Source organism: Macrotis lagotis, chromosome 1 (genome assembly GCF_037893015.1).
Source record: "Macrotis lagotis isolate mMagLag1 chromosome 1, bilby.v1.9.chrom.fasta, whole genome shotgun sequence".
Lineage (NCBI taxonomy): Eukaryota > Metazoa > Chordata > Mammalia > Peramelemorphia > Peramelidae > Macrotis > Macrotis lagotis.
In genome coordinates, this window is record NC_133658.1 from 571,049,568 (window position 1) to 571,193,746 (window position 144,179).

Consider the following 144,179-nt stretch of genomic DNA (forward strand, 5'->3'; position numbering starts at 1 on the left):
CTTGGAAGCCTATCTGCCAACATACACACACATATACACACACACAAACACACTGCAGGAACACAGTTACAAAATGCTCTTCACAAACAAATAAATACAGATCTAAATATTTAGAGAAATGCTAATTTCTCATGGGTAGAAAGAGTCAATATCATAAAAATGAACATATTATCTAATTAGTTTATTTATTCAGTGCCAAACCAATCAAAGTAACAAATAAAAGTATCATAGACTAGGGAAAAATGAATTCATTCTAGAGGAAATCAAAAGTCAAGAATTTCAAAGGAATGAAAGGGGAGAAAAAAGCAGAGAGGGGGCTTAATAGTACCAGATCTAAAACTACATTATAAAGTTTTAATCATCAAAACAATTTGGCACTGGATAAGAAATAGATTGGTTGGTCAATGAAAAGATTAAATATACAATATTCTGTGTAAATGAGCATAGTAACCTAGAGTTTGACAAATTCAAAGACTTCAGCTACTGGAATAAAAACTCACTATTTGGTACATAAATAAATAAAACCATTGGAAAACCTGGAAAATAATATGTCAGAAAACTGGGTATGGGCTAACATTTCACACCATATGCCAGGATATTATAAAAAAGGATATATATGTTTTGGACATAAAGACAATATCATAAATTACCTAGTAAGATCTATGTATGGGGGAAGTTCAAAATGAAGATTTTGATTATATAAAACTGAAAAGTTTTTGCACAAACAAATCCAATGCAACTTAAAAGAAAAGCCAGAAACTAGAAAGAAATCTTTTCAGCATTTGGTCTTATTTCTAAAATATATAGAGAACTGATCAAAATTTAAAAAAATAACCATTTTCCAATTGAAAAATGATTAAAGGTAATTTTCAGAGGAAGAAATCTTATAAAATGCTTTAAATCACTAATAATTAGAAAAGTGCAAATTAAAACAACTCTGAAGCACCCCTTTCTACCTGTCAAAATGGGTAAAATCACAGAAAATGCTAGAGAAGATTTGGAAAAATACATATACTAATGCATTATTGGTAGTGCTGTGAACTAGTCCAAACATTCTGGAAAGCAATTTTGAACTGTGTTCCAAAAAACTATTAAACTGAACATACTCTGATCCAAAGTTCTGTTAGAAGACCAATACCTCAAAGAGGACAAAGAAAGATCTTATGGTATCTTTTTTGGTTGCAAATAATTGGAAATTGATAAGATGTCCATCATTTGGAGAATGGTTTAACAAATAATGGGACATGTATGTGATGGAATATTATTGCACTCTAAGAAATGATGAAAGAGATGCTTTCTCAAAAGCCTGGAAAGATTTATATGAACTGATACTAAAAGAAGTGAGCAGAACCAGTTAAAAATTGCACATTAACAATAATATTGCAATGATAATCAACCGTGAAAGGTTATGTGATTCTGATCAATGCAACGATCTACCACAATTGTAAAGGACTCAAAATGAAAAATATTAACCAACTCCAGTTAGAGAGCAATTGTACTCAGAGTACAGACTGGAATATATTTTTTCCTCTTTTGTTGCTTTTTGTTTTTCAGAGCTTGGCTTCATTTCATTACAATAAAATTGAATTTTTTTAAAAAAATATAACTTTTCATAAGATTCTCTGTTACACCTCACACTACCCATTCAGGAAAGAATCACACTGCTTAGACAGAATATGAACTTTACCTCTTCATCTTTATATAAATAATATTTCAGTCACTTTCCTCCTTTTTTCCCCCCACCTGTTCATCCATAATTGTGATTAACTGTTTTACTTAGACAGCAAATTCAAATCAATAAAAGAGAAAGATAAACCTAACTTAAAACTCAGGAAAATTTTGGATAAAACATCAATCCTTTTAGACAGGAAGAGATGGGAGATGGTCACATTCACCTCCAGCATGAGTCCTCTGTCAAGAGAAGTTGAGCAACAATTTGACACTTTTTTCTTCTGGTCTCAGAATGTTCTATCTAGCTGCATGGAACAAAGAAGGTAAAGCAAAAAACCAATTGCTCTCAAACATTAGTCACATTCTAGTCTATTTTTGCCAGACTTTACTCCATTCTATCGACTTGCTCAGGTTCATCAACTCTCAATTAAATAAAGTCCTCAACATCTCTTTTCAACACATGACTCCTATTCACATAATCCCTTCATAATAACCTCTACTCTAATGTGAGAGAACAGTGCTATCTGTTGAAATGACAACTAGAAATTCAGGTGACACAATAGTGAATATTTTTTTTCTACCTGTGGAAATTAGTCAGCAAATGTCTAATTCTCTTTAAGGCTTTTCTCAAGTACCATTTCCTTCCTAAGATCATGAATTGTAGATTTAGAGTTTGAGGAGGGATTCCTTACAGATAATTTCATCAAATGACTTTATTTTATGGTTGAAGATATTGAGACTCAGAGATGGTAAATGTGATAGCAAGTGGCAAACTGGAATTCAAACTCAGATCCTCTCATTTCAAATCTGCTACTCTTTCTTCTATACTTCTTAAAAGTTTTCCCATATACCATCAGTTATTAATGACATCACCAAACAAATTTTTGTATTTCATTTATCTTTACATATCTGTGCACTTGGTGTTTCTCATCATCCCTCCTTGCTCCAATGAAGCATAAGCTCCTTGAGTAGCTCATTAACAATGTGTCATCACCAAAGTATTATCCATATGATCTCTCATTTTATCCTAACCCAACCCAGTGCAAAGGTGCTATTTCTATCACATTTTATATAAGGTAAAACTAAGACCAAGAGAAGTTAAGTGACTACCCCAGAGCCACATAGTTTTATAAGTATCTAATGCAGGATTCGAATGCAGGTCTTCCTTACTCCAAGTCCAGCATCCTATCCTTACCTGTCACCTAGCTGTAAGGGGATGTTTTGGTGTAATAGTGTCCTATAAATTGTCTTTAGAGGCACTTGGTTAATAGTATACAGAGTGCTGGCTTGGAATGAAAAAACTTGAATTCAAATCTAGCCTCAGATACTCTCTGTAAGATTCTCTGGACTAGTAACTTAAACTCTGTTTGCCTCAGTCTCCTCAACTTTCAAATGGAATCATAATAGGACCTACTTCACAAGGTTGTTGTGAGGATGAAATGAAATAAGATATATAGGGACAGTTTCTTAGCATAATGGATACAGTATCAGCCCTGGAGTTAGGAAGACCTGAGTTCAAATTCGCCCTTAGACACTTGATATTTATTAGCTGGGTGACCTTGGGCAAATCACTTAACCTCACTGCCTCACAAAAACAAAACAGACAAAAGAAATAAGATATGAAAAGTATTATAATGTAAAATTCTATGCACAATATCTGTTACTTAATAGGTGTTCCCCCAATAAGTCATATATACATATTTATTTAATTAATTGAATTCCCTTCCTCATCTATATATGACATTAATGCCTTATTATATCTTCCCCAGATACTAACTGTTCTCCAGAGAAGAAAGTTAATAAATATTTGTTGTTTGAATGTTTTTTCTTTCTTTTTAATTTACTTTATATTTTATTTTCCTGTTATATGTAAAAGCAATTTTACATTCCTTTTTAAAACTTTGAGTTCCAAATTATCTTCCTTCCTTCTATCTCATCCCTTCTATTAAGAAAGCAATTGATTTAATATAGGTTATAAATGTATAGTCGTGCAAACATTTCCATAATATTCATATGGACCATCCCCCCAATAAACAAGAAGCCTCAAGAAAAAAAGTTTAAAAAATTATGCTTCAATCTATATAGTCACCATCAGCTCTTTCTCTGGGCTTGGATAGCATTCTTCATCATAAGTACTTCAAATTTGTCTTGGGTCACTGTCTGAATGTTTTTGAATGAACTCTGAAAGAGGCAATCTTCCCTGTCATATTCACTGAGATTCAAGTGCTTCAAGAAACAGAGGGATTAGGTTCAATCCTCAACTCTAGGGATCACTATTTGAATAACATAGGGTTCTTTGGGTCTCAGTCTTCTCATATAGAAAAGGAAGTGGTTTTGCTAGATGACCTCTGATGTTCCTTCTCCCTCGACCTATGATCCTATAATGGGACTGTTACCAAATAGATTGGAATCACAGAATAATGGAATTCAAGTGCTGCCTAAAATTAAATTTGACAGAATAAGGCAGAGTGAAAAAGTTAAGGAGTATATTTCAGAACTTTAGAGCTATTGGAGTACTTTTCTTATTGACAAAAGGACAGAATTAGAAAACTGAAGCAAGAACTTTAACTGGATCACTCTTGAAGCCAAAAAAAATAATAAAATACTATAAACATTATGCTATTAGTTTTAACCCAACTATTTTCCTGCTAGTTTCCTAAATCATCAATCACAGATTTAGAGCTGGAAGAGACCATTTCATCTATTTCATTTTATAATTGGAAGAATAGAGTTTATAATCATCACAAAGTTTATCACCAGAGTAAAAGATGAAGCAAAGAATGCTTGAGATATCTAGCTTAACCCAATCTCTCATTCTTCAAAGATTACTGAAATATCCTGAAGGAGTAGAGGAGGTGCTCCTTTGTTGCATTTTGGCAGTCAAGTGATTCTAATTCAGTCCAATCCCTTGTCTTCTTTTCAAATCATTAAAAAAGATACAACTGAACAAGTGACCTTGGAGTATGGCTAATTTTCTCATTTCAAAGGAAAGTGTTTAAAGAAAGAAATTCTGAGTCTTTTTGGTTTTTGTGTCATCCTATTCATATCATTTTTATTTGAGATCTTTGAGCCAACATGTTGAAATCAAAGAAACATTGTATTTATACTCAGAGGACCTTGGTTCAAATTCCTGACCAGTCAATTGCTATTTATGTGGTCTTGAGAAAGGATCACTTCAGCTCTTTGACCTCAATAATCTATTCTGTAATGAGGAGATTAGAATCATATACTCATAAAATTTGAAAATCAGAAGAGTACAAGGCAACCACTTTGTATGATCTATACATAAATGGAATTCCCTCTATGATATATCCGACAAGTGAGCATCACAACTTTGTTCCAAGACTTTCAAATGGGACTTACCCAACATCAATTGAGAAATCCCATTTCACTTTTTTGAAAGCTGTAATTATCAGGATTTTTTTTCCTAATGTTAATCCTTAATTAGTCTCTTGGCAGCTTCTACCAATTTTTCCTATTTCTGCCCTATGGGACCAAACAGAACAAATATAAGTCATCCTTTATAAGATTTGCCTTCAAATAATTGAAGATAGTCATCATGTGCCCCCTGAGGTTTCTCTTCTCCAGGATAAATACCTTTGTTTCATTCAATTGATCCTCATATAACATAAATTCAAGATCCATTACCATTCTGCTTGCCTTGTGGAAATATTGTAGTTTATCAATGGCACTTTTAAACCATTATGTCCAGAATTGAGCACAATATTCTAGTGACTTCCAAGGACAAAACTGGTTGTTATCCTTCATGCTGAGAAAGGACTAAAATGACATACTATGTCAGATTTAAGGTACAGTGTATCCAATTGTGCTTCAGATCAATGAGAATTCAGAAGGTTCTAAAACTGGTCAGGCACAAATTGTCCATTTGAATGTTCACATAGAGTGAGATATCTCTAAATCTGCACAACTTGCATCACTTTTGACTACTGTAATTCAGCTCTGCTTATGGAGCACAAATTCTCCTTTGAGACTGGAGGCATACCATGCAAGGTGATCCTGTGCCTGTGTCTCCCATGTCTCACAATCAATGCCAAAGCTCTTCAGAGAGACCCTGAGAGTGTCCTTTATTGTTTTTTCTGAGTTCCATGTAAGTACTTGCCTTGTGTGAGTTTTCTTTAAAATAATATTTTAGGCAAATTCTTGTTTAGAAATTATTCATTTTAGGGGCGGGCTAGGTGGCTCAGTGGATAAAGCACCGGCCCTGGAGTCAGGAGTACCTGGGTTCAAATCTGGTCTCAGACACTTAATAATTACCTAGCAGTGTGGCCTTGGGCAAGCCATTTAACCCCATTTGCCTTGCAAAAACCTAAAAAAAAAAGAAATTATTCATTTTCCTGACATGGAGCTGGTAGGCTGTCCACGTTTCACAGTCATACAGCAATGAGGTCAGCACAATGGTTCTATAAACCTTCAGTTTGATAGGTAGCCATATATCTCTTCTCTCCCACACTTTCCTTTGAAGTCTCCCAAACACAGAATGCATTCTGGTAATACATGCATCAACCTCATCATTTATGTATACATCCCTGGAAAATATATTGTAAATAAAGTAAGTAAACTTAACCACAGAATTCAAAATTTCTCCATTTGCTATGACTGATAATTACAAGTATGGAAAGAATAGTGCTGACTGATGGAACCTGTTTTCTAGATGTTAATTATCAGGTCAAAATTAGCACAAGGGGCAAAGAATCAATCTATACTCTATTGCATCTTAGCCTAAGAGACCTCATCGAGCACAAAATCATCTGTGAACAAAAAGTCGCTCATCATTTCTCCCTCCATTTTAGTCTTGGATTGTTACCTTTTCAAATTAAATAATTTGCCTTCAGTGGTAGCTGATTTGATATCAATTTCATCTTCATTAAAGGTATCGAATGATACCATTGAAAACATCAGGCTAGGGGCAGCTAGGTGGCACAGTGGATAAAGCACTAGCCCTGGAGTCAGGAATACCTGGGTTCAAATACGGTCTCAGACACTTAATAATTACCTACACTTAATAATCACCTAGCTGTGTGGCCTTGGGCAAGCCACTTAACCCCATTCGCCTTGCAAAAAGACAAAAAAAGCAAACAAACAAAAAACATCAGGCTAAAATTCATGAGAGTAAGCCCACAGTTCTTCTTCACTCCATTGGTTACCGGACAAGCACGAAAGCAAAGTCCATTATTCAGAATCCTGGCAAACATACAATACTGAGGAACTTCTCCTGTTGTCCATGAGATGATCCACATTATTTTTCACAGCCTTTCATGAATGATGCAACAGTTGTTGCATGCAGACTTCTCTTCTGTTCATGTAATTTTTTGTGGAGTTATCAGGCAGCAAACAGCACATCATATATGCCTTGACCTTTTCTGGAGTCATACTGGTTCTTGAGTAAATGATCATCTGCCAGGTAAAGGAGCAACCTATTAAGGACAACTCTAGAAAGAATCTTGTCAGCAATGACAGAGAGAGATGCTTTTGTGATTGTCACCCTATTTCCTTTTACTTTTTTTTATAGAAATAGACAAGGGAGGCATTCTTGAACTCCTGGATGATTACTCCCTTTTGTCATATAAAGAAGATTTCTATCAACTTTAATATGAGCAGTGGACCCTCTGCCTTGTAGATCTCTACTGGAATGGAATCAGCAACAGTCATTCTGCCACATGAAAGAAGCATAATGGCATTCAAAAACCTCTTTTTTCAGTTGGAAATTCAATTGGAGAGATTAACTTTAAGCTGAGTTATACAACCAAGGTTTTTGCATTGTTAAGATGATCTGTTGAGAATATTCAGTCCATCTTTGTAGGATCACATCGTTATCACTCTGACTCCCTCATCACTGAATAACAAATGTACCCCAGATCTTTGACAAATAAATACAGTCAGAGCATCATAAAAGCACTTTAGATTGTTATTATCAGTATAAAATTGAATTTCATCTGTCTTTTTACTAAGCCAAAAAGCCTACAATGCTCTTAAGATTCATTTGCTTTTATTTTTCGATGGAGTAAAATGCTATCTTCTTATAGACAGACACTGGTAAACCTTTATGGAATTTCCATTTTTTGTTTAGCAGCTTCCGAATTTCTCCATAATTTTGTTTGTTATGTTTGTAAGTGGTCTGACCTATTTGAATTAATCTAGTGATGTTCACCAAATCTCTGAAAGCTACCCACTCTCTCTCTGATCCAGTTTTGTCAACTATGTGTCAATTTAGTCTGCCCTTCAAGTTAGCAACAAACTGGAAACTTGGAGAAATACTCTAATAATCTTTGATGTTGTCTTCTGGAAGATATTTTGTTTTGGGGGACACCACTTCTGATGTATATGAATTTTTAGCTTTGAGATAAGTCTATGATCTGTCCAGAACTCAGTTTCTTATAAAACCTTTGTCACTCTCACTTTCTTTTCCTCTTCTCCTTATAAGGACAAAGGTATATTGGATATGAATATTTGCTATAAAAGTGTATCCACAAAATTTTATTGTATTTAGGAAAACAGAAAAATGTCATAAGATGCTTAAGTTTTCAGTAGCAAATGACCATTGTTGCTGCTTTTGATTCCATTTCTCCCAAGGACCCACTGCCAGGTCTGTTCTAACTCTGGCATTAAAAAATCATTTAGAATACAAACATGTCTTCTTTTAGCACAATGATGATTAGGGTTTCTGAGTCTTCATAAAATTTTTCTTTGATTTCATCAAGGTTGTCATAGCAGGGTAGGGGGCACACACACTAATAATGGTGGTATGACACTTTCTTGCAAATGGCAATCACATTTTCATGAACCTTTCATTCACTCCTTTTATGATACATACAAGTTTGTTGACTAGATTAGATCTGATTGTGAAATCTATGCCAGGTTCATGTTGTTCCTCATAACTGTGGCTACTTCAGGGAAAAAAAGGTTGCTATCTTGATGTGATTCCTGCTGAGTTCTCTCAGCAAGAGCTGTTCACCTTTGAGTCCACAAATTTCTTGGTATTCAGAATGTAGCAGTGGTGAGTGGAATTATCTTTGCAAAAGTTTTTGGATGTGTGTCTGTGTCTGTGTGTGTGTGTGTGTGTGTGTGTGTGTGTGTGTGAATGGTAAACAGACCAGCCTTAGGATAGGTAAAACACAATTTTTGAGGAATCTTTGTCAGTCTACTCCTCACACCAGGAAGTGATCAGTGTGGTCCTTAAAAAAGGCTATTCAAGACACTTAGGGGGCTGTCAAATCCACTGCTGCATAAGAGGAGAACCTCTACCCTGTGCCACCTTGAGCAGATTTGTGAATACAGCTCTCAGAAAATCCACCTGTTGCTTCATCACTTGAATGTTCTCACAGGACTCCAAGGTAAGTAGAAATGGCACAATGGTATAAGTGATGTCTTTCAGCTCCTACATAATTTGGTTTAAAAGGAAACAGAGTTGCAAAGTTGTCGACTTCACACTCTCTTCCAGAGTCATAGGAGTTCAGTGGCAAAAGAAAAAAGAAAAAAATCAAGATGACTGGAGTTGACTGGGACAATGAATTTGGTACCTAAGATATCTATTTCCACTGCCTTTGTGGTCCATCGAAACAAATTGTTCATATCAACCTCTTCTACAGGAGATGTTTTCACATATTTCAAGAAGACATTTCTCTCAAGTAAATGTCCTTCAATTGGGGAATGGCTTAGCAAACTGTGGTATATGTATGTCATGGAATACTATTGTTCTATTAGAAACCAGGAGGGACGGGATTTCAGGGAAGCCTGGAGGGATTTGCATGAACTGATGCTGAGTGAGATGAGCAAAACCAGAAAAACACTGTACACCTTAACAGCAACATGGGAGTGATGCTCAACCTTGAAGGACTTGCTCATTCCATCAGTGCAACAATCAGGAACAATATTGGGCTGTCTGCAAAGGAGAGTGCCATCTGTATCTAGATAAGATGCTGCAGAATTTGAACAAAGTTCAAGGACTATTCCCTTTAATTTAGGAAAAAACCAGATAGCTTACTGTCTGATCTTGTTACCTCTGAGACTTCTCTTCTCTTCTTTAAGGATATGATTTCTCTCTCATCACACTCAATTTGGATCAAGGTACAACATGGAAACAAAGTAAAGACTGACAGAGTGCTTTCCGTGGGGTGGGGGGGAGGAGGGAAGCAAGATTGGAGGGAAAACTGTAAAACTCAAATAATATCTTTAATAAAAATAAATTTAAAAAAGAAGACATTTCTCAACTTTCCAACGGGTTAGAGAATCCTCAGTTTCCTTCAACCAGGTTTAATCTATCTGTCAAAATGGTTTACTGGCCTGTGGCTCAGAGAATGCTGCAATTTCTTGGAGCCACAGATGTGAGTTGGATTGCAAGTGTACACCAAAGATAAAAAAGAATTCTTTAAAAGGTTACTCTTCGGGGAAGCTAGGTGGTACAGTGGATAGAGCACTGGCCCTTGAGTCAGGAGTAGCTGAGTAAAAAAACAGCCTCAGACTCTTAATAATTACCTAGCTGTGTGGCCTTGAGAAAGCCACTTAACCCCATTGCCTCGCAAAAAAAAAATTCAAAATTCAAGTCAAAAGGTTACTCTTCCCAACCATTCACTCCAAGGATAGAGTACAGCAGGACTATAACATCCTTCATTTTGGAAGTTATATCCTTTTTAATTCAACTCCAAATAATATTGGCTTTTTTTTCTTGACACATGATGAACTTTTTCAGAATAAGTGCTGTCTAATCATACTTCCACCATCTTGTGCTTGGGATCTAACCCAGATCTTCTTGATTTAAAATCCACCATTCTATTCATTATACCACCTTGCTTTTTCCCCATGTGACAATGAAGTATCAGAAGAAAGAATTAATATATACAACATGGATGAACTCTGGAATCCCTCTATATTCACCACTAAAGCTAACATACTATGAACTTAGCTAATTCTACTCCTGTCAGATATAATCATATAGATTATCCTGAATTGAAAAAAATAACATAATTCTTTTTACATGGTACCATAAGGCTTGAAAAGGATTTTGCTTATCTCATTTGTTTCCTAGATGGGTTGCCACTCTTATCCCCTTTATCTAGATGAGGAAACTGAGGTAAAGAGGTTTCATGAATGGCCCAGAATCACTTAGCATTACCTAAGGCAAAATTTGAACTCAGCTCTTATTGATTCCAACTCTGTATGAAAAACTAAATTCTGTCCTGAAACTGCTGGTTTGAGATCAACATATTCTTGAGTTACCTGATGGAATTAATTCATGTTCTTCGAACCAAGGAAAAGATTTTAACATGATGAAGAAAATGATTATTGTGTTGCTAATGAGCAATATAATCTGCTGTTGCATTAAACATCTTAATACACTTAAGAGTTTTCTTCTCATGTCATTCTTTCCATTGTCTGACTTGACTGAGTCATGTCTCCTGCCCCCAGCCCTGTAAATAACCAAATCACCTAAATCTACTGAATGGATTAAATTTCAAAATCTAAGGGGGCACTGGTATATATGGCATTATCACTGCTTCCCATTTCTGTTCTTTAAGCCTTTCTTCATATAGTTCAAATTGTACTGACTTTTTCTGCCCTAATATTACATTACAAATGAATTATTATTAGTCTGCCATTTCCTCATCTCTCTTTTGATGTTGCCCCTTTCCAGGTTTCTCAGGAGTCCTGTGGTTCTGATTCAATCTCTTCCCAGATGTAATAGTTTTCATTTTCCAATTTAATCTCATTTTGATTAGGGTCCATATTTTTAACCTTTTCAAGTTCCAGATAAGTAATTTTCCCATAATTATCTACATGGAAGGCCCTTGGTGATTGCCCGATACCACCTGCTGCTAATAGAAAACTTCTTTAGACTGTGGAACCCCTGAAGCTGTTGCCATATGGAGCCACCAGCATGGATCTATGTGGAGTGGGAAGCAGGAAGTCTTTATGACCAAGAAGTGCTGGCTTAGGTACTGAAGTCCCTTAGCAATGCTCTATCCTACATGCAAACTTTGTTTGACTTTGGAGACTTAGCAGCAAAGGCTAGGAGCAGATTAGAGGAATAGTGAGCTGATATTATGGTGTTCCTTTTGGATATATTTGAGTGTAGGGTAATATTCTATGGGGAAATATCTTGTCTTCCTAGTCTGATATTTAACATCTTTCTATATCTAGATATAGTATCAACTTAATATTCTATACATTTTAATATATATTTGTTCTTTCCTCCATTAGAATGTAAACCAGTTATGAGAGATCAATTCATTCTCAGTACTTCTATTCTAAGTAACTAGCACAATGTCTAATTCATAGAACACAAAAATGCAGGCTGAAGGGTTGGTTATTATTCTTTTAATTTATTTAACTCTATTTTAAGTGGGTTTGAAGTATTTGTGCAGAGAGTTAGGTTTAACTGGAAATTGTTATGGTAACAACCTACTCAAAGACCAGCATGTTCAGTCAATGTTTATACTCTTCAGTTTTTTAGAGGAGGGAAAAAGGACTTTTTCCCAAGTCACCAAAGAGAGAGAGCACCCTTCCAGTCTAATGGTTATGCATCCTAACCTGGAGGACAAGGTTATGCTGAACAATAACCAATATTGTTGATTCTCAACTTGTAGTCTTTAGCTAGCCTACACAACCTAGTGATGCACCCACCCCCTTCCTATCGCTATGGTATCCTTTCATGGATTACTCCCTCCCCATTTCCTTCTACACAGGTGAGAGTAACCTATACTAATTCAAACCATTCTTGGCATCAGTGTTAAATTCAAATAGAATAGGATCCCATATTTATCTACATATTTACTTTGGCAAAACATATTAACATTAAATATGTTGTATTACATTTTAATTTATTTTGTTAATCATTCCCCTATTACATCTTCCTCTAGTTCTGCCTACACTCAAGAATTTTGCACTCCCAGGAGCAGAGGCCAATTGTCTGTCTCTACACTGCTACTTTGATTTTTTCCCCCTTAGGAGAATCTATTCCTAGTGACAGCTCTGTAATTTTATACCATTTCAATAGGGACTTATATCCTGTTTAATCCTTTAGGCATTAATCAAAACTCTGAAAGAAACAGGAGTAAAATCAACTTTAGTGAAATCCTATCACATATATTCTTCTATTTGAAATGTATCAAACAAATGAGTCTATGATCTTTTAGCTACTTTTCATTCAGTTTCATTTTCCCCCCCATCTAACCTCATTTGACTGGGTTTGGAAGTAAAATGGAATAAGGTATGATTTTCTTTCACATTCTAATGTTCAGTTGCCTGCCACCTTCTCTGTTGCCATCGATAAGAACATGCTCTCAGAAAAAAAAAAAAACCTATATAAAATGTGACTCTGATTTTATATAATTGATAATTATTGTAAATGTAGAATCACTGAACATAGGAATGAAAGTTCAACTCCTTCATTTTACAAAGCAAGAAAGATACTATGAGTTAAATGCTTCTCCAAAAGTAAAATAGGCAGTAAGTGATGGAACTAGAATTCAAATGTCTTTTGATCCTCAATCCAGTGCTCTTTGCATTAGAACATTATTTTTCATATAATTTATTTAGCTAATGATTCCATTTTTAAAATTTTATTTCATTTTCAGTTCCAAATTGTATACCCCACCTTCTATTCCTCCACCTATTGAGAAAGCAAAAAATAAAATCTTTTACAAGTATACTAATCATACCAAACAAATTTCTGCATTATTTTCCAAAAATAAGTATAAAATAATATAAAAAAGAAAGATATGAAAATATGATGCAATCTATATTTTTAAATCCATCCGGTCTTTATCTGGATGAGGAGTGCACATTTCATCAAAAAATCTAGCTGGACATTTTGCTGATCATTTACTAAGTCTTTTCTGGTTCATTATCCTTACAATTATATTACATAACTTTTTTTCCCTCTTTCTGCTGTTTCATTTTCCACCTGTTTATACAAGATTTTCTAGGTTTGTCTGAAAACATTCCCTTCATCATTTTTATTGCACTTACAGCATATATATATATATATATATATATATATAAATAATATTTCATCACATTTATATACCATATATTGTTCAACCATTCCCTAGTTGATGGGCATCCCTTCAGTTTCCAATTATTTGCCACTACAAAAAGAACTTCTATAAATATTTATGTACACATAGGTCCTTTCCCTCTTTCTTTGATCTCTTTGGGTTATAGATCTGGTAGTAGATGCTGGATCAAAGGGTATTAAAAGTTTAATAGCTTTTTGGGCATAGTTCCAAATTATTTTCTAAAATGGTTGAACTAGTTCCCAGCTCCACCAACTGTGTTTCTCCAAATGAATTGTGTTATTTTTCTAGCTCTGCTTTAAAGTAAATGTTAGTTACAGCACCAAGTCAAGAAAAAATAAAGTGAATAAGAATAGTCAAAGAAATGCCAAAACTACCACGTTTTGCAGATGATATCATGATTTATCTAGCAGGATCAACTAATCTAATCAAAATAATTAGTCACTTTGGCTATATTGTAGGTTATAAAATAAATCTTTAGCAACAATATATATTCCTGTGAAATACAGAAAATACAGCAGGAAGAGACAGAAAGAGAAATTCCATTTAAAATAACTTCAGACCCCTCCCCCCAAAAAAAACAAAACATGTGAGTCTACCTGTCAAGAAAGGAACTATAAGTAACATAAAAATTAAACTAATAATAATAAAGAAACATAAAGGATCTCTATATACAAAACAGTGCACACAAAAACAAATCTAATAATTAAAAATATTAATTGCTCACAGGTAGTTCAAACCAACATAATAAAAATGAACATATTACCTAAATTAATTTTTATATTAAGTTGTTATTCAATCCTGTTCAACACTTCATAATCCAAGGCACACAGCTACTTATGAGTATTTCTTGGAAAAGATACAGGAGTGATTAAGTGACTTGCCCAAAATCACAAGGAAGTGCCTGAAGCCGGTTTTAAACTCAGGTGTTACTGGTTCCAGGTCTAGGGCTCTATCCACTGAATCACCAGCTGCTCCTACTTAATTAAGTGCCAATCACCAGTGACATTTAAATATTTTTGTTTTTCCTTTCAACTTCCTTAATGATAATAGATCTCTTTTAACTAAAGATAAAAATTCAAATAAGAAAAATAAGTATTGTCATCTCCTCTAACACTCATCTGTATTACTTTGATTGAAGCAATCCTTCTTTCTTGCAAATTAATAGGATTACTATTTTTTAAAAAAACTTTCCTAAAAGTTTAGCATCTTGGTGATTTTTGCAGATCACAGGACCATAGACATCAGCTAGTCCAATTTTATCATTTAATTGGATGAAGTATTTAATGTCCAGATTAATTAAGTGACTTGACTTCCCATCAGCCCTCATACCTGAACCCCAATACAAAAAGCTCTGGATCCAACCCCATGACATAAAATCATATCATTACAGGTTGCAGAAGAGAATCAAAGTAGGATATAAGTCAAACCCTGATTGTATCATTTTTTTGATCATTTAAAAGTTCAAAGAAAAAATTCTGCTAGCATTTATATTGTCTGTTTCTATATCACAAACAGATTTCACTGTTTTCAGGACATTCACAATCACTGTAATCAGAAGGACAAAAGAAAACCAGGCAGAATTAAATGTACTCTCTTCCAGCTTTAAGGTGTAGCCTCTGTCTTCATTTTGCAAACAGAAAAAAAAGTACTTCAGTAAAGCACATGGGCTAATTACATTAATAGTAGTAAATAAATAGCTTTGGGACTTGATGATGGGTACTTGTTCAAATTTTCTTAGAGTTTTCTTGCTTTCCTCATGTCAATAGTTGTTTATTTCAAGCCTGTCATTATTTTCCATTCTTTGTATTTGTTTTCTCTGCTTTTCTTCATAAAGGCATTTAAAAATGAGTTCAGCCTCACAAACTATTTTAATCAACATTAATTTTATGCCCTACTACATTTATTGGCAGATTATTTTTTTCTTTTCCTCCAGCTATACTGTATGTGTGAAGAACATTCTTATTTTCTTGTGAGGGCTGGGAAAACAGAATAAAAAAAAATGGGGATGGGTTTTCCTTAGAATTAACTCATCTAAATCAGTTATTGGCCACTCAATGTCCAACACAAGAAAGCAAATAGGATCTCAGATCCGGAGTAGAAGGAACCTTTGAGTTCTTATTTTACAGATGAAGCAACTGGAGTCAAGAGAAGTGAAATAATTTCCAAAGTCATACAGGCTATATGTGATAAAGTCAAGATTTGGACCCAGAGTCAGTGCTATTTCCAATACATCAAGACATTTAAGCTCTAGGACTTACTTGGCTAATAATACTCATTGAATGACCTTGAGAGTATACCACTTCAACTCTTTGACTGGCTCAGTTTACTCTCTGGATAGCTGAGATATTTCATCACAATGTTTTCTATGTTCTCCTCAAATTCTGACATACTTATTATAAAAGAACATTCATTTTCAATTTAATATCTAGAATTTTTCTATGCTCCTCAATCTTAACAGGTGTATTCATAATAAACTTTCTCAGTGTAAGTCCCTTGTGGTTCTATACTTGATCTTGATTTTTCTCACTGTGACTCATTTCAGAATAATTTGACTTTAGTTTGTCCTAAATTTTCATCTTACCAACTTTATGGCCCATTCATATAATTTGAACTTTTTTAGCCTATCTAAAATGAGGATAACTATCTGTGTAGCTAGATATATGTAGTGCTTGCATCAGAGTGAGGCTATGAAGACCAAATGATAAAATTCAGTATAGGAGGTGTTTTCTATTTCTTTTTTTAACTTTAAAAATATTTGGTTTATTCTAAAATTTTAAAAATAAGCATTTCCATGTCATAGGAGAATAGAAAAAATATTTGTATCATGCAATCTTTTTTTTCATTTTTATTTCTCCTCTCTCTGACCCTCAGCCCTAGAGACGTAATTTGAAAGTATTATGTATTTGTGTTTATTGATAATAATCTCTGGCCAGGGGGAGGGGGGAAAGGGAAAAAAAGAAAAAGGAGAAAAAGGAAAAAATATTAACTATTATGTATTTTAAAATAAAAGCAAGTTGAACATAATAGTTTTGTAGTTTAATGTACAATCATCTTTTTTGCCCTACTATTATAGAAATGCTTGTATTATCCCTTAAGTTCAGCATAAAATAAATATTTTTCAAAATCTGCACTGTTTGGATACCTTGTACTAGAGTTGTGCTTCAGACTATGCTGTGATAATAAAGATTCATAATGCTTAGTTTTAGAGATAAAGGGGGTAGTTCATTCTTTGATGTTATAAGGACGGATGCAAGGATGAAAACAATAATAAACTGGGCATAAATATGAGAACACATAATAAAATCCAACATTAATATGGGGGGAAGTACTATATAAATGCATGCTATTATTATTAATGAATATTTATCTAAGAGGCTCAGACTAGTTTCACCCTTAAAGTCAGGAGTTTGGACTAGACAGCCTATAAATTTTTTTCCATCACCAGATCTATGCTCTGTGACTCCTAAGAAATAATACACTACCTACCTCTAGTGTCAAATTTTCTAGAACAGGATTGATAGATGGAGAAGGTGGCATGTGTTTGGATGGAGTAGGTAGTTCCAGATGAATGTGCTCCCACAGGACTCTGGAAATGGGCTGTCTGAAGGCACTAAGTATCCATAGAGAGATAATAGAGGAAAAAAAGAGTGGGAAAAGTAACTGGAGGATTGCAAGGAAGAAATGGGGGGAGGGGAGAGGATGGTAAATTTAAGAAAGCAAAGGCAAAGGCAGAGCTGGGAAGCGTGCCACCCACAATGAATACCATGGGCTATCTTTGTAGACCCTCCTGGGAGGAGTGGTGCAGATCACAGCTGGCCCCCCTCCAGGATAACTTTGGCTAGGCAGTGGCAAGCAGAAGGGCCCCCTGTGAAAAGGCAAAAGCTTGCCAATTTGAACCAAGTATAACAGCTGAGGTTTTTGTTTTTTTTCTTCTAACAGTTAGATGTCAGTATCTCTCTAAGGAAAAAAAAATCATCTCTATATTCTTCATTGATGAAGTCTAAACTCTTGCTTTACAGACGGGAAAACTCTTGAGGCTCAAACAACTTCAAAAATGTCAATCCAAAGTCATTTAATTCATATGTAGTTAGTGGTAGAACTGAGAAAGAACCCCTAATGTCTAATACAGGATTGTTTCCACAGTGCCATGTCTTAAATCCCACAGGCAGAAGGGATTTTCTATATATTTTTAAAGATATGGTCTCCCTGTCTCTACCTAGGCTTTATGAGCCACATCCACATACAAACACCATCAAAGAGCTGATTGGCACATAGCCCTGATCTGCTTTTTGGTCATTTCCCACCTCCTCAGGCAACCAAGTCACTTTCTTCCTTCCCCTCTGGAGGCTCACCAGAAGGCCAAGCTTAGCACAAGCACCTTATAGTCTTAACCACCAGACGCAGTCTACTCACTAGCTAGGATGACTGGCATGCTGGAAGGTCATATAAAATGATCTGTACATGAGTAGAAATTTCCAACACCTCCCAAAATGATCATTCTTCCATCTCTTAGAGACATTGTCATTGGGAATTCACTCCCTTTTCAGAAACTCCACTCTACTTCTGAACAAATAGAAATGTTAGAAAATGTTTCCTGATATTGAAGGAAAATTTGCATCTTCCCAATTCTCATCCTTTGCTCCTAGTTCTTACCTCTGGAACTCTCCACATACACATGTATGTATATATACATATGTGTGTACACTTGTACATACACATGCATACACATGTACATGTGTGTACATAGATCTCTATATACATACATACATTAAAACCTATCCTACTCTGTCTTCCAAGTCTCTTTAAGGGGATCGCAGCCTAGGGGATATAACTTTACTCTAGTGGAAACCTCATTAAATTTGGAGACAGACGACCTTGGTTTGAGTGTCCAATGCCCAGCTTTGGGCATTTCTCTGCCTATCCCCCAAGCCTAGAATGTTCTCTCTCCTGCACCCTGACCACTGTCCTCATTGGTTTCCTTTAAATCCCAAGTAGAATCCCATCTCCTATAGGAAGTTCCTCCCAATCCCTCTTAATTTCAGTGCCTTGCCTCTATTAATTATTTCCAATTAATCCCATATGGAGCTAGCTTTGTTCAGATTTGTTTGTATATTGTTTTCTCTTTTCTTCATTAGATTATAAGTTCCTTAAGAACAGGAACTGGGTTTTTTTGCCCATTTTTTTGTATCACTAACACTTAGCAAATTGTCTAGTACATAATAAGCATTAAATAAATGTCTGTGGAATTGAATTGAAACCATTTATTCTCTCTAAATTCCAGTTCCTTCAGCTATAAAATTAGAATAATAAAGTCTATATTACCTACTTCACAGTGCTATTTCATCAAATGAGATCATGTTTGTGAAGTGATTATATATATATATATATATATATATATATATATATATATATATATTTCCCCTGAACTTCATATTTTCTCACATTAGGGGGTTTGACCATTTGGTCATAGTTCCTCATCCATAAGATAATAAAATGAAGGAGTAAGATTTGATAATCTCTGACATCCTTTGCTGTATGAGATTTAAGATCCTATAATCCATTCATAGAAAACAGAGACAGGAACTATTATTTTATTGGCATAAGGAAGACCCTAGATAAGGAAAATGCCTCTATACTACATGTCATCTTCCCATCTGCAACTTAAACGCTAGTTGCTTTGAACACTGAACATAATTAAGGGACTTGTCCAGGATCAATAATTTGCCCAGTTATGTATCAGAGAATTTGAACCTAGATTCCCCTAACTTCAAGGCTGGCCCTCAGTCCATTGTAAATGCTGTAAACTGTTTTGTAAAATTTTAAAAGATGGATGTTGGGAGACTCTCTTCCCTTCTACTCTCAGGGAAAGGTATTTTATTAAGCCTCAGCCCTGTCAGAAAGGGGAGGAACAGAAGCATATAAGAATGCACAAAGTACTTTATAAATATGAAATGTTTTCTCCATCCAGGACAGATTGTGCAGGTGGAGAATTTAAAAACCATAAGTGGAACATGGGTATCCAATGCAGCAGCCTCAGAACTCAGCTTTTCTAAACTTCCCCACAGAACAGAGGAAGCAGGAGAGCGACTTTGGAGACTTTTATCTGTTGAACTAATCAGGAGCACACTTGCTCCCCCTGTTTGTAATTTCACCTTGAATTTAGGAAGCCAGGCATTATTTCATCTTTTCATGTCCCATTCCGGCTTAGCAAAGACAGCTAAAGTACGCATTGTAGTCATGTGAACTCTTGTTCATTACCAGCAGAATGGAAATCCACCACTCTGCAAAGAAACAGCCTTTGGGTCACCACTGGGCTCATCTGGATCTGGACCAACATCCAACCAACAGAGGCTTCTGTTCGATGCTCCATCACCTGCTTCAATCTAGAAAATCTGCTGGCATGGAAACTTTCTTGAATAGGAATAGACCAAAAATTGGATTCCTTTTTAGGAAATTATTTCTTCCTCCTTTTCATTTATTTTTTTTATTTTTTTATTTGTTTTCCTTTGAATGTTTACCCCCCCCCCCCCCATTAAAGAAATGTTTAGCTTCCACTTGGAATGAGCCACAGGAAGCACACTGGGGCCCTGCCTGAACAGCGGCCTGTAATTTACAGTGAGTTATGTTTCAATTACCTCCGTGTTATAGCATCTTGGTGAGGGCAGGCATTATGTCATGTCAGGGATACGGGCGCAAGAGAAAATACAGACGCCCCCATTACAGGCGGTGATGGAGCAGTTTTAATAATACTGCAGGAAAAAAAAAATGAAGCACAAATGACTTTCCAGCTGCACCATTACTGCATATTAGTAACACAACATGGCCAGAGAGAGAGAGAGAGAGAGAGAGAGAGAGAGAGAGAGAGAGAGAGAGAGAGAGCAAGGGAGCTGCAGTGAGAACCGAAGGAAAGGGCAAGTTGGGACACTAGAATTCAATCTCTACATTTAGAAACGAAGTAAAAAAGCCTTTTTTATACCCCAGAAATATTTAGCTCTCCTGTGAATAACATCTTGTTCAAGACATAAAACACTAACTTTTCAATTAAAAAAAAATCCTCTAATTTCTATTGAGTTCACCCCCCCCCCCCGCTTCGCTTTTCAACTGAGAAGGATGTCTTGTGTGTGCTCTGATACTCTTCTCATTCTCTCTGTCTCATTTTCTCTCCCTCTTTATTTTCTTGACACAAATAGCAGCCATTGCTCAGAGAATGTGCTGGATTAGGCTGCTTTGTAATTCAAACCTTTTATTCAGGTTACCATTATGTACTAAAGAGGAAAATATGTATTGGCTAAATGGCCTTGTTATGGATGTTTTCAATTGTGAAATAGGAGGGTGGGTTCCCCCCCACACACACACACCCACACACACAGACCTTTCCAAACCATTACTGTATTTATCACTTACAACAGAATTTAGCTAATGCTAATTTTCACCATTTTTTAATATGGAAAAGTATATTTTTTAATACAATGTGTTCTTTTTAGTAAAGGAAGTAGTGAAAAAGAATAGCTGCAGGTAAAATGATCCTTGGTTTCTTCAAATCTAGTGTAGGAGATCAACTATACCATAATAGGACTTTGAAAAATTAATCTTAGTCGGAACTATAGTTCCAACCTAATTTGTTGGAGGTAGAACCCTAATCTATAATTTCTATGTCCTTGTCATCTACTACAGTCAACACCTTTAGTTGAGAGAGCAAGACTGGACTTCACACTACTGAGAGAAACAAAAACCCTGAAATACTGGTATTGTCACTGGGTAATCTGATAGGAGTAATATCTATCCCATATAGGCTACAATTGTTTTTTGTTCTAAAAGAGAATGAAAATATCTTGAAGATTATATTCTATCTGTTTTATATTGATCATCTTTGTAGTTACTCCTCCCTTCTCCATGAATTTTTAAACTTCTAGACAGAAAGGCCTATAGAAAGAATCAAAGTCTTGTGTCAAAGACATGTGCTATCTGTTTAATTGGGGAAAGTCAGGATCAAGGCTCAAACTCTTGATCACCTAAGTATATAATTTTAGCATGTAAGGAATTGAGTCTCATCAAGTGTAATGTAACTTGCTTACCAAGCATAACTCTATAAAAAAGCAAAGATAATTACATAACTGAATCAGTGTTGTATCTTTGCTGAATATCTTCCCATCCTAATCTTTTAAGTTTTCAACATTCATCCATTTGCAAGTTTTTGAGTTCCATATTTTTCTAACACTCTTCTTTCCCTCCCCGCAAAACATGTCAGTGGACAAACTGGTAAAAATTGTACACAAAAAATCCATTTTCACATTATTGTAAAAGAGGAATTAGAATTAAGGAGGGGAAAATCCATGAGAAAGAAAAATAACATAAAAATTTTAAAATGTGAACATAGTATACTTTGCTCTGCATTCAGACTCAATAGTGTTTTATTTTGTTGCTTTTCTCAACTACTGAGAGGAGCTGCCTCATCATAATTGAGCCATCTTACAATGTTATTCTTAATATATATTGTGTTCTGGTTTTTTTTTTATTCGTCATCAGTTAATGCAAGTTTTCTAGAATTTTCTAAAGTCCACTCATGATGTCTTACAGAACAATTGTACTCTATCACTTTCATATACTATAACTTGTTCAACCATTTCTCAATTGATGGGCATTCCCTCAATTTCCAGTTCTTTGCCAACGCAAAAAAGAGTTGCTATAAATATTGTTGTCCACGTGCTTTCCATGCTATTTTAAATAACCTTTGTTTTGTTGAACATCAGTTGCTCTATGAAAACCTAATAATCATTCCAATGCATAGACAGTAGCACAAGTACAGTAGGAGACTCAGAATAGGTAGCTTTCAGATTTAACAACTAGATAGATGCACAGCTCTGCTTTTTTTCTATGCTGATGGAGTACAAATGTGCCCACCATTATCTTTATTCAAGCCCTCTAAATTTGACACCCAGTCAGTCCACCCTAATTATTCTGCTTCTAGTTCAACACAGTACAGTTCTTCCTGTCCTAAGCTATAGGCACAGATAGAACATAAGCTGAATATATTCAACACCATAGTTAGAATATTCATTCCATATACATTGCTATATTCAGGATCAGTAAGGTATTCAAAAGAAACTAGGCAGAAAGGAAGCAAAATAGATAAAGCACTAGACATGAAGTCAGGAAGAGTTTTACTCAAATGTAGTCTCAGACACATCCTGATCATATAAACATAAGCAAAAAATTTAACTTGGTATGCCTCAAAGTCCTCAATTATAAAATGCAAAATATAATAACACATTTTCTAAGGTTGTTTAAAGGATCATGTAAGATATTCTTTACATTATAATGCATTAATATTTAGCACAATATCTGGCTTGTAGTGTTTAAAAATGCTCATTCCCTTCCCCACCCCTTTAATAATATTATAGTCTCATAAATTTAGAAATGGATGGAGTGAGAAGTCAAGTCCATTAGCTCATGGCTAACTGAAAGTTATCTCAAAAGAAGACATCCAGGTTAATTCCATTGTTTTTTAGATGAGGAAACTGACACCTAGGAAGTGATTTAAGTGACTTTCCCCAATCAAACAGATAGCACATGGCTTTGACACAAGATTCTTCAATTCTTTCTGTACCATATTATTAGGCCTTTCTGACTAGAAGCTTAAAAATTCATGGAGAAGTGAGGAGTAAATACAAAGATGATCAACATAAAACAGATATATAGATACCACACTCTTGACAGATTTATTGAGCCATCAACAAGATTAAAAGAGGATATACAGAGTATGTTAATTAATGAATTGGTGCCACCCTGAAAGGAAATCTCTTGTGGTGCATCATTCATCCCATCTGCATCTCTATCTCTATCCTTCACCCTGTACTTTTCAACATTTTAATCAATGGTATGAAGAAAAATGTATGTACCAAGTTCATGGATATGAAAGTTGGAGAGATAGTTAATATGTGGAATAACAGAATCCAGATCCAGAAGGACTTCATCAAGCTCGAATGAAGGATTAAATCTAATAAGATAAAAGTTTTGAACTGTTTTTTTAAACTACACATGTTAAGATAAAAGAGATCTTATGAAAACAACAAAGATTTGAGATGTACTGTAGGCTGAACTAAGTAACAATGATAAGGTAATAAAATAAATTTTTGCTATTTTTAAGAGGTATTAACAAAGGCCAGGAAGAGAGTAATTATAGTTTCAATGAACTCTGCACTGTTCAGAACACATGTGCAGGATCATTTTCAGTCCTGAAGAATTTTATGATGGGTATCAACAAGTATGAATGTATTTCTCTATTCCCCCAAAGCATCCTAGGTGATGAGAGTACTGGGCCCAGAGTCAGAAATATCTGAGTTCAAATCTAGCCTCAGACACTTATATGTGACTCAGGGTAAGTCATTTAGCTTCTGTTTGCTTCAATTTCATCAACTGTAAAATGGGAATATTAACAATATCTATTTTGTAGAAAAATGTTGTGAGGATCAAGCAATATATTTATAAAGTACTTTACAGGATGTCTGGTTGTGCAGAATAATAGCTGAAATATGGTTTTCCCTTTCCTCTCCCTACTTTATCTATAGACCAATTTGAGTAGAATAGGAGATTCTTATCCTATCATGTGAGATCAATTGAAGAAACTAAGAATGGAAAAGAGAGGAAAGGAGGAAGTTGGACAGCATTACTAACTTCAAGCTGTGATGTGCAAAAAATTTATTCTGTATAATTTCAGTAGGCAAAATTAGGACCAAGTGAGGGGAAGTCACAAAAAAGACAAATTTCACTTTAAAATAAAAGTCATCCTAACATTTTTATCCAAAATATAATTGTCTATCTCCCAAGATAATAAATTCTTCATCTCTGAATGTCTTCAAGCAGAGATCAAATGAACACTCATCAGGAACATAATAGAAAGAATTCTTGTTCCCTTCAGAATTATACTAGATAGTCTCTGGGAATCAATGACAACTTTAATATTCTAATTAATCTATAAATAATTAGAGTTAACTAAAAATAAAGTGGACTACTAGGTCTACATCTGAAAGAGATCATGAAAAGCAAAAAGTCCCACATGTACAAAAATATATATACCAGCTCTTTTTGTGTTGGCAAAGAATTGGGAAAGGAGGGAATGCCCATCAACTGGGCAGAACAAGTTGTGGTTTATGAGTGTAACAGAATACTATTGTGCTATAAGAAATGTTGGGCTAGTGGTTTTTTTTTAATTTTTATTAAAGATATTATTTGAGTTTTACAGTTTTCCCCCAATTTTGCTTCCCTCCCCCCATCCCCACCCCACAGATAGCACTCCGTCAGTCTTTACTTTGTTTTCATGTTGTACCTCGATCCAAATTGGGTGTGATGAGAGAGAAATCATATCCTTAAAGAGAACAGAATTCTCAGAGTTAACCAGATCAAACCATAAGACCTCTGGGTTTTTTTTCCGAATTAAAGGGAATAGTCCTTGTACTTTGTTCAAACTCCACAGCTCCTTATCTGGATACAGATGATACTCTCCTTTGCAGACAGCCAAAAATTGTTCCCAATTGCTGCGCTGATGGAATGAGCAAGTCCTTCAAGGTTGAACATCACTCCCATGTTGATGTTAGGGTGTACAGTGTTTTTCTGGTTCTGCTCATCTCACTCAGCATCAGTTCATGCAAATCCCTCCAGGTTTCCCTGAAATCCCATCCCTCCTGATTTCTAATAGAACAATAGTATTCCATGACATACATATACTACAGTTTGCTAAACCATTCCCCAATTGAAGGACATTGACTGGATTTCCAATTCTTTGCCACCACACACAGGGCTGCTATAAATATTTTTGTACAAGTAATGTTTTTACCCTTTTTCCTCATCTCTTCAGGGTATAGACCCAGTAGTGGTATTGCTGGGTCAAAGGGTATGCACATTTTTGTTGCCCTTTGGGCATAGTTCCAAATAGCTCTCCGGAAGGGTTGGATGAGTTCACAGCTCCACCAACAGTGTAATAGTGTCCCAGATTTCCCACATCCCTTCCAACAATGATCATTATCCTTCCTGGTCATACTGGCCAATCTGAGAGGTGTAAGGTGGTACCTCAACGAAGCTTTAATTTGCATTTCTCTAATAATTAATGATTTAGAGCATTTTTTCATATGGCTATGGATTGCTTTGATCTTCTCATCTGTAAATTGCCTTTGCATATCTTTTGACCATTTGTCAATTGGGGAATGGCTTTTTGTTTTAAAAATATGACTCAGTTCTCTGTATATTTTAGAAATGAGTCCTTTGTCAGAATCATTAGTTGAAAAGATTGTTTCCCAATTTACTACTTTTCTTTTGATTTTGATTACATTGGTTTTACCTGTGCAAAAACTTTTTAATTTAATGTAATTGAAATCATCTAATTGGTTTTTAGTGATGTTCTCCAACTCTTCCTTAGTCATAAACTGTTCCCCTTTCCATATATCTGACAGGTAGACTAGTCCTTGATCTTCTAATTTGCTTATAGTATTGTTTTTTATGTCTATGTCCTGTAACCATTTGGATCTTATTGGGCTAGTGGTTTTTCAAAAAACCTGGAAAGATATATAAACTGATATTGAGTGAAATAAGCAGAACTGAGAACATTATACATAGCTACATTAGCATTGAAAAATAATCAACTATTGCAGACTTAGTTCTTCTCAGCAATATAATGCTCAAAGAAAATTGCATAAGATTTCTGATGGAAAATGTTATCCACAAACAGGGAAAGAATTATGGAGTCTAAATGAAAATTGAAGCACATTATTTTCACTTTTTTTTTGTTTCTTGCTTTCCTATGGTTTTTTCCCCTTTTGCTCTGATTCTTCTTTCATAACATGACTAATATGGAAATATGGTTAAAAATAAAAATGAAGAGGACTATATCAGTGGGGGAATAGATGAACAAATTATGATATATAATTACAATGAACTACTATTGTACTATAAGAAATGATATGTAGGATAATGTCAGAAAAGCCTTGAAAAATTTGCAAGAGCTGAGGGAAAGTGAAATGTACTGTGTATAAATTAACAGAATGCATGATGATCAGCTGTGAATGGCTTAGCCATTCCTAGCAAAACAATGATCCAAGACAATTCTTAATAACTTATGATGTAAAATTTTGTTCATCCCCAGAGAAAGAACTGATGGTGTCTGAATGCAGATGGAAACGTACTTTTTAAATTTTATTTGTGAAAGACTTTTTGTCTGTTTTGTTTCAAAACATAATTATTATGTTTGTATGACTACATGCAAACATACCTGACATGTGTAACCATTATTGAATTGTTTGCCTTCTGAATTAGGGGACACCAAGGAGAAAAAAAGGCGGAGTATTTGGAACTCAAAGTTAAAAAACTAAATGTTAAATGGCACTTTTTGCATGTAACTGAAAATAAAATGCTAAATTATTATTTTAAAAAGTGAAATGAGCTATTTTGTATCGCTGGAAATGGTTAAACAGAAGCTAGATGCCCACTCATCAAGAACATGATAGAAAGGACTCTTACTCCCTTCAGGAATAAACTAGATAGCAGTTTTAATGTTCTATTTAATCTATAAATATTAAGAATTTTCTAAAAATGGAGTCAACTACCCTGTAACAATGCAGATAATCAAAGAGAGGCCAGATGTCTACTTATCAGAAATACAATAAAACAGTAATGATAAGTCTTAAAGAACTCTGATCCCCCCTAATTTTATAATTTACATGTGTTGCAATTCTGATCATAATTTTTTTTCCAAAAGTTTGACTCATTTAACAGTTTTTATCAAAGAGAGAGTTTTTATCCCAAAAGCTGGACTCTTTGGGTTTATCAAACAGCAGATTACTGCTATTAATTCCTGCTATTGCACCCAGTCTATCTCACTGATCCACCATTCTATTTCAAAGCCAATGATAGACAGTTCTGGTGCCTGATGCTTTATAATGTAATTTTTAGATCTGGTAGGGCTTAGCCACCTTCTTTTGCACTTTTTTTCTTGAATCCCTGGAAATTCTTGATTTTTATTACTCCATATGAATTTACTCATGATTTTTTCTAATTCATTAAAGTAATTTTTTGGAATTATGATTGGGAGGGCACTAAACAAGTAGTTTACTATTGTTAGAAGTGTCATTCTTACTATATTAGCTCAACCTATCCATGAGCTATTGATGTTTGCCCAAATATTGAAATCTGATTTTATTTGTGTGAGAAGTGTTTTGTAATAGCTTTCAAAATGTTTCTGAGTCTGCCTTGGCAGGTACAGTCCCATATATTTTAAATTGTCTGAGGTTACTTTGAATGGGATTTCTCTTCCTAGTTCTTTCCCGCCATATCTTGCTAGTCATATATAGAAATGTTGAGGATTTATGAGGGTTTATTTTATATCCTGTGACTTTGCAAAGGTTGCTAATTATTTCTAATGGATTTTTAGATGATCTTTTGGGATTCTCTAGGTCATCTGCAAAGAGTGAGAGTTTTGTCTCTTCCTTCCCAATTCTAATTCCTTCAATTTCTTTTTCTTCTCTCATTGTTGAAGCTAACATTCCTAATGCAATATTGAATAGTAGTGGTGATAATGGGCATCCTTCTTTCACTCTAATCTTATTGGGAATGCCTCTAGCTGATCCCCATTGCATATAATGTTTGTTGATGGTTTCATATAAATACTGCTTATTATTCTGAGGAACAAACCATTTATTCCTACACTCTCTAATCTTTTTAGTAGGAATGGGTGCTGTATATTGTCAAAAGCTTTTTCAGCATCTATTGATATGATCATGCAATTTCTAATAGCTTTGTTATTGATATAATTAATTACACTAACAATTTTGCTAATATTGAACCAACCCTGCATTCTTGGGATAAATCCTCATTGTTCATAATGTATTATCCTAGTGATAAATTGTAATCATTTTGCTTAGATTTTATTTAAGATTTTTCCATCCATATTCATCAGGGAGAGATAAGTCTATAATTTTCCTTCTCTGTTTTAACTCTTCCTGGTTTAGGCATCAGCACCATATTGGTGCCATAGAAAGAGTTAGGCAGAGTTCCATCTTCACCTATTTTGCCAAAGAGTTTATACAGCATTGCAACCAATTGTTCCTTAAATGTTGGATAGAATTCACTTGTGAATCCATCTGGCCCTAGAGAATTTTTTCTTAAGGACAACAATAATGGCTTGTTGAATTTCTTTTTCTGATAAAGGGTTATTTAGGTTTTTAATTTCCTCTTCATTTAATCTGGGCAATTTATATGTTTTTGTAAATATTCATCCATTTTATTTAGATTGTCAAATTTATTAGCATAGAGTTAGGCAAAATTTTTTGAATTATTAATTTAATTTCCTCCTCATTTGGTAGTGAGTTCACCTTGTTCATATTAGTTCAATAGATTTCTTACTATCAATTTTATTAATTTCTCCTTAAATTTTTAGATTTTCTAATTTAGTATTTATTTGGTGGTTTTAAATTTGTTCTTCCTCTAATTTTCTTTGATGCATATTCAGTTCATTGATTTTCTCTTTCTCTAATTTATTCATGTAAGCATTTAAAGATGTAATATATCCCCTGACAGCAGCCTTGAGTGTATCACATAGGTTTTGGTGTGTTGTTCCATTATTGTTAATATGTAGGATGAAATAATTAATTCTTTCTGTAATTTGTTGTTTAATCTACTCATTCTTTAAAGTGAGATTATTTAGTGTCCAATTACATTTGGTCTATATCTCCCTGGCCCAATATTGCATATGATTTTTACTGCATTATGATCTGAGGAAAGATGTATTCACTATTTCTGCCTTTCTGATATTGATCATTAGGTGTTAGTGGTCCTTGAGGACCACAGCTGTGAGATAACAAGGACAAAGGTCTCCAAGACCCTCTTGCCCCTCTGTTGTTTTGCAATACTGCTGGCTTGGTATCTCCGGACATCTTCATTCGCCTACTTTTGTGTTTGTGCAGGAAGCAGCTCATCCTGTTGTAAAAGGATTATACCAAAACTGTAAAGATAAGGAAGTATGACAAGAATTTGGGCAAGCAAATTTATGATCTTTTTGCATGGTTGACTCCCACTGATTATCTCCCGAGATATGTTTGTGCTGTCCAAGGGCATTGGGAAGATATATAGAAGTTAAGGATACTCAATAGTCTTGTGATATTTTCTTCCTATGAAAAGAGGCTCCTGTCTTTGTCCTTTCACTGTAGCTGAGAACAAGTTCTTTGCTGGTCAAAGAACTCAAGGTTGGTGCACCATTTCATTTCATTTCATTTGGCGCCCAACATGGTAGGGGAAGATCCTGGAAAGACTTCAACCATCAGTCTCCAGGGTTCCAGAAGGTCTGCAGCTACAGCCCAGTGTATGGACTGGTGAGGTAAGGATATTCTTATCATGGGACAAGTATTAGGGGTTTCAGATAAAGGCATTCACATAAGATTATTATATAAAGCCTTAAAGAAACAGGTTCCGGGGCAGCTAGGTGGTGTTGTGGATAAAGCTCCGGCCCTGGAGTCAGGAGTACCTGGGTTCAAATCTGGTCTCAGACACTTAATAATTACCTAGCCATGTGGCCTTGGGCAAGCCACTTAACCACTTTAGCCTTACAAAAATACCTAAAAAAAACCCAAAAGAAATAGGGTTGTACAGTACAAATCAGAGATATTGGGACATAGTTAGAAGTAGTTTATAAAGCATCCCCCTGGGTGCTAGAAAGAATGCCCAGTGACATGAATGATTGGATCATAGTAGGGGAACAAATGACTGAACTTCATAAGCATAACCAGTCACTGAAGGGATATTTTTTATGCATAATTTAGTTAGATCTGTTTATACAGATGAATTGCACTTACAATGCCCTATGAAGTTTAACACAGAAAAGCAAACTTCTGCTCCTAGGTCTGGTCAAGAGATGCCCATCTCTCAGGTACTTAACAACTTATTGTATCCAGATTTGGGTCCATTCAAGGGTTAATAAGGAAACAATGGATAGATTAGAAAAACAAGTCACAGAATTAGCAGAGAAATGCAGTCAGTTGACTATGCTTTTAATAGGTCAAAAACAGGTTAAGAGCATTATGAACAAACCCATAGATAGCCCAAAAGGGTTCAAGAATTCATTAACTAGTTCAGAAAATAAGGAATTTGGCTTATCACCTCTTAAAAAGGGGTTATTTCAGGCACTACAACAGGGAGAAAACCTCACAGATTTGGGAATAATGATGACTGTCTTAGAAGACACTCAAGTGGATCCTAATACTGGATAACAAGCTAGAATCAGGAGACATAATGTGGCTCCTATTAGACAAATAAAAGAGTTAAAGAAGGCAGTTAAAGAATATGGGGTGAAATCACCCAATGTACATTTGCTATTAAAAAATTTGGAAACTTATGTTCTCATACCAAATAATTGGAAAGTAGTAATCAGGGCTTGTCTAACACCTGGTGAAGCAGTGGCAAGGATGTCAGAATTTACAGATCATTGCAGGAAAGTAGCAGCTTCATTAGATCCAGGTAATCCAATCAATGCTATTACATACTTTGAGCAAATGACAGAAACTGGACAGTATTGTACAGATGGTCAGCAGATCACTTATACTTTGGAAACTTATGAAAGACTTACAAAATGTGCAATAGAGGCTTGGGGTAGAGTCCCTGTATCTGGAGAACGTAAAAAACCCTTTGCCACTATCATACAAAAACCTGATGAACCTTTTGTTGACTCTGTGGCCAGAATGCAGGATGCTGTAGCTAAGAGTATGGGGGATACCTTGGGTACAGACACTCTACTGAAACAATTGATAAAGAATAATTGTAATACAGATTGTAAAAAAAAGCCTTAATAGAGGAGCCTATTTGGATATATCAGTGGCCACTTAGTTCAGAAAAAATACAGGCTCTAGAACAAATTATTAAAGAACAGCTTGAGAATGGGCACATTGAGGAAAGTACCAGCCCATGAAATTCTCCAATCTTTGCTATTAAAAAGAAGTCAGGAAAATGGAGGATGGTTACTGATCTCCAGGCTGTAAACAATTCAATGGAATCAATGGGAGCTTTACAACCTGGACTCCCCTGTGCCAACATGATTCCAGAAAATTGGCATTTATGGGTAATTGATATTAAAGATTGTTTTTACTCTATACCCATACATGCAAAGGATGCTATTAGATTTGCCTTCTCTATACCCTCTGCTAATTTAAATTCACTCATGAAATGGTTTCAGTGGCAGTATTGCCACAAGGGATGAAGAACAGCCCTACAATGTGTCAATATTTTGTGGACAAGATATTACAGCCTATCCAAAATACTTTTAAGGATATTACTATTCTCCATTAAATGGATGATATACTAGCATCTCATCATAATGTTAATCTTTTAGAGACAGCTTTACAGGAGTTGGAAAAGGCTGTAGCATATCAAGGTCTCAAAGTAGCTCCTGAAAAAATTCAGAGACATCCACCCATTAATTATCTGGAACAACTGATCAATCCTACACAAATAAATATTGTACCCCCACATTTAGATATAAGTAAGGTAAATACATTACATACATTACAAAAACTACTAGGAGAAATACAATGGATAAGACCAAAAATCTATTTGCCTTATGATATCTTGAAACCCTTATGTGAAATGTTAAAGGGTGCTCCAGCTTTAAATTCACCAAGAAAATGAACTCCTGAGGCTGTTCAAGCTATTTCTCAGTTCACTGAAACCCTGAAAAACACTTTTACTATACAGATTGACTACAGTATTCCACTTGATATTACTATACTTAATACTCCCATGCCTACTGGTGTCATTCATCAAGGTAAAGGAATTGTTGAATGGATATATAAGGGTTTAAACCAAGGAAAAACATCGGGTTTGTATGCCACTATGGTAGCTCAGCTCATATGTAAGTGTAATTCCCGAGTATTACAAATTAGTGGAAGAACACCTAATAACACCTACACACCATATTCATTAGATTTTATAAAAGGATTTATTATGGAAGATCCTTTTTGGCAAATAGTTGTTAATAATAAATTTTGTACTGGGACCACATTGTTAATGAAGTCACTATTTCAGATGTGGCCTTGGGATGAATCAAAGATAGTGAAAATGGAACCTGTGTAAGGTTATAATGTTTATACTGATGCCACAAAGAAACATAAGGCCTCTATTTATTACCCAGCATTGAACTTGTTAAAAACCATAGAAACTCCTTTTGATTCTACTCAAAAGAATGAACTCTATGCTACTATTTTTGCTACTTCCATCCCCCGTCCCATCAATTTGATTGTAGACAGTCAATATGTGGCAGGTATCATAGAATAGAAACTATAATTATTAAATAAAGTGATAATGTAATGTTACAATTGTTTCGCGATTTACAGTCTTCAATTAGGGCACAATCTTATCCTATGTTATGCATGCATATTCGCTCACACTCAGGGTTGCCCAGACCCCTTGTTTAAGGAAATGATATGGCTGATAAACTGTTGGTAGGTGCAGTGGGGGAGGCCTGTGGAGCTCATGAATTATTTCACCTCTCTGCATGGTCCCTTAGACTTTTATATCATATTTCCAAAGAAGAAGCCAGCAGTATTGCAAAACAACAGAGGGGAAAGAGGGTCTTGGAGGCATTTGTCTTTGTTATCTCACAACTGTGGTCCTCAAGGATCACCAACAATTTGATTTAATGCCCTATTACATGGTCAATTTTTGTGTAAGTGCCATGTGCTGCAGGATAAAAAGTATATTCCTTTCTATTCCCATTCAATTTCCTCCATAAATCTATCATACCTAGGTTTGCTAACAATCTATTTCCTCCTAAACTTCCTTCTTGGTTATTTTATGATTAAATTTATCTAAATCTGAGAGCAGGAGGTTGAGGTCTCCCACTAGTAGTGTTTGGCTGTCTATAGCTTCCTGTTATCAAGTTCTACTCCAAGAATTTGCACGATTAGGTGCATACATGTTTAATATTGAAATTACTTTATTGTCTATGGTATCTTTTAGGAGGATATAGCTTACTTTCTTGTCTCTTTTAATGCTATCTATTTTTGCAGCTACTTTGTCTGAGATAAGGATTGCTACCCCTGCTTTTTTCACTTCAGCTGAAGCAAAATTATATTTTTCTCCAACCCTTTACCTTTATATGTATCTCTCTGCTCCAAATGAGTTTTTTGTATGCAGGATATTGCAGGATTCTGCTTTTTAATCCAGTATGCTATTTGATTGCATTTTAAGAGAGACTTCATTCCTTTTACATTGACAGTTATAATTGCTAACTCTTTATTGCCCTCCCATGTCATTAAATGTCCATCTTTTTCACCTCCATCCCTCTATCCTTCCATCTCTTCTGGCTAAGTATATTCTCTCTAATTGAGTTGCAGTTCTCAAGAGTTATGAAAGTCTTTCTCCCAGGTTTCATCTAATGGCCAGTTTCATCTAATTGGATAGCAACTTTTTTTCTTTACCTTTATTTTACCTTTTCATGTGTCTCTTGAGTCTCCTGTTTTCTGTCCAATTTTTCTATTTCCCTCTGGCCTTTTCATCAGTAAATATTGAAAATCTCCCATGTCATTAAATGTCCATCTTTTTCCCTGGAAGGGAAGACTCAGCTTTGCTTGATAGTGGATTCTTGGCTGCATTCCAAGCTTCCTTGCTCTTCAGAATATCTCATTCCAGGCCCTTCAGTCACTTAATAGTGATGCATCCAGGTCTTGGTAACCCTTACCATAGCTCCTTGGAATTTAAATTGTTTCTTTCTGACTGCTTGTAGGATTTCTCTTTTATCTGATAGTTCTGGAATTTGGCCACAACATTTCTTGGTGTTTTCATTTTAGGATCTCTTTCCAGAGGGGATCAATGTATTCTTTTAATAACTATTTTTCCCTCTGATTCCATGATATCAGAGCAGTTTTCCATCACTATCCTGTAATAATAAGTCCAGGTTTTTTTCTCTTCTATGTTTTCAGGAAGACCTTTAATTCTCAGGCTGTCCCTTATCAATCTATTCTCAAATCAGTGGTTTTGCTGATAATGTGTTTTATATTTTCATCTATTTTTTCGATCTTTTGGTTTTGTTTAACAGAATCTTTTTGTCTCATGAAGTCATTAGTTGCCATGGATTTCATTCATTTTTTAAAAGAAGAAATTTCTTCATTTACCTTTTTCAACTCCTTTTCCAATTCATCAATTCTATTTTTAAAGGAATTTTCTATTTGCCCAAGTGTGGTTTTGAGAGAATTATTTTCTTTTAGTTTTTGTCCAATTGTAATTTCCAAGGATTTGTTTTATTGTTGCAAAATGTTAAATTTCTCTTGCAATGTGTTAATTTTCTCTTGAGTTTCTTTTCCCAATTTTTCCAATTGATTTTTAAACTCCTTCCTGATTTCTTCAAGAAAGTCTTTCTGGGATGGAGACCAATTCATATTCTCCTCAGGAATTCTTAGATTTCTCTGGGGTAGAATCTGTCTTTCCTAAGTATTTCTCCTTGGGCCCCCTTTCACTGGCCTTTCTTCATTTTCCTAGGATTTTTTGTTGGGGTTGAGGGGCTGACTCTCAGGGATTTGCTTTTGAAAACCCTAGAGGCTTTGTTCACTTGGCTTAGTAATTCCAAGTGGGCCAGCCAGTAGGAGGTTCTGGTTGCTTTCTCTGGAGTGTTTGAAGCCCTGTCCCTAATCCTGGAGGGAATGATGAGGGGCATCAGGGTCTGAGTTGGACTGGGCCCTGGTGAAGTGAGTTAATCTCCCTTTCAGCTGAGTGAATTCTGTTGCCAACACCTGAGCCTGATGGGGTGGGGGGTTAGTCATTTGTTCTGGGAAGAATGCTCCACAAAATGTATAGATATCAGGTCGCATGACCAGCTGGTCATTTTCTAGGCATGCTCTGCAATTCTCTCTGCTGGTACTCACCCTCCTATCTACTGGGACTTACCAGACCTTCTCTGTACCTCCACTCCACCGCCAAACATTCCATGGCTAAAGTTTGTCCTCATACCTACCACTCACCAAAATCTCTGCAGCTAAGGCTGGTGCTCTGACTTCACCCTGCTGCTGTCCCTGTGCTCACCCTCTGTTCTCTATTCCTGGTTCACCCACACTCCCCTGAGACAGACCATGTTGGTAGGTGTTCTCCTAGTTTCTTTTTCTGGATTTTTGTCAATTGAATTTCTGTTAAGAGGTTTCTTTCATGTTATTTTTGAGAGGAACCAGGATCAGTTAACACAGTTGCTGTCTTCTCTCTGCCATCTTGGGCAGAAGTCTACATTTTCTTTATCTTAAAGTGAACTATATGATATTGCATGTAGCAAAGCAACCAAAGAGACTTCATTTTGTTAAGCTCCTCCATCCTTTCCCTGTTTCTTATCTCCCTCGGGTTATGGCCTTGTTGCAATAGTCAAAGCTCTTACTAACAGATAGTTTCAACTATATAACTGCCTAATAATTATGATATATCCTTTAGCGACCTGGAAAGTTTCTTACTTCTTTACTCCTGTTCACAAAAAAACTCATCTCTTTTATCCCATAATCTCATGCATACAGATTACCTATGTATATGCATACTCTGAATGATTACTCTTTGTTAAATCTCCTAATAATACCAATTTTCTCCCAATTTAGTGTCTAGATGAGACCTTACAATTCTGATTATAGTTGTGAGATATAACCTTGGGGTAGGGAGTAATACAAAATCCTAAGAATTCTGAGTCATTTAGAAGGTGAGTTTCTCTTAGAGCAATCAAAGGATGGGAGCGAGCTAAGTTATAATTAGTGGCTCCTCTGTCAGTAATGATAGAGAAATAGAAAAAAAAAAACAAGCATGCTTCCAATAGGTGCAACTTTTAAGATTAGGATATGCACTGTTATATAAGTTGGGAGTGCCTGTATTTTGTACAGATTGAGAGGTTTATGTACAATTAGCAGTAGTGTACTCTGAAGGCTGATCATTTTTTAGGCCATATTGTAGAAATGACCATTTTTTAGAGAAAGACATCGTTCTGTTGCAGAAAGTATCCAAATACTTCATGGGTCCTTAATGCAAATGATATGGGAAAACTGAAAATGAATCTTGTGATGGTAAAATGTAAAGATATTGGGCAGCTAGGTGGAGCAGTGGATGGAGCACTGGCCCACAAGTCAGGAGGACCTCGATTCAAATCCAACCTCAGACACTTAATAATTGCCTAGCTGTGTGACTTTGGACAAGTCACTTAAACCTTTCAAAAATCAAAAAAAAATGTAAAGATATTGACAATTGATTGAATGTTAAACAATATCTATAGTCTAAAGACCAAATTGAGGAAATAAAACTAGTAATCTAGTAACTGGAGAAAAAAAATGGGGTATAATTTAAAAGGAACATTCCATGTATAATAAGAGCATCTTTATGGTGAAGAAAGAAGAAAAATCTGATAAGGATGATTAACCTATATATGACTTTGCACAGAATTTTCTCAATTTTTTGAGAAATTTTGAGAAACAGTCAAAAGAACCTTTAGGACTCCTTTAGAGGAACATAATAAAAAAAAATGACCAATTTGGTATACTTCAGAAAGTGATGTGTTTTACTGAAGTAATGTTTCATTGAAGTGATAAGGGTTTTATTTTTGTAATATCAAGTATGTTGTAAGCATTATCTAATTTTGTGTATTGGTAAATCCAAATAACTTTAGAGTATAGATCAGAGTGGAAACTGTGCTATGGAATATCAGATAATCTCTCTCTCTCTCTCTCTCTCTCTCTCTCTCTCTTAACTCTGAGTTAGTCTGTTAGGCAAATAAGAGACAGAGAAAAGACAGAAGGGAATCATTGCTTCTAGTTTGCAGAAATTCATAGCATTATAAACTAGAGGATAAATTAGTACTTGAAATATAATTTCTCTGCTGTGAATTAATAAATAGCAGTTTGAATAAAAATAAATGCTGAAATATCTTAGTGAGTTCTGGGGCACCACTTTATAGAATTTGTTTTAAGACAAAATAAGAATAATATTTTGTATAAGCTACATGAAAACAGTACTTAGACCTTTTCTCACTCTTTCCTAGAAAGTAACAAATATATTTAAATTTTAATTTGGGAATATGTTTTATGTTACCATGAAATTTTATTCTGTGAATAATATAATAAAATGTAATTGCTTAAATATGCTAAAAATAAAAGCAACTAAAAAAACAGACCATACATTTGTAAACATTTAAGAATTCCTAAAGTGGGGAAGCTAGGTGGAGTAGTGAATAGAGCACCTACCCTGAAGTTAGGAAGATCTGAGTTCAAATTTGCCCTCAGACACTTAATAATTACCTAGCTGTATGGCCTTGGGCAAGCCACCCAACCCCATTGGCTTGCAAAAACAAAAACAAAAAACAAAAAGAATTTCAAAAGTAAAAATATTAAACTTAATTGTCACTGTATAAGAAAAATGTGCTAAATTATAAAGAAGCATTTCAGTAGAATGAAGAAGATTAGTTCTATAGCTATTCTGGGATATGATTAATAAATAAAGACTAGAAAAATTTAAAAGTAGTAGAAAACAAGTTATGTATCAGATCAAAAAAAGCAAGAAAGGTCAGTTCTGAAGGACTTTATGTTTTTATCCTTTATTATATGGAAAATATTGAAATATATTTTCATCATGGAATTATTTGAGGATATTATATGAAGATTCTGTCCTTGAAGAAAGGGCATATTTTAATCATTATTTAAGAATGGATTGACCACATTGTTCAAATGCCAAATGTACACTTGTCAAGAAAACTATTTTGAAGAACTCACATAGGGCAAATACAGGGAGTTCAGAAAAAGCAATACAAGGACACTCTCGAGATCTCTCTTAAGAACTCTCCAATTGATTTGTGACTTTGAAGACAATGATACAGAAACACCCAGCATGGTCACTCTCATCAAAGATGCAGAGTTGTTATAAGCAAAGCAGAATTGAAGTAGCTCTAAAGAAATTTGATATGCCCAAAGTTATAATCCCCAGGTGTTCACATGGACTATTTGTACCTGATCTATAATAAAACATCCCAAGCTCATTTTGGTCTGATCAGTCACAGCCAGACAAGCTTTAACTTGACTCTAACATTATAATATCATTTTGGTCTTTTTAGAGAATGAAGGACAAAATCATATTTTAGTCATTATTAGGTAAGAAATATAAAATCCTCATGACCGTAAAAAGGAAGATTGAGACTATAAGATGACTACTTTAAATCTTTGTAAGCATTATCTATATTTTGTGTATTGGTAAATCCAAAACAGACTTTAGAGTATAGAGAATAGACTGAAAACTATGCTGTGGCACTTTCAGAGAGTCTCTGTCTCTTTCTCTGTCTCTGTCCCTCTCTCTGTCTTTCTGTCTCTCTCTGTCTCTGTCTCTCTCTCTCTCTCTCTCTCTCTCTCTCTCTCTCTCTCTAATTTGAACCCTAACCTTGGGAAAATTGAGATTTTAAATGTTACCTTTAATTATTTTAAATTCAGGTTTGATTTAATTGAAGTTTGTCCTGAAACCAAAATATAATGTGATTTCATTTACTGTAAAGTGGCATAGCAGATAGAGCATCAACCTTGGGGTCAGGAGTGACTTCAAATCCAGCCTCAGACACTTAAAAATTGCCTAGCTATGTAAATGTAAACAAGTCACTTAACCTCACTGCTTTACAAAAACAAACAATAATAGAAAGGTCTCCTGGCAAGATGTGATACCAAATACTGAGGTCCTTTCTCAAGTTAACTTGCCAAGCATTCAAACTCCAATTAGGATTGTTGAATTACGATAATTGTGTTAATTATAATTTATTGCAAAATCCATTTCTTATTTGGCATTAAGGCAATATGCTTAGAAATTGCATAAATTAGCAGAACCTGAGTTCAAATCTCATCTCTGAAATTTATTAATTGTGTGACTTTAAGCATGTCATTTCCCTTGTTTTCCTCAGTATCTATCCTCATCTGAAAATTGAGATAACAATATTAACTATTTTCCAAGATTGCTGTGAGAAAAAAATTACATAATAATTTTAAAGTACTTTGTACAGTGCCTTACACACAGTAAGCATTATATAAATTATTATATTAATTATTATTATATAATTATTATATTAATTCAGGGTAATTAGTCCATTCTTGTCTTTAATTCAATCTGTACAGAGCACCAAAATTGATAAAAAAAATAAAGTGATTTTCTTTGTAAGACAATTTGGAAATGCATTCAGCTTAAGTGATGTCATTAATTGGAAATACATTTTTTGTATTAAATACATGATATTTTATATGTCATTATCATATCTCTAAATTTTCTCATATGGTGAATTTAGGAAACCATTGTTTAGAAAATGTTGCTAAAAGGATGAGGCAATTTTTTAATCTGTGTGTCATGAAATCATTTATTGGATTAGTTTATGGAAAACTGGTGTCTTAATGTTAAAACCTATCAAATATTTAAAGAAAAGAAAAGATGAATAGAAAAGTATGAGACAGATGAACATTGATGACTAGAAAGAAGAAAGCAGATGATGATTCCACAAAGACAGAAGAAAAATGTTTGGATAGGTAGGAAGAGAACTTAGAACAGTGTCTAGAAAATCCAGGAAGGAAAAAGAAGGGGAACAATGGTGTCAAAGGTTCGTGAAAGGTAAAGAAGGATGAAGACTGAAAAAAGTTATTTGAGATAGAGAGCAGCATTAGACAGAGTAGTGGGAGTGGAATCCAAGTTACAACAGTCCAAGACATGGGCAAGATTTTTAAAAAACAGAGAAAAAAATGATAAAAAAAAGTATTTTCCACATTTATATAGACCTTTCAAGTTTACATATACTTACCCACAAATGAAACAGTTAACAAATATTATAATTCCCATTTTACAAATGAAAATATCATGACTTAGGCTTAATGACTTACCAATATTTGCAAGACAATTAAATGGTAGATCCATATAGATCTCTGTTGATAAATATTCCTTTCTAATGTCATTTTCCTTGATTTGCAAAGAGGATCAAAGTGATATCATAATGTTTGGGGTCAAGGCCCAGTATATTACTGTAGTCGATCATACCAATATGTGTTTGGAAGACTCTACTATTATTCATTTGAAAGGGGAATGTCTTTAAACTTGAATATTTCAAACTTTATCTGAGCTCCTGCAATTCTGCTTTGCTCATAGAGCATGGCACCTTCTTTGAGGCAGACACATCATGTGGGTGGTCTTGTACCAGTGTTGCCGATGTCATACAACTGATACCAAAGTTCTTCAAAAAGGCTTTGAGATTGTTTTTATACCACTTTTTATGCCCAACATGAGAGTGTCTGTCTAATGTGAGTACTCCTGACCTTAATCTTTTGGACATATGTACATTTGGCATTTGAACAACATGGCAAAGTTTGAAAGCTTGGCAATTTTACTTGAAAAAAGTCATCCGTATTTGGTATCATATCTTGCCAGGAAATGATGGGGGGGGGGGGGTTGTTTGTTTTGCAAAGCAGTGAGGTTAAGCGACTTGCCCATGGTCACACAGCTGTGTAATTATTGTCTGAGGTTGGATTCGAACTCACTCCTGAGCCCAAGGCTGGTGCTCTATCCTCTGTGCCTTCTAACTGACCCCCTTACCAGATGATCTTAAGAGTCTTCCTTAGACAACTTAAATGGAAATGGTTCAGTGTCTTAACATAGTGCTGGTATAATGTTCAGTTGTCACAGACATACAACAATGATGTTAGAACAATGTAGACCTTTAGCTTGGTAGGCAACCAGGAGCAGCTAGGTGGTGCAGTGGGATAGAACCCTGGAGTTAGGATGATCTGAGTTCAAATTTGGCCTCAGACACTTAATAATTACCTAGCTATGTGACCTTGGGCAAGTCATTTAAATCCAATGCCTTGCAAAATCAAAAACGAAAAAAGAAAGAAAGAAATAGTTTGATAGGCAACCCAATACCTCTTCTCTCAGTTTTGGAGTCTCTCGAATGCTGAGCTACTTCTGACAAGGTGTTTATCAACCATATTATCTATCTGTACAACTCTGGAAAGAATATGCAAAGGTTAGAGTTCATAGCATTCAAAATTTATTGGCTGCCTCATACAACCTACCCATTAAAAAGTACCAGAAATGGTGGATATTTATATATTTATCCCACCAAAAAAAATATTCCTTCATATCTTTTGCAAGGTGGTTGGTGCCAGGTGATTTTAAGAATCTTCCTTAGGCAATTTAAATGGAAGTGGTTCAATTTCTTTTTGTGAGGCTTTTTTCTTTTTTGTTTTTTGTAAGGCAATGGGGTTAAGTGACATGCCCAAGGTCACACAGCTAGGTAATTATTTAAGTGTCTGAGGCCGGATTTGAACTCATATCCTCCTGACTCCAGAGCCAGGGCTCTATCCACTGCACCACCCAGCTGCCCCTCAATTTTTTTTTTTATTTTTAGGTGTTTTTTGCAAGGCAAATGGGATTAAATGGATTGCCCAAAGCCACATAGGTAGGTAATTATTAAGAGTCTGGAGTCAGATTTGAACTCAGGTACTCCTGACTTCAAGGCCAGTGCTCTATCCACTGCAGCACCTAACCACCCTGTCAATTTTTTTTAACATAGTTCTCGTATAATGTCAGTATCACAGAATACAACCATGACGTCAGAACAATGTCGACTTTTAATTTGGTAGGCAACCCAATACCACTTTTCTCTCAAATGTACTGGCTGGTAGAGAACCATTGTTTACTAGATGCCAATTAATTGTTAGGCAAATGGTAGAAAATCAATTCATACTCTCTTGCATTTCAGCCTCAGAAGATGTACACTCATCAAGAATGCAAGCTCATCTGTAAGAAAAAGTTATGCATCAACTCTCCCTCCACGTTAGACTTAGTTTGTAGGCTTTCCACATTAAATAACTCTAGTCATCAGTTACCCTTAGCCCAATTTATCATTTCTTCCAAGACAGTTTAACAAGGGTGTGATTACTACACATGCTATAGCTTCTCAAAAAAAAGTGGTAAGACCAAGGTGACAGGTAGACACCAAAGGTGAATAAGCCTTTAAAAGAGGCTCAACAGACTTCTAGTCAAGATGGCAGAGAGAAGACAGGCGTTGTGATAAGTATTCCTCTTTCCCCTCAAGAACAACATGAGAGAAACTCCTTAACAGAAATTCCATTGACAAAACCCAGAAAGAGAAGCTAGGCAAAGAACACCTACCAAGAATACCTGTCTCAGGGGACCATAAGGGAGACAAGAGCAGAGGATGAGCATGGAGACAGCAGCTTGGTGAAGACAGAGGGCCAGCCTCAGCTGTAGAGACTTTTGGTGAGTGACAAGTGAGAGATTCAACTTTAGCTGCAGAGTCTTTGGCTGGGGGAGAGGAGCTTCAGGAGGGTGAGTTCCAGTAGGGAGTCTCAGAGCATGCCTGGAGAGTAACCAGATGGGCCAAGGCTGAGCTCCATACTTTCAGCAGAGCCCTTTGCCCAGAACAAACAATAAACAACCCCCACCCACTCAGGGCAAGAGAGTTCACTCAACAGAAAGAGATTAACTCCCTCCACCAGAGCCAAACCCAGTATTCAAGGTCAAATCAGACCATGCTGCTGAGTACCTCAAATACACCAGAGAAAGCAACCAGCACCCTCTATTGTCTGGCCCTAGGAATTACTAAACCAAGTGAACAAAGCCTCTAGGGTCTTCAAAGGGAAACCTCTGAGAACCAGCCCCACTCCCCCCAACACAAGATCATAGAAAGATGAAAAAATGCCCGAGAAAAAGGAGGCCCATGGAGAATTACATGGAAGAAATAGATTCTAACTCAGAGAGATCTAGTACTTCTGAGAAGAATTTGAATTGGTCTGCAGCCCAGAAAGACTTGCTTTGAAGAAATCAGGAAGAAGTTTAAAAATCAATTGGAAAAATTGGGAAAAGAAATGCAAGAGAAAATTAACACATTGCAAGAGAAAATTAACATCTCACAACAAGAAAACAAATCCTTGGAAGTTACAATTGGACAAATACAAAATGAGAATAACTCAGATCTTCAGTTGGGCAAATACAAAAAAGCAAATAATTCTCTCAAAACTTCACTTGCAAAAATGGAAAACACCTTCAAAAGTAGAATTGACTACTGGAAAAAGAGATGCAAAAGATAAATGAAAAAAATCTTCTCTAAAAAACAGAATGGAATCTGCAGAAACTAATGACTTCATGAGACAACAAGATTGTGTTGAACAAAACCAAAAGATCAAAAGAATAGAAGAAAATTTAAACTATCTCATCAGCAAAAGCACTGACCTCAAGACAGGAGAACCAGAGAATTATAGACCTTCCTGAAAACATGGAAGAGAAAAAAAAGTTTGGATGTAATATTATAGGATTAGTGATGGAAAATTGCCCTTATATCATGGAACCAGAGGAAAAAATAGTTATTAAAAGAATACATAGAGCCCCTCTGGAAAGAGATCCTAAAATGAAAACACCAAGGAATGTTGTGGCCAAATCCAGAACTATCAGATAATAGAAAACATACGGCAAGCTGCAAGAAAAAAAAAATTAAATAAGGAAATATCAAAAGTATTTTGCAGGAACTGGCCACAGCAACATTAAGGAATCAAAGGGACTGGAATGAGATATTCTGAAAAGCAAGGGAGCTTGGAATGCAGCCAGGAATCCACTACCTGGCAAAGTTGAGCCTTCCCTTCCAGGGTAAAAATTGGAAATTTAATGAAATGGGAGACTCCCAAGATTTCATGATGAAAAGACCAGTGCTAAATAGAAAATTTGAACACAAAACAGGAGGTTCAAGAAATACATGAAAAGGTCAAAAAATTGCTATCCAATAAGATGAAACTAACTATAAACTCACTTTGGAGAAAGATTCTCATAACTTTTGAGAACTGTAACTCTATTAGAGAGAATATACATAGCCAGAAGTGATGGACAATCATAAATTTTCCATGACTCAGATAGAATGATTTAAAAACAATACCACCATAAAAAGGGGACAATAAGGAGAAGGGAGGATGGAGGAAGATTAAATGGGATAAATCTCATTACATCAAGAGGTACAAAAGACCTATTGTAATTGAAGGGAAGAAGGGAAGAGGTAAGAAATACCTGATTCTAAATTTCATCATACCTGACTTAAAGTTAACTTGGACACACTTAGTTAAGTAAAGAAACTTATCTTAAATTTCAAGTATTAAAAGTGGAAAAGATGAGGGGGGGGGATGAGTGGTGGGTAACAGAAGGAAGGGAAGAAGGGGAAAAGGGAAAGGGGAAAGAAAGGGGAGGGGGGTTGATATCAGAAGGGAACTACACTGAAGGTGGCAGTATGCAGAAACAAAACACTGGTGAATATGGATAGAGGGGCAAAGAGGGGAAAAACACAAACAGAAAGAAGATAGCATAGAGGGCAATAAAGAGGTAGTAATTATAACTTTGAATGTGAATGGGATGAACTCTTCCTTAAAACATAAGCAAATAGCAGACTGGATTAAAAATCAGAATCCTACAATATGCTACTTATAAGAAACTCATTTGAAGCAAAGAGATACATATAGAGTAAAGGTAAAAGGTTGGAGCAAAATATATTCTGCTTCAGCTGAAATGAAAAAAGCAGGGGTATCAGTCCTTATCTCAGACAAAGTCAGATGCAAAAATCGATAGCATTGAAAGAGAAAAGGAAGGAAACTATATCATCTTAAAAGGTACCATAGACAATCAAGTAATTTCAATACTAAATATGAAGGCACATATTGGTACAGCATCTAGATTCTTAGAGGAGAAGTTGAAAGAGCTACAGGACATAGACAGCAAAACTCTACTAATGGGAGACCTCAACCTCCTGCTCTCAGATTTAGATGAATCTAATCATAAAATAAACAAGAAGGAAGTTAAGGAGGTAATTAGATTGTGAGAAAACCTAGATATGATAGACCTATGGAGGAAATTGAATGGGGATAGAAAGGAATATACTTTCTTTTCTGCAGTACATGGCACTTACACAAAAATTGACCATGTACTAGGACTTAAAAACTTAATGATCAATTGCAGAAAGGAAGAAATAGTGAACACACCTTTCTCAGATCACAATACAATATGAACCATATGCAATACTGGATCAGGAAGATATAGACCCAGAACTAATTGGAAACTAAATTACCTCATTTTAAAGAATTAGTGGATCAAGCAACAAATTATAGAAATAATTAATTTTGTCATCCTAGATAATGACAATAATGAAACAACATACCAAAACCTATGGGATATACTCAAGGCAGATGACAGGGGATATAACATATGTTGTAATGCTTACATGAATAAATTAGAGAAAGAAGAAATCAATAAACTAAATATGCCAAGATGGTGGAGAGAAGACAGGCACAGTTCTAAAGTCTCCTGATCTCTTCCCCATCTACCACATGAAACAAACCTCTTAAAAGAAATCTGACTCAAAAAAAAAAAAAAAACCAGAAAGAAAAGCCAGAAGAAAGAACATCTACCTCGGGATTTGTCTCCAGCAGGAGCTGTGGCTGAATTCGGGTGGGTGAGTCTGGACCAAGAAGGAAGATCAGCCCCAATCAACCAGACTAGCAGCTGAATTGGAACCAGGAGTCTGAGGGCCCAAGAGACGGACCTGCTGGATCAGAGGTGGGTTTGGACTGCATGGGCATGAGTCTGCAGGGGAATAGAAGCACTGGTATTGAAGCTGTCCCCCTGGAGATCCCAGACAGGGCTGGGGGGGGAATTCTGGAGCAGAGGAGCGGGGGACACCATCCCTGGGCTCCTCTGGTCTGAGTCCCATTATAACAAAGACTTCCCCCCTAGAAAACAAACACAAACTACTTCTGCCTCAGGCCCAGATGTGTGAGCAGAAGAACCAGCCCAGCTGAGGAATGACCTCAGGCCACGGTAAAGCCCACCATTGATTGAAGGCAAAAGAATTCAATACCTCCAACTCCTCCCATCAAGGAAAAGGAGAGGGCCTCAATCAAGGTCACAGACACTCCAGAGAAAGAAACCAGCACCTCCTACTGGCCAGCCAGAGAAACCACATTCAGTGAGTAAAGCCTTTAGTGATCCCAAGCCCCTGTGAACCAGCACCTCCAAAACTCAGGTCTCAGCAAATTGAAGAAGGGTCAGTGGAAAGGTGGATCCATAGAAAAATTCTTGGAAGGGAAAGACACTAACTCAGAGAGACCTGGAACCTCTGAGGAGAATACAATCTGGTCTCCAGCACAGAAAGACTTCCTGGAAGAAATAAGGAAGCAGTTTAAAAATCAACTAGAAAATTTGGGGGGAGACAATTAATAACTTGCAACAAGAAAACAAATCTCTCAGATCTTCAAATGGGCAAATGCAAAAAGAAATTAATTCTCTCAAAACCTCAATTGGTCAAATGGAAAGCTCTTTCAAAAGTAGAATTGACCAATTAGAAAAGGAGTTGCAAAAGGTTAACGAAGAAAACTCCTCCCCCCAAAAAAGAATGGAGTCTACAGAAACTAATGACTCCATGAGACAGCAAGAGTCAGTTAAACAAAATCAAAAAATAGAAAAAAATAGAAGCAAATGTAAAATACCTCATCAACAAAACCACTGACCTCAAGAATAGATCCAGGAGGGGCAACCTGAAAATTATAGGACTTCCTGAAAACATTGAAGAGACAAAAAGCCAGGACTTAATATTACAGGATCTAGTGATGGAAAACTGCCCTGATATCATGGAATCAGAGGGCAAAGTAGTTATTGAAAGAGTACATCGATCCCCACCAGAAAAAGATCCTAAAATGAAAACACCAAGGAATGTTATGGACAAACTGCAGAACTATCAGATAAAAGAGAAAATCCTGCAAGCAGACAGAAAGAAACAATTTAAATATCAAGGAGCCGCAGTAAGGATCATGCAGGACCTGACTGCATCAACTTTAAGGGATCGAAGGGCCTGGAATGAGATATTTCAAAGAGCATGGGAGCTTGAAATGCAGCGAAGAATCTACTTTCCTGCAAAGCTGAGCCTTCTCTTCCAGGGAAAAAGATGTACATTTAACGAAATGGAAGAATTCCAAAAATTTCTGATGTAAACACCAGAGCTGAACAGAAAATTTGGGCATCAAACAGGAGGTTCAAGAGACACATGAAAAGGTAAAAAAAATGGGGGGGGGGGGCGGTAAAACAAAAAAAAAATTGCAATCCAGTAAGTTGAAACTGGCTATATCCCAGTATGGGGGTAAAAAAAAAAGATTCTCATAAACCTTGAGAAATGTAACTCTAACAGAGAGAATACACCTAGCCAGAAATGATGGACATTCATGACCTATCCATGACACTACTATCTAATGGGAGGTAAGTGGCTTTAACCCCACTTGGGAGAAAGACTCTAATAACTCTCAGGAATTTCAACTCTATTCGATAGAATATACAGAAGTAAAAGGGGCAGACACTTAGAATTTTCTATGATCTAAAAAAGTACACTACCTCCCTAAAAAGGAGGACAGGAAAGAGATGGGAGGAGGGAGGGGATTGAATGGGGTAAATCTCATTACACTAAGAGGTACAAAAAACCTATGGTAATAGTGGGGAAGAAGGGAGCAGAGGAGAAACACTGAATCTTCTTCTCATCAGACTTGGCTTAAAGTCAACCTACATATACTCAGTTAACTTATAAAACATCTAACCTTTCAAGTATTAAAAGGGGAAAAGGGTAGGGGGGGATGGAGAAAGGAAAGGGGAGTAGGGGAAATAAAGGGAAATAACAAAAGGAAGATAAGGGAAAAGGGAAAAAGGGAAAGGGGAAAGAAAGGGGAGGGTGTGATATAGGAGGGCAAACACACTGAAGGGGGAGGTTTTCAGAAACAAAATACTGGGGAATATGGATAAAAGGGGGAGGAAGGGGGAAAATACAAACAGAGGGAAGATAGCATGGGGGACAATAAAAAATTAGTAATCATAACCTTAAATGTGAATGGTATGAACTCTCCCTCAAAATGTAAGCAAATAGAAGAGTGGATTAAAAACCAGAATCCTACAATATACTGCTTACAAGAAACTCATCTGAAGCAGAGAGATACATATAGAGTAAAGGTAAAGGGCTGGAGCAAAATATATTTTGCTTCAGCCGAAGTAAAAAAAAAGCAGGGGTAGCAATCCTTATCTCAGGCAAAGCAGCAGCAAAAATAGATAGCATTAAAAGAGATAAGGAAGGAAACTTTATCCTCCTAAAAGGTATCGTAGACAATAAAGTCATTTCAATATTGAATATATATGCACCCAGTGGGACAGCACCCAAATTCTTAGAGGAGAAGCTGAAAGAATTACAGGAAGACATAGACAGCAAAACTCTACTAGTGGGAGACCTCAACTTCCCGCTATCAGATCTAGATAAATCGAATTATAAAACAAACAAGAAAGAAATTAGGGTGGTAAATAGATAGTTAGAAAAATTAGATATGGTAGACTTATGGAGGAAACTGAATGGGGATAGAAAGGAATATACCTTTTTCTCTGCAGTACATGGAACTTATGCAAAAATTGACCATGTACTAGGACATAAAATCCTAATGATCAACTGCTAAAAGGCAGAAATAGTGAATACATCTTTCTTAGATCACAATGCAATAAAAGTCATATGCAATACTGGGCCAAGGAGATATAGACCCAGAACAAATTGGAAACTGAATAACCTCATTTTAAAAAATGAGTGGACCAAAAAACAAATTATAGAAAGAATTAACCATTTTATCCTAGATAATGATAATAATGAAACAACATACCAAAACCTATGGAATTCCTTCAAAGCAACTCTCAGGGGATATATTATAGGGTTGGTTTTTTTTTAGGGTTTTTTTTGCAAGGCAAACGGGGTTAAGTAGCTTGCCCAAGGCCACACACAGCTAAGTAATTAGTACGTGTCTGAGACTGGATTTGAACCCAGATACTCCTGACTCCAGGGCCGGTGCTTTATCCACCACACCACCTAGCTCCCTAGGGGATATATTATAGCTCTAAATGATTATATGAATAAATTGGAGAAAGAGGAACTAAACATGCAACTAAAAAAATTAGAGAAAGAACAAATCAAAAATGCCCAATTAAGTACCAAATTAGAAATTCTAAAAATTAAAGGAGAAATTAATAAAATTGAAAGCAAAAAAAACTATTGAATTAATAAATAAAACCAAAAGTTGATATTATGAAAAAACCAATAAAATTGATAAAACTCTGGTCAATTTGATTTAAAAAAAGAAAGAAGAAAAACAAATTGCTAGTATCATAAATGAAAAAGGTGAAGCCACCAATGAGGAGGAAATTAAAGTCATAATTCGAAATTATTTTGCCCAACTCTATGCCAATAAATTTGATAATCTGAGTGAAATGGATGAATATTTACAAAAATATAAGTTGCCCAGGTTAAATGAAGAAGAGATTAAAGACCTAAACAACCCTATCTCAGAAAAAGAAATTCAACAAGCCATTACTGAACTCCCTAAAAAAAAAAATCTCCAGGGCCTGATGGATTCACCAGTGAATTCTACCAAACATTTAAGGAGCAATTGGTTCCAATCCTATATAAACTCTTTGGAAAAATAGGGAAAGATAGAACTCTACCTAACTCTCTCTATGAAACCAATATGGTACTGTTACCTAAACCAGGAAGAGTTAAAACAGAGAAAGAAAATTATAGACCTATCTCCCTGATGAATATAGATGCAAAAATCGTAAATAAAATCTTAGCAAAATGATTACAACAAGTCATCACTAGGATAATACATTATGATCAAGTGGAATTTATTCCAGGAATGCAGGGTTGGTTCAATATTAGGAAAACTGTTAGTATACTTGATTATATCAACAACAAACCTATCAGAAATCATATGATGATATCAATAGATGCTGAAAAAGCTTTTGACAAAATACAGCATCCATTCCTATTAAAAACACTAGAGAGTGTAGGAATAAATGGACTGTTCCTTAAAATAATGAGCAGTATCTATCTGAATCCATCAACAAGCATTATATTCAATGGGGAGAGGCTAGAGGCATTTCCAATAAGATCAGGGGTGAAACAAGGGTGCCTATTATCACTGGTACTATTCAATTTTGTATTAGAAATGTTAGCATCAGCAATTAGAGAAGAAAAAGAAATTAAAGAAATTAGAATTGGGAAGGAAGAGACAAAACTCTCACTCTTTGCAGATGACATGGCGGTCTACCTAGAGAATCCCAAGAAATCATCTAAAAAACTACTGGAAACAATTAGCAATTTTAGCAAAGTTTCAGATTATAAAATAAACCCTCATAAATCCTCAACTTTTCTATATATGTCTACCAAGAAACAGCAGGAAGAGCTAGAAAAAGAAATCCCATTCAAAATAACCTCAGAAAATATAAAATATTTGGGAGTCTATTTGCCAAGACAGACTCAGAATCTTTTTGAAAACAATTACAAAACACTTCTCACCCAAATTAAATTAGATTTAAATAACTGGGCAAATATCAACTGCTCATGGATGGATAGAGCTAATAAAATAAAAAATGACAATTCTACCAATACTAAACTATCTGTTTAGTGCCCTACCAATCAAAATTCCAAAAAATTACTTTAACGAGTTAGAAAAAATTGTAAGTAAATTCATATGGAGAAATAAAAAGTCAAGAATTTCCAGGAGCTTAATGAAAAAAAGTGCAAAAGAAGATGGCTTAGCCCTACCCGATCTAAAATTATATAATAAAGCATCAGTCATCAAAACTGTTTGGTATTGGCTTATAAATAGAGTGGTGGACCAGTGGAATAGACTAGGTGTAAAAGCAGGAGATTATTATAGTAATCTGCTGTTTGATAAACACAAAGAGTCTGGCCATTGGGATAAAAACTCCCTCTTTGATAAAAATTGCTGGGAAAATTGGAAGTTAGTATGGAAGAAACTTAGATTAGACCAACACCTCACACACTTTACCAAGATAAGATCCAAATGGTTACAGGACATAGACATAAAAAACTATACTATGAGCAAATTAGAAGATCAAGGACTAGTCTACCTGTCAGATCTATGGAAAGGGGAACAGTTTATGACTAAGGAAGAGTTGGAGAACATCACCAAAAACCAATTAGATGATTTCGATTACATTAAATTAAGAAGCTTTTGCACAGATAAAACCAATGTAACCAAGATCAAAAGAAATGTAGTAAATTGGGAAACAGTCTTTACAACTAATGATTCTGACAAAGGACTCATTTCTGAAATATACAGAGAACTGAGTCACATTTTTAAAACAAAAAGCTATTCCCCGATTGACAAATGGTCAAAGGATATGCAAAGGCAATTTACAGATGAGGAGATCAAAAAATGCTCTAAATCATTAATTATTAGAGAAATGCAAATTAAAGCTTCCCTGAGGTACTACCTCACACCTCTCAGATTGGCCAGTATGACCAGGAAGGATAATGATCATTATTGGAAGGCATGTGGTAAATCTGGGACACTATTACACTGTTGGTAGAGCTGTGAACTCATCCAACCCTTGTGGAGAGCTATTTGGAACTATGCCCAAAGGGCAACAAAAATGTGCATACCCTTTGACCCAGCAATACCACTACTGGGTCTATACCCTGAAGAGATGAGGAAAAAGGGTAAAAACATTACTTGTACAAAAGTATTTATAGCAGCCCTGTGTGTGGTGGCAAAGAATTGGAAATCCATTAAATGTCCTTCAGTTGGGGAATGGCTTAGCATACTGTGGTATATGTATGTCATGGAACACTATTGTTCTACTAGAAACTAGGAGGGATGGGATTTCAGGGAAACCTGGAGGGATTTGCATTAACTGATGCTGAGTGAGATGAGCAGAACCAGAAAAACACTGTACACCCTAACAGCAACATGGGAGTGTTGTTCAAGCTTGAAGGACTTGCTCATTCCATCAGTGCAACAATCGGGAACAATTTTGGGCTGTCTGCAAAGGAAAGTACTATCTGTATCCAGATAAGGAGCTGTGGAGTTTGAACAAAGTTCAAGGACTATTCCCTTTAATTTAGAAAAAAAAACAGATAGCTTACTGTCTGATCTTGTTACCTCTTAGACTTCTCTTTAAGGTTATGATTTCTCTTTCATCACACCCAATTTGGATCAAGGTACAACATGGAAACAAAGTAAAGACTGACAGAGTGCATTCTGTGGGGCAGAGGGGGGAGAGAAGCAAGATTGGGGGGAAAATGTAAAACTCAAATAATATCTTTAATAGAAAATAAATTTAAATTAAAAAAATAGAGAAAGACCAAATTAAAAACCCCCAATTCCATACCAATTTATAATTTCTAAAAATTAAAGGAAAAATTAATAAAATCAAAAGGAAGAAAATTATTGAACTAATTAATAAAAACAAGAGCAGGTTTTATGAAAAAACAAGGAAATTGATAAACCTCTGGTGAATTTGATTAAATAAGGAAAGAAGAAAACCAAATTGCTACTATCATAAATGAAAAAGGTGAACTCACAACAAATGAGGAGGAAATTACAGTAATATTTCAGAATTATTTTGGCCAACTATATGTCTACAAATTTGACAATCTAATTGAAATGGATGAATATTTAAAAAATATAAGTTCCCCAGTTTAAATGAAATGGAAATTAAAAACCTAAATAACCCCATCTCAGAAAAAGAAATTCAACAAATCATTATTGACTCCCTAAGAAAAAATTTTCTCCAGGGCCAGATTAATTCAAAAGTGAATTCTATCTAACATTTAAGGAACTATTGGTTCCAATGCTAGGTAAACTCTTTGGAAAATAGGGGAAAACAGAAAACTGCCTAACTCTTTCTATGACACCAATATGGTGCTGATGCCTAAACCAGGAAGAGTTAAAACAGAGAAGGAAAATTCTAGACCTATCTCCCTGATGAATATAGATTCAAAAAATGTTAAATAAAACCTTAGCAAAATGATTACAAAAAGTTATCACAAGGATAATATATTATGATCAAGTAGGATTTATCTCAGGAATGCAGGGTTGGTTCAATTAGGAAAACTGTTAATATAATTAATTCTATCAATAACATACCTATCAGAAATCATATAATCATATCAATAGATTCTAAAAAAGCTTTTCACAAAATACAGCACACATTCCTAATAAAACTACTAGAGAGTGTGGGAATAAATGGTTATTTTCTTCGAATAATAAGCAGTATCTATCTGAAACCATCATCAAGCATTATATGCCATGGTGATAGGCTAGAGGCCTTCCCAATAAGAACAGGGGTGAAACAAGCATGCCCATTATCACCACTACTATTCAATATTATATTAGAAATATTAGCCTCAGAAATAAGAGTAGAGAAAGAAATTGAAGGAATTACAATAGAGAAGGAGGAGACAAAACTCTCACTCTTTGCTGATGACATGATGGTATACAAAAAGTCATCTAAAAACTACTAGAAATAATTTGCAACTTTAGCAAAGTAGCAGGATATAAAATAAACCCTCATAAATCCTTAATATTTCTATATATGACTAGAAAGATACAGCAGAAAGAGGTAGAAAGAAAAATCCAATTAAAAATAACCAGAAAAAATAAAGTTCCTGGGAGGCTACATGCAAAGACAGACTCAAAATCTTTTTGAAAACAATTACAAAACACTTCTCACACAAATAAAATTAGATTTAAATACCTGATCAAACACCAACTGTTCATTGATAGGTTGAGCTAATATAATAAAAATGACAATTCCACCAAAACAAAACTACTTGTTTAGTGCCCTACCAATCAAAATTCCAAAAAATTACTTTAATAAGTTAGAAGAAGTTGTAAGTAAATTTATATTGAGAAATAAAAAGTCAAGAATTTCCAGGGATTCAATGAAAAAAAGTGCAAAAGAAGGTGACTTAGCCTTACCAGATCTAAAATTATATTATGAAGCATCATTCATCAAAACTGCCTGGTATTGGTTAAGAAATAGAGTGGTGGATCAGTGGAATAGACTAGGTGCAATAGGAGGAAATGATTATAGTAATATGTTGTTTGATAAACCCAAAGAGTCCACATATTGGGATAAATCCTCTCTCTCTGATAAAAATTGTTGGGGGGAAATTTGAAGTTAGTATGGAAGAAACTTAGATTAGACCATCACCTCACACCCTATACCAAGATAATTTCCAAATGGATACAGAATTTAGACATAAAAAATCAATATTATAAGCAAACTAGATCAAGGAGTAGTTTACCTGTCATATCTTTGGAAAATGAAGCAATTTATGACCAGAGAAGAGGTGGAGAACATCATTAAAAACAAACTAGATAATTTTGATGACATTAAATTATAAAGCTTTGCACAGACAAAACCACTATAAGCAAGAACAAAAGAAAAGCAGCAAATTGGAAAACAATTCTTGCAACTAGTATTTCTGACAAAGTACTCATTTCTAAAATATACATAGAACTGAGTCAAATTTTCAAAAAATAAAAAAGCCATTCCGCAATTGACAAATGATCTAAGGATATGCAAAGGCAATTTACACCTGAGGAAATCAAAGTAATCCATAGTCAAATTAAAAATTATTCCAAATCATTACTTATTAGAGAAATGCAAATTAAAGCATCTCTGAGATACCACCTCACTGCTCTCAGACTGGCCAATATGACCAGAAAGTACAATGATCAATATTGGAAGGGATGCAGGAAATCTAGGAAAATAATGCTTTGTTGGTAGAGCTGTGAACTCATTCAACCTTTCTGGAGAGCAATTTGGAATTATGACCAAAGGGCAACAAAAATGTACATAGCCTCTGATCCAGCCATACCACTACTGGGTCTATTCCCTGAAGAGATTATGAAAAAGAGTAAAAACATCACTTGTACAAAAATATTCATAGCAGCCCTGTTTGTGGTAGCAAAGAATTGGAAATTAAGTGAATGTCCTTCAAATGGGGAATGGCTTAACAAACTGTGGTATATTTATGTCATGGAACACTATTGTTCTATTAGAAACCAGGAGGGATGGGAATTCAGGGAAGCCTGGAAGGATTTTCATGAACTGATACTGAGTGAGATGAGCAGAGCAAGAAACTTATTGTGCACCCTAACAGCAATATGGTGGTGGTGATCAACTTTGATGGACTTGCTCATTCCATCAGTACAACAACCAGGGACAATTTTGGGCTATATGCAATTGAGAATACCATCTGTATTCAGAGAAAGAATTATGGGCTTTGAACAAAGACCAAGGACTATTACCTTCAAATTGGGGGGGGGGGGGAACCACCATTATCTTATTAGGTAATTTTACTATCTCATACTTTATTTTTCTTCCTTATGGATATGATTTCTCTCTCATCACATTCAGTTGAGATCAATGTATACCATGGAAACAATGTAAAGATAATAGAGGGGTGGCTAGGTGGTGCAATAGATAAAGCACTGGCCCTGGAGTCAGGAGTACCTGAGTTGAAATGTGGTTTAGACATTTAATTAACTAGCTGTGTGGCCTTGGGCAAGCCACTTAATCACATTTACCTTGCAAAATCCTAAAGGAAAAAAAAAGACTAATAGAATGCCTTCTGTGGGGGGTGGGGGAGGGAAGCAAGAATGGGGGTGGAAATTGTAAAACACAAATAAAATCTTTCTAAAAAAAAACTTTCATGAATTGAGGTTGAGTGAAGTGAGTAGGACCAAAAAAAGGGCTCAGCAACCCTTACAACAGAGGTACTATTCCTCCATAAATGTTCTAATACTCTTTTCTAATGGCTGTCTAAAGATAATAAAAACCAGGCCTTAGATTTTAGTTCAGGTCCACAAAGATGGGCTATATTCTCACATGTTTGGGAGAGAAAAGGAGATTTGAGAAGAAATTTGAAACTTTCCAGAAACCTGTGGGACCAAAAAGCATAACGATGTTGCATAATCAATGCACTGCCTAGACGATATAGTTGTGCATCTCTAGAAAAAAGATAATTTAGAGTATTTGAGTTGGGTCTGTATACTTAAAGAAAGGTTGCAAAAACTTGAAAGAAGAGCATCCCATTTTATATGAGCTCTAATACAAACCTTGAGTTTTATTAGTTTGAATACAAACCCTTGAGAATAGGGTTCTAGGAAAATCTCTGTGTATAATTTAATAAAACTGCTGTTAGAATTTATGAGGTCCATGCAGTGGTGTTTCAATCTGGAAAGGGGGACAGATCTAAGACCTAATAATTAAGCAAATTGATTACCTAATGAGAAGCCAAGCAAGGTAATTTCTTGACTTGTACATCCATAGGAATAAGTATCAACTAGTAAGAGGAATTGAGGGTGATGATAAAAGTCTTAATTATCTATATTATATTATCTAGTTGTATGAAGTTTGTTTTCCAAGATGCTGTGAAATATTTTGTGAAGTTTAAGTGACTGATTGTACTAGGGTAGACTACATGACAAGATGGATACCATTTTGGTAGAGATACCCTTGAATCTCTAGGTACTAGAACCCAATATAAGAGTCTTCTGTTTGGGAGATTGCTGGGACTGTATTTTATCAATTTTATCATGCCTCATGCCACCTACCCATTAAAAGGTACAAAAGATGGGGAATATTTCCATATGTATCACAACAAAAACCATTCCTTAAAATCTTTTGCAGGGTGGTTGATCATTTTGATCAATTATTGTTAATAAGATTACAATCACATTTTGTTACTGAGTGTACTAAAAAGAGCTATGGATTTAGCCTAGGAAGACCTTATTCTCTATCCATTTAGAGTAAGATGATGCAGAGTTTGTGCTTCCCGTACTTAGAAGGAAGTGATAATTGCTTTACTTAAGAAACGTAGAGAATAAAGAGCCTATTACTAAGGTCAGAAAGAATATTTATCTAAAATAAGAAGCTAACCACATACTAGAATGACTTTCCTTCCTATCCCCACCAGTCACAGCCTTCACAGTTTGATTTCTTCATGTATTCCTACAGTATCTGCCTTCCCTCCAAAGGGTGGAGTCTATTAAGTACTTGGTCAATTGAAGATTTATTTTATTGTGATGTGCTTCAGTCATGTTTCATGGTCCTTGACTCCTAAGCAAAAATTCCTATTTACAAACTCTGTTCCCAAGATTATCACTAACCAACTGTGTGATCTTGGACAAATCAGATAATATGTTTCAGATTCAGTTTCTCCATGTATAAAATAATAATAATAATAATAATAATAATAATAATAATAATCATGACTTCTGTAATTCTTGAAGATTTATAAAGAATTTTACTTACAAAATCTCATTTGATCTTCCCAACTTTGCATGGTAGTTTATTATTATTATCATCATCATCATCATCATAATTATTATTATTATTATTTTACAGATGACAAAATAAAGACTGAGAGAGGTTTAAATGACTTGACCAGGGTGGCTCAGTTAGTAAAACACTGAGGCAGGATTTGAATTTACGTCTTGCTGATTCTAAGACTAGCAAACTTTCAACTATGCCTCCTTAGTTCCCTCAACAGACTCATGTAGTTGTGATATAAATAAAAAAATACAAAATACTCTGTAACCATGAAGTGACAGATACACACAAGTTCTCAATTATTGTGTGAAGCTTTTCTGTTTTTGACCCAGAATTGCATCATAGAATGTTTATTATATTAAACTGTATCATTTCTTCTATTAAAAAGATTGGGAAATATCACAAGACATATTTTACTTCCCCAAACATAGCTAAAATAAATGAATACCTGATGTAAATTAACCCATACGACAGGTGTGATAATTCATTTTCATTGTCCTCCAATGCTAGCAGAATCAAATTATTTATCATTTATATATAGAGAGAGGAAGAGGAGAAGCAAAGTCAATTGCACACCATTTTCAGTAAACAAAGAATAAGAATCACATCCTAATTGTATATTTATGAACTTAGGGCAGAAGATACTCACTCCGACTCTGCCTTGACTGTTTGTCTCAGGAGTAAGACCATTTCTGATGTCATCCACACAAGAGATAAAGAACCACTGCCATGGATCATACATGAAATAGGAATAAGAATAATATTAGGAACAAAGGAATATCTCTGTTTTGCAACATCTTTTTGACTCAAAACAATGAAGTCAACATCACTGAAGCTGTACATTCAGGAAGTCTACAACCTGCTCTTCACTAAATAGAATCAGATAAAGTTCTGGTCAATCAATCAAAAAAGTATGGAGATGGGAGGGAAGTAAGGTGTAAGAAGACTTAGGAGGCATTATGAAGAACTTTGAATGCTAAACAAAGTATATTTAATTCTAGAAGTAATAGAAGACCATAGTTCTATTTTGTTGGTTTTTGGAACTGGGGCCATGATTAAGAGGGATGGCCAAAGGCATTTATATTGTACCACTAGACATGAAATTCTTGGACTGGCACAAGATAGACCAAAGAGAGAGCATTTGCTCAGAATGTCTACATTAATCAAGAATGAAAGTTAGAGAATTGAAGACAATCAGATTTATCATAGTTCCAATCATAAACAATATGACTTAACAATACAAATGATATTATCATTCATTTGATGTCATGCTTTTCTTCAATTACAAAGGTCAACAATCAATCATATTCAGAGGATGAGTTGGATCAAGGAGAGATTTATGACAGACAAACAAACCAATAGGCTATTGAAATTGCCCTTGTATATTTTGGATTTCCAGTCAAGATGGTAGAGAGAAGACAGGTACTGTGTTAAGGTTTCCTGATCTTGACTCATATATAATATTAAACAAGCCTCTTAACAGAAATTTGATCAACAAAACCAAGAAAAAAAAAGTTAGAAGAAAAACATTTACCTCAAGATTTGTCTTCCAGGATTGTGGGTCAACTGGGGGACAGAGCATAGAGAGCCTGCAAGTGTGGAGTGAGAACTGGAATAACATAAGATCAGCTAGTGAGGCTTCAGCTGTGGGAGCCGCAATCCAAGAGTCAATTGGGGTGTGGAGGCTTTGACTGTAGCACAGTCTAGGGCACTCTGGCAGGACTGGAGGGTGAGTTCTAGCGCAGATTGTTGCAGACATCTATCTGCTGGGCTCCTCTGATCTGGAGGAACTGAGACTCCATACCTTCATTTCAGCAGACCCCTCTTCCCAGAACAAACACAGTAACAGCCCACCTCCCCCCGCCCCCCAGGCTCAGGTTTAGGCAGAAGAGCTCCCTCAGCTGAATAGGGAGATTAATTACCTTGTCCTAAGGCACAGCCCACATTGTTCAAGGATAAAAGTATTTAGGAGCATCACCCACCCCTTCCAGTCCAAAGGAAAGGAAACCAAATCAAGGTCACAGACACTCCAGAGAAAGTAATCACCACCCCCTACTGGCTGACACACTTGGAGTTATTAAACCCAATGAATAAAGCCTCTATCATCCCTTCCTGGTCAGCCCACTTGGAGTTAGTAACCCAATGAATAAAGCCTCTAGGCACCTCAAAACCAAAGGTTTGTGAACCAATCCCTCACCCAACACAAGATCTTAGGGAAATGAAGAAAAGCCAGAAGAAAGCAGAGTCCATAGAAAACAATCAAGAATGTAAAGACCCTAACTCAGAGAGAACTAGAACCTCTGAGGAGAATATGGTTTGGTCTTCAGCCCAGAAAGACTTCCTTGAAGAAACAGGAAGGAGTTTAAAAATCAATTGGAAATTTTGAAAGAGAAAATTAACACCTTGAAACAAGAAAAAAAAATCAACAGAAAATATAATTGGCCAAATGCAAAAAAGAAAATAATTCTCTCAAAATTACAATTGGTCAAATGGAAAATTGTTTTAAAAATAGAATTGACTATTGGAAAAGGAGCTGCAAAAGGGAAAGGAAGTTCTCTAAAAAATGGAGTCTGTCAAAACTAATGACATCATGAAACAACAAGAATCTGTTAACAAAACCAAAAAATTGAAAAAATAGAAGAAAATGTAAAATACCTCATCGGCAAAACCATTGACCTCAAGAATAGAACCAAGAGAAACAACTTAAGAATCATTGGGCTCCCTGAAAATACTGAAGAGAACAAAAGCCTGAATTTAATATTAAAGATTTAGTGATGGAAAACTGCTCTGATATCATGGAAACATAGAGAAAAATAGTTATTGAAAGAATACATTGATCCCCTCTGGAAAAGTATCCCAAAATGGCCACATCAAGGAATATTGTGGCCAAATTCAGGAACTGCCAGATAAAAGAGAAAATCCTGCAAGCAGCCAGAAAGAAACAATTTAGATAGCAAGGAACCACAGGAAGGATTACACAGGACCTGGCTATATCAACATTAAGGGATCAAAGGGCCTGCAATACAATATTCAAAAAGCAAGCGAGCTTGAAATGCAGCCAAGAATTCATTATCTGGCAAGACTAAGCATTCTTTTCCAGGGGAAAATATGGACATTTAATGAAATAGGAGACTGCCAACATTTTCTAATAAAAAGACCCAAGTGAAATTGAAAATTTGGACTTCAAAGAGGAGATTCAAGAGACACATGAAAAGGTTAAAAAAAAGAAAGGTAAAGAAAAAGCTGCTATCCAATAAGATGATACAGGCTATATTGCTAAGTGGGAGGAAGACTCTCATAATTCTTGAAAACTGTAACTCTATTAGAGAGAATATACTTAGGAAACTCATGACTTTTATATGACTCAATTATAATGATTTACAAACAATACCTCCTTAAAAAGGGGGACAGTAAAAACACAAAAGGATGGAGGAGATTGAATGGAATAAATCTCATTACATTAAGAGGCACAAAGGACAATTGCAAAGAGGGGAAGAAGGGAGGAGGTGAGAACAGCCTGTATCTTACTCTCATCAGATTTGGCTTAAAGTTAACATGAATACACTCAGTTAATTTAAGAAACTTATCTTACCTTTCAAGTATTAAAAAGAGAAAAGGGGAGTGGGGAAGAAGAAGGGAACTAAAAGAAGGAAAGGAAGGAAGAAGAGGAAAAAGGGAAAGGGAAAGAAAGGGGAAGATTGGATCTATGGAGGCAAAGACACTGAAGGTGGTGGTATTCAGAAACAAAACACTGGGGAAAAAGGATAAAGTGGAAAAGGGGAAAATACAAACAGAGGGGAGAAGGCAAGGAGGAAAATAAAGAGTTAGTAATTATAACTTTGAATGTGAATGGGATGAACTCTTCCTTTAAAAATAAGCGAATAGGGGTGGCTAGGTGGTGCAGTGGATAGAACACCAGCCCTGGAGTCAGGAGTACCTGAGTTCAAATCCAGCCCCAGACACTTAATAATTACCTAGCTGTGTGGCCTTGGGAAAGCCACTTAGCCCCATTGCCTTGAAGAAAAAAAACTAAAAAAAAGTAAGCGAATAACAGACTGGATTAGAAACCAGAATCTACAATATACTGCTTACAAGAAACTCATTTGAAGCAAAGAGATACATAAAGAGAAAAGGAAAAAGGTTAGAGCAAAATATATTTTGCTTCAACTAAAATGAATAAGGTAGGGTTACCAATCCTTATCTCAGACAAAGCAGCTGCAAAAATAGATATTGTTAAAACATGTAAGGAAGGAGCTATATCCTCTTAAAAGGTACCATAGACAACAAAGCAATTTCAATGCTAAAAATGTATGTACCAAATTGTATAGCATCCAAATTCTTAGAGAAGTCAAAGGAGCTAAAGGAAGAGTAGACAGCAAAACTCTACTGGTGGGAGAGCTCAACTTCCTGCTCTCAGATTTAGATACATCTAACCATAAAATAAACAAGAAGGAAGTTGAGGAGGTAAATATACTGTTAGAAAACCTAGACATGATAGACCTATGGAGGAAGCTGAATGGGGATAGAAAGGAATATACTTTTTCTTCTGCATTATTTGGCATTCACACAAAAATTGATCATGTACTAGGGCATAAAAACCTAACAATCAATTGCAAAAAGGCAGAAATAGTGATCATATACAATAAAAAATCTCATGAAATAATGGACTAGACCTAAAATTAATTGGAAACTAACCTCATTTTAAAAAAGGAGTAGGTCAAACCACAAATTATAGAAAAAATTAATTATTTCATTCTAGATAATGGCAATAAAGAAACAACGTATCTAAACTTATGGGATACAGCCTAGGCAGCTGTCAGGAGACATTATATCTCTAAATGCTTAGATGACTAAATTAGAGAAAGAAGAAATCAATGAACTAAACATGCAACTAAAATAATTAGAGAAAGAACCAATTAAAACCCCCACAATTAAATACCAAATGAGAAATTCTAAAAATTAAAGGATAAATTAATAAAATCAAAAGAAAATGAATTATTGAACTAATAAATAAAACCAAGAGTTGGTTTTATGAAAAAACCAATAAAATTGATAAACCTCTGATTGATTTGATTAAAAAAAAGAAAGAAGAAAACCAAATTGCTAGCATCATAAATGAATGAGGTAAAGTCATCACAAATGAGGAGGAAATTAAAATAATAATTTGTAATTATTTTGCTCAACTACATGCCAACAAATTTGATAATCTAAGTGAAATGGACAAATATTTACAGAAACATAAGTTGCCCAGGCTAAATGAAGAGGAAATTAAATACCTAAATAACTCTATCTCAGAAAAAGAAATTCAACAAACCATTATTGAATTTCCCAAGAAAAAAATCTCCATGGTCAGATGGAATCACAAGTAGAATTCTATCTAACATTTAAGGAACAATTGGTTACAATTCTATATAAACTCTTTGTAAAACTAAGTGAAGACAAGAGGCGGCTAGGTGGTGCAGTGGATAAAGCACCGGCCCTGGAGTCAGGAGTAACTGGGTTCAAATCTGGTCTCAGACATTTAATAATTACCTAGCTGTGTAACCTTGGGCAAATCACTAAACCCCATTGCCTTGCAAAAATCAAAATAAATAAATAAAACAAAAATAAAGTAGATAATTTTGATTACATTAAATTAAAAAGCTTTTGCACCAACAAAACCATTGTATCTAAGATCAAAAGAAATGTAGTAAACTGGGAAACAAGTTTTACAACTAGTATTTCTTACTAAGTACTCATTTCTGAAATATACAGAGAATTGATTTAAATTTAAAAAAAAAATCAAGCCATTCCCCAATTGACAAATAACCAAAGGATATGCAAAGGCAATTTACAGATGATGAAATCAAAGAAATTCATTTTCATGTGAAAAATTGCTTCAAATCACGAATTATTAGAGAAATTAGAGAAATGCAAATTAAAGCATCTCTGAGGTACCTCCTCAGAAAGGACAATGATCAGTGTTGGAAGGACTGTGGGAAATCTGGGACACTAACAAATTGTTGGTGGACCTGTGAACTCATCCAACCTTTCTGTAGAGCAATTTTGCATTATGCCCAAAGGACAACAAAAATGTGCATACCCCTTAATCCAGCAAAGACTATACTGGATCTATATCCTGAATAGATCATGAAAAAGGTTAAAATCACTTGTACAAAAATGTTCATATTAGCCAAGTTTGTGGTGGCAAAAAATTGGAAATCAAGGGGAATGCCCATCAATTGGGGAATGGCTGAACAAATTGGGATATATGTACATTATGGAACATTATTGTTTTATTAGAAACCAGGAGGGATAAGAATTCAGGGAACCCTGAAAGGATTTGCATGAGCTGATGTAGAGTGAGATAAGCAGAAGAACATTGTTCACCCCGAGAGCAACATGGGGGTGATGATCAACTTAATGGACTTGCTCATTCCATTACTGCAGCAATCAGGCACAATTTTGGGGTATCCCCAATGGAGAATACCATCTGTGTTCTGAGAAAGAATTGTGGAGTTCGAACAAAGACCAAAGTCTATTACCTTTAATTTAAAATAAAAAATCATTATCTTATTATGTAATTTTGCTATCTTTTATATTTTATTTTTCCCCTTAAGGGTATGATTTCTCTCTCAGCAAATTCAATTCAGATCAATATATACCATGGAAACAATGTAAAGATTAACAGACTGCCTTCTGTGGGGGATGGGGGAGAGAAGCAACATTAGGGAAAATTGTAATATTCAATTTAAATAAATAAATGATTATTCCTCTAAAAATTTGCCCTTGTTTGAAGAGATGATGACCTAAACCAAGGGTGTGGCAAGATCAGAGGAGAGAAGGAGGAATATTTGAGATGTGTTCCAAAGGTCAAATAGTCAGACCTTGGAAATAAGATTAAATATGAATGGTGAAAGACAGTGAGGAATTGAAAATGATATTTAAATTGCACCCAGATATGGTGATAGCTTTAATAGTAATAAGATAAATTTGAAAGAAGGGAAGGGGTTCTTTTGTGGGGGGGGGAAGCCAATGTGTTAGTTTGGGCTTGTTAAGTTTAACCAGATATCTAATTCTAAATATCTAATAGGCAGTTAGATATTCAAGAGTGGAAAATAGTGAGATTGACATTGAAGTTTGGACTATAGAGGAAAAAAAAGGAAAGAAGGAAAGAAGTAAGGAAAGGAGGATTGAACAAAGGAAGGAGTGAAGGAAAGAAGAAAGAAGGTACAGAAAATCACTGAGAATCTTAGGGATTTTTTAAATGCAGAGAAAAAGAGCCCCACCCCCCAAAATTAGGCTTCAAATTGAACTTTATTACATACTTAAAGAGAAAAGCAAGTTGTACATAGTTTAGATCTATAGTTTCCTATGCAATCTTCTTGTTCTTTTCTTTTATGTATGTGGAAATGTTCATTTTACTTAATGTTTGTTAAGTTTACAATAATAGTAAAACATTAAGCCACTGTTTATTCATATGTTTAACAAGTATTTACCCAGTGGCTACTATATGCCAACTATAGGGAAGCATATGATAGAGTCAAAAGAAAGTCACCCTCAGAATCCAGAAATTGTTGTTGCTGCCTATTGTTTCAGTCCTGTCTGACTCTTCATGACCCCTTTAGAGTTTTCTTGGCAAGGATACTGGAGTGGTTTCCCATCTCCTTCCCTAGTTCATTTTATAGATAAGAAAACTAAGGCAAAGTTAAGTGACTTAACCAGGGTCACAGAGCTAGGAAGTGTTTGAGCTTGAACTTGAACTCAATCCTCCTCAATCCAGGCTCAGTGCTTAGAAGTCTTGGGTTCAAATGCCACTTATAATACATAGTGTCTGTGAAATGCTGGGAAAGTGCCCCAAGCAAGTATATTAGAGGGGGCAGCTAGGTGGCACAGTGGATAGAGCACCAGCCCTGGAGTCAGGAGTACCTGAATTCAAATCCAGTCTCAGACACTTAATAATTACCTATCTGTGTGGCCTTGGGCAAGCCACTTAACCCCATTGCCTTGCAAAAAATGTATATTAGAAGAAGAATTTCCTCACTGGGAGTTCACTTTCCCAACAAAATCATAGGTTCAGAGAAAAGGTGTGTGTGTGTGGGGGGTCTGGACAATACATGGTGTTAGAGTCTATAGAGATCACAGAAAACCAATGTCCCCAGGGAGCTTTAAATCTAATGGAGAGGCAAGGCACATCAAACACTAGGAAACATTCCAAAATGACATATAGGAAAGTGAGTAATTATGAATTCTAGAATATTAGTATGTTGGTTCTGGGAGAAAAGGAAGGTTAAATACGGCTAGAGTGGTAAGAGCTGAACAGAGTCTTAAAGGGAAGATGGAATTTAGATAAGCAGAGAGAAAGCAGGAGGGCATGCCAGATGAGAGAAAACAAAGAAAATTTGTTTTTTTCTATTCCTTTGCAACACATTAATTTGGAGACAACTCTTCCCTTAATCTTACAAATTTTAGAATTGCATATTCTCTGTGAATAACTCTAGGGAATTTCATTCTTTGAATTGGTTTATTCATTTCCCTGAGATGCACTTGAAAGAATTTCTTGGTTTTCTAATACAGATTTTGTGTGACATATGGAAAAAGAATATAATCAAAAGGTTTTAATGTTTCCTGCAAGATATTTTCAAAACAAATTTCATTTTCTTCAAACCATTGTTTCTTTTTTATCTTTACCTGTTTTTCTATCTATTTATTTTCATATCCTCAAAGTTTTTAACTTTCTTTCTTTGCTCCCAATTGCCTTAAATGGGTATTGCATTAATCCCAGTCATTCCCATGAAAAATGGAAAAACTTTACTATCTCATATCTACACATAAGAACTGTTTCCCTTACCCTATCGTTGTCTTTCCCCTTCTCTTGTAAGGAAATCATATCCTTCCCTCTGGTTTCCCTTCTCCCAGCTTCATGGGGATATGGTAAAGCAATACATTTTCATCAAGGCTGAAACAGGGATAGGGCTCCAGAGGATTCAAATTTAAGATAATTTATGAGAAGCCAATCTGAAGAAGAATCATGGAACCTCCAGTTTAATTGGGGTGATTTGAAAGGCAAGACATCTGTCAATGAGGGAGGAAGGAGATAATAATGTGTGTCTTAAAAAGTAAATAGCTCTGCATTTCTTCCTTACTCATATTTTTTATTTGACAGATTTTCTTTGGACTTGTCCCCCTATTTTACTATTCCTAATATGTTCCCTTCTGTCTGCCTGATTCCCTATCCTTTTTCTCCTATAGATAAATGGAGATAAAAGTAGAGGTAGCTAGCTACCATTATAGGTGTAATAGAAAATGATGCCATACTGTAACTATATCTCTTTGACTTTATTGTTTTGAATATAATAGGCGTCCTCCCACAAGCAGCCCTCCCCTCACCAAACTAAAAGAAACAGGGGCTCTGCAGAAGCTGTCAATCTCTGTACCGGATAAAAAAGGACTGATAATGCTTCTGCTGTCACTCCTGTCCCCCTTGTTTATTTGTCCTTTCTTACTGAAAATTTATGACTTCATTTATACTTCAGAAACCAACCAGAAACTTTAATTTTGACAACATTGTCAAGATTCTTTGAGAGAGTCAAGCCAACAGGAAACTTCAATAATACCTGCAATGCCAAGTCATATGTAATTGCTCTCCATGTTTTGAGAAGAACACAAGCCAAGGATCCATCCCAGAGGATGACAATAAGAGAGTTGTGGGGAAGAGGAGATGTCTGAGTGTGTCTATGTGTGTGCATATGAGACAGAGAGTGAGGGAGAGAGAAATGGAGAAACAGAGACAGACTTATGTGATGGACATGGTTATTGCCATTGAGTTTATGTCACTGAATTGAATGGATTCTTGTTTGCTTACCTTTCTCATGGACCATTTTCTTCAGATAATGTTCTCTCATTCTTTCATGGAGAAGGACAATTAGGAAGGAAGGTTACCTCTGACATAGAATATTTCCTCTGAAAGCAAGAATGCTTTTATGAAATGGATGAATGAAAAAAGGTTTTATTAAGTGCTCACAATGTTGAGCATTGTGCTGAATGCTGGGGAAAGAAACAAATTCACCAGACAAAAAAAAGGACAAACCTAAAAAAGTTTATATTTAAAAGCAGGAAGACAACACATATGAGTGAGCTGTGGCAAGGGAGGGATATTTTTTTAATAGAAAGTCGTGGTTATAGAAAGTGAAACATATTGAGAGTTTAAAGGGGAAGGTGGGAAGGGATAAGGAGCAAGTACAATGTTGGAGGGATAAAAAAAACCCAGCAAGATACCAAGATAACTGGGATACAGTGTGGTGAAGTTAGGTCAGATTAAATATAAAGAACTTTATGGGGTGGCTAGGTGGCGTAGTGGATAAAGCACCGGCCTTGGAGTCAGGAGTACCTGGTTTCAAATCCGGTCTCAGACACTTAATAATTACCTAGCTGTGTGGCCTTGAGAAAGCCACTTAACCCCATTGCCTTACAAAAACTAAAAAATAAATAAACAAATAAATAAATATAAAGAACTTTGACCAATCAGGTTGCGAGAAGGCGGACAGGAGATGGAACAAGGTCATAGATTTAGAGTTAAAACAGATTTTAGAAATCATTTCATTTAAAACCCTCCACCCCCTCTGTATACTACTTTACAGATAGTGAAGTCAAAGCTGGACAGTTGGATATGAAGTTAGTGGCAGAAGTAGGATTTGAACTCATGTCTTCTGGTTCCAAATAGAGGATTGCTTGCCACTGAATCAAGTCACTTCTCTGCGTGTAGTCACCCCTGATACAGATCTAAACCAATTCCAAAGGACTAAAGTACTTGTATCAAAAATTTTTCTTTCTCTTTTAACTGTTCCTCCTTTTGAGAGATTCAACAAGGGTAACAAATAGTTTTCAATTATCTAGGGAACTCATGATGCTTGAATGCAACCTCCTTTCCCTCTTTCTGGACATGGTTTTCTTTTTTTTCTTTTCAGTGTTAGGTCTTTTTCGTTTGTTTGCCTTTTTTTTTAGCTGCATGTCAGCACCTTCAAGTGAAGATAGACAAGGGACCAGGACAAGATCTGAAATATAATAGATCAATCCATTTTTCTGCTTTCTAGAGTAAGCATCTCTGAATTGTTGAAAATAAAGATCAGAATTAAGTTTGTGGATTATCAGTAGATACAATTTGCCCCTGCTGTATCTGTCATCTGTCATTAACAATGAGTTGACTGTTTTCTGGGAAACCAGCCCAATGGTATGTAATTTACCATCAGGTAAATTGCATAAAAATTCCTATATGTAGATAGAATTTTGGGTGCCAGGTAATCTCATTTCTATCAAGAGTGCCTAAGGCCAGGCTAAAGGACAGTATAGAAGAGACTTCTTCCACCCCCTTTCCTATCCACACCCATTACCACAAAACAAACAAAACCTAGACTCTCTACCACCAGCTTGCTTAAAATCCCAGGATAAACATAATTTATTTTTGTTTTCTAGATTATACAAAATAAGCAAACAAGAAAATGAATAAACAATTAAGTAGATAGGAAAATAAATGAATAGATAATCAAATAGATGGAATGAAAGAAAAAGAAAAAAGCTTGACAAATGGAAGGATTAAAAGTCCTCTTCTAGTAAAATACCACCTTATGATCAGGATAGACACTAATAGATGCAGTCTCAGAGATAGCTCTTCAATAAAGCTCTGAGCACCAATAAGTTCACAAAAGTCCAGAAGAATGTCCTATATCACCTTCCAAGCATCAGGCCAAATGACAGTTATCTCCATGTGTGTTCCATTTTGTTTAACATTGTACTAATTTCATCCATCCACAGAACACTATATAGAATCCACAATTAGACCAGCCATTAAAAAAATCAGACCAGCAACTCACACAGGAATAATCAAATATATGAAAAAGTATATTTCCCAAACTATTTATGTTGGACATGCAGCTGGATACTCAGCTCATGGAATTATTGCATCTGCCTATTTATCTCAGTCAGGAACTAAATATAAACAATAAATAATCCCCAGAACTAAATAAGAAAAGGTCAGTAGACAGGAAAACATTTGGCAAATTTTTAACTTTTTTCCATCATCCCAAATTGCTTCCTGATGCAGAATTCCATATATCTATGAATCATAGGAAAGCAGAATGTCTGTAGAATTGGAATTCCAGGTGACCCAAAGGAAAATGGAAAGATGCAGAATAGGTTTAAAGAAAATACAAAATAATACCAAAATATAACTCAGAAAAGTTAACAACTCATCACCAAGGATTTGTATTAATGGAAAATAAGGTACATCCATCATGTAGAAGAAATATAACAAACTATGGCACAGACTGAGTAAGCTTTCACAATATTAAAGAATTCACTAGAAGGTCTCCAATTGGTTGGGTATTGAGGATATGCAAAATGTATGGTTAAGAATCTCACAGGATGAGAAAGCATGGAAGGACTATAATCTATACCCTTGGAAGAGGTAGTAACTGTTCATATTGATAAGATGATAAATCCATTAGTATATTGACATAAGCCTCACTCTTTCATGGATTCAGTTTTACCTAGGTTAAAGACATTGTTAGCAGCAGGTAGAGGATAGGAGTGGAATTTATTAATTAGTTCTGCAAACAAAAGATACATAAGTTTGGAAAACAAAAGAGAGTTGAAAAGGTCGAAAACAAAGAATGCTACCAACCTCCATATGATAATGCAGCAGAAAACCCTGGATAACTTGGAAATAGTATGACTATCTGAAGTCAAGGGATTGTAAGAAGAGGGAAGTAAGAAAGAAGAGTAGGCTAAAAGAAAGCTGAAAAATCAAAAATGACTACCTTTTGTGGAGTAAAATTTCTCTTTTACTTATGAGACAAAACACACTGATTTCTTTAGAAAAAGGCATGAATAAGTTTATTTACATTAAAGGAAAAGCAATCTATAAAGGGAAAAGAAGGTAGGCATAATTTTTTTGTCACTTTACTTCAAAATGCCTCCACATCATAGTGGTCAAAAGACAAATGTAGAGTGACTTTCTGGGACCTTTAAATGTTAAAATAAAACTTAGGAAAATGTACATGTCCTTCAACACTCCTCAGCTTGATGCTATTTCTATTGCCCATTCCAAAATATATGAAAATGAATGATAAGATCTGAGTTCCTATGGGGCTATTCTTTCAATTTATTTGTAAGGCTTAGATTTTGAATGTTGTTTAAAATGCCATCACTTATCTTAAATTATCTGAGATGTTAAACATCAAGACTTGTTTCTCTTTCATTAATCTTGTCCGCTTCAAGTCACCTTTGACAGTGCTGAGCCCATTTGGTTCAGGTGGACAAATACATGACTGAAAAACTATTAATTTCTGTGGGTGGAAGAAATTTTTCTGTTGAGTGTTCTTTATCAAAACTCTTATTAGCTCAGTTTGTCCCCTCTTTCCAGCTATACCACCTATGTGGACAATTGTACATAATGGCCCCGTGTATTTTAGAAATTGCATCCTTAATGCCAGCAGACAGAGTATGGGAAGGCCTGATATAAAAAGTAATAATAATTGACATTTCTTAGCCTTTGTTCCATGAGTTGTGACATCCATCCCCATTGGCTTGACACTGTACTACAATCACAGGGTGCTATTGTGAACACTTGCTTTCTACTTCAGAAAATATAGCTGCCCTTTGCAATCTAGAGAGTTTTCATAGCCTTTCATTTTCCTTCAACAGTTCACTTAGGAAAAGTCTGACCCCTATCTGTGATAATTGCTTCATAAAATTGTATATGGTTATTCCTTGATTCATGAAATAGATGTGTATATTCACAGTGACTATAAATTATTTTCAATAAAGAAAATCCTATTTGTACAATGACTTCCACTGAAAAATGGAAGACAATTTGCTTAAAAAAACAATAGCTACAAACTGTACTAAACTTTTTTCTTAGTTAAAAAAAAGATTAAGATTGGGGCTAAACGTTACAGTATACCAGCAATGTTAGGTATGCTGTGAAGAGTGTTTTACATTTTTATAAAAGTGCCTTGATAACACATACTTTACCAATTCTGGAGTTTACCTTCTACCAGAAATCACCATCTTGTCCATTTCACAGGGGTCCAGTCCAAGTTATCCAGGGTTTTCTTCTGCCTTCTCATATGGAGGTTGGAAGAATTCTTTGTTTTTGACCTTTTTCAACTTTCTTTTGTTTTCCAAACTTATGGCTGAGAAATCACTGGATATCATGGTCCTAGCTCTCAACAACTTCTGTGTCTTTCTCTGTTTACTTGGATGTGAGAATCTTCTAAAAGAATGAATTGCAATAATTGTGTTTTCCAGTAAGTTGTGAATATCAGACACAATTTGGATTTCAAAGGAAAAATTCTTTAAAACATTTGGACATTTAATCTTTATGATGCTAAATTTTAATTTGTGTATAGTAGACAAAAAGCATACCATAAATGAGGATGAGGTTGATCCCATGATGATGGGGAGTGAAATTAAAATTCCATTTCTTCTGAGAAAACAGCTTCAAAATTATGAACTGATGGAGAAAAAAGAACAATTTTTGACAATGACTTCAATAATTTAAAGGAAAACATCACCAAAGGCAACAGGATTCTGATCAATACATGTCCTGTCATGTCTTCATAAGACCAGTAGTTAAAGATTTTTCTTGTCTGTTAAAAGTGGTTGGACACATTGGGCACAGGATAAAAGGAATGGTTTATGGGTGGGAAATCCCCAAATAAGTAAAATTTGTGTTATCAATATAAAACTATAAGAGTAGAGACTCCAGTTACCAGTAGGCATGATGCAGCAGGTTTAACACAGTGAGAGTTGGACTAGATTTCCTCTAGTCCCTTTCAGAGTCTATTATTCATAAAAAATGACCCTTAATAAAATGATGTAAAAAGGAAACTGCTTTATGTCCTTACTATTTTAGAAGTATTAGTTTTCTGCTTTTCTCTTTCCTTTCTTTCCCCCCTGTTTTAAAGTTGTCTTGGGATTTATAAAAATAACATACATTCAAAATTCTTTAAGTATAATTCTAAAGAATGTGAATGGACTCATATCTAGAGAGTTTTACTCAATTTGGAGGATGTTGCTCCAAGTCCTGTCTCTGAGTAAAATTACTGATGACCCTAGGTGAGTTACTATTTGCCAGTGTTCTAATAAAGTCCCCAAAACTCTAAGTCATAGATCAGCATTGACAGAGGGAATTGGCAATATACTGTTAAAACTTTAACAATCATAGGGGGGGAGTAGGGAATGGTAGGAGGGGAGGAGGTTGTAAACAGAATATATTTTCAAATTTGATTTACATTACTCATTTTCTTCACCACTTTATTAAATCTGGATAGAAAACAAAACAATAAATCTAGCTCTTATTTCTACCACATGCAAAGAGGTGCAAATGTGCACACTTGTCTCCAGCACACCTAGTTTCCTCATATGAAAGTTTCTCAAACAAAATAAATCCTAGGTCCAGTACCTTTCCTTATTCAGTACTATTATGGTGGGATTGATATTTTGAGTAAGATAATCATTTGCTGAGTCAGTGGAATAGGTCAGGGAGATAAGATACAGTAGTAAATAATCACAGTAATCTACTATTTGATAAGTTTAAGACTTCATCTTCTGGAATAAGAATACATTTGTTGACAAAAACTACTGGGGGAAAATTGAAAAATATTATGGCAGAAGCTAGGCAAGACCAACATCTCATACTCTTTATCAAAATGAAGCTAAAATAAGAATGTGATTTATACATAGAGGGTGATACCATAATCAAATTAGGAGAGTAGATTTATGGTGAAGGAAAGACTAAATAGATAACATCGTGAAATACAAAATGGATAATTTTGATTATGTTAAATTATTTTTTTTACAGAAACTGAGATTAGAAGGAAAACAGAAAGATATGAAACAACAGCGTATTTCCGATGAAGACTTCATTTCTCAAATATATTTATAAGAATACAAGTCATTCCCCAAATGATAAATGATCAAAGGATATAAACAGGCAGTTTTTAGATGAAGAAATTAAAGCTATCTACAGTTATATGAAAGAAAATTCTTTAAATGGCTATTGATTAGAGAAATGCAAATTAAAATGACTCTGGGTTACTTTCCCACACCTATCAGATTGGCTAATATACAAAAAAATTTAATTTTCTGTAATCAAAAAATCATTTTTTATTCATGAAGTTCACTATAAATTCTTCGCTTCTCCACAGATCTGACCAAAACAATGTAAACTTTTTGATAGAAGAGAATATTCTGGGTTTTGTCACATAGTATCTGATACTAAGGAGGTATTTAATAAATGTTTATTGATTTGTGGAATTGAATTTATAGTCCTTCCTTATTTCAAGACTCAATTCAAATGAGTCACATTTTTTTTAAATGAATGGAACATAGGAATGAGATTACTATTTTAATAAATTGTAAAGAAAAACATTGATTTACTACACAATTGAAATGGAACTTATCCTATTTTGCAGAGAAATTAGAATTTTTCTTCCATCAAGAGTGAAGATTTCAATAAAGCCTGTGCTACCAAATTTGAGGATGATGTTTGTCCTTTGTTCTCAAAAAAGAACATTACATTAGGGAGGTAATGCTATGACAAACACATGAATTGAATTTGAATGAGGCAAGTGCTGTGCTTAGCCATCAAACTCACTTTCTTCTTCAGAGCCAGATATGAATCAGGATAATTTGAGATGGCCATGAATGTGAGATTAAGTCATTTATCCAAGGTTACACAACACTAAGTGTCAAGTATCTGAGGTCAAATTTGAACTCAAGTTCCTCTGACTCCAGGGCTCCACTGCACCACCTGTTTACACACCTAAGGTAAAAATGAAATTGCTTTTCTAATGATTTCTACTGATATTCCCCCCCCCTTTTTTTTACAAATTTTTGAATATCTTCAAAGAACTAGAATATTAAAAAAATTAAATTATGACCCCTTGAGAATTTAAACAAATTATTTTGGGGGAATTTAATGAATATCTGCAATCATCAGCATATTTTTAAAATCTTTGAAAAGAGAATGGATGAATTTGGCAATTTAGAGATCACTAAACTTGGTCATCATCCATGTATCATCTCTTCAGCTAATTTGCTTCACATTTTTGCAATACTCAGGGTGATGAGACTTCTATAATAATAATAATAATTTTTTAAAAAGTTGTTACTCCATCACTAGATAAGTTAATTCCCTTCTTCAAATCTGCCCTTTATTGTTTTGTTATTGTTTTAAAGTTATTTATTCATCTTGAATTTTACAATTTTTCCCCTAATCTCACTTCCTCCCCCCCCCAACCCTCACAGAATGTAGTCTATTAGTCTTTTTACATTGTTTCCATGGTAAACATTGATCTAAATTGAATGTGATGAGAGAGAAATCATATACTTAAGGAAGAAAAATAAAGTATAGGACATAGCAAAATTATATAATAAGATAACTTTTTTAATTAAAGGTAATAGAATTTGGTCTTTCTTCAAACTCCCCAATTCTTTCTCTGGGAACAGATGGTATTCTCCATTGCAGATACTCCAAAATTGTGCCTCATTACTGCAGTGATGGAATGAGCAAGTCCATTAAGGTTGATCATCACCCCCTATGTTGCTCTTAGGGTGTACAATGTTTTTTTTGGTTCTGCTCATCTCATTCACCATCAGTTCGTATAAATCCTTCCATGTGACCCTAAATTTCCATCCTTCCTGGTTTCTAATAGAACAATAGTGATCCATGACATACATATACCACAGTTTAGTAAGTCATTTGCCAATTAATGGACATTCCCTTGATTCCCAATCCTTTGACACCACCATTAGAGCTGCTATGAATATTTTTGGAAAAGTGATGTTTAGTAGTGATACAGCTGTGGGCATAATTCCAAATCGCTCTTCTAAAAGGTCGGATGAGTTCACAGCTCCACCAACAATGTATTATTGTCCCAGATTTCCCACATCCCTTCCAACATTCATCATTGCAATTTCTGGTCATATTGGCCAGTCTGAGAGGTGTGAGGTACCTCTGAGATGCTTTAATTTGTATTTCTCTAATAATTAGTGATTTAGAGCAATTTTTCTTATGATGGAACTCTTTGATTTCCTCATCTGTAAATTGTCTTTGCATATCCTTTGACCATTTGTCAATTGGGGAATGGCTTGCTTTTTTAAAAAAATTGACTCAATTCTCTGTACATGTTAGAAATGAGTCCTTAGTCAGAAATACTAGTTGTAAAAATTGTTTCCCAATTTACTACTTTTCTTTTGATCTTGGTTACAGTGGTTTTGTTGGTGCAAAAAGTTTTTAAATTAATGTAATCAAAATTATCTAATTTGTTTTTTTATTTATTTTGGTTTTTGCAAGGCAATGGGGTTAAGTGCCTTGCACGAGGTCACACAGCTAAGTAATTATTAATGTCTGAGGCCCAGTCTGAACTTGGGTCCTTCTGATACCAGGGCCGGTGCTCTGTCCCCTGGGCCATCTAGATGCCCCTATCTAGTTTGTTTTTAATGATGTTCTCCATCTCTTCCTTGGTCATAAACTACTTCCCTTTTCATAGATCTGACAGGTAAACTATTCCTTGGTCCTCTGGTTTGCTTATAATATTGTTTTTTATGTCTAAATCCTGTATCCATTTTGATCTTATATTGGTATAGGGTATGAGGTATTGGCCTAATACAAGGTTTTTCCATACTAATATCCAATTTCCCCAACAGTTTTTATTGAAGAGAGAGTTTTTATCCCAACAACTTGACACTTGAGTTTATCAAACAGCTATAATCATTTCCTGCTATTGCACCTAGTCTATTCCACTGATACACCACACTACTTATTAGCCAATACCAGTCAGCTTTGACTAATGCTTTATAAAATAATTTTACATCAGGTAGGTCTAAGCCAGCATATCTTGTACTTGTTTTCACTAAATCCTTAAAAATGATTGACATTTTATTTCTCTATATGAATTTACTCACATTTTTTTCTAAACCATTAAAGAAATTTTTTGAAATTTTGATTGGTACGACACTAAATAAGTAATTCAATTTTGGTATAATTGCCATTTTTATTATATTAGCCCTACCTATCCATGAGCAGTTGATATTTGCCCAGTTATTTAAAGTAAATTACTTTGTGTGAGAAGTGTTTTATAATTGTTTTCAAAAAGATTCTGAGTGTGCCTTGGCAGTTAGACTTCCAAGTATTTTATATTGTCTGAAGATACTTTGAATGGGATTTTCTTTCTAGCTGCATCTTGCAAGTCATATATAGAAATGTTGAAGATTTGTGAGGGTTTATTTTATATCCTGCAACTTTGCTAAAGTTGCCAATTATTTCTAATAGATTTTTAGATGATTTTAGGGGATACTCTAGGTGTACCATCATGTCATCTTCAAAGTGTGAGAGCTTTATTTCTTCCTTCCCAATTCTAATTCCTTCAATTTCTTTTCCCTTCTCTTATTGCTGAAGCTAATATTACTAATAATAGATTGAATAGTAGTGGTGATAATGGGCATCCTTATTTCACCCCTGATCTTATTGGGAATGCCTCTAGCCTGCCCCTATTGCATACAATGCTTGATGATAGTTTCAGATAGATACTGCTTATTATTCGAAGGAACAGTTCATTTATTCCTACACTCTCTAGTATTTTTAATAGGAATGGGTGCTGTATTTTCACAAAAGCCTTTTCAACATCTACTGATATAATCATCTAATTTCTGATAGGTTTATTATGCATATAATTAATTATATTCAATTTTCCTAATATTGAATCAACCCTGCATTCTTGGGATAAATCCTACTTGGTCATAATGTATCCTCCTAGTGAAAACCTGTTGTAATCATTTTGCTAAGCTTTTATGGAAGAATTTTTACATCTATATTCATCAGAGAGATAGGTCTATAATTGTCTTTCTCTGTTTTAACTCCTCCTAGTTTCGGCATCAGCACCATATTGGTGCCACAGAAAGAGTTAGGCAGATTTCCCTCATCTATTTATCCAAAGAATTTATATAGAATTGCAACCAATTGCTCCTTAAATGTTTGGTAGAATTCACTTGTGAATCCATCTGGCCCTGGAGATTTTTTCTCAGGGAGTTCAAGAATGGCTTGTTGAATTTCTTTTTCTGAGATAGGGTTATTTAAGTATTTAATTTCCTCTTCATTTAGACTGCACAACTTATATTTGTGTAAATATTCATCCATTTCACTTAGATTATCAAATTTGTTGGCATACAGTTGAGCAAAATAATTCTGAATTATTACTTTAATTTCCTCATTGATGGTAAGTTCAATTTTTTTGTTTATGATCCTAGTAATTTGATTTTCTTTCTTTTTTTAATAAAATTGACCAGAGGTTTATCATTTTTATTGGTTTTTTTTCCTTAAACTCTTGGTTTTATTTATTAGGTCAACAGTTTTCTTGCTTTTCATTTTATTAATTTTGCTTTTAATTTTTAGAATTTCTAATTTGATATTTATTTGGGGTTTTAATTTATTCTTTCTCTAATTTTTTTTAGTTGCATATGGAAGCATTTAAAGATATATGTCCCCTGACAGCTGGCTTGGCTGTGTCTCATAAGTCTGGGTATGTTATTTCATTATTATCATTATCTAGGAAGAAATCATTAATTCTTTTTGTAAGTTGTTGTTTGATCCACTCATTCTTTAAAATGAGGTTATTTAGTTTCCCATGAGTTTTGGGTCCACATCTTCTTGATCCAATATTGCATGTGATGTTTTATTGCATTATGATCTGAGGAAAGATGTATGAACTATTTCTGCCTTTCTGCAATTGATTATTCAGTTTTTATGCCCTAATACATGGTCAATTTTACAGTAAATGCTATGTACTGCAGAAAAAAATGTATATTCCTTTCTATCCCCATTCATAATTCCATAGGTCAACCATGTTCAGATTTCTTTTTTTCATTTAATATACTTATTATATTTCAAATATAATATAATTTCAAATATTATATCATTTCATTCAATACTCACAACAATGGGAGGTAGGTGATACTTTTAGCCTCATTTTATAGGTGAGGAAACTGAGTATTTGTATCAGTTTTCCATTTCTAATTTTCCCCCATGCCTAGAACTCTGCCACCTCCCTCACCTTGTTTCCTTTTTTTTTAAATTTATTTTTATTAAAAATATTATTTCAGTTTTGCAATTTTCCCCATCCTACTTCACTCCCCGTACCACCCCACATAATGCAATCTGTCAGTCTTTACTTTATTTCCATGTTGTACCTTGATCCAAATTGAGTGTGATGAGAGAGAAATCATATCCTTGAAGAAGAGACAAGAAGTCTAAGAGGTAACAAGATCAGACGATAAGATATTTGTGTTTTCCTAAATTAAAGGGAATAGTCCTTGAATTTTGTTCAAACTTCACATCTTCTTATCTGGATACAGATGTCACTCTCCTTTGCAGACAGCTCAAAATTGTTCCCTATTGTTGCACTGATGGAATGAGTGAGTGCTTCAAGGTTGATCATCACTGCCAAGTTGCTGTTAGGGTACACAGTGTTTTTCTGGTTCTGCTCATCTCACTCAGCATCAGTTCATGCAAATCCCTCCAGGCTTCCCTGAAAGCCCTGTCCTTCCTGGTTTCTAATAGAACAATAGTGTTTCATGACATAAATATACCACAGTTTCCTAAGCCCTACCCCAATTGAAGGACATTTACTTGATTTCCAATTCTTTGCCACCACACAGGGCTGCCATAAATATTTTTGTACAAGTGATGTTTTTACCCTTTTTCGTCATCTCTTCAGGATATAGACCCAGTAGTGGTATTGCTGGATCAAAGGGTATGCACATTTTTGTTACCCTTTCAGCCAATAGCTCTCCAGAAAGTTTGGATGAGTTCACAGCTCCACCATCAGTGTAATAGTGTCCCAGATTTCCCACAACCCTTCCAACAATGATCATTATCCTTTCTGTTCATATTGGACAATCTGAGAGGTGTAAGGTGGTACCTCAGAGAAGAATTAATTTGCATTTATCTAATAATTAATAATTTACAGCATTTTTTCATGTGGCTATGGATTGCTTTGATCTCCTCATCTGTAAATTGCCTTTGCAAACCCTTTGACCATTTGTCAATTGGGGAATGGCTTTTTGTTTTAAAAATATGACTCAGTTCTCTGTATATTTTAGAAATGAGTCCTTTGTCAGAATCATTAGTTGTAAAGACTGTTTCCCAATTTACTACATTTCTTTTGATCTTGGTTACATTGGTTTTATTAATGTAATCGAAATCATCTAATTGGTTTTTGGTGATGTTCTCCAACTCTTCCTTAGACATAAACAGCTCCCCTTTCCATAGATCTGACAGGTAAACTAGTCCTTGATCTTCTGATTTGCTTATTGTTTTTTATGTCTAAGTCCTGTAACCATTTGGACCTTATCTTGGTAAAGGGTGTGAGATGTTGGTCTAATCTAAGGTTATTCCATACTAATTTCAAATTATCCCAGCAGTTTTTATCAAAGAGGGAGTTTTTATACCAATGGCTGCACTCTTTGGGTTTATCAAATGACAAATTACTATAATCGTCTCCTGCTTTTGCACCTAGTCTATTCCACTGTTCAATCACACTTTTTCTTAGCCAACATGAAACAGTTTTGATGACTGATACTTTATAATATAATTTTAGATCAGGTAGGGCTAAGCCACCTTCTTTTGCACTTTTTTTTCATGAAGCTCCTGGAAATTCCTGACTTTTTATTTCTCCATATGAATTTGCTTACAATTTTTTCTAACTCATTAAAGTAATTTTTTTGGAATTTTGATTGGTAGGACACTAAACAGATAGTTTAGTTTTGGTAGAATTGTCATTTTTATTTTATTAGCTCTACCTATCCATGAGCAGTTGATATATGCCCAGTTATTTAAATCTGATTTAATTTGTGTGAGAAGTGTTATAATTATTTTCAAAATGATTCTGAGTCTGTCTTGGCAAATAGACTCCCAAGTATTTTATATTGTCTGATGTTACTTTGATTTGGGTTTCTCTTTCTAGCTCTTCCTGCTGTATCTTGCTAGACATATATAGAAAAGTTGAGGATTTATGAGGGTTTATTTTATAACCTGCAACTTTGCTAAAATTCTAATTGTTTCCAGTAGTCTTTTGGATGATTTCTTGGGATTCTCTAGGTAGACCATCATGTCACCTTCAAAGAGTGAGAGTTTGTCTCTTCCTTCCCAATTCTAATTTCTTCAATTTCTTTTTCTTCTCTAATTGATGATGCTAACATTTCTAATACAATATTGAATAGTAGTGGTGATAATGAGCACACTTGTTTCACCCCTGATCTTATTGGGAATGCCTCTAGCCTCTCCCCATTGAATATAATGCTTGTTGATGGTTTCAGATAGATACTGCTATTTATTCTAAGGAACAGTCCAATTATTCATACACTCTCTAGTGTTTTTAGTAGGAATGGATGCTCTATTTTGTCAAAGCTTTTTCAGCATCTATTGATATGATCATATAATTTCTGACAGGTTTGTTGTTGATATAATTGAGTATACTAACAGTTTTCCTAATATTGAACCAACCCTGCATTCCTGGAATAAATCCTACTTGATCATAATGTATTATCCTAGTGATAAGTTGTTGTAATCATTTTGCTAATATTTTATTTAAGATTTTTGCATCTATATTCATCAGAGAAATAGGTCTATAATTTTCTTTTTCTGTTTTAACTCTTCCTGGTGTCGGGAACAGCACCATATTGGTTTCATAGAAAGAGTTAAGCAGAGTTCCATCTTTCCCTATTTTTCCAAAGAGTTTATGTAGAATTGGAACCAATTGTTCCTTAAATGTTTGGTAGAATTTGCTTGTTAATCCATTAGGTCTTGGAGATTTTTTCTTAGGGAGTTTAATGATGGCTTGTTGAATTTCTTTTTCTGAGATAGGGTTGTTTAGGTATTTAATCTCTTCTTCATTTAACCTGGGCAACTTATATTTTTGTAAATATTCATCCATTTCACTTAGATTATCAAATTTGATTGCATAGAGTTGGGCAAAATAATTCAAATTATGACTTTAATTTCCTCCTCATTGGTGGTGAGTTAACCTTTTTCACTTATGATACTAGCAATTTGGTTTTCATCTTTCTTTTTTTAATTAAATTGACCAGATGTTAATCAATTTTATTGTTTTTTTCATAATACAAACTTTTATTTTTATTAATTCAATAGTTTTTTGCTTTTGATTTTATTAATTTCTCCTTTATTTTTTAGAATTTCGAATTTGATATTTAATTGGGGATTTAGTATTTGTTCTTTCTCTAATTTTTTTAGTTGCCTGTTTAGTTCATTGATTTCCTCTTTCTACAATTTATTCATGCATGCATTTAAAGCTATTATATATCCCCTGAGAGTTGCTTTGAATGAATTCCATAGGTTTTAGTATGTTATTTCATTATTATCATTATCTAGGATAAAATGATTAATTCTTTCTACAATTTGTTTGTGGTCCACTCATTTTTTTTTGGTTTTTTCAAGGCAAATGGGGTAAGGTAGCTTGTCCAAGGCCACACAGTTAGGTAATTATTACATGTCTGAGAGCGGATTTGAACCCAGGTACTCCTGACTCCAGGGCCGGTGCTTTATCTACTGTGCCATCTAGCCAGCCCCCACTCATTTTTTAAAATGAGGTTGTTCAGTTTCCAATTTGTTCTGGGTCTATATCTCCTTGGCCCAATATTGCATATGACTTTTATTGCATTGTGATCTGAGAAAGATGTATTCACTATTTCTGCCTTTCTCCAGTTTATCATTAGGTTTTTTATGTCCTAGTACTTGGTCACTTTTTGTATAAGTTCCATGTACTGCAGAGAAAAAGGTATATTCATTTCTATCCCCATTCAGTTTCCTCCATAAATCTATCATATCTAGTTTTTTCTAACAATTTTATTTAGCTCCTTCACTTCTTTCTTGTTTATTTTATGATTCGATTTATCTAGATCTGAGAGTGGGAGGTTGAGGTCTGCCACTAGTAGAGTTTTGCTGTCTATGTCTTCCTGTAGTTCTTTCAGCTTCTCCTATAATAATTTGGATGATGTCCCACTGGGTGCATATCTATTCATTATTGAAATAACTTTATTGTGTATGGTACCTTTTGGGAGGATAAAGTTTCCTTCCTTATCTCTTTTAAAGCTATCTATTTTTGCTGCTGCTTTGTCTGAGATAAGGATTGCTACCCCTGCTTTTTTTTACTTCAGCTGAAGCAAAATATATTTTGCTCCAGCCTTTTACCTTTACTTTATATGTATCTCTCTACTTCAAATGAGTTTCTTGTAAGCAGCATATTGTAGGATTCTGGTTTTTTAATCTACTCTGCTATTTGCTTACATTTTAATGGAGAGTTCATACCATTCACATTCAAAGTTTTAATTACTAATTCTTTATTGACCTCCATGCTATCTTCCCTCTGTTTGTATTTTCCCCCTTCCCCCCTTATCCATATTCCCCAATATTTTGTTTCTGAATACCACCCCCTTCAGTGTGTTTTCCTCCTATATCACCCTCCCCATTTCTTTGCCGTTTCCCTTTTCCCCTTTACCCTTTCCTTCCTTTTCTTAGTTCCCCCTTTTTCCCCTACTCCCCTTCCCTTTCTCTGTCCCCCCTCCCTTTTTCCCCTTTTAATACTTGAAAGGTTAGATGTTTTATAAGTTAACTCAGTATGTGTAGGTTGACTTTAAGCCAAGTCTGATGAGAAGAAGATTCAGGTATTTGTCATCTGCTCCCTTCTTCCTACTACCATCAGTATTTTGTACCTCTTAGTGTAATGAGATTTACCCCATTCAATCTCCTCCCTCCTCCCATCTCTTTCCTGTCCCACTTTTTAAGGAGATAGTGTTTTTTAGATCATTCTATCTGAGTCACAGAAAATTCTGAGTGTCTGTCACTTCTGGTTAATTATATTCTATCTAATGAAGTGAAAATTCTTGAGAGTTATTAGAGTCTTTCTTCCAAGTGGAGTTAAAACAAGTTACATCCCATTAGATAGCAGTCTCATGGATAGATCATGAATGTCCATCATTTCTGGCTGGGTATATTTTCTCTCTTAGAGTTAAAATTCTCAAGATTTATAAGAATCTTTTTCCCCATGCCAGTTACAACTTCCTGGATAGCAGGTTTTTTCTTTTACCACCACCCCTTTTTTTTTTAAATTTTCATGTGTCTCTTGGACCTCCTGTTGGATGTCCAAATTTTCTACTTAGCTCTGGTCTTTTCATCAGGAATTTTTGTAATTCTTTCATTTTGTTAAATGTCCATCTTTCTCCCTGGAAGAGAAGACTCAGCTTTGTGGGATTGTAGATTCTTGGCTGCATTCCAAGCTCCCTTGCTCTTCAAAATATCTCATTCCAGGCCCTTTGATCCCTTAATATTGATGCAGCCAGGTCCTGCATGATCCTTACTGTGGCTCCTTGATATTTAAATTGTTTTTTTCTGGCTGCTTGCAGAATTTTTCTTTTATCTGATAGTTCTGGAATTTGACTACAACATTCCTTGGTGTTTTCATTTTAGGATCTTTTTCTGGAGGGGATCTATGTATTCTTTCAATAACTACTTTGTCCTCCAGTTCCATGATATAGGGCAGTTTTCCATCACTAGATCCTATAATATTAAGTCCAGGATTTTTTTCTCTTTAATGTTTTCAGGAAGTCCTATAATTTTCAGGTTGCCCTTCCTGGATCTATTCTCAAGGTCAGTGGTTTTGTTGATGAGGTATTTTACATTTTCTTCCATTTTTTCTATTTTTTTATTTTGTTTAACTGGCTCTTGCTGTCTCATGGAGTCATTAGTTTCTGCAGACTCCATTCTTTTTTTTTAGGGAGGAGTTTTCTTCATTAACCTTTTGCAACTCCTTTTCCAATTGGTCAATTCTACTTTTGAAAGAGCTTTCCATTTGCCCAATTGAGGATCTGAGAGAATTATTCTCATTTTATATTTTTCCAATTGATGATGTGAGAGATTTATTCTCTGTTTATATTTGTGCAATTGATGTGAGAGATTTATTCTCATTTTGTATTTGTCCTATTGAGTATCTGAGAGATTTAGTCTCCTTTTGTATTTGTCCAATTGTATTTTCTAAGGATTTGTTTTCTTGTTACAAGGTATTAATTGTCTCTCCCAAATTTTCCAGTTGATTTTTAAGCTCCTTCATTATTTATTCAAGGACGTATTTCTGTGCTGAAGACCAGATCGGATTCTCCTCAGAGGTTCTAGGTCTTTCTTAGTTCGGGTCTTTCCCTTCCAAGAATTTTTCTATGGATCCACCTTTCTGCTGCCCCTTCTTCATTTTGCTAAGACCTTGAGTTGGGGAGGGCCTGGTTCGCAGGTGCTTGAGATGGCTAAAGGCTTTACTCACTGAATGCAATTTCTCTGGCTGGCCAGTAGGAGGTGCTGGTTGCTCTCTCTGAAGTGTCTGTGACCTTGATTGAGGCCTTCTCCCTTTGCTTGAAGGGAGTAGTTGAAGCTATTGTATTCTTTTGCCTTCAATCAATGGAGCTCTTTACTCTGGCCTGAGGTCATTTCTGTCTTGATTGTCAGCTGGGCTGGTTCTTCTGCTCACACACCTGGGCCTGAGGCAGAAGTAGTCTGCAATTGTTTGTTCCAGGAAGAGGCCTCAGCTGTAATGGAGGTATGGACTCAGAGTTCTTCAGAGCAGAGGAGCCCAGGGATGGTGTCCACAACTACAGCTCTGTACCAGAACTCTCCCCCGCCCAGCCCTGTTGGCAAGCTCCAGAGGGACAGCACAAACACCAGTGCCTCTGCTCCCTAACTGATTCAACCCCTGCTGTCTATCCCCACCACTGATCCAGCAGGTCTGGCTCTCAGGCCCTCAGACACCTGGCTCCAATTCAGCTGCTAATCTGGCTGATCCAGGGCTGATCCTCCCTCTGAGCGAAGATTCACCCACCCAAATTCATCCAATGCTGCTGCAGGAGACAAATCCTGAGGTAGATGTTCTTTCTTCTGGCTTTTCTTTCTGGGTTTTGTGGGTTGGATTTCTGTTAAGAGGTTTATGTCATATGATAGATGGGGAAAGATCAGGAGACTTTAGAACTGTGCCTGTCTTCTCTCCACCATCTTGGCCAGTAGTCCATGTTTAAATTTCTAACAATCTATTTTTCTCCTTAACTTTCTTCTTGTTTACTTTATTGTTAGATTTATCTAAATCTGAGATTGGTATTTTGAGTTCCTCCATCAGTAGAGTTTTGCTGTCTATGTTTTCCTGTAACTTCTTCAACTTCTCCTCTAATGATTTGGATGCTATACCATTCAGTGTATGCATAATCACTATTAAAATTACTTTATTGTCTATGGTACCTTTTAGGTGGAGATAGTTTCCTTTATTATGTCTTTTATCAATATTTATTTTGCAGCTTCTTTGTCTGAGATAAGGATTGCTACCCCTGCTTTTGCACTTCAGCTGAAGCAAAATATATTTTGCTGCAACCTTTTATCTTTATTCTATATGTAGCTCTCTGCTTCAAATCTGTTTCTTGTAAGTAGCACATTGTAAGATTCTGGATTTTAATCCACTCTGCTGTTTGCTTATGTTTCAAGGGAATGTTCATCCCATTCACATTCAGAGTTATAATTGCTGGCTCTTTATTATCTTCCATGTTATCTTCCCTCTGTTTTAATTCTTCCCCTTTTTTCACTTTGTCCATATTCCTCATTATTTTGTTTCTGAATACTACCACCTTCAGTGTGTTTGCCCTCCTATGATCCAACCCCCCTACCCTTTCTTTCCCCTTTCTCTTTGCCCCTTCTTCCTTTCCTTCCTCCATTAGCTCCCCTTTTCCTCAATCTCTTTCCCCCCTTTTAACACTTGAAAGACAAGATAAGTTTCTTAACTTACCTGACTGTTTGTATGTTAACTTTAAGCCAAATCTAATGAAAGTAGGATCCAGGTGGTGCTCACCTCCTCTGTCCTTCCCCTCTACTACAATAGGTTTTTTGTAACTCATCATATAATGAGATTTATCCCATTCATTCTCCTCCATCATCCTGTGTCTTTACTGTCCCCCTTTTTAAGTAGGTAATTGTTTTTAAATCATTCTATCTGAGTCACAGAACAGTCATGGGTTTCCATCACTTCTGGCTAAGTATATTCTCTCTCTGATAGAATTACAATTCTTCAGAGTTATTAGAGTCTTTCTCCCATGTAGGGATATAACCAGTTGCGTCTCATTGGATAGCAGTTTTTTTTCTTTACTCTTTTTTTTTAATCTTTTCATGAATCTTTTGTGTCTCCTGTTTGAAGTTCAAATTTTCTATTACACTCTGGTCTTTTCACCAGGAAAAGTTGGAAGTCTCCTTTTTCATTAAATGTCCATCATTTCCCCTATAAGAGAAGACTCTGTTTTATCAGATAATAAATTCTTGACTGCATTCCAAGCTGCTTTGCTTTTCAGGTTATCACATTCCAGGCCCTTCGGTCCCTTAATGTTGCTGTAGCCAGGTCATGTGTAATCCTTACTGTGGCTTCTTGGTATATAAATTATTTCTTTCTGGCTGCTTGCAGTATTTCCTCTTTTATCTGATAGTTCTGGCATTTGGCCACAAAATTCCTTGGCATTTTCTTTTTGAGATCCTTTTCCAGTGGGGATCAATGTATTCTTTCAATAACTATTTTGTCCTCTGGTTCCAAGATGTCAGGACAATGTTCCATCACTAAATCCTGTAATATTAAGTCCAGGCTTTTTTGCTCTTCAGTATTTTCAGGAGAACCATAATTCTTATGGTGTACCCTCTACTTTTATTCTCTAGGTTAGTAGTTTTGCCACTGAGGTATTTTACATTTTCTTCTATTTTTTTATTTTTTGTTTTTGTTTAACAGATTCTTCTAGTTGTCTCATGATGTCATTAGTTTCCACAGACTCCATTCATTTTCTTAGAGAAGAATTTTCTTCATTTATCATTTGCAACTCCTTTTCCAATTGGTCAATTCTTTTTGAAAGCATTTTCCATTTGACAAAATGAGGTTTTGAGAGAATTATTTTCTTTTTGCATTAGTACAATTGTATTTTCCAAGGATTTGTTTCCTTGTTGCCAGGTGTTAATCTTCTCTTGGGTTTCATTCCCCAAATTTTCCAATGGAATTTTAAATTTTCTGATTTCTTCAAAGAAGTGTTTCTGTACTGGAGAACAAGTCATATTCTCCTTAGAGGTTCTAGATCTCCCTGAATTAGGGTCTTTCCTTTTAGGAATTTTTCTATGGATCTCACTTTCATTGGTATTTCTTCATTTTCCTAAGACCTTGTTTTGGAAGTGGGGCTGGTTCACAGAGATTTGGTGTTTGGATGCCTAGATGCTTTACTCACTGAGTTTAATAACTCCAAGTGGGCCGGCTAGTATGGGGTGCTTGTTCCTTTCTCTGGAGTGTCTGTGACCTTGATTTGAGGCCCTTTCCCTTGGGCTAGAGGGGATGGGCAGTGATGCTGGATACTTTTATTTTTGAACAATGTAGGCTGTGCCCTGGGGCGGGGGGGGGGGTATTACTGTCCCTATTCACAGCTGAAGGAGCTATGTTGCCCAAGCCTGAGCCTGGGGGGGGGTGGGGGAGGTGAGCTGTTACTGTCTTTGTTCTGCTGAAATGAAGGTATGGAGTCTGAGGTCCTCCAGATTGGAGGAGTGCTGGGACTCACCCTCTAGCCCTACCCATAAGCCCTATACTATCAGTCTCACAGCCAACACCCCTGAGCCCCAGTTGGCTCTTGTAGGGTGTCTGCCACAGTCAGTGCCCCCTGCAGCTGATCCTAGGCTAGTCCAGCTCTCACTCTACCCTCAAAGACTCTCTGCTCTCTGCCCCCAACACACCATAATCCAGAAAGACAAACTTTGAGATAGGTGTTCTTCTCCTAGCTTCTTTTTTGAGGTTTTGTGGATTGTATTTCTATTAAGAGGTTTGATTCATATTATTTCTGAGGGGAAACCAGGAGACCTTAGCACAGTGATTGCCTTCTCTCCACCATCTTGGCCAGAAACTTCTTTGTTTTTGTTTTTTACAAAGCAGTGGGGTTAAGTGATTTGCCCAAGGTCACGCAGCTAGGTCATTATTATGTGTCTGAGTTCAGATTTGAACTCATGACCTCCTGACTTGAGGACCAGTGCTCTATCCATTCCTAGCTGCCCCAAATCTGCCCTTAATATAGAGTCATTAAGAGGCAGTAGAGAGCCTATTCAAAAGAGATGGCTGTTAATTCACCTGTCTAACTTTTCCTCTCAGGTAAAACAACACTTTACCACTCTAAACTCCCTGGTCTCATCTCTCCAGCCTGACTCCTAGTTTTTCTTCTTCCCTAATGAATAAGAGAAAAAAGAAAGATTCAGCTGGCAGTGTCCCTTGTTCATTAGAGCATCAAATTCTAAGTCAAGATTAGCCCAATTAGATCAGTGATTCCTTACAGTCTGTCTGCCTCTTTTTCCATTTTTTATTCCCTCTAAAGAATCACAATGACCCCTCACATCTGAAGTTTTACTTAGTCTCTATACAATGACTTGTTAGTTAATTAACAGCCCTATTTAACTTCAGAACTGCCTTAGGTTATAATCAGATGGCTTTTTAGACACAGAACTAAAAGTTGGAGCAGAGTATGAACAAAAAATTAATTGGTTTAATCTCAACAAGGCTCTCCCAACTATGCAAGCCAGATTCGATCTGTCCCTTCTTTAAACTGCTACAGAATTACATTCTGTGATATAAAATTTGGTATCTTAGTATATGCTATATTTATAAAAATATTCTTACATATTTAAGCTAATTTCTATCACTATATTGTGTGTTATTATATATGAGTCATCAATCACATTTGATCCTCATAACAATTCTGTAAGTAATGTGCTATTATTATACCCTTTTTGAAGGTGAGAAAGATGAGAGGAGAGACTAAATCATTTGTCCAGTATCTTACTAGTAAGTATCTGAGACAAATGTGGACTTAAATCTTCCCAATTCGATCTCCAGCACTCTATCCACTCCACCACCTAACTACCACATGGTAGATATATGTTGAGGAGGATGACTGAAATTCCTTCAGCTAACCTTCTTAAAACTCTGTCATTGCTTCACTTCTAATATCATTATAGGGTCCTACTGTTGCATTAAGCTTCCTGGAACTTGTTTAAATCCAATATTTAACTCTAAGACTTTAAATTCTAATCCAATAAACATTTATTAAGTTCCCGATACTGTTTGGAATACATTTAATAAAAAATAAAACAGTCTCTGCCCTTAAGGAGTTTATAATATAGTGGGAGGAGACTACACACAAAAAAGTCAGGAAAAGGGAGGGGGAGACCAAAGGCATATGTTGGGGTGTAGGGTCATAGGGACATCTTCTCCTGTGGAACTGAAACAAGGTAAATCATCAGTTGCAAACCAGAGGGAACTGAAAGTCCAGTTTCTGTTCGCTATAAAGGAAGACATTGAATGAAGTTTGGCACTCCATCTTCCAGCCTTAAATTGTATGCCCTCTCCAAAAGATCTTAAAACATCAAAGTAAAACAAAGGGCATTTACTTAAATTAAAATGTATTACAAATAATAAAAACCAAACAACAAATATTCCTACCCCCTACATCTTAAAGCTTCTAACTCCCCAAACACCTAGAATTTCAGTAGAAGCTTCAGAAACACTTTCTAAATAATTTTTCCTCGGTTTCAAGAATCTTCAACACATTGAAAGACATGGGTAGCTTTATTATCTCACCATCATTCCACTTTTCTCCTCACTGTTGTGGAAGGACAGATCCCTCAATTATTGGAGGAAGCTGATAGAGAGCTTCCCTGTGACTCTTAGAAGTCTTGGACTTTTTAGCATATAATACTAATGAACATAGATGTCCTGCATCTTCCCCACTATATCCTAGTCCTGCTCCCAAATAAACTACCCAGCCCCTAGTCTCCAGAAACCATATCTGTCTGTTTGCCTCTTCAGCTTCATCAGGAGTAACAGCATCACATAAACATAATGCAATGAGAAGAAAATGCCTTCTGCCATTAGTTTTGTTATTGTTTAAGCATGGTTGGAAAAAAAAAGACTCATGCTGCTGGCTCAGGAAGAAACTTGGTATAAGGAAGCATTATTTTTTTTCGTTCTTTGGCTCTATAATCTTTTTCTTCCTCTAAGATACAACACAGGCACCATATTCTACATGAAGTTTTGTCTATATACCCTTCAACTGCTAGCATGTTCCCTCCTATACTTCTTTATATTTAAGTACTTTGTGTGCTTATATTTATTCATATATTGTGTATTTATTGTTGTCTCTTCTTATTAGATATAAGCTCCCCAAGAATAAAGATTATTTCATTCTTTGTATCAATAGCTCAAGTACCTAGCACAGTGCCTGATATGTAGTAGACAACCAATTGATTGGTCTCTAATCTTCCTATGTGTTATCGCTCTCAAATGACCTCTATCCATCCTCCATCTTCATGATCAGACTTTGCCCCGAATCAGAACTCTTAATGTGCACTGAAGACTCACACTTCCTCAGTCTGAGTTGGGAGAGGCTGGAATAACATAAAACTTAATACTTCAAGTAAACAGGAGCAACACCAGCCCAGCCATTCATTCCCTTCTGAGATCTACACAGTCTAGTTCTAATATAAAATCCAGAGTCCAGGCTTTTTTCCTCTTCAGTATTTTCAGGAAGACCATAATTCTTATGTTGTCCCTCCTACTTTTATTCTCTAGGTCAGTAGTTTTGCCACTGAGGTATTTTATATTTTCTTCTATTTTTTTTATTTTTTGGTTTTGTTTAACAGATTCTTGTTGTTGTCTCATGAAGTCATTTTCCACAGACTCTATTCATTTTCTTCGAGAAGAATGTTCTTCATTTACCTTTTGCAACTCCTTTTCCAATTGGTCAATTCTATTTTTGAAAGTTTTCCATTTGACAAAATGAGGTTTTGAGAGAATTATTTTATTTTTGCATTTGTACAATTGTATTTTCCAAGGATTTGTTTCCTTGTTGCAAAGTGTTAATCTTTTCTTGGGTTTCTTTCCCCAAATTTTCCAATAGAAGTGTTTGATAGGCTAGAAAAATGAGCAACAGACCAGCAAACCAAAAAAGGAGATGGTGGTGGAGGAGGAGGAGGAGGAGGAGGAGGAGGAGGAGGAGGAGGAAGAAGAAGAAGAAGAAGAAGAAGAAGAAGAAGAAAGAAAAAGAAGTAGTAGAAGTCTACCATAAAAATCTACTAAAGTGACAGAAACACTTAAAGAACAAAGCCAGAAGAAGAGAATGACTGCTAAATGTCTACAGGTAGACACACACAAAATAGCATAAGCACAAATTCAACTAGACCTCCTGAAGAGATGAAGCAAATTTTTAAAAAATTTAAAATTTTAACAAATAAAATGAAAGTTTTCAGAAAAATAGTAAAAGAGATGAAGGTTATATAAGAAATAATTGGAAAGAAACTCAATGGTCTGGCTCTAAAATTACCTATCCCTACTCTAAAGCTCCCTGGTATATCATAAGCATAGTACAGAACATTCATGTAAAAGAAAAAATATTTTAAGCTGCTAGAAAGATTTTAAATATTGAGGAAACCACAATGAGTTATCACATAAGGTTTAACAACTATAACTAAATATATAGGAGCACAAAATATGGAATGTGATATTCCAAAAAGTACAAGATACGGGTTTCCTGTAAAGAATAACACTCCTTGCCAAAAAAAAAAAAAAATTAAGTATTGTTCTATAGTTTATAAAACGTTTCTTTAATGAAATAGAAGACTTCCAAGTATTTCTGACAAAAAGACAGAACTTAGTAGAAACACTGAAATACAAACATGGGAATAAAGAGAAACATTTAAAAGGTAAACAATTAACAGGCAATAAGGGTAGAGTATTTGCATTATAATAGAGAGGAAACAGATGATACAAGTATCCCCTCTGAACCAAGATCTCAGTAGGCATCATGGAAGAACTCTAATCAGATGGAGAACCTGAGAATTATTTTTGCTATATTTTCATGATTTTGAAGGAAGAAAAGAAATGGAGATTGGAGAAAGATACACTAGAGGAAACTAGAACAATATGTGCAGAGGGGAATTTATCTCACATAATTGGGAAACTCAAGAAGTCTATATAAATGAGGAAGGGGTGGAGGAATGGACAATTTTTTGAATATTACTTTTAGCTGATGCATACTGAAATGAGAACCAGGAAAACAGGTTATAAAATAATAAACAATTCATAGTCTTTAGAATGATCAATGCAATGATTGACTATGATTCCAAAGGACTGATTATGAAGAATACAGCTTATCTTTTGACAAACACATATGTAAGAATAAATAAACAAATCTTCAGGCTAATCTAATTTCATTGACAAATTGAAGGACTTGGTTGATTCAGGGTGTTAATGTTAGGAGGAAAGACTAATCAGTATTTTCGGACTTGGTCATTATGGGATTACGTTTCAGTATTTTGCTTAATTATGTGTATTTTCAGGTAGGAGGAAGAAGATAGAAGATACAGAATGCAAATTGTTGCTAATTGAAAAAACATTAAATTTAATTGATAAAATAAAGATCCCATAAACATCAAAATATTTGTTTTACTTTCTGTTGAAGGAAATTGGATGACCATTAATTGGGTACTGTATAATCATACTGTTACCTTGATGTAAGAAATTTTAATGTTACAAGAAATCATTAATATGCTGACCATAGAAAGATATGGGAATTACTGCAAAGCAAAATAAGCAAAATGGGAAAAATATATGCAATAATCATAACAATGTAAATTTAAAGCACAAAAAATGAATGGAATGAAATTATGATGATCAAGCTTGGTCATGAGCAATAGATAAGAGAATGCACCTCTTTTGCAGGGGTAGGAGACTGTGAATGTGGAAAAAATGAATATACACAGGTAAGTCAAGTTAACAAGCATTTAATAAGAGTTTATTATGGGCCAGGTACCATGCTATGGACTGTAGACCCCACAAAATGCAAAAATACAATATCTTCCCTCAAGGGATTTGTAAAGGAAAGACAACTTCTGAAATTTGCTCAGATTTGATATTTCCCCTCTTTTTTACTTGTTATATGACTCTTAGAGAAGGGACAGAAATTATATTGAGAAATATAAATTATGTGGAAACAAAAGATATAAACTTTTAAAAGCAAACAAACTTCATCTCCTTTGCAAAGTGAGGTCCTAGTTAGAACAGAGCATAGAGATAGGGTAAGGGAGTGTAGAGATATCTATCAATTCACTTAGAGCCTTGATTTAGTTCTACTTCTTATAATTGGAAAGATAGAGTTGATTGGAGCCCTGTGGAAGAAGAATTGGAACAAGGTAAGAAGGGAGATTCCAACCCTTTATACAATTGGAAGCAGAAATGGAGGAACAGAAAAATCACTCAGTGAAGCTGTCAGCATTTAGATCTTCAAGCCCCTTAGGGTACTGGAAAATTGGGAGCTTGGTAGCATTGAGAGAACTATGTTTGTTTGTTTATATTCCAGTCAATGCTTTGTTTTGAACACCTAAAAGATTACAGGATACAGAATGATCATCAAGGGTCCCTTTTTTGTGAAGAAAACAAGCCTTCAGGCTAATCTAATTTCATTGACAGATTGAAGGGCTTGGTAGATTCAGGGTGTTAGTATGATGGGAAAAGACTAATCAGGATTGTACTGATATAATTGTGATGTTCTTAAGAAAAAAAACAGAACCTTTATGGTTAAATTCTCACTGAAGGGGGTGAGAAAGTAATGCTGTGGAACCAGAGTAGTCTCAAGGCCAACAAACAACATCAGGGATTTTATGATATAATTGACAGAAGGATTGGTTTTCTAGACTAAGGCAGAAGGATACAGGCAAGAAAGGACTATTCACACAGACAGGCATCTATATGGCTATATCTGATAGATATAGACTTAGATATATCTGTGTGTGTGTAGATATATGCATGTGTGTATTTGTAAGTCTGTATGTCTTCCCAACAAATCTGGAAAGTTTAAGGGACTAAAGAGAACAAGTCACATGCCCCTACCTACCTTCCTGTCTACAGGTCTACTGTTAGACAAGGTTAGAGAAAAATCAGAAGCGTCATGGTACCCTAAAAGTAGTCTGAAACCTGAAATAAACTGAAAAAATGTAAATAAGGAAGAAGGATATCCAGAAAAATGAGTTATAACCAAGAACTAGGATGAAAGGTACTGTGGTACAGTAGAAAGTTGGGTTCATATCCTTTCTTTGTCATCTTTCTGATGCTGAACAAGTGAATAAATTTTCCTGAGACTTGGTTTCTTCATCTGCAAAATAGGGGGACTGGGCTACATGACCTTTAAGGGCTCATCCAATTCTAAATCTGGTATGTAGCACAATGTCTGATACATAATCAACAGATGCTTAATAGGTGTTTATTAACTGATTGGAATTTTGTGATAGATACCAGGAAATAAGAAAATTTAGGTGGAGCCAGAGCAACAATACTAGCTGAAGGAATTGTCCTCTGAAGAATTTCAATGATTGCAAGACATTTTGATTGTACTGGTATGTCAGCAATTCTTTCTATGGTAGGATCTGCTCTAATTTTGTGTGGTCATAGTCAGTTGTGGTTATACATAGTTGAAAACAGAAATAAAATCCTATTTGCTGCCTCAGAGGGCTGAGTCCTCTCTCTTTCATTTTCCCTTTTGTTCCACCACTCCACTTTTCCTTTCCCTTTTTATAGCATACTGTGTACTAAGCACTGGTTCAACTGGCAGTTGACTGAGGCTGCCCTTAAAGAGGGTCTTTAGGATTGTGAGGGCCAGACTTGGGATGTGTTCCCAAAATTATTAGTGAGCTCCATATACCTGTGGGATGCCTTCCTAAATTTCTGGTTATTGTGACAGTGGATGGGAATTCTTTAAAAGCGGCGTTCTTTTTAAAACAACTGCAAATTGTTAGCATGCCTATCAAATGGGGAATCTATGCTTGTGATGGAATACTACTGTGGGAGCTATAAGAAATGATGAGCTCAATTATGTTAGAAAATCTTGGAAAAACTTGCCCAAAATAATGATAAAGGAAATGAACAAAACCAAGAGAACATTGTATACAGTAACAGCAATATTGTTTTAAGAATGATTTTGAACAGTTAAGTTATTTTGATTTTTATAAACATACAAATTCACTATAGAGGCTATATGAAGAAATATGCTATCTGAATCTAGAGAAAGAACTGATAAATAAAAATTATTTACAGAATAATTTTATAGATATTTACCTATGTGCATCTAATGGTTGCTATCTCTAGGGTAGGGATGAGGGAAGTAAACAAAAAATTCTCATGTTAATTTTGTGTATACTTAAAAGGAATAGCAAGTTGCACATAATAGATTTGTAGTTTTATGTGCAATCATCTTTATTATAATATTTTATGAAAGTGTCTGTTTTATATTCCATAAATTAAAAATAAAATATTTTTTCAAAAAATTGTGTTCTTTTAATCCCTTGTTGGCAAAGTTGGTTTTTATTACATTTTGTGATCCACAAATAGTTCATTATAACCCTGAGACAAAATCATACTACATTGACCAAGGTTAAGCATGTCCCAGAACACCTTCTTCATATCTTGAACAGTCAAGTCCCAGAGGGTCAAGGAACTGACAATAATGAATTTACACCAAGTCAATCTGATTTGTAAAATAAACCTAATAAACAGACTATTTTGTATGTATGAATTTTTTAAATGCTTTCACATCATTTATCTTATTATAAAGAATATGCATAATAGGTACACAGTTTAAAAATCTCTCCCATTTCTATAGATTAAAAACTTCCAATATTTCTGTGTCCAGGGGAATTGAGGTATAATTGAGTTGGAGATGGGCTACTGTTCTATGCCAATATTGTCTGAGAAGAGAAATGAAGGCCTTAAGAAGGGATTCCCTAAGGTAAGGAGGGAAATGGAGACGAATGTCAAGGATAGTGATGATGAACCTACATGAGATTGTGGGAATTTCAGGATGGTGAAAAGAACTGTTTTGAGCTTGGGACTTTTAGAGAAAGTAAGAAAAGAAATTTGAGTGAACAGAAAAAGAACACAGGATGCACTGAGATTGGCAAGGAGAAAAATAATAAATCTACTGAAAAACTTCAGTATTAGAAAAAAATGATTATGCTTAGTGGATAGAGCCATGAAAGGTTAAGAATATTCTGTTCCCACAACAGAAAAAGATTACTTCATATTCCCTCTTCTAAATGAGTTCAGCATATTCTCTACCGCAATTCTTGTCCTATATCACAAGTGTTTTTTGGTTGTTTTTTAAAAGTTTTTCATTTATTTAAGCAATGGGATTAAGTGACTTGCCCAAGGTCACACAGCTAGGTGATTATTAAGTGTCTGAGGTCAAATTTGAACTCAGGTCCTCCTGACTCCAGGGTTGATACTCTATGCATGGCACCACCTAGTTGTCCCTTCCCTATACCACAAGATTTCAATATTTTATATTATATATTATCAAGAAACACTCTAGCCTCTCAATTCCCATCTCCAAAATTGCCATGATGCCACTTCTACAAGGAAGGTCTTACCTTTGATTTTGGCTATATTCCATAGACAAGAATTCTATAATTCCTATATCTGATCACAAATTATTGTTATTCCTTCTCACTTTCTAGCTCCCAAATCTATTCTTTGGTCTCACCATGAGCACTATTTCCTCTAATCTTCATCCCTGTTCTTTTGGTCCATCACTCTTCCTGTGAACTCATTCCCTCCCTTCACATTGATCATATAGGTAAACAATCCAATATAACTGCATGGTGTTTTTCTCTTCTCCTTTTTAATACTCATCCTTTGCCAAAACCTAATAGTGGATCACTTCTCCTAGCATTTAGTTTTTATACTTTTATTCATATGCTATTGAAAGAAGAAAAGAGAAGGAAAAAAAATAATATATGTTAACTGAGCAGAAAGATATTTTATCTTAACTCATCTCAAATTCTCTCATTTCCCATGCAACTTCACTTCACTGATTTTCTTCATCATGCCCACAGGAACAACATTTTCAGTAAACTCATAATCCTTCAGGATCACATTAACCTTCATACTCAGAAAAAAGAAAGAGACTATATACATATATATTATATTTATAAAATTAAGCACCCACAAAGTGCCAAGAACTATGCCAAGAACTTCACAAATATCTCATTTGATACTCAAAACAATATTATGAGGTAGGTGCCATTATTATCCCCATTTTCCAACCAAGGAAACTGAATCATAGAGCAGTTAAGTGACTTGCCAAGTATCACATAGCTGGTAGAACCAAATTTGAACCCATATCTTCCTGAATCTAGGTCCAGTGCTCTAACCACTTTACAACCTCTTGTCATCAATACCCTCTCTCCCTAGAACCCTTATGATCAAAGGTTGGGGTGAAAAACTCCTCCCCAAATTGCCAACAAATTACAATGCTCAGACCAATCAATACTTCATTTCTATCAGATTGCAGGCCTTTGGACTTCTCTATCACTATTTCACATCAAATACTTTTTACTTGATTTTCAGCTTTATTTTCTGTGTTGTCTTCCCACATTAGATTGTAAGCTCTGTGAGGGCAGGGACTATCTTTGTTTTTCATATTAGTTTTCTTAGAACTTAGTTCCTGACATGTTTTAGACATTTAATGACTGACAATAGGAAAGCAATCTTTGTATATTTCTTCTTAACTGATTCTGTATTTGATTCCCTACAGTAGTTGTTCCAGAACCTTTCTTCTCTTCTCAAGTCTCCCACAGAAATTCCTTCAGGGGTCTTGCTTCACTTTACTGAGGGAAAAAGGTAATTCCTGTGTGTTTCCTCTTCTCTCCTTTATATACAGTTCATTAACATCACATTATTCCCATTTTCTCTGCTTTAACTCTAATCTCTAATGAAGATCTTCTCTTTTCCTTGCCATACTTCTATCTGAATTCTTAATCCTATCCTTTCATATCTCCTCTGGCAGATTGCTCCCACAATTATTCTCCCATTCTTTCTTATCCCTGATATTGCTATCTACTGAATTTTCCTTAATGCTCACAGATATAACAAAGTTTCCTCATCCTTAAAGAAATTTCACTTCAACCTAGTGTCCCTTCAAATTATCCTCCTGTATTCACCTCTTTCAGAACCAAACTGCTAGAAAAAGCTGATGATTCTTCTTCCCTCCACTGTTACTTAATATTCAAAGAAAAAAGCTACTGTCTATATACAAAATCGAAACTTATAACCTGTCATTCAATAACTCCCAAACTCTAATCCCAACTTTATTCCCCCCTCCTCTTAATACAATGAATTCAACTCATTTTCACTAAATTCCCATGATTTATTCTGTTTTCTCATTATTCCTTGTATATTCCTTTCCTAACAAGCTCAAGTGTTATCTCTTTCATTCTTTTTTTAGGGTTTTTTTTTGGGGGGGGCAAGGCAGTGGGATTAAGTGACTTGCCCAAGGTCACACAGCTAGGTAATTGTTAAGTGTCTGAAGTTGAATTTGAACTCAGGTCCTCCTGATTCCAGGGCCAGTGCTCTATTCTCTACCCAACCTAGATGCCCCCCTTTCATTCCTTTTCAAGTTTTAATGACCATTCTGGCCAAAATTTGCCATTTCAGTAAAGTTGTGCAAGAGTTGATGCTCTATCTAAGATACTCCTAAGATTTCTGCCTTCACTTCAATGCCCTGTAAATTCTTGCCTTGAATCTCACTAAAAAGAGTTCCTCAGGACTCTAGACATTTATCTGAAAATATAAAAATAAAAAAAATTAGATTTCTGGATCAGAAGTCACCATCACAATTTGCTAGTTTTGACCTTCTTATTTCCTACATTTCATCTGGCTTCACCTATGGCTTCTATCTATTCTTTTTCATATTATTTTTTCTTCTTTGGGCTTGACTATTTGTCTTCTTAGATCTATGGAATTTCCCATCTTCTAGTAATTCTTCATTGCTATCCAGATCCCAATGTTATGTCACTGTTGAGAAAACTACTGTTTAAAAGTCTTTTCTAGTGGATTTAAACATATTTAGAGTATTTAGAAATAGATGCTTAGTTGAAATTAGAGAAAATGAACACATTTGTATCTGGGTATTGCATTTATTTAGCAATGATATCACATGGTATTTTCTCAAAGTTAATAAATTTAGATAATTAAATAATTTTCATCTATATTATCATTTTAACTAATAGTCTATATTTTAAAATCTAATCAAGTAACACAATTTTATGAGTTACTATAACTTCACTGGGGTTATAACATCCTAGACTTCAAGTTAGAAGATCTTGGTGTGACTCTTGGCTCAGATATTTATTAACTATGAGATCATGGGCAAATTATTTAATCATTCAAAGAACTATTTCTTATTTCAAACATGTGGGCAATACTTCACTTATAGAATAAAGATATTAATTTTAGATGTTTTTAAAGTCCCTTCAAACTCTTTTCTGTAATATTATTATTCATATGATTCTTTGCATTACTAACTCAATTTTTAAATATGTATGCAGCTCTAATGTATGCTATCTTTTGGAACCTTAGATAAGGTATCTTACTTGGCCTATTCCATCATCTATAAAATTATATTATCTACTATGTCAATAGGAGGGAAAAAAATCACTATTTTGGAATCAATATGACATATAGCATAACATCTTACTTTAGATACTATCTCTGTAAAATTGGTAAACAATTTACCAATTTCGGTCCTTAGTTTCCACAATTATAAAATTAGAGATAAACTAGAAAATATTTGCTCTATATTTAGACGCCAAAATTATCCTATTTCCTCAACTAAATCATATGCTCTGGGTACTTCTACAAGAACATGGTCTCTCTGTGTCCCTAAAAGCACCTAACACAATGGTAAGAATACAGTAAGTGTGCATTGCCATTATCCAGGATATGACTCTGAAGCTAGCAGGGAGGCAGATAGAGGTATCTTCAAACATGGGAATTAATGGAGAGAGCTTCATCTAACAAAAGCTGACACATAGCAGGCAGGAGAGCAGGTGAATCTAAGAGCTAAAACTAATAAAGCTAAGGGAGTCAGAAGAAATGATACTGGGACACCTTTGGTTTTTCAAGGAATGCTTCTCAGTTAGCTATTGTACCCAGTTGAGGCTGCCCAATAAGAATAGGAATGAACAAATTAATAAATAAATGAATAATAGCAGTGACCAGTATGCTAAGGTCAGGTGATGATGGATATTGAAAATCATCATAATGGAAACTGAAAAACACTGGGATTACTTATTGTGAAATGAGATGGAAGGAAAGCAGTAAAGTTTTACAGATTTTCAGTCTTCCACTGGTAGGAAACTATCAACTTAGCAGAAAATAAATCTTCAGGAAACTTTAAATGGTACCAGTACAATTACCATTAGAAAACTTTCCCTCTAAAGGTCCCAGAGTGGTTACAAATAATGTAATTGACCAAATACCAAAAATGCAATTTGTCACTGAGAGAAAAGATTTAAACCTGGAGAGTCATTCCAAACAGCTTTAAATAATGGCAAAGAAATCACAATTAAGAGAAAGAGAAGGATCAGTTCATCAGGAAGTGAGGAAGTCTGCAAAATGCAAAACTAATGATATCAATAGAGAATGTTAAAGTGAACTGAGGCAAAATAAACTATATGCTTAGAAATAAAAGTCATAAAGGATCTCAGAAGCCATCTAGTCCAGCCCATATCTGAAATGGAGTTCCTTCTATGATATACTTGTTAAATGTTCATCTAGTCTTCAAATGAAGGCCTCTAGGGGGAAAAAATGCATTACTTTCCAAGATGGCCAGTACCACTTATTGATAGTGCTATTGGAAAGATTTCTCTTACAATCAAATGTAATTTTCTCTGTAGCTTCCACTCATTCTTCCTAGTTCTGCCCTCTGGGATCAAACTAAATGAGACAAATCACTCTTCTACATGATCACCTTTCAAATACCAGAAGAAATGCCAGTTTTCTGTTCTCCAAACTAAACTTCATTTCTTTCTATCAATCTTCATATGGCATGCCTTTTGTCTTTTATCATCCAGGTTAATCTCTCTGAATAATCTCTGATTTGTTAAGGTATTTCTTCACATGAGATACAAAGAGTTAAACATACTACTCAAATCTTAACTGGTCAGGACAAAGAATAAAGAGACTATCAGTTCCTTAGTCCCGAATATTTTGTCTCTATTAATCCATAGTAAAATCTCTTTGGTTATTGTTTTGTGTTTTGCCAGGGAATTGGGATTAACTGATTTGTCCAGGGTCACATATAATTAGTTGGTTAGTTATTGAAAAAATCAAAATGACATTATTATGTTTGAGATAAATTATGGTGTTTCACATTGTGATTGATCAGATCAATATGATCTCAGAGTGCTCTATCACAAGTCAGGTATAAATAGTCCATATGAACACTTGGGGTGCTTACTCTAAAATTATATATGTCATGTTTCCTTTGAGCTGCTTCAAATATGCCCTCCTCCTAGAGTCTGCCACCCTCACTAACAAGGGCATGCCTTGCTAAGTGGTCTTGTGCCAGTGACTACCATGCTGTACAATCAATTCTAAAGTTCTTCAAGGTATCCCAATATCATTTCTTCTGACCCCTTTGTGAGTGCTTGTCCTGTGTTAGTTCTCCATAAAATAGTGTTTTTGATAAGTGTACATTTGTCACTCTTACAATATGTCCAGCCTGTCATAGCTGTAATCTCTGCAGTAATCTCTGAAATGCTAGTCAGTTTAGCTTCAAAAAGGACTTCAGTGTCTGGTATCTTCTCCTGCCAGGTTTCAAAATCTTCCTAAGACAATTTAAATGAAAGCTATTCAGTTTCCTGACAAGGCTTCACAAATATACAGCAATAAGGTCAGCACAATGGCTCTGTAGACCTTAAGTCTGGTAGTTAGTCTAATATCTCTTCTCTCTCACACTTTCTTTCAGAGCCTCCCAAATACTGAGCTAATTTTGGCAGTGTATGTATTAACCTCATTGATAATGTATCAGGTTCCTCCCTGGAAAGGACACTGCCAAGGTAAGTACTCAAAACTTCACATATGGATGATGTGGTGCTTGTTGATGGAGCACTTGTCTTTTCTTGGTGTTAATTGTTAGACCAAAATTAGCAAGAACAGGAGAGAATTATCCATACTTTGTTTCATCTCAGTTTCAGAGGCTGCATTGGGCACATAATTATATGCAAACAGAAGATCATGCATTTATATTCTCTCCACTTTGGTCTTGGTTTGTAGCCTTTTCAAATAGAATAATTTACCATCAATAAATTTACCATCTGACCTTGATGCCCTATTAATCCTCAGGGCAGGCATTTGGTAACATGGCTGAGAACATCACACTAAAAAGCATGGGAGCAAGGTCACAACCTTGTTTCTCTCCATTGGTGACCAGGAAATCTTGAGAACATTGTCCACCATCCAGAAATCTATCCAGCACACCATCATGACATACAATATTTTTATTTTTTTATTTAATGCAATGGGGTTAAGTGGCTTTCCCAACACAACTAGGCAATTATTAAGTGTCTGAGGTCAGATTTGAACTCAGGTCCTCCTGATTCCAGGGCCGGTGCTCTATTCACTGTGCCACCACACTGCCCCGCCCCCAAAATACAATATTAATGAACTTCTTTGGACAACCAAATTTTAGCATAATTTTCCATAAGCCTTCATGACTGGCAGTATCAAGGGCCTTGGTCATATCTCCAAATGTTGTAAACAGACTTCTGTACTGTTCCTGGAATTTTTCCTGTATTTGTCAGATAGCAAACACTGTATTGACTATTCCATGACCTTTTCTAAGTCACACAGGAAGGTGACCATCTTTCAGGTGAAGGATCGGCCTATTAAGAAGGACTCTGACAAGAATCTTACCAGCAATAATTAAGAGAAACAGCCCTGAGATTGCCACAGGATAATCTATTCCCTTCACCTTTATAGAGATGGACAATGGAAGCATGCTTGAATTCTTGGGAGATAAACTCTTCATGCCATGTAACCTGGAAAATTTCAATCAACTTTTAGATGAGCAATGTATCCCCACCTTATAGATCTCAACTGGAATAGAATCAGCACCACGTACTTTTTAATTGAAAGGAGTCTAATGATATTCCAAATGTCTTCTTCAGTTGGAACTCCAGCTAAGAACTGATTGACTTCAACTTGAGGTAAATGGTTGCTAACTTCTGCATTGATTATTGACAGTCTGTTAGGAACACTATGGAAGTGATCAGCCTATCTATCTAGGAGCAGGTCATTACCATTAATCAATGTGGATCCATCTGCACTTAGTAGTTAAATTTTGCCATAGGTCTTTGACCCATAACTACCTTCCAGAGCATAATAAAAAGAAAAGAAAAACTTTGGCTTATTACTATCTGGATAAAATTAAATTTCATCTGCCTTCTTACTAGGTGAAGAGGCTACATCTCTCTAAGTTTCCCAGGTACTTTACTTTTGTTGAAATTAAAGTCTGCCTTCTTAAAAAAAAGAATAACTATCCTGGTAAATCCAGTGGAGTTGTTGTTTTTCATTTAGCAGCTTCTGTATTTCCTCATCATTTTATCAAACCAGTCTTAGTGTTTGGATTGTTCTGGAAAAGATGAGCAAATGCAGTCCTTTGAAATGCTGCCCACTCTTTTTCTGTTCCACTATTGCCAAGTGTGTATTGGTTCAGTTTTCCCTCCAAGTTAGCAACATACTGTTCCTGCTCAGAGAGACACTCGTATCTCTTGACATTAATTCTTCTAGTACTCATTTTGCCTTGGGTCTGCTGCTTTGATCAAATGTGAATATTAACTTGGAGAGGATGAGTTTGTGATAAATCCAGCACTCTGCACCACATATTGCCTTTGTCACTCACATCCTGTCTGTCTCTTCTCCTTACAATCACATAGTCTATTAGATAACCAATTTGGTACAAGGGTACATCCAGGAAGCTTTTTTGCATTTCAGTAAATGGAAGAGAGTGTTTGTGATGAGAAAGTCATAAGATGTGCAAGTTTTCAGTAGAAGGTGACCATTGCTATTGCTGTTTCCAACTCTATTCCTCCCAAGGACTCCCTATCCTGTCTGATAATCTGCATTACTGCTCTAGCATTAAAATCACCCAGAATTAAAAGTTTATCCTCTTTTGTTACATAGATGACAAGGATCTCTAGATCTTCATAAATTTTTTCCTTGCCTTCATCACAGTTCATCATGCTGGGAGCATAGGCACTGATGATGGTGACATGACATTTTCCTAGAAATGGTCATCTCATTAGCATGAGCTTGTCATTCACTCCTTTTGGTAGGCATTCAAATTTGTTGACTAGATTAGTTTTGATTGCAAAACCCCCCTTTACTATCACCACTGCAGGAAAAATGTGTATCCAACTCCAACTTCATTAAACTTTAATAAATCAGTCATTTGTAGGCCTTGTTTCACTCAGAGCTGCTATTTGAATATAATACCTGCTTAGTTCTCTCACAAGAGCTGTTTCTCTTTCAAGTCTATTGGATCCTGTGTTGTCTGTGAATGTAAGCACAGTCCACGCACTGATGGTACGTGGAATATTCTTTGAATAAGTTTTTGTAGATATTTTTGTGTCTCAATTGCACCATGGAATCCCTACCTGTCACAGGTAGGGTTAAGCAAGTCAGGGTTAGATAAACAATTTTAGGGCACATTTTCTAACCCCTTCCTCATATCACGAGATGATCACTGTGATCCTTAAAAGAGCTGTTCATTTCACTCAGGGGGCTGCCAAATCCCACTACTGTTTTCAGTGGGGAAACAACTCTATGACCTGGGCCACTTATGTACAGAATTGTGACTACAGCTCCCAGTGTTTCCATACTTGCTGATTCATCACTTGCCTGTCACCATATGACTTTGAGGCCTGGTAAAGTAGCATGGGTGATGTCTTTAGATACATGTGTAAATTGGATTAAATGAAGGGGAGCTGCATAAAGTTATCCTTCTTACTCTCTCTACCAAAAACATCATGATCCAGTGGCATGACAGAGTCAAGACAACTGGTGATGGATCTAGATGCAGTGGATGACCTTGGCTTCTTGGATGTCTAACCAAATTTTAAGCATTCCATAATACCTGTTCAAGCTGTCTTCATGGTCAGTGAAATGAAGTGTTCTCATCCGCCCATTCCACAAGTGGAAGACTTCACATGCTTGGGGTGGATAAATCCACAACTCCGATGTGTTTGAGACTCCCTTGGTTCCTCCAACCTGCTTTAGCCCACTTACCAAAAGTTTTTACCAGAGTGTGATAACTCAGGTGGACATCAAAAATGGGAAGTAGCTCTTGTAAAGGTCTCAGCAGTCCTCACGCCAGAGATGCTAGACTTCTTCCAACATACCCTACACCACCATACAGCTAGTTAGTGTCAAGTATTTGAGGCAAGATGTTTGAATTCAAGTCTTCTGATTCCACTGAGCTACCTACCTATCACTACATTTGTTTCTGTTGTTGGTATTTTGTCTATCATCATACTAGTGACTCATTCTGAACTTACAATCCACTAAAATTCCCATAATATTTTCTGAGTCATTCTGCAATACTATTATATATATAAATATTTGTTTTATACATGTCTATAAATATATGTGTGTTTGTGTACATTTGAATCAATTTTGTAAACTCAAATTTAAGCTTTACCTTTATGACTATTCAATTTTAACTTATTTCATTCAGCCCAATTTTCTGGCTAGTCAAGATACTTTAGAATCCTGACTTCATCTTTCAATAAGTGAGTTATTCCTTCCAAGATTTATATCATCTGTACATTAGATAAGAATGTCATGGATGACTTTATACAAATCTGATAAGAATATTTCATACCATAAAACCAAAGATAAATCCCTAAGGCACTAGACATTTCCCTGCTAACTTATACTATCTCATTAATTGCTGCCCTTTGTATCTCTGAATTTAACTGTAGTAAAATGTAATGTAATTCCCTCCAACCATCTCATCACCTAGAATAATGTGAAAGACTTTGTCATATGTCAAGCTCAAATCAAAGTAAACCAACATTTATGTTTGTATTTAAAGAAATTAATATGCTTGCTTAAATTTATATAGATTATATATTCCTGATATATCACATTTCCTGATCTTTTCATTTGTCTGATACCCTAGTTAAAAAAAAAGAAATGAGGACCTGTTCTTGATGAGACTTTTCTGGATCTTTGGGATTTATTGTTTTGCTTTCTAAGTGTCTACTAACAATTTAAGTATTGCTTTCTAGAATTGTAGCAGGAATCATGTTCAAGATCATGGTCTATAATTTATAATCCCATCATCTGACTTCTTTTGAAAATTGTGGCAAATTTGCCTTTCTTCCATCCTATGTCATTCTTTCAGAAAACATTCAGTGACTACATTCACTACTTCATCTAGTACTTTGGCATCCAATTTTCATGTCTTTTTCGAATCCAGGTTGTCTGATGACTGTCTGGTATATCCACATCTATAGATAACCCCCTTTTTCTATTCCATCAGAATTATTTGTCTTTTTTAATTCAATATTTTATTTTTAAGAGCTTCCTATCTATCCTGGAACAGTTTCTTCTATGGCATTTTACTCTAATCATTTCATGATGGTCATGTCTTTGAGCTTGATTTTACCATTTTTTGAAAAGTGATATGAGTTCAGATCAATTATATTTTCTTAAGAAAAACTGATTTATTTTATTGTATTGATGTCAAAGGTATAACAAGAAATAGTAAGGATTGAATATTAAATTATTGTCATCAGTTAAACCTGGTTAGATTCAAATACCTGTACATAATGACCTTACTATTGTTGATAACGGAATGACACAATGAAATATCAAATAATCACATGCAAAATATCTGGTAACCCTGAGCAAAACTACTAAACTAGAATTTAGTCAAGGTTTTCTATATTTATACTATTTATTCCACTCTTTAAGAACTATTTGTTAAACATCCATTATATAAAAGATATCATACTGTTCTAGGGTTACAAAAGTGAATTAGATTCTCCTCTTAGGAAGCCTGTTTTCCACCGGGCAGGTAAAGGAGGTGAATGAATAACTAACACAACTTAGAATGAGTACATAGGAATAAGGAAAGTAGCAATATAATTTCAGTTCTGAGGAAGATAAACTCTATTCCAACTGAGAATATTGACTCATGATTGAATTAATTAATGAGTGAATTAAGAAAAATAATTTAAGTACTTTCTATGCATCAACCCTGTGAGAAGGGCTGGGGATACAAATACTAAAGAAAGACAGGCCCTGACCTCAATGAGGTCATAGTCTAATGAGGAAATCGAAATATATAGGGAGGTTTTGACTAGGGAAGCAAGTAGTCCCAAAGATGATGAGTAGGAAAAATAGGCCAGTAAATTGACATTCTCTTTTTAAAAGCCATGTTAGTATTGATTTGATTATAGTTCTGAGAAAGCAGTATAAAAGAAGGGAAGAGGAAAGTAGGGATATATAAAATATTTGGGTGAATAGAAGCCTGCACATTGAACCAAATGGCTTCAATTAGGTATGAAATGGAAGTGCTTCAGTAGGCAGAGATAAGGATGATACATTCCAGGGCAAAGGTACAAAGTCAGGAAAAACTGGTTCATGTTTAGAAAATGGTAAGTAATACAATTTGGCTCAAATATAGCATACATAAGAAGTACCAGTGTGAGAAGAGTGTGAAAGGGCAAGCTGAAGCCAAGGTATGGAGTTATTTGAATACTAGACAAAGGAGTATGAGTTTTTTCCATAGGAAATAATAACTCATTGCATGTTTGTGATAAGAGGAGTGATTTCAGTGCAGGATAATTTAACAGAAAACAAGGAAACCAATAAATAGTGTAACAGGTGCGGCTTCCTCCTCAATCTTCTACGATCTGAGACATCTCCTTGGGAGAAGGAGTTTATGTTCATTATGGGTTTTGGAATGAGCATATATAAAATCTTGCACCTGTGTGAGGCTTAGGGACAACAAGAAGCCACTAGACAGATAGAGGAGAGAGGTTTCAGTGAGACCAGATATCCACCATAGGCAGCAACCAGAAAGGCAACCAGAATGGATGAAAAGAAGAGTAGTGGACTTTTTTTTCCTATTGTCCACAAAGACAAGCAGCTGAAGGCATCCTCTCTTCACTCCTCTTCATTACAGAGGCAGAGATTCATCCCACCTTCACCCCACCCCCCAGGAGTTTCCTACCTCCTTCACATGATCCTGTCACTGTGCAATAGTGGGTTGGTTTTGGTCATTATTATTCATTTAGATAGTTAATTCTCCATTGTTTTGCTGAATATAACTATATAAATACCAATTGAGTGTGCACAGGAATAGAGAGGGTTTTATATTTTACAAAATATAAAACTGGAGCCTCAATCCTAAATTGAGGGTTAATGATGTTACTCAGGGGCATATTTGTGAACTAAACTTCTGAAGACATAATTGAGACAGAACTTAAGTCTTTGTTTCCGTTTTCATCTCATAAATCTGCCTTTCATTTCTATTGGGTGTAATCTCCAGGTGTGACTCATTACTCAAAGGGAGGAAGGAGGAAACAGGGAAAGAAAGGAAAGATAGACAGACACTCATCAAATATTTGTAATCAAAATATTAAGGAAGTACAATAGTTTCCAGATCATTGGTCCTGTTTTCTATTCAACCTCTCCAATGCCATTACTAAGAGATGTAATCCTTCAGGAGAAGAAAATTGCCAACATAGCTACCAGCAGTGGCAGTTTCTCAACCAATTCAACCCAAACAAAATATGTGTCCCAAAGGAGAGACAGAAGTAGCATGTGTCAAGTGAATCAAATTAATTGTTATCACCTTGACTATCACCTCCCCTCTGAATTTGGTAAAAAAAAAATAGCCCAGCATTCCACACCTAAAAGTCCTAGGAAAAGCAACATCCTTCCCCTCCCCCTGACAATTGGCCCTGCTTTCAACATAGCCTCTAGAGTAATGAGAGTTAAAACCTATATGAACTACCTATAGGCATGACGTAAACTCAAGTGCCCTGGAAAAAGTAGCTTTCCTTTTCCTTAGCCCAGAGATATCAAACATGCAACTTCCTAAAACACTCCTGAATGTTCCCTGACTAGATTAAAATGCAATTGAAAAATATTTAATAAAATAAAAAATGTAAGAAACCATTAATATTTTTTATCTTTGGTTTTCTAGGTCAGTTTGTGTCCCATATGGATTCTTATATTCTGCTAGTTGTCTCATTTCTATTTGAGTTTCTCACACCACTGTTTTCATTCACTGATCCTGTGTTCAGGCTATCCCCAGTAATTATCATCCAAGTGAACAACCCTTGCTAAAATGTTATCTGATGATTGCCTCTATAGGTAATATAGCCCCTACACCCTGCCCACAATCTCATCACTAGCTATAGCTTCTGAGCAACCTGAAAGCAAAATTCTCACAACTGAAATCCTTGATAGCATTAAATGGCTTGAAAGATGTGTTTTGATCAATGAAAATGACACTTTTAAAAGATATATTACTAACTGTTTTGTCTCTGCACCCCAAGGAACAGTAGACCTTTCCATCTAACTAGTAGTTAAGCCCACCTAAATGTGTTTTCTTACTCTATTAGGAGGTGAGTTCCTTGAAAGCAAAGATTGTCCTATTATTATATTTCTATCCCAATACTATGGTATTTTGCACATAGTATGTGCTTGATAGATACTTTTCTCATTCATTCATTTCAGGAATCTAGCTGAGGAAAATAAATTAGAATGATAGAAACAGTAGAAAACACATTTTCCAACAACTTCATATTTCCTCTTCTTTTTGCCCTTAAAGAGATTTCAGTCCCACCATCCAATCCATTCTTTCCATGAAACCAGCACTGTTAGCCATCTACTACTCTCTCCTTATTTCTCATGGCTACAATTGTAGCCAGAAGAGCATGAACAACTTATAGACTCTTGGCAGAGAGTCAAATCAAGTCAATAAGTATGAATTAAGTGCTACTATATTTTGGGTACTGTGCTAATTGCTTGTAAGACAAATACAATGGCAGAGGAATCTTCCAAAGTGAGAAGGAAACTGTAGGCAAGTTTCTACAGACATCTTCTATTATGAAAAGGATAGAAATTTGTAGTAAAAGTGGAGTTATGGCATTGTTGTGACCAGGGAGTATTATTGTAAGACCAACAGGATTGAATCAGACAATAGCTCAAACCAGTTATTGAAATTAAACTTTGGGTGAAATTGAATCAGGAGGCTAATTGTAACTCTCTGGCCTATACCCTTTGCTTCTATCACAGTGAGTCTCAAAGAGGCTATCCTTTTTCTTACTCTTCCCTCCATCTACTAGTCAAAAGAAAGGTTGGAGAATGGGGGAAAACATACAATTTAGTAAAGCATATTTTGGTGTGGTTTTTTTTTAGGCAATGGGGTTAAGTGGCTTGCCCAAGGCCACACATCTAGGTAAATATTAAGTATCTGAAGTCAGGTTTGAACTCAGGTCCTTCTGATTCCAGGGGCCAGTGCTCTATCCACTGCACCACCTAGCCACCCCAGGAAGCATATTCTTTAGAGATTTATTCAATAATAATTTCTTGCCAGATTTGATTTTTAAAAGTGCTTTATAGTTACTTGAATAAACCATGTGATCAGCAAAACTTAGTTACCTGGTTCTTATTAAATTAGTTCATCAAGAGCAAGATATTGCTAAAATGAAAAGTGGGAGATAAAAGCCAGATCAAGATTTTTACATTTTCATATCTCAGATCTATTTTATATTCCCATACTCCATATGCCTATATCATATCTGGATCAAGCCAAGGCATTCACCAAGTACCTTTAAAGTTTAGGACCATTGTAGGAGCAAAAGTCAAAGGTTGTAGGATAAGCATCCTTCAGTAAGTGAGGAGCATACTACATTCTTCAAGAAAACAAATCAGCTCTTTATCAAAGAGCTCTTTGATAAAACCATTTGACCGGCAGTTTGAAGATTGTATTCTATATTCTCAGCTGATTACTGATTTGACAACCTACTTTTCTGTATATTGCAAAAATGAAGCTAGAATGGGCAACTTTTGGTTTTAAAGCATAGGATGTAAGGGGGATCCGTCTGCAAAGTATACACCAAGTCTTATCACACATATCAAAATAAATTATAGCAAGTGAGGAAAGAAGTAAGAATTGAACTAAGAAGATAGCTATGAAAGATAATGTGGAAACAAAGTTGTTAGGACTCGGCAATTGACTGAACATAGTAAATGAAGAAGAATCAAAGAGGAATCAAAAGTTTCAAACATAGAGATATGTACACATAAATATACATACACATACATTAATTCTGAGAAAAATGATTATTTTTATTTTAAATGATTTTAAATGATTATTTTTATTTATTTTATTATTAAAATGATTATTTAATAAATTTTATATATGGGATCTGAAAATCTTCTCTTTTTTAGCTTGGATACTCAAAGTCTGACCTCTCCAGGACATTTCTGACCTTGCCCAAGGAATTCACCCCACTCTAGCCATCTTATCTAAGTAGGATTCTTACCATAATCCCACTATTGTTCCAGTAGTACTGTGTATATTGATTTTATGTGAATTGCTGAAGAAGAAATGGTCTAAGAATGCTGACATAATTACAGCCACATAACCAATCCCTCATTAGTATAAACACACCTCTCATTATAGTAGTCAATCTCTTATTAACTGTTAACCAATCAGAATTTATATTTACTATCAAAGATGATCCCTTTTCTGCAGATATTTAAATATTCAAGGAGCCTCCATGTGGAGTCTTTGGTTTGTGAGAAAAACATTGATTTCAGTTTATTGATTATCTGCCAGCTCAATGAACAAATTGATTATTTGTTACCCAGAACCTATGTCTCTTGACCTTTTCATTCATCTTAATACCAATAAGAAGACACAAACAAACAAGAAATTAGGAGAAAGTTGAAGTCAAAGGAGTAAAGATGATGAATTCTGTTTAGGACAGGGTGAATTTGAGATGCCACTAAAATGTCCCAGAGCTGGAACATAATAAAAGTAGAGCTGGAGTTCAAGGAAAAGATGAGGGCTGGGAATTTCAATGTGGGAATCATAGTCATAAAGGTGATAGTTCAATCTATGGTAGTAGATGTGATGATGAAAGCAAAGCATACATGGAGAGACATGGAGAGACATTGAAGACATGAGGAGGAAAAGACTAAATAAAGATGAAAGAGAATAGTTCAAAAGTAAGCTAGAGAAGTAGGAAAGTATAATATCATATAAAAGAGTCCCTTAAAAATATGAGGCCCACTTATTCAGAGTAAAATTAGACCAAAATACCCTAGATAAAGCAGTTAGACAGTGCAGTTGAACCTACAAGGCCTGAAACTAATTCTCAGATTAAGGTTTTTAAATATATTTTTAAATATATAATATACATATAATTATCAAGGAAATTAATTATATTGAAATACAATTATCAAAATATTTAGAAAACAAGTTCATGGACCCCAGGTTAAGATTCTCTGAACTAGAGGACTGGTTTTCAAAGTTATATAGTATATTAGTAACACTTCTTGAGTTGGATTCCAGAGAGAAATGGGCTTTAATCTTGCCTTTTAATATTTACTTGCTGTCTGACTGTGGACAGGTCACTTAACTGACCCTATGTTTTCTCCCCTCTAAAATGGGCATAATAATACTTCCCTCAGAACGTTATTATGAGGATCAAATAGATACATGTATGCAAAATACTCTTCAAGCAGTGACACTGGATTAGATTCAAAGGTCCTGGGTTTGAATCCTCACTCTGCCACTTACTATATCTATAATTTTGGGCAAATAATTAATTTGGGGGAGACTCTGGGTCTGTGGATGTTGGAGTTGGTGGTGGTGGGGTAATTAAGAAAGACTTCTCTGGGAGATGATTGAAGTTTATCGAAGAGGACAATAAGCTAAGGAAAGACCATTCAGTCAGGTGCAATTGTCATCTGAAAAATCATGGAAACAGGAACAAATAAGAAAGAACAGTGTTGTGAGCAGCTGAATAATAAGAAATGAAAGGGTAAGTGAGGGATATGGAGTCCTTCTTTCTATGCAGGTCAAGTAAGGTTAATCTGGGTCAGGATGAAAGGATAAAGAACCTAGTTGTCCCAGACCAAATAACCAAAGAACACAAAGTGGAACTCAAAATCACAGTAGGCAAGAGTCAGGATGGAAGGAAAGGAGAGGCTGTAGATGAAAAGCACAGAGAGGCCAAAAACGAGGGTAAGTAAGGCAGGGGGCCATGAAGGGGACATAGACAGAGACTTCTCTTTGGGGTTTTATGTGGACTTTCTTAATGTGTCTGGGGCTAACACTTCTTTCATTTCACCACCTTTTCCCACTGAGCTCTGACAGAGAATAGGAAAATGGGGTGACAGTACTACTGGTCAAAGGCTTCAAAGCCTACATTTATGAGTCTGAAAGAATTCACAGTAGTTTCAAAAAGAAAATCATATTCCAAAGGAAGGTAGATCATCTTAGCTCAAAATCTGCCATGCTGCTCAAGATTTTAAAAGGAATCATTTTTCTTTAGGTGAAGGCTTGGAAACATCTCATTTTTCTTTCAGAAACAAAACTATATCCTAAACCAGATATGGACTTGTGATTTGTTTATGAAATCAATCATTTATGGAGCAACTAATATGTGATCAGAATAGCCTTTTATTAACCCTAAACAGCCTTACAAATGTAAGCCATCATTGTTATCATTATATTATTTTTATTATTTTAAAGGTAGTCACATAAGGAATCCTACTTCATTTTTGGTTGAAATGTGTGTTTCTAGGGCAGCTAGGTGGTGCAGCAGATAAGAGCACTGGCCCTGGAGTCAGGAGTACCTGAGTTCAAATCCAACCTCAGACACTTAATAATTACCTAGCTGTGTGGCCTTGGGCAAGCCACTTAACCCCATTTGCCTTGCAAAAACCTAAAAAAAAAAAGAAATATATATATATACATATATATATATATATATATATATATATATATATATATATATATATGGAGAAAGAGAGAGAGAGAGAAAGAAAGAAAGAGAAAGAGAGAGAGAGATTCCTAAATATTACCAAAAAACCTATTTGATAATATGTCAGGTGTTGCAAAATGACAATTATATCAAAAAATTTTGGTAAATTGTTAAAAAAAACAAAAATAGAGCCACCCAGCAGTGAGCCATCCAGCAGCTGCATCCAGAGTGCTTAGCCCACAGAAGGTAAGGGGCAAAAGGAGACTGTCAAGGTCCCTGGGACAGGACTCTTGTGCTTTGCTCATATTCAGACACAGGTTATAGTCTGGGGCCCCAATTGCCATAGAGCAGGGACTCTCTTCACAGCTGCAGGGCAGAGGGGAGGGCTTGTGATCATACACAGACCAAAGCAAAGTCCGGGAGAGCAGTCAGAGCTTCTCTTTAGACCTTGAAGATCCTTGCAGGAGGTGCTCCAATAATAATCAAAGGCTCGGGAAGCACCCCCAAACCAAGGCACAGGCTAAGGAAATGAGTAAACAGAAAAAAATGATCCTAACCATAGACAATTATTTTGGTCCCCTGGGGGATCAAAACACACATTCAGAAAATAACAAAGTCCAAGTTTCTGTATCCATAGCATCCAAAAAAATAGGAGTTGGGCTCAAACTATGGCAGAGCTCAAAATAAAATAGTGAAAATCAAGTTAGAGAAGCAGGGGAAAAATTAGGAAGAGAAATGAGAGATATGCAGGAAAAACATGAAAACCAATACATAAGTTTAATCAAGGAGATACAAAAAAAATTCTGAAGAAAACATTATGTTAAAAAACATTTTGGGTCAAATGGAAAGAACAGTTCAAAAAGTAGAGGAGAAGAATACCTTCAAAAGGTGACTTGGACAGATGGAAAAGGAGATAAGAAAGCTCTCTGAAGAAAACAACTCCTTCAAATGTAGAATGGAGCTAAAGGAAGCTGATGACTTCGTGAGGAATCAAGACACAATAAAACAACACCAAAAGAATGAAAATCTAGAAGAAAATGTGAAACATCTCATTGAAAAAAACAATTGACCTTGAAAACAGATCCAAAGAGACAATTTAAAAATTATTGGGTTACCTGAAAGCAAGATCAGGAAAAAAGCCTTGACTTTATTTATAAAGAATTTCTATCAGAAAATTGCTATGGGGATGGTGCCAAGATGGCGGCAGGAGAACAGCTTTTCTTAGGAGCCCTCTCCAAATATTTCAAAAACACCTTTAAATTATGACTCTAAATTTTCTAGAGACAGTGAGGCAATTCTTCAAACCAAGGGAGCACCAATTACAACTTGGAAAATCAACAGGGAGACCTGTGCCATAGAGAACCAAAGCCCAGGCCAGTGTGGCCCTTCTCAGTGCAACCACAGCCCTCATTGCAGCTCAGATCCCAGGAAATGGAAGCAGGCCCCAGAGCCACCCAGTAGTGAGCTGCCCAGCAGCTGCTTCCAGAGTGCTCAGCCCACAGAAGGTAAGGGTTTAGAGGGAGACTTTTGAAGTCTCTCCTCTGTTACTGGGACAGGACTCTGGGGCTTTGACCATATTCAGACTCCAGATCCTGGAGGTCCCAGACCTGGTCACACCTGGGATGCCCATAGGGCAGGGATCTTCCTCACAGACTCAGGACAGAGGGGTAAGCTTATGTTCATTTAACAGGTCAGGAGAGCAGTCAGAGCCTCCCATAAGACCTTGAAGGAACTGAGGTCCTTGTGGGGGTATTCCAATAATACTCAGAAGCATAAAAAAGCAGAACTTACCAGATGGAAAAGAAGATAAGAAAGCTCTTTGAGGAAAACAGATCCTTCAAATGTAGAATGGAGCTAAAGGAAGCTGATGACTTTGCGAGGAATCAAGATACAATAAAACAACACCAAAAGAATGAAAAACTAGAAGAAAATGTGAAATAACTCATTGAAAGAACAACTGATCTGGAAACAGATAAAATAAAATTTTATTTATAAAATAAAACTATTGGGCTACCTGAAAGTAATGATCATGAAAAGAGCCTTGAACTTATTTTTAAATAATTTCTACAGGAAAAATTGCCTTGATATCCTAGAAGCAGAAAGTAAAATAGATATTGAGAGAATCCACTGATCTCCCCTGGAAAGAGATCCAAAAAAAAACCCCAGGAATCTTATAGCTAAGTTCCAGAACTCCCAAGTGAAAGAGAAAATATTACAAGCAGCTAGTAGAAAACAATTCAAATATCATGGAGCTACAGTCAGGATCACACAGGACTTACCAGCAACTACAACAAACAATCATAGGGCTTGGAATATAATATGATATTTCATACAGCAAAAGACCTTGGCATGCAACTGAGAGTCAGCTACCCAGCAAAATTGAACATCCTCTTCCAAGGGAAGAGATGGACTTTCAATGAAACAGGGGGATTTCAAATGTTCCTGTCAAAAGAATCAGAGCTGAACAGAAAGTTTTATCTTCAAGTATGGACTCAGGTGAAGCATAGAGAGGGTAGACAAGAAAGGTAAACTATGAGGGATTTAATGATGATGAAATGAGTGCATTCCTGCATGGAAAGATGATACTGATAATACTCATAAGAAACTTCTCATTTAATAGAGCAGGTAGAAGGCACAGGAGAGAGCCAAATTTAAAGGTATAATATCTTGTAAAAATGGAGCCAAAGACTGAAAGGGAAATATACTAGGAGAAAGGGAAAGGAGAGGTATAATAGACTAAGATATTTCATGTAAAAGAGTCAAGAAATAGCTTTTGCAATGGTATGGAAAGGGAGAAGGTGATGGGGAGTGAAGGAGCCTTCATTCTCATCAAAAATGGCTCAGAAGAAATAGCATATATACTCAATAGTGTGTAGAAATCTAGAAGAAAAGGGAGAGAAGGGAGCCAGGGAGAAGGGAGAGGAGATATAAGTAATGGGGTGAGAGTAGATCATAGGAGAGAACAGTCGGATATAACACATTTTCTTCTTTACTTTTTGCAAGGTACTGGGATTGGGTGGCCTGTCTGGGACCAAGGGGCCAAATGATTGCTGAGTCTCTGGGGTGGGATGTAGGCTTGGGGCCTCTTGGCCCCAGGGCCATTGCTTTGTCTGCTGTGTGTCACTCAGCAGCCCCACAGGACATTTTAGAAGACGGACAGAGTGAAAGGAGAGAGAGAATATAATAGAGGAGAGTAGGGAGTAATGGATGGAGTGAATTACATTCAGCAACAGCAACTATGGAAAAATATGGAAGTACCTTCTATGATGATGGACTTATGATAAAGAATGTGATCCCCCGAGACAAAGTTGATGACATCAGAATATAGACTGAAGCACATTTTTTTCTCTTTCTTTCACTTTATTTCTCACGAGGCTTTTATATACTACTCTTACAACATGAGGTTTTATATTTTACTCTTACAATAATAATATTTTGATAATGTGTAAATAAATTTTAAAAAATTAAAAAAAATTGTCCTGATATTCTAGAAGCAGAGAATAAAGTAGAAATTGAGAGAATCCACTGATCTCCTCCTGAAAGAGATCCAAAAAACACCCCCCAGGAATATTACAGCCAAGAAGTCAAAAAGAAAATATTACAAGCAGCCAGAAGAAAATAATTCAAATATCATAGAACTACAGTCAGGTATACACAAGATTTAGCAGCATCCACATTAAGGGCATGTAGGGCTTGGAATATAATATTCCAAGGGGCAAAAGAGCTTGGAATGCAACTGAGAATCAACTACCCAGCAAAACTGAACATCCTCTTCCAGGAGGAAAGAAGAACTTTCAATGAAATAGGGGAATTTCAAAAGTTTCTGTTGAAATCAGTCAAGTTGAAGAGAAAGTTTGATCTTTAAGTACAGGACTCATGTGAAGCATAGAGAGGGTGAACGAAAAGGATAAATTATGGGGAATTTAATGATGATGAACTCTGTGTATTCCTGCATGGGGAGATGATACTGATAATACTCAGATGAACCTTTCTATTTATTAGAGCAGCTAGAAGGAGCTTATATAGACAAGGTATAAAAGGGAATTGAATTTGAAGGTTTAATATATTGTAAAAAATGGAATCAATGGGTGGAAGGGAAATGTACTCAAAGAAAGGGAAAGGAGAGGTAGAATAGGCTAAGATAATTTATGTAAAAGAGTCAAGAAATAGCTTTTGCAATGGTATGGAAAGGGGGAAGGTGAGGTGGAATGAGGGAATCTTTATTCTCATCAGAAATGGTTCAGAAATGTAACTTAGTAGGGCATAGAAATCTAGAAGAAAAAGGAGAGAAAGGGGATGGGAAAAAGAAGACAGAGAAAAGAGGAGGATAGTCAGATATAACACATTTTCCTTTTTACTTTTTGCAAGGTGGTGGGATTGGGTGGCTTGTCAGGGACCATGGGGCTGAGTGGTTGCTGGATCTCTGGGAAAGGATGTGGGCTTGGGGCCTCCTGGCCCCAGGGTCAGAGTGTCTGCTGCACCACTTGGCTGCCCTATAGCAAACATTTGAAGAGGGATAGAATGAAAAGAGAGAGAAAATATAACAAATGGCAGTGGGATAGGAAAGGATAGAAAGAATTACAATCAGTAACAGCAACTGTGGAAAAATATGGAAGTAACTTGTCTGATAGACACATGATAAGGAATGCAATCCACCCCAGAGACATAACTAATGGTATAGGAACACAGACTGAAGCATATTTTTTTCCCTCTTTCTTTTGCTTTATTTCTCATGAGGATCTTTATTTTTATGGGAGGAGGGGAGATTATGTTTGCTCTTACAAGACTATTTTAGTAATGTATAAATAAATAAAAATGTAAATTAAAATTTAAAAAATAAAAAAGCAGAAAAATAATATTAACATAAGGTACATATGCTAACAGTATGATTTTTATGTTTGATTGATGAACTTAAAGGTACAAAGCAGGAATTCTTAAATCGGGATCCACAGATAGTTTCAATGAAGCTCATGTACTTGAATGGGGAAGAAACAAAGCAAAATACTTCGTTACTTTGATTAATTCCTAATTGAAATTTAGCACAACTTGATTATAATTTAAAAAATATTCTGAGAAGGCTTTCATAGGCTTTGTCAGGCTACTAGAGGACACACACCAAAAAAGGTAAACCAGGAGGATGGTATAGTATAAATGAACAAGAAATGCACAAGTCTGAAAACACTTAGATTCTAATCTTCCCTCACCCACCCCCACTGCACTCATCCAGAGTAAGTTAATGTGCAAATCTCTGAATGCTCTCTGTGGAAACATCTAGCTTTTAGAAATGAACAAATTGACCTGAGCTGAGGAAACCTGAAAATTCTTTAAAATTTGTCCTAAATTAATCTGTATTAAATCAGCTCTTGGTTTTATAATCCTTAAATGGCAAATTGCTATAAATCAGATTTCTACATAACTATATAAACCTATGCCTTTTGCATTTCATCAGACTCAGATCCTGAATCCTCCACCATACACTTCATAAAATAAACTAATGATCAACATGTTTCAACATAAAATCTGCAAGAAGTGCTTACAAAACAAAACAAAACAGCACCCTTCAAAAGCTTTTGAGTGGATAATAATACAGAGAGCAATTTGATTTCATAGGCAGTTACATCAGAATAAAGAAGAGTTCATCCTACTGAGTCTAACCTTCCTGTTGAGGTTAAGGGATTGCTGAGACATAGGGATCATGGGATGGGTGCTCCAGGGACACAACTTTACTTTATGACAAAGATTGACAGAAGCAAGATGAAATGACAGCAATCACCCTGGGAAGAAGCATGACTTTGAAAGGAAGCATGACTTCCCATATGTGGGTACACTGGAGAAAAGCCCTACATAATCCTGCTCACTAGTTGTAGCTAGGTCTGGTCTTTATCTTGTATAGATTGCAATTAGAGTTGGTCTTAGCTCATTATTCTGTTTCTTGATAATTCATGTTCCTCTCTCCACCTTCCAAAATTGTAGCTCAATGTGTCTTTTAAAGTGAGACCTGTACATTTAAAATCTTATTTTTTTTTCTGAGAAAGGCTTATTAGGCTTCATCAGACAGCCAAAGTGACACATAGGATTACAAAAAAACCATTTACATTGAAATGTAGATATCAAAATATATTTATTTTTTTAAACAGTTTTAAGGCCCCAGGTTAAAGATATCTAAGTCTAAACTTCCCATTTTTCAAACAAGGAAACCTTTGCAGATTTCTACAGTTTTCAGAATAGTCTTAAACAGAGCTCTGGAGAAAAACACAATGTGATTCTATGGCCCAAAGTGTTATTTCTGTGCAAGGCCAGATCAAACAAAGAAGTCAGATCCAAATCATGTCCATGACTCAGACCAATGGTGAAGTCAATAAAATAGGTTTGCCAAGATGATTTGTGAGGAAAGGCAGAAAAACAGTTATTTTTCCATTTTATTTTTAATTTGTGGAATAAAATAAGCAATTTTTGTAACAGTACAATTAAAGATGATTATACATAAAAGTGAGACTACTGTGCACAATGCCTTTCAAATATAAGTCATCAGATAATTTTTTTCCTCCCCCCAGTCCTAGGCATCATATTAGACACAAAGAGGTATATAAATATGTCATATTTCCCTATTATAAATGTACCTCAGTTTGGGGACATGGAATTTTAAAAAATGTATTATATAAAGTTATTGAACTTGTTTTATTCATCATAAAATCCATACAACTGCTCATCACCATCAAAATTCCCATCCCTTAGTCGTCCTCATCTGTGTCTGATGACAATCACCATCTTAGTTGAAGCTCTGACTGTGGTCTGGTCTGCAGTTAACCACAAGCTCTCCCTGGGCAAGTCTAGCTCCTGGACTCATGCTTATCCATTCCATTTCATGAACCTGAAGCACCAGTTGTGTCCTCCTTTAAAATCAGTCACTTCTTGTTCAGCAGTAATTCATGACCTTCTGCCAGAGCATTCACAATAGCTTTCTTCCCATAGGTAGTCTTGGATTGTTTTCTCATTTGGATGAGGACCAAAACAATGCTCAGCAGCTAGATTTCCATTTGCTTTTGCAAGCTGTATCACTTTGAACTTGAATTCAGCTCTGGAAGAAAATCTTTTCTGAGCCATTCCTGGACAGGACTGGCATAGCACCTAATAAATGGGCAACAAGTACAAAACAATGAGTGCAAAGACAATCATAAAAAAGTGGGAAATGCAAAGGCACTCTCAGTTTTTAGACCTCAAATTTTTTTAAAGTTGTGTCTTATTCATGGGTAAATATGGTAAATATATGTGTATATGTCTATATATTTATACAAGTGTGTACAAATATATCACACATGGATGTCTGTGTTTATGTGTAAAATTATTCAATACATACTTCTATTTATCAGTTCTTTCTCTAAGAGCAGATAGCATCTTTCTTCATATGACCCTAATCTGGGTATTCATAATAGACAAACATTTATTCACTTATTGTTGTTATTAAAACAATATTACTGGGCCAGCTAGCTGGTACAGTGGATAGAGCACCAGCCCTGGAGTCAGGAGGACCTGAGCTGAAATGTGGCCCCACACACTTAATACTTACCTAACTGTGTGACCTTGGGCAAGTCAGTTAACCTCATTGCCTTGAAAAAACTAAAAAATAAAACCATAGTATTGCTATACAATGTTCTCTGTTTTGCTAATTTCACTTTTCTTTATTTCATACAAGGCTTTCCATGGTTTTTTTTCTAAAAATCATTGAGCTAATAATTATATTAATAATAATAACTATTTCAATAATCTACATAATCATTTATTAAAATGCCAGGGTCCTTAGAACACTGCTTGCCTCAGTTACCTCAAGGAAGAGCTGGAGTTTGTGCTTTCCTTCTTCTCCCCTCCATCTGCCCCAAATCCCTGGGTAAAACTGATTAAATCATATCACACGTGGTTTCTCTGGCACTGTGTCATTTTCATTTCAATCAATCTAGAGATTCACAAAGATGGTTTCAGGAAGAAGGAGTTATATTTACATATTAGTCAATCTTTCTGACAATTCAGCAACAATTGAAGCATCTTACAAGGTAGGGGGAAGCATGTAGAGAAGGAAAAAAGACAGAGCTCCGTGAAGTAACAATTATTTCTCTGAACCCATTCTGTTTCACAGTAAAGAACCATCTAATCAGAAAGACCCTGCAGTTAAGCAAATGCACCATCATTAGCTTCTGGGCTATCCCCCTGAGGAATTGCAGCCTTTAAGGGAGCAGGAATCCTAATACCATCTACCCCCTTGCAATGTTAGCTCTCTGTCTTACCAGTGGAAGACATTGTTCAGGCTGAACAATACCAAGCAACAAAGCTCTCTATCCTTGGGACTAAAAGCTAGGCAGCCTTTTTCTTGACTTGGCAGCCTCTCTCCCTCCTGGATATTTTTGTGCCAAATGAAACTTGCTGTGGTTTCATCCACTTTATCATCTCATTCACTTTCTGATCTGATACTGGCCTGCCATGTGGCTGATCAAAGGCTGATGTGAGCTCTCAGTTTTGTGGAGAAGAACCCTTTTTCAAACAAACATGATAATTTATTTTCTTTTTGCCTAAGGTTCCCTTCCCTTTTGCTGTCTTTCCTCACTCTTCTCATTTTTTTGAACTTCTCCTTCCTGTTCTAATTCTTTCCTTCTTTCCTTTCTTTTTTTTAATACATTCTACCATTTTATTTCTTTTCCCATCATCTTTATTGGTTGAGTCTCTTCCTCTCACTTTCAGAACCTAATCCTATTCCAATAACCATTTGTTAAAAATCAACTATCAACAATTATTAGGTCAGAAAGCATTCATTACACTATGAACAGGGCAAAGTAAAGATCTGCTAATTCTAATCAAAATCCTGGTGTTTCCTTTGTCCCTATTTTCTGTTTCTCTCCTCCATACTCTCTGAAGGAAACACTGAATAATATGTATACATATATATACATATATATATATATATATATATGTATGTTCAGATATTTATATAAGCATGTCTATCTTTATGGAAGTGTATGTTTATTTGTATATATCTATATATATATGTGTAATTTATGCATTATATGTATATATGTGTATACATAACTAACATTTATATAACTGCTCCAAGCACTGTGTTCAGCAATTTATAATTGTGATATGATTTTATCCTCACAATAATTCTGGGAGATAGGTGTTATTATTATTATCCTCATTTTACAGATAAAGCAACTAAGGCAAACAGAGGCTAAGTGACTTGTTCAGAGACTCAAAATTAATAAGGGTCTGAGACTAGATATGAATTGTATATATCTATACACATGCATATGGATGTATTTTGTGTGTATATTTCATAAACATACTTATTTTCTGCCTTTTCCTTTTTTAAAAAATACAGGCTGTTGTTCTGACATCCTGCTTAACTATCCTTTATGCCTCCCTCATACAACTAACATAATTTTTTTGTTAAAGAATTTCTTCTACCTCTCTGTTCTTTATAGCTCTCTCTCTCCTACCTCATTTTGCCTTTGTTCCTTCTCTCTCATTCTCTGCCTGTACTTGTAGCTTTCTTTCCATATTCTTGTATTGCAACTTCTTCTTTTCCCTTTTAACCTTCCATCTTTTATCTCAAAACTCTCTCTCCATTCCACTCTGTAGCTTTTTTTTTCCTCTTGCAATTGCCTATGTCCATTGAAATTATTGGCTTTAAGACTTCTGAATGTAGCAAAAATCTTGATAATTTGCTCAGATTTGAAGGAAAGGTCAATCTTAAATCATTAAGTCTAAAGAAATAGATCTTGGGGCGGCTAGATGGCGCAGTGGATAAAGCACCGGCTCTGGAGTCAGGCGTACCTGGGTTCAAATCCGGTCTCAGACACTTAATAATTACCTAGCTGTGTGGCCTTGGGCAAGCCACTTAACCCCATTTGCCTTGCAAAAAAAAAAAAAGAAAGAAAGAAAGAAATAGATCTTAAAAAGAAATTCTACTTACTTTCAAGCAGATAGAACAACTGTTGACAGAGAAATGGTGAGCAAGGTTTGTGGTGCATTTATTTTTTTTTTAATTGTCAGATTACTATGTTCAAGCTACACTGAATGAAAAATCAATTAAGTGCTTATTACATACTTATCTCTGCATATATAAATTCAAAAGAAAGACATCCAAGGTCCCCAAGGAGCTTACATTCTAACTGATATAACACATGGGCCTGTGATGGTTATAGAAGTGAGTTATTATGCACCAGGAAGTAATCAAATGTAAATGGAATTAGGCCCGAAAAGCTAGGGCAGAAAATTGACAAACCCTTTAAGAAGAAATGTACTTTTGCTATGTTTACTGTTCTCTGTGCAAAAGGGTAAAAGTGGAAGACTAGAGGTACACATGCTGAGGCCAGGTATATGTTCCCAAGGAACATAAAGACAACTCTTCCCAGATACAGTCTCTGGAAGTGCGGTTTGGAGGGCAGATCAGTTGCTAGAGATAGAGTAGAAATAGGTCTTGTGAAAAGGAGACTGCACAATATCCCAAAAAGTATAGAGTCAAGTGATTTTTATCCTCCTGATCATTCCTGGGGACTATGAAGAATTGGGCAAGGCTTCTTCCATCATTGAGATCACATGAAACCCACAATGAATCTTTTAAGAAATAAGATCAGTGAAATCACCATTGACCCCCAACACACACACAGACACACACATACACACACATACACACACACACACACACACACACACACACACACACACATACACAGAGAGAGAGAGAGAACCACCACCACTACCACCACTGTCCTTACAAAGCCAAATAGAAACATGAATATCTGAATTAGATTTTATGGAAACTTAAATTTCCTAAACAAATCCTGACAAATGCGGTCTTTAATGCTTAAAAGAATTCCAGAACTAGAAAGAACTAACCTCTGAATAATCCAATCATGACCCAATTCCCTTCAGAGTTCAAAACTAAATTTCTGAAGGATTCTCTGAAATTTATGATGAATATCATCCTTTATAGGGAAGTACTCAGAATAACTGGCCTGCAGGTCTTTGGTCAGCAAAATTGTATTACTCTCAACAAAAACCAGATATTTGCCTGGATATCAAGAAGATCAGGATCAAAAGACCAAAAAACAAGATTGGTTGTCTGATGGTGAATCAAAGCACAAAAGAATGGGGTAGGACATGGGACTGATCCAGACATAGAAAGGTTCTTAGAAGTCGGTAGTCTTGTCCCTCTTACCTCTTTTTTTAGAAAAGAATACTGAGGCTCATAGAATTTAGATGATTTACTTATCTTCATCAGTTAGTAAGGGATAGAGTCAAATCTCCAATTCATCTTCTGACTTGAAAGTCAATGTTTTCTGCAGTGTATTTGAGGTCCAATTTTGGAGAAATCAGAAAGCAAAATTATACAATTTCAGATTTGGAAGGGACCTCAGAAATCTCACAGTCTGACCTGTATCTGACTACATTATTGTTCAGTTATTTAAGTCATATAGGTTTCTTCATTACCCCCATTTGGGTTTTTTTGGAAGAGATAATAGAGTGGTTTGCCATTTCCTTTTCCAGCTCACTTTATAGATGAGGAAACAAAGACAGAGTTAACTGCTCTGGGTCAAACAAGTAGTACGTATCTGAGAACAGATTTGACTTCACAAAGATGAGTCTTCCTGACTGTAGAACTGGCATTCTGTCCACCTAGTTTTTCTAACCCAAGTAAGAACCTTCTCTTATAACATCTTTAACAAGAAGCTCCTCTTTCCTAAAACAGTTTATTCTCCTTTTTCTAATCAAGGTTTTCTAGTAAACATATTGTTAAAGTATAATCTACATTATTAAAATTATCTATATTACTTTTCTAAATCTGGGAAATCAAGTCTGTAAACTAAACAGCTCCATTTCCTTCAATCAATTCTCAACCAGATCTCTGCTTGATGTTAAAAAAGGTATAGAAAAATATGGCAAAATAAAATTTCTTTGAAGTCAAAATAGCCTTAATGTAACAACAGAAATACAATGAATCAAAACTCAAAGAGGAAAATGCAAAGTTTGAATGAGTCTCTATTTCAACTTCATAAAGTTTACTTGATGAATCTGTCGCAAAGACAAATAACCATAATACATAATATTATAATATTATATCAGAGAGGCACAAAATGGGAATTCTAAGCCAGGAGCATAACAAACAATAAACAAAAAGAATGACTTGACATGAGCAATAAGAAAATTATGGTTAAGGGGGCAGCTTAGTGGTACAGTGGACATATCAAAATGAGTGGGAAAAGAAAATGGCAAACTACTCCATTATCTTTACAAAGACAATCCAAAATGGACTCACAAAAAGTCAGACAAAGGGGCAGCTAGATGATGCAGTGGATAGAGTACCCACCCTGAAGTCAGGAGGACCTGAATTAAAATTCAAGCTCAGACACTTAATAATTACTTAGCTGTGTGACCTTGGGCAAGTCATTTCACCCCATTGCCTTGTAAAAAAAAGGAAGAAGATAAAGGAAATTATTGTTTAAAAAACAATGTGATACCATCATGGTAGATCATTTTCCCGCCAAATTTCAAAGAAAACATATCAGTTTTGAGGGAGGAGATGTGTTAATGGATTTCCCAGTTTTTAGCCCTCCTTCCTACTGGGTTCTATAAATTTGAAAGCATTTTTTTTTTGTTTTTATGGGATTTTTTTTAAAATTGTGTGTTTCTTGGAGGCATCAAACGATATAACATAATGCACATATGGTGGCATCAGGCATCTTGGACTCTTGAGCACCATTCTTTCCTGAGATATGCTGAGTAAGGATTAGGATGGTGATACATATTCCTTTGATTATCCATATGTTTGGATTGTTTTCCTGAAAGAATAATTTGGAAGAATCATTGATTCTCTCAAATATTAAGAGGACATCATTGGAATACCATCTACAAGGATCAGCCCTCTCACTTAGGAAGAGAAATGTTTAGTGCCTTAGGCAATCATTGTCAGTCCATTATTTTCCATCAATAAATATTAATTTATTGCAAAAATAGGATGGATAGTCAAATCCCAAAGAAAGATCTAATATCATCCAGCTGTCTACCTTATGCAAAATCCTGTGTTAAAGGCTAAGAATAAATATGAAAAAGAAGAAACTTCCTGCCCCCAAGAAGATTGCAGTCCAATGGGGAGAGACAGTGCACAAAAGAAAGTTGAAAAAAAAATTTTGGGAAAGAAGGGAAAGTAAACAGGGTGGGGATATGATAGATAAGACCAAAGGAGCACAATTGTTGTCTATAGAAAAGATACCTGACCTGGGAACACCCCTTCAATGGAAGTTTGGCGGAGAAAAGTGATTTATTCCACCCTCTAAGCAAAAGATCAGAGGGTACTTATTATATGTGAGTAACAAGGCAGACGAAATCAATATTTTTTTTATGTTAACAAGGTTCCTGGGTCCATGATTGAAAAGTCCAAATCACTGAAGTTGGTTTCATTGCCAGTTGTCTGTCTCTGACCACATGAAGTCTTCTGATAGTCTTTCAGATTGACTGAAGACTATTAATGGCATTGATGTTATTTGTTGAGTAATACCAGTTATAGTCTTGACTATTAATGGTATTACTCAACAAATGCTAGAAAATTAATGGGATTACACACCAAATTCACTGTTCTACTTCATCATTGCTGTTGGGGTGTAGCATATGAAAATGAACTAACCTAATGAAATGTACCTTTTCATGTAGAAAACTCTGGGCCTCTCTCCTTGATATGACAACTACCATTGTATTCAGTGGTATGTAACAGTTGAACCCGTTAAACTGCTAATTCCTCCAAATAATGCTAGGCCAAAATGAAGTATTCTAAGCCTCAACAATGGAATAGTCCTAGATTTTAACTCCATAAATAATTAAGGAATGATTTGGATCAATTGTTTTAATTATGAAACAAACCATGCACATTGGTTAATTCAATTATATTGAATATCTGGGCAAATTGCATCCCAAGCAAAACTAGTATACATCTAACTGACTGATGTAAATAAAATCGACTCTTCTTAAATAAGGTTAATATGAATACTGGAAATAACCTTTTTTTTCATCTTCCCCCTTCTATCCCTTCCCCTTCCTCTACAGCCTTGTAATGATTCAATATCACTCAACTGAATTGAAGAAACATTTAATGAGTACTTTCTATTGCAAGGCTCTGTGATCCAAATGAAGATAAAACTGAGGAGAAAATTCACCTAAAACATATTCCTAATTGGTGAAATTTTCTTCCTAATCCATGTCATTTCCTCTAAACAGGGACCATTTTTATACATATATTGTATTTGTGTCTATCAGCTCATAGTTTCAAGTGGACAATTATTAAATATTATTTGACTGAACCCTGTAAAGCTGGAAAAACCCTTAACCACTTTGAACTCAGTTTCTTTATTAAATCTAGGGAAAGGATGAGATGCCCTCCAAGGTCTCTCCCAGCTTTTAATCTATGCTCCTATCATTGCCAAATACCCTTTCATCTAATTAGATGCCTGCAAATAAGCATGTGTCACTGGTCTTGCTTATTTTCTGGCAAAAATCACAGCCAAGGGAATAATACCCTTTGGGGGGGACAGAATTTTTTCAGTCATTTTTAGTCTTGTCAGACTGTTCATGGTCCCATTTGGGGTTTTCTTGGCAAAGATACTGGAATGGTTTGCCATTTACTTCTCCATCTCATTTTACAGATGAGGAAACTGACACAAAGAGGGTTAAGTGATTTAAAGGTGATACAGCTAATAAGCTGGAGGAAATGACTCCCTATCTGCCAAACTTTCACATTCTCCAGTAAGCTTAAGTTTTATTCCAAGATGTTGTTGAGAAGTCTTGTAACTACCTTTAGGCACATTACTGGCTGAATAATAATCAGCAACAAAAACATAGCCAAAAAGGCTGAAACTGTTGAACTTAAAAGTTCATGAGACAAGGATGAGGACACCTTCAGAGAACTCTTGGAAAGGGATCCCTGCCAGATCCAGTGCACTTCATTCTTTCAACATGCAAGTCCCACTCCCCATAAAAGCTATGAAACCATGTCAAGGTTACAGAGGTAACTAACTATGAAAGAATATGTCTGGCTGCCAAAGGGCTCACCCTTAGGGGAGGAAGTTGTAGGAACAGATTCAATTTATGGGAATTCAAAAATTGCATGTAGTACAATAACTAAGGTCTGTTTCTCTGACACATGCCTTGAAACCTCAGGCTCCCTGACATCAACATTGTCCAAGGTGACTTTCAGGAAACAAAAAGAAATGTAAGAACATCTGGTAGGGGATGGTGCAATAATGAGAAAGTACAGGGAATGACTAGCAGCAGATCTGAAAGTGCCATTCATATAGAACTCATCAAAGAAGAGAAAGGCATCTGGAGTTATTAAGAAAAGTACAGGGAGAGCAGCTAACTCAAGAATGATTAATATAATATCCTAGTGTTACAGATACTATGATGCAATCTAAAGTAGGACATTTTTAAGGTCAAGGTGAATAGAATAAAGCTACTGTGGATACAGTTATGAAATGAGGAAAACAAAAGACAAATAAGTGAATAATGAAGGAAGGGAATTACAGGGACTCTGAATGGTGTTGACAATATGGTATTATGGAGTAGATATCGTACTGAGATTTCGGAGACCTATTTTCTAATTTTGACTCAGTCTTTTATTTGTATGACAGTGGTCAAACTAGGATCCCTCTGTGTTTCAATTTTCCTACCTGGAAAAGAGGGAATTGAACTAGATAATATTGAAGGTCCTTCAAATCTGTGGTTTTGAAACATTATCTTGAATTTTATGCTTTTTGTTTTCATATTGAACTTTGTTGGATGTTAGATGTTTCAATGATCAAAGAAAAAAACAAGAAACCAGGGGAGTGGAAAATTAAATTTGCTCATATATAGCATTTATAAAATGTGTTAGATTTTATTATATTTTTATAATTTAAGGCTGAATTTTCATTTATAAACATAAATTGTGTACACACAAATATCTCTACATATACATACAGAGATTCATTGGCATACACATCTATAAAAAATCCTCAGCTTTCCAATGTCATCTGGGGATAATCTAATGCAGATAGGGAAATTTTCAAAGTAGCTGACATTTTTAATCATTTATATACTAAAATATCTTTTCATTATTTTATGGAGAGCTTTCCAAATTAAAAAAAATGTTTCTCTGCCTTCTGTACCTTGAGACTATCCAATATAATATACTCTATTTAAAATGACTCCATTACTATACAATTATTACAGTATGATTACATTCTATATGCATGCATACACATATATATGCACATATAGAGAGCTATGGGTGTAATTGAAGATATAAAGATTAGGATGTATGGAATATAAAATTGAATGAATATTGACCACAACTGAAACTCTGGAATTTGGTTCTTTTTAATTTGGATTATTTCCCCTTTGCTCATGAAGGAAAAGTGAAGGATGTATGATTTCATGGGACCTTAGAAAGAAAAACATAATCACCTTTATAAAAAATTAATGATTGAATGAAAGGCTGAAGCAATCAAGTATTTGTTTTACCTTCCAAAGAATACCTCTTCTTCATTATTGATGTCGGTATCTTTTATGACATATTACAGCATTCATCTATTATTTCCTTCATCAATAGACTAACACAACAAATCACAAGAATCATCTTGTCAACTTACACCTAGGAAAATAATGTTATTCAGTATAATGAAGCCTGACCCTGGGATCAATTCCTGGATCTGACTCATTAACTGTGTTGACTCGGACAGGTCATTTTCTTTCTCAAAGTTTCAGTTTCCTTTCCTATTACACTAAGATATCAATGCCAGTAATATTTCCCATATAAGTCTTCAAGAACATTCTATTAATTATTACCAGAACCACAATAATAACTCATTTCAACAATTTGTTTATGAAGTATGAAAGAGAAATATCCCTAAGCAGAATTTGTGTCAAGACATAGTGTTGAGAGGGTGGAGCAATGGAAGAATTCAATGAAGCAGGCATCTGATAATCTTCTATTTTAATTCTTCTTTTTAACTAAGTGCTAAGTTCTGTATTCCTTATTTAGTAAAGTATAGCTATGTGTGCACTGAGTAGAATGTTAGGCTGGATTGCAAAAAATCTGAGTTCAAATCCAATTAAGGGCATTTACTAGTTGTGTAATTTTAGGCAAGTCACTTACCCACTCTGTCTGCTTCAGTTCCCTCTACTATAAAATGAGATTAATGAAAGAAATCACTTTTCAGAGTTGTTGTAAAGATTAAATGAGATAATGCTTGTAACAGTGACTGGAACAGAATAGTTGCTTTATAAATATTTATTATCTCCTTTCCTTGCTTTGCCAAAGGACTACAGATATTTTCATTCTCCTCTGAATTTGGCAACTCTCAATCATTCTAACCAGAATCACAAATGATTCATGATACTTCTGCAAAATTTTGATATATGAAAAGAGAAGGAATATCTGGCATAAAGACTAGAGAGCTTGCATCAGAATTAGGAAGAACTGAATTCAAATCCTGTCTTCAACATATAATAGTAAGAGGTCAATCAATTAATCTCTTGGTGCCCCAAACTACTCTCAGATTATAAATTACAAAGCATATTTTTATTTGCATTGCTGGAGGGGCTTTTTAACAGGATATTCCTATAGCAATAAAATCAAAAGCCTTGAGGAAATTTCTCCAGTCAAGGAATTAGATCATAAATTTCCTTCAAAGTATCTTTTATATTTAACTTTAAAATATTTCATACATAAATAACATTAAATATTACATCATTGGTATTGTGATAGCCCTCATAATGGAATAAAATTTCAATGAAATTTCTTCTTCCAAAGGGGAGGAGAGAGAACATTATTTTGACTAATACACAGCTCCATATGGTGAGTGAATGAGATAACACTGAAAAGTAAAAATTATGACTAGAGACTCCTGAGGGTTAACTTTCTAATTATCTAGCAATTAAAATCTTTAGGTAAGATTATGTTTCTAAAATGATCTTTCACTAAATCACAAAATGATAGTCAGTTAGGAAAAACAAATGAGTGCTCTTTGCCAATCACTGCATACCATTGTGTAATTCAAGAAATAGATAAATTATGTAACTTACAACCAAGATGTCCCGCTCAACAATTCATTCTCTCACTCTCCACATCCAATCTGCATTCAAGGCCTATTTATTTCAACTCTGCATCTTCACTTGTAAATATGCCTTTTCCTCTCCTGTGAGAAGAGTCTAATACAAGCCGTCATTTCATCATTCCTGGAATTTTACAAGAGTCTACAGATAAAACAGACCAGTATCATGAGCACTAGAAAATCATTCAAAGGATAGGCTGGGCTTAAGAATCAATAATATGAAGAAAAAGTAATTCCTTCTCTCAAATCCCTCCCAAGGTCAATCTAGTTTCCATTAAGCCACTAAACTGGTTTTCCTAAAGTGCAAGTTTGATCATGTCAACTGCCCACCCCCCCAACTCAGATGAAAAATTTCATCTGCAATTTTAGAAAATAAAGATATTCCCTCTTGCCTCTATAAGTACAAATGCTCTGTTTACCATTCAAAAAAATGATCCGTTTAGTCTCTGTAACCTTGTCTTCTTACACCTTTCTCTCCACCATGTACTCTTCAATACAGTGTCACTTTCTCCTTGCTGTCCCATGAAGACTCTCCAAGTCTGGATTCCAGGTTTTATCTTTGATTGTGACTCATGCCTACGGTGAGGTGAGGTTGGGAAGGATAAATTATGCTGCACCTCTGATTGCAAAATCTCTCATAAACTGGGCACAGGCTTATAGGATCATGCTTATTGTATGTGTGTGTGCTCAGATTGTGATGTATTTAGCCAGCAGAGGTGAGGCATAGCTCCTCTGCTCACCTCACTACACATCCTTTCCTGATTCCTCTGAATTCCCTTAACCAAAATCTCATCTTCTACAGAAATTTCTCTTAATTTCAGTGCCTTCTCTCTTATTATTACTTTTTATTTATCCCGTGGATTAGTATCTCTCTCTCTCTCTCTCTCTCTCTCTCTCTCTCTCTCTGTATATATATATATATATATATATATATATATATATATATATATCTTTAAAAAGTTTAAGATAATCACAAAACAGATTTAGAGTGAGAGGGGACTGAAAGGTTAATAAATCTCACTGAGTCCCATATAGGTTAAATGGATTGACCAGGATTACAGAAGAAGCTGACTGCAGAACCAGGATTTTACCTCAGGTGTTTGGATTCCAAATTTGGTATATGTGATTTTTCTCAAGGATGAAATTGTCAAATCACTATATTTTTAAAGTGATCCTGAAGTATTAGTACATGGAACAAATGATTTGTTTTTATCTTGTTTAAGTTCAGTGAAAGACAATTTCATCCTCAGTTGTATCGCTTGCTGCAGGAGGGAGTTGTACAACAGAAATTTCCACCAGAAGCTGGAATTAACAGGTACTAAAGCCCCACAATGGAGCAGCCAGGTGGCATCGTGGATAGAGTGCTGGGCAGAATCAGGAAGACTCATTTTCCTGAGTTCAAATCTAGCCTCAAACAATTATTAGCTGGACAAGTCACTTAACCAGTTTCACCTCAGAATTTTTGCCTAAAAAAACCCAAATAGAATCACAGAGTTAAACACAAGTGAAATGACTCAACAACAGCAACAAAATTCACATTTGTTTGCAAAAAAAGATGAGCTACAAATTATTTGAAATCCTAAACAGAATAGACTTGTCTTTCATCCTAATATTTAATTCTTCATTCTGTCTTCCAAACCATACTTCTCTGCTCACCCACTAGACTATTTTATCCTGGTGCCAAGGCTTGATCCAGCTATCACATTCTGCACCTGATATTGAATTTCAGCTCTTGGTGTTTCCACAAACAATTCCAGCTTTATCTAATCAACACAACATTTCTTGTACCTCCTTGAACTTCCCTTGATCTCTGAAAAAAAGATTTGACTAATGTTGGTCCTATTTTCTTCCTTATCCTCTACTTCTGAATCAAATGTATTTGATTCACTAGAATGTTCAGAAGTAGAGATTAGAAAATATTAGTCAAAATTAAACAGCATCAATAGCACTGGACAATTATTCAAAAGACTGGCAGTGCCTAGGAATGAGTAATGTAAAGAAAAGTAAAATTCTAATGGAATCGGATGACTGCTAATTATTTTTCCATAAGATTTCTAATGCTGCATTGCATCCAGCATGAATGTGAATGAACTAAGAATGGACTATGTTTACTTATAAATCATACTAAAGTATAAATAGGTGGTATCAACTTTTTTATTGAGTATAGGCTTCTAGGATTTAGGGAACTACAGATATGAAGGTGAAGGAGGAATAGTAAGGACACAGAGAAGGTATGTTCTTACATTGTTCCTCTTACAATGCTCCTCTTAGAATGTTCCAGAAACACCACTCCTTTCAAATGGATCCACAAGAACTGATGCTCATTCATTTACTTTTGGAAGTGAATTAGTGTCACTTCCCAAGTAGAGCTTTATTTAAAAATTTCATCTGCAATTTTACAAAATAAAGATATTCCTATTTCTAAAGCAATTTTAGACTTCAACAAGTAAAAGAGATTTTCATGTAAGGAATGCCAAATACCCTGAAATTATAGTACAAAGTTGGTGCTCCCTACCCCCACTACCTCTATAAGATCAACCCTTTTTCAAATTTCTCATCCATAAGAATAACTTCAGTTCCTATCTTTATTCTTTCCTCAATATTACACACATTTGAGAAGCAGGTGGAGACTGTAAGCAGGAGCCCCCAGGGCATGAGCCCATTGAGCTGAGGGAAGGGAGTGAAGAGAGACTGCAGAGCTCTGTCCTCTGCCCCTGGAACAGGACTCTGGAGCTCTGACCACATTCAGATCCTGATCGCAGTCTAGGCCCCCCCATAGAACAGTAGCCACCCCCCCACCTCAGGCCCATGGCAGAGTGGGGCGCTTATGGTCATTCACAGACCAGGAGGGAGGACAGAACCTCACACACTGAGACCCTTGTGGGAGTGTCCCAAAAGCTCAGGAAGCACCCCCCCCAAAACAGGCTTAAAATGGGAAAATGAACAAGCAAAGAAACAAGAGGAAGACCATTGAGAAATATTTTGCAAATGAGCCCAAGAAGGATCAAAATACTCAGTCTGAAGATGAGGAAGCACAAGCCCCTGCATCTAAAGACTCCAAGAAAAACAGAAATTGGGCTCAGGCTATGATAGAGCTCAAAAAAGACTTTGAAAATCACATGAGGGAGTTAGAAGAAAAACTGGGAAAAGAAAGGAGAGAGATGCAGGAAAAACATGAAAATGAAGTCAACAGCTTAGTCAAGGAAATCCAAAAAAATGCTGAAGAAAATAGCATGCTAAAAAACAGCTTAGGTCAAATGGATAAAACAATTCAAAAAGTTATTGAGGAGAAGAATGTTTTAAAAAGCAAAATTGGCCAGATGGAAAAAGAGATAAGAAAACTCTCTGAGGAGAATAAATCCTTCAGACAAAGAATAGAATTCAGGGAGATTGATGAATTTACCAGAAATCAGGAATCAATACTTCAAAACCAAAAAAAATGAAAAATTAGAAGAAAATGTGAAATATCTCATTGAAAAAACAACTGATATGGAAAACAGACTTAGGAAAGATAATTTGAAAATTATTGGAATACCTGAAAGTCATGATCAGGAAAAGAGCCTTGACATCATTTTCAAGGAATTACTACAGGAAAATTGCCCTGATATTCTAGAAGCAGAGGGCAAAATAGAAATGGACAGAATCCACCGATCCCCCCCCCAAGAAAGAGATCCCAAAAAAACAACCCCCAGGAATATTATAGCCAAGTTCCAGAACTCCCAAGTCAAAGAGAAAATATTACAAGCAGCCAGAAGGACACAGTTCAAATATTGTGGAGCTGCAGTCAGGATCACACAGGACTTAGCAGCAGCTACATTGGAAGCTCATAGGGCTTGGAATACAATATACTGGAAGGCAAAAGAGCTTAGAATGCAGCCAAGAATGAACTACTCAGCAAGGCTGAATGTCCTCTTCCAGGGAAAAAGATGGACTTTCAATGAACCAGGGAAATTTCAAAGGTTCCTTTTGGAATGGCCATAGCTGAACAGAAGGTTTGATCTTCAGATACAGGACTCAAGTGAAGCATGGAGATTGGAGGAGAGGGGGGAAATATGAGGGACTTAATGAGCATGAACTGCATGTATAGAAAAATGATACTGATGATATTCATATGAACCATCTCAGTTAATAGAGCAGGTAGAGGGAGCTTTTATAGTTGAAGCACAGGAGAAAGCTGAATTTGAAGATAAAATATGGTGTAAAAATGCAGTCAATAAGAAAAAAAGGGAAATGGAATGGGAGAAAGAAAAAAGAGAGGGGGAATAGTCCAAGCTATTTCACATAATAAGATTTTTTTTTATTACAATGAGCTATTGCAATGATATGGAAGGGAGGAGGCAAGGGGGAATGAGGGAACCTTTGCTCTCATCAGAGATGGTTAGGAGAGGAAACAGCAAATATACCCAATGGGGTATAGACAACTGCAGTAAGAAGGAGGGGGGAGCAGGGGGAAGGGGCAGGGATGCAAATAAAGGAGGAGATGATGGACCATGGGGGGACAGTGGTCAGATATAACACATTTTCTTTTTTTACTTCTTGCAAGGGGCTGGGATTGGATGGCCTGCCCAGGACCATAGGGCCAGGTGGATTCTGGGCCTAAGGGGTGGTATGGGGGCTCAGGGCTTCTTGGCCCCAGGACCAGGGATCTGTCTGCTGCGCCACTCAGCAACCCTACAGCAGAGTCAAAGTGAAAGGAGAGAGAAAATATTATGGTAGTGGAGAAATAAGAAAGGAGGGAGTTGCGATCAGCAATGGCAATGTTGGAAAAATATGGAAGTAACTTTTGTGATGGACTTATCATAAAGAATGTGATCCACTCATGACAGAATTGATGGTGTTGGAACAAAGACTGAAACACATTTTTTGTTATTATTATTTGGGGGAGGGTGCAGGGCAAGTGGGGCTGGGTGGCCTGCCTGGGGCCATATAGCAGGATGATCATTGGGTGTCTGGGGCCGGATTCGGACCCAGGTGCTCCTGGCTCAAGGGCCAATGCTCTGTCTGCCACCCAGCCACCCCTACTATTATTACTATTTTATTTTATTTTGGGTCTTTTTTTTTCTTCTTTTTGGTTTTTGCAGGGAAGTGGGGATCAGGTGGCTTGCATGTCACATGGCTGGGTGATTATTGTGTTTACGAGGCTGGATGTGGACTCGGGTGCATGTGGCTCCAGGGCTGGTGCTTCGTCCATTGTACCACCTGGCCATACCTACAATTATTACTATTTTTTTTAATTTTAATTTTTTTCTCCCCCCTTTACTTTTTTGCCCAAGCAAGTCTATCTATATTCATGGGGGGAGGGGTGTTTTGTTTACTTGTAAACAAGTATATTTTATTAATGTAAAGAAAAACATTTGTACAAAATGAGAATAAAAAATAAATTTAAAAAAAATTATACACATTTTCCCTCTTTTCCACTGTGATTTCTCTAAATTCCACCTTAACTCAGTTTGAGAGAAGATTTTCATTTGCTAATAGTATATTTCTGAAGCATCATATCCTTCTGGTGACTTTTATCTATGACAAAGTTTCTGCAGCATAGATTGTTTTGTAGCTCCACAAAATGTTATTATATGTTAGTGAGCAAAGTAAAGAGCCTCCTAGAGTATTAGAACCATGATATGGGGAATTTATAAAAATTATTATTATTAAATATATGTAATTTTAATATGGACACTAATCTCTGTTTGGATTCAGAGATTACAAAAAATCAAATCTTACATGATAGTAACACAGAGAGGTAAAACTGCAAATTTTGTCTATGGTATCCCTTATTCTGATTCTGATTCTCATGTATGGCTAAGCACATACTTATGGAGTGCTGTGTCTTTTTGTGTGTATATGTTTGTACATACACGCACACATACCCCCAATCCAAACCTCTACTTCCCAAGATGTATTTTTGCTGCTGCTTTGCTGAGATAAGCATTGCTACCCCTGCTTTTTTTTACTTCAGCTGAAGCAAAATTTATTTTGCTCCAACCTTTTCCCTTTACTCTATATGTATCTCTCTGCTTCAAATTAGTATCTTGTAAGCAGCATATTGTAGGATTCTGGCTTTTAATCCACTCTGCTATTCGCTTATGTTTTAAGGGAGAGTTCATCCCATTCACATTCAAGGTTATGATTACTAATTCTTTATTGCCCTCCATGCTATCTTCCCTCCATTTGTATTTTCCCCCTTTCTCCCCCATTTATCCATATTCCCCAGTATTTTCTTTCTGAATACCACCCCCTTCAGTGTGTTTGCCCTCCTATATCACACCCTCCCCCTTTCTTTCCCCTTTCCCTTTTTCCCTTTTCCCTTCTCTTCCTTTTGTCAGTTCCCCTTTTTCCCCCACTCCCCTTCCCTTTCTCCGCCCCCCCTTTTCCCCTTTTAATACTTGAAAGGTTAGACATTTTATAAGTTAACTGAGTATGTGTAGGTTGACTTTAAGCCAAGTCTCATGAGAAGAAGATTCAGGTGTTTCTCCTCTGCTCCCTTCTGCCCCTCTATTGCCATAGGGTTTTTTTGTACCTCTTAATGTAATGAGATTTACCCCATTCAATCCCCTCTCTCCTCCAGTCGCTTTCCTGTCCCCTTTTTTAAGGGGGTAGTATTTTTTAGATCATTCTATCTAAGTCATAGAAAATTCTGAGTGTCTGTCCCTTCTAGTTCAGAATAGTATATCAAATAGAGTCAAAATTCCTGAGAGTTATTAGGGTTTTTCTCCCAAGTGGGGTTAAAGCCAGTTACATCTCTTTAGTTAGCAGTCTCATGGATAGGTCATGAATGTCCATTATTTCTGGCCAGGTATATTCTCTCTGTTAGAGTTAAAATTCTCAAGATTTATGAGAAATTTTTCCCCCATAATGGGATAAAGCCAGTTTCAACTTACTGGATTGCATTTTTTTTTCCTTTTACCACCACCTCTTTTTTTTTTTTACCTTTTCATTGTGTCTCTTGAACCTCCTGTTTGATGTCCAAATTTTCTGTTTACCTCTGGTCTTTTCATCAGAATTTTTGGAATTCTTCGATTTCGTTAAATGTCCATCGTTTTCCCTGGAAGAGAAGGCTCAGCTTTGCGGGAAAGTAGATTCTTGGCTGCATTCCAAGCTCCCTTGTTCTTCAAAATATCTTATTCCAGGCCCTTCAATCCCTTAATGTTGATGCAGCCAGGTCCTGAGTGATCTTTACTGTGGCTTCTTGACATTTAAATTGTTTCTTTCTGCCTGCTTGCAGGATTTTCTCTTTTATCTGATAGTTCTGGAGTTTGGCTACAACATTCCTTGGTGTTTTCATTTTAGGATCTTTTTCTGGTGGGGATCGATGTACTCTTTCAATAACTACTCTGCCCTCTGATTCCATGATATCAGGGCAGTTTTCCATCACTAGATCCTGTAATATTAAGTCCAGGCTTTTTTTCTCTTCAATGTTTTCAGGAACTCCTATAATTTTCAGGTTGTCCCTCCTCAATCTATTCTCGAGGTCAGTGATTTTGTGGATGAGGTATTTTACATTTGCTTCTATTTTTTCTATTTTTTGATATTTTTTAACTGACTCTTGCTGTCTCATGGAGTCATTAGTTTCTGCAGACTCCATTCTTTTTTGTGGAGAGGAGTTTTCTTTATTAACCTTTTGCAACCCCTTTTCCAATTGGTCAATTCTACTTTTGAAAGAGCTTTCCATTTGACCAATTGAGGTTTTGAGAGAATTAATTTCTTTTTGCATTTGCCCATTTGAAGATCTGAGAGAATTATTCTCATTTTGTATTTGTCCAATTGAGGATCTGAGAGATTTATTCTCATTTTGTATTTGTCCAATTGTACTTTCTAAGGTTTTGTTTTTTTGTTGCAAGGTATTAATTGTCTCTCCCAAATTTTTAAGCTCCTTCCTTATTTCTTCAAGGAAGTCTTTCTGTGCTGAAGACCAGATTGTATTCTCCTCAGAGGTTCCAGGTCTCTCTGAGTTCGGGTCTTTCCCTTCCAAGAATTTTTCTATGGATCCACCTTTCCGATGACCCTTCTTCATTTTGATTAGACCTGAGTTGGGGAGGGGCTGGTTCACAGGAGCTTGGGATCACTAGAGGCTTTACTCACTGAGTGCAGTTCCTCTGGCTGGCCAGTAGGAGGTGTTGGTTTCTTTCTCTGGAGTGTCTGTGACCTTGATTGAGGCCTTCTCCCTTTTCTTCAAGGGAGGAGTTGGAGCTATTGAATTCTTTTGCCTTCAATCAATGGTGGGCTTTACCCTGGTCTGAGGTCATTCCTCAGCTGGGCAGGTTCTTCTGCTCACACCTGGGCCTGAGGCAGAAATAGTTTGCATTTGTTTATTAGGGAAGAAGTCTGAGTTGTAAAGGGATTCAGACCAGAGGAGCTCAGGGATGGTGTCCAAAGCCTTCCTGCTCCAGAACTCTTCCCCCAGCCCTGTCTGCAATCTCCAGGGGGACAGCACCAACACCAGCGCCTCTGCTCCCCAGGCAACTCAAGCCCCTTTTGTCCAGCCCCACCACAGATCCAGCAGGTCCAGCTCTTGGGCCCTCATACTCCCAGTTCCAATTCAGCTGTTAATCTGGTTAATCTGGGGCTATTCCTCCTTCTGAGCCCAGACTCACTGGCCCGAATTTGGCCAAAGATGCTGCCAGAGACAAATCCTGAGATAGATGTTCTTTCTCCTGGCTTTTCTTTCTGGGTTTTGTGGGTAAGATTTCTTTTAAGAGGTTTGTTTCATGTGATAGATGGGGAAGAGATCAGGAGACTTTAGAACTGTGCCTGTCTTCTCTCTGCCATCTTGGCTGGAAGTCATCTTGATCTTTTGTTGCTATGAATTTTGTTACTATTTTTTTCTAGTTTGGTAAAATAGTTATTTGCTATTTTGATTGATATGGCACCAAATAAATAATTTAATTTGTTGTCATTTTGAGAGTTGTCATTTTTATTATATTAGCTTGACCTAACTATGAGCAGTTGATATTTTTTCCAAATGTTTAGAGCTTACTTTATTTGTGTGAACAGTGTTTTGTAATTGTCTACCAGTATTTGAGTTTGCTTTGGGAGTTAGATTTCCAAAGTATTTAATGTTGTCTATTGCTACTTTAAATGGAATTTCTCTATCACTTGCTTTTGCACTTTGCTATTCATAAATAGAAATGCTGATGATTCTTATGGGTTTATTATATATACTGATACTTTCCAGAATTTGTTAATTGTTTCAAATACTTTTTAGATGATTTTCTTGAATTTTCTAACTATATCCTCATAATATCTGTAAAGAGTGAAAGCTTTGCTTCTTCATTACCAATTCTGATTCCTTCAATTTCTTTTTCTTCTCATTGCTAAATTTAATACTTCTAATTCTTTATTGAATAGTAATGGTGATAATGGACAGCCGCATTTCTTCTCTTATCTTACTGGAAATACTCTTAGTTTATCCCTCTTATTTATAATATTTGTTGATTGTTTCACATAAATATTAATTATCATTTATTAGATACTACTTTCTTGTTATTATACAACTCCATTTATTCCTATACTTTTTTGCATTATTAATAGGAATAGATGTTGTATTTTATCAAAGGCTTTTTCAGCATCTAATAAGATAATCATATGATTGGTTTTGCTATAGATATGTTCAATTATGTTGAGTGTTTTCCTAATATTGAGCCATTTATCCTTACCTGGTATAAATCCTACCTGATTATAGTGAATTATCCTAGCAGTAACTTATTGCAATCCCTTAGCTAATATTTTACTTGAGATTGGTATATTAGGGGAATTGATCGATAACTTTATTAGTATTGGTTCTTCCTGGTTTAGGTATCAGCACCACATATTGATATCATAAAAGGAATCTGGCAGAACTCCTTCCTCTTCTATTTTTAAAAATAGTTTATGTAGAATAGGTAGAATTCACTTTCAAATCTATCTGGGCCTGGAGACATTTTCTTAGGGAGTTTACTGATGGTTTCTTCAATTTCTTTTTTGTGATATGGGGTTTAAGTATCTTATTTCTTCTTCTGTTAATCTGAGCAGTTTACATTTTTATAAATATTCATCTATTTCACTTGGGTTATCAAATTTATTTGCATACCGTTTGGCAAAATAACTAAATTATCTCTTTCATTTTCTCCTCATTGATGGTTAGTTTACCATTTTCATTTTTGATACTAGCAATTTGGTTATCTTCTTTATTTTTTTAAATCAAATTAACAAAAGGTTTTTCTATTTTATTGTTTTTTCATAAAACCAACTCCTACTATTATTTATTAGGCCAATGCTTTTCTTGCTTTCAATTTTAGTAATCTCTCCCTTCATTTTCAAAATTTCTACTTTGGTATTTAATTGGATCTTTAATTTGCTTTTCCCCCTAACTTGTTTAGTTGCATCTCCAATTCATTTATCTCCTCTTTCTCCATTTTATTCATATAAACATTTAGAGATAAAAAAATTCTACTAAAATTGCCTTGCCTGCATCCCATAAATTTTGGTATTATGTATCATCATTATCATTTTTTTGAAGTAATTATTGATTATTTCTATGATTTGCTGTTTGATCTACTCATGATTTAAAATTAAGTTTAGTTTTCAATTAATTTTTGGTTTATCTTTTAATGACCTTTTATTATATAAAATTTTTATTGTATAAAAATCTGAAAAGTATGCCTTAATAATTTCTGCCATTTTGCATTTGATTATAAGATTTTTTTGTGCCCTAGTACATGTTAAATTTTGGTATTGGTGCCAGGTACTGCAGAGAAAAGGGTATATTCTTTTCTATTCCCATTCAGTTTCTCCTTAGGTCTATTATATCTAAGTTTTCTAAGATATTATTCATCTCCTTAACTTCTTTCTTGTTTATTTTGTAGTTTGATTTATCTAGTTTTGAGAGAGTGAGTTGAAGTCCCCCATTATTAAAGTTTTGCTCTCTAAATCTCCTTGTAATTCATTCAGCTTCTACTCTAGGACTGTGAATACTTTTCAGCTAGTTGCATACATGTTTAATAATGAAGTAACTTCATTACCTAAGGTGCCTTTTAGGAAGATGTAGTTTCCTTCCTTTTCACTTTTAATGAGATCGATTTTTGCTCCTGCTTTAACTGAAATCAGGATCACCACCCCTGATTTTTTTTTTTTATCTCAGATGAAGCATAATATATTTTGCTCCAGTCTTTT